Below are 144,179 nucleotides of genomic sequence, written 5' to 3'. Positions count from 1 at the left end.
AAAAGTCTCCACGGTCTTCCACGACCGCTGACTGACCCCTACCAGCCTTGATCCCACCCTCTGGCCGTGGCCTTCTAACATTCACTCCAAGGTCAGCTTAGGCTAACTGAAGGACGGACGCTTCTAACATTCTTCTTTGTACAATGCATTGCTCTGCTTTCATTACTTTTATTTTGAGAAATAAAAAAAATGTAGAAAGGTATAAAGAATAATATCATGCACATTACCACTATCCAGATTAACGAACGCTAAGGCTTTGTCATATTTGTTTCTAGTTTTTTAGACACGAGTGAAACACTACAGATGAAATTACAGTCCCCTTTGACCATTATCCCCAGACCCGTTTTCTTCCTACCTTCCCCAGAAGCAACCAGGTTCATGAGTTTGTTGTGTGTTCTAGTCCACTGGAAAAATACCTTTATATATATACAAATGCACACATCTGTGAAAAATACAAAATATTTTTTGTGTTTTAAAATCTAATCAGGTGGTACCCACCTGTATATATAATCCAATAACTGCATTTTTCGTTCAATCTTCGTGAGACTACACGCTAATGATTCTAGTTATTCATCTGCTACATTTTATTTACTCTCCTGTTGATAGGCACTTAGTTTTTTTTCCCTAATTTTTAAATTTATAGCCCGATTTCAGTGGACATCTCTGTATGGTAGTCCCCATTTATCTGTGGTCTGGCTCTCCATGATTTCACTTTCTGCGCTTTCAGCTACCTGTGGTCAATGACAGTCCAAAAACTATTAAATGAAAAAATTCCAGAAATAAACAATTTGTAATTTTTAAATTGCTTGCTCTTCTGATGAAATCTCATGCCATTCTGCTCTGTCGCACCCAGGATGTGAATCATACACTTGTCCAGTGCTTCTTACCCATTAGTCACTTAGTAGCTGTCTCAGTTATCAGATTGACTGTTGTGGTATCTCAGTGCTTGTGTTCAAGTCACCCTTATGGCCCCAAAGTGCAAGAGTAATGATGCTGGACAAGACATAGTGTATAGAGAGTTCGGTATGACCCGCGGTTTCAGGCATGCACTAGGGGTCTTGGAATGTATCCCCCGAAATTAAGGGGGGAACCGCTGTCCGTGTTTTTCATGGACACACATGTTTATCTCTCTATGGCATGCTTCTAGAAGTGGACTGCTGTATTTCTTGTACTTGTATGCAGTAGTTCTCACACTAGGGGATCAATAACCTATGTGTGTGTCTGTCTTTCCACCTAGAAGCTGAATTTCTTGAGGTTGGGGGCTGTGCTTTATTCATCTCGGTATTGCTAGCTCCTGACACATTATGTTGAGATAAATGAAGAGATACACGAATGAAAGAAATGCTCCCCTTGCTTTCCCAAACTAGCTTCTTCCCTCACCCTAGCATCAGAGTAAAGGGAAGTCCCTGCCACGACTTAACAATATGTGTTACTCAAACTAGCTCATTTAATTACCACGACTTTCTGAGATATACTGTTTTACAGGTGATGAAACAGAGGCTTAGAAACGAGAAGTGAATTCCTGCCATCACAGTCAGTTAGGAGTGAAGGCAAGATTTGAACCCAGGTCTGTCCAGATCCACAGCCTGCGGCCTCTCCATTCTCTTCCGCTACCTCTCCAATACTGGGGACTTGCTAATATGGAACTGGTCTGATCTTTTGCCTTCATAAACATGACATCAGCTCGACGGTTCTCTCCATTTCAATGAAATCTTTTTTCCTTCAGAGTCTGGGGAAATCACCTTCATTAATTATCCCACAGCTTTGACTAATTAACCTATATCCTTCTCTCTTGGGCCTTGAGAGATCTACTTAGGATTTTAAAATGTGAGCAGGACGCTTTGGTATCAGTGAGGCTGACCTTGTAATTCTCATAATAATGGGAAAGCTAGACCGAGGAACCGAGAACACGTGCTCAAATTGACATAGCGAATTGGAAGCCAAGCTAAGTTCAGTACCAGGTCTCCTGTGCCTGTGTCTGGAGCCCTTTCATCTGGCTTTTGGCTCTTCTCTGACAGGGAGGAGAGCCGGGTGGGGTATGGCTTTGCTGTCTAACTGATTTCCGGGGCAATGCAGAAGGGCAGGGGGCAAGGACTGGGGGCAGGAACGAATATCCCAGAAGCCAAGGAATGCGCATTCAGTGAAGTCCAGCTTGGTACGTACCAGATGGAGATGCTGAATCCGCTTGACTCAGGTCCGAGGAGAAAGCCGTCTTGGCTGCATGGGACTGTATTGGCCAGGGTTGGCTAACTGCCGCAACAGACAACCCCATACACTCTGTGGCCGAGCACTATACCAGTTGATTGCTTGCTCACATCACGGCCCAGTGCTCTTGGGTTTGATCTCTGCTCTCTGGGATTGTTTGGGGGAGTCAGCCTCCTTGCCTCTGCAGACTCTTCCCTCTTCAACCCTCAGCCTGCAAAGTCAGTGTCCAAGGCGAGTAGAGAGCTGTGAGCCAGGGCCAGTCAGGGGCATAGCCTGGGCTAGAACGGGCATTCCTCGCTCTGTGGCCGGGGGCTGGCATTTCTACCACACTGTCCTGCCTCTCAACGTCTCTGATCCTGTTTGCTCCTCCCAGGAGTGGGAATCATGCAGCCTGTTCTGCCCATGCTCAGCACTGAGACTTCACACCCTGGAATATGTTTTATAAATGGGCGTGTGCCCTGCAGATATAAGCATGGTGGTGGTTTCTTTTCTAAGGGACAAAGAACTAAGCAGCCTGCCCACCCCGACCTGGAATCATTTTCTTTAAGGCCCTAAAAGTAGATGACAGGGCTTCCCTGGTGGCGCAGTGGTTGAGAGTCCGCCTGCCGATGCAGGGGACACAGGTTCGTGCCCCAGTCCGGCAAGATCCCACATGCCACGGAGCGGCTGGACGCCCGTGAGCCATGGCCGCTGAGCCTGCGCATCCGGAGCCTGTGTTCCGCAACGGGAGAGGCCACAACAGTGAGAGGCCCGTGTACCGCAAAAAAAAAAAAAAAGTAGATGACAAATCTGAGGAACATTCTTCAAGGATGGAAAGACAGCTGCAGTGTGACCGCCTAGGACATGGTCACTGCCGCTGTGATTTAAAGCACAGGGAGCATCTCTCCCCAGATGGTGCGGTGAACACGTGCTGTGTGTACATGTTGATGCTGGGAATCAGTTCCCGCCTCTCCCAACCCCTCCCACCTGCAGCTATCAAGCTTATAGCTGCAGGGTCAGTGGTTGGCATTGAACCCGGGCTGCAGCACCATTGGAGCCTGGCAGTGTAGTTGGTTGGCCAGAGCGTGGAATTTGGAATCTAGTATGTCTGGTTCGAGTCTTGGTTCTAGTGCTTAGTGGGCTCACTTTCCTCATCTATACAATAGGGAGAATGCCTTACACGGTCGTTTTGAGAACGAAAGAGCTCATTATGAAAACTGCTGAGCAGATTGAAAAAAGACAGCAGTCAGGAAAGCTGCGGTTATTTTCATGCCATGTCCAATGTGCTAGAGAGATGAATTCTGGGCACTTGTATAAGGGTTGAGTCAGAATGTTACCTTGCGGCTTCCCAGGTGGCCCCATTTCAATAAGCGGACTTTTGCCTCAGTGTCCCCTCCCTGCCCCTCTCAGTCACTTCCCTGAATCTTTGCTGGCTTCACGGAGGCCAGATCCAGTCAGGCCAGATCCCTGGCCACCACTGCCACCTGAAGGCCCATGGTCTGGGTTCCCAGGCTGGGCTCCACCATCTTGACCACTGGGCAGTGCAGCCTAAAATCTAAAGTTTCTCCATGGCCCATTCATGTTGGCTTGTATTGACCTCACGGACCTGGTCTTATATAGCCCTCCTGTTTCTCACTATAGCCACGATGAGCTTCCACCTCAGCTTATCAGGCCTAAAGCACAGCCTGAGACAAGAGCTTGGCAGGTATTCCTAGGATGCAGGAGTGAGGGCGGGGGCAGGGTGAGGCAGGGAGGAGGGCAGGACCAGTGTGTGCTTTGGTATTCAGTTCTTGCCGTGGGTAGCCGTGGCTCCATCCCACTGGAGTTCCTGCTTGAAGGCCTGCGGAACGTGCCTCGGAGTTGTCCCTTGGAAGGAGAGGAGCCCGGGCGTTCATCCAGGCCTCCCATCCCTCACTAGTTGAGGGGTCCCAGGGATGTCCCACCTCCCACTTTGGAAACGCTCCTGAGTTAGATCTGAGTGGGCTTCCCAGGCTCTGAAGAAAGCCCTGAGGCAGAGGATGGAGAGACTTAGAGGCACGTGCTTGAAGGGCAACCTGTCCACTGCAGCCACACTGATGGCAGAGACGATGTCGGATACGGGAAGTGTCCGCTGGATCCATACTCAGCAAGCTGCAAGCTGCTTCTCACTCGGGGCCTTTTGCTCTTCCTGCCCACACCAGTGGTCTAGGTTCAAAGGTCGCCTTCTCCAAAGGGGCTTTCCTGGCATCCTATCTGTAGACACCTACCTGTGATTACTCCATCCCAATATTTTTCTTCCCATGACTCTTCTCTGGCAGCCTGGACAGTGTAGCTTAAAACCTATCAGCCGGTACATGGGTCTGGGTGTTGGGATAGGTTCAAACAAGACCTGCATCAGGCTTGGGTTGGGGTCATTACAGAAAACTAGGGGCCAAATGCCAATGCTGGTCCAGGAAGCAGGTGCCAAAGGAATGCTAAAACTTTGGCTGATGATCAGATATTGGGGTAGAAAATGTCAGTCAGGCACAGCAGGCAAGGTAAGCACCCAGCAGAAACTAACCAGGCAGTAGGAAGTGGGGACTTAGGAGGAGACCAGAAGGAAGGTCCAGTGTTATTTCTGCAGACAATGTCAGGCTAGCAGAAGTCTCTTGGGAATGGACAAGATGCACTTCCTGGTCCTGCTTTGTCATTTAAAGAGCACTTTACTGTCTCTGGGTTTCTCTCCCTCAGTGTGGCCACACCAATGATGTCACTAAAGGTTGGGAAAAGTGACAACTTTTGTACATACCTCAATGAAGATGCCTTTCTATCCTGTAGGTCATTTTGAAACCCTGAAGGTGATGGGTTTTTAAAAATTATTTATTTATTTATTTATTTATTTATTTATTTATTTATTTATTTATTTATTTGGCGGTACGCGGGCCTCTCACTGTTGTGGCCTCTCCCGTCGCGGAGCACAGGCTCCGGACGCGCAGGCTCAGCGGCCATGGCTCGCGGGCACCCAGCCGCTCCGTGGCATGTGGGATCTTCCCAGACTGGGGCACGAACCCGTGTCCCCTGCATTGGCAGGCGGACTCTCAACCACTGCGCCGCCAGGGAAGCCCATGATGGGGTTTTAAGACCAGGAAAGAATCTCTTTTTGAGTCTTGGTCCAAAGGGGAAGCATCCTGAAGTGACCCCTAGAATTCTGGAGACTCTGGAATGCAGACCAGCAGGACACTGCCTTCCACTGACCATAGTTTTCCGAGCCACGGGTGAGAGCAGCCACTTCTCTACAGACCAGCTCAGCAGGACCAGCTTGCCTGAATACAGTGTGAGTCACAGACTGTGGTCAGAAGCTGGGGATGCAGGTGTTCCTTTCACAATGACCTCGAGAACCCTGTCTCAATTCTCCACACTGGGGGAAAAGCATCAAGTCAGGAAGAGCCTGCAGAATGATGTGTCTGCCTTGCAGGCAGAGAAAACATTAGGTTGCATGCCCTTATGACTCAGTTACAGCAAACAAACTCTTGGCTTTTGTTGTTCGTACAGTCAAGTTCTGCAGTTCCTGAAAGTGAAACTTGAAGGGTAGAGGAAAGACTTATTCCTTACCCTTATAATCAGTGTCTGTACTGTGTGGGAAGCCTCCACTGCCAGCCTTTGCAGTGTATTAAGTGTCCACTTGACCCTTGAACAACACGAGTTTGAACTGTGCAGGTCCATGAATACACGGATATTTTTCAGTAAATGCTATTGGATCTTGGTTGGCTGGAGCTGCAGATGTGGAACCGTGGATATGGAGGGCAGCCTGACTATATCCACAGCTGTCTTCATGGTTCCCAGATCATGATGTTCTAAATTAAAGTGTTCCATTTAATCCTAATTGCATTAAGTAAAGCACCTCCTCAAGAGTGTAGTTTTGAAGTTATCTAACCTTTCTGTGCCTCAGTTTCCTCCTTTGTGTATTGGACATAATGGCATTTTTTACCTCCTAGGATTTTTGTGAAAATTACATGAGTTTCTACATGGGAAGCACTTATAACAGTACTTGGCATATATCTGGAGCTGTTTTAAGTGTTTGATGTTATTATTTTTTAGTATCATCCCTCATTTAAAGTTGGTGACTCTGAGGGAGAGAAATCAGATATTGTTTTCAAACTAGGGGAACCCACACTGGGAACCTGTGTGCACTTTCTTATTTTAAAGATCTATCTTACCTTTTTGCAGAAAGATTTGCGATGGTTTATGGATTAAACAGAAGCAAAATCAAATCACTGGGATGAAAAAGAGAACGGAGACCCTTAGAGGGATCTAGAAGGAATAGTTTATGCCCCAGACCTGAGCTGTGATGACTGGAATAGTGGCCAATGAATTTGCCCTTAATTTCCTTGCAGTTAAGGCAGTGAGGGGACGTGCTGGATGATATACGTTTCTCCTCATCATCACGACATCAGATACACATTCATTTGCAGAAATAAACTCAGCGGGGGCAGGGAGGGCGGACCAGACACAATAGGAATTTATTATGTGGTTCCTTTAAGTATAAGTGACTCTGAGTGGAATTTCCTGTGGCTGTGTACCCAGTTTTACTAATGAAAAGCTGTCAGATGTGTGAATCTTACATGAATCCTCTGGCAGATCCAGGGACTTTGCTTTCTGGAGCTGAGACACTAAATTAAAAATCATAGTGTGGGGCTTCCCTGGTGGCGCAGTGGTTGAGAGTCCGCCTGCCGATGCAGGGGACACGGGTTCGTGCCCCGATCCCGGAAGATCCCACATGCCGCGGAGCGGCTGGGCCCGCGAGCCATGGCCGCGGAGCCTGTGTGTCCGGAGCCTGTGCTCCGCAACAGGAGAGGCCACAGCAGTGAGAGGCCCGCGTACAGCAAAAAAAAAAAAAAAAAAAAAAAATCATAGTGTGGACGTAAAACACATTATGAGTGTTAGCTGCCTCTCACAGTTAGCAGAGGTATACTTAAATTTTAGATTTCCTTCTCTCCCTCTGCCCCAAACTCTTCCATGGAGCAGCTACCTGAACCCAAGGCACATGAACTCACCTGTCTGCTCTTCCTAACTTAACTGCAAGCATTCATATCAGCTCCGTCTATACATCAGCCAGGCAAACATTCACCAGTCAGTCACTGTGTGCAGTGTGGATCTAGGGAGTAGGGGGAGGATACCATTTGCTGAGCCCTAAGTCTGTGCAAGACACTTTCTGGGACACTTTATTGCATACATATTATTATTATTATTATTTTGCCTCTGAGTCCTTGTGGGATATTTTTTAAAATTCAAACAAAAAGTCACAAAAATTATAATCATCCTCATCAGTTCACTCAGTCCCATGTAATTAATCTTTTTTTCATCTTGATCTTTTGTTAGCACTTTTATGAGTTCATCAGTTTTTCATTAGAGTTCTGAAAATTCAGTTAAGCAGTACAGTCAGTTACCAGAAACCTGTACTTGTCAGAGTCTTTTCCATGAATTCCTTGAAGATGAAACCCTCTTATAGGAACATATTTGCAAAAGCATCAGAGTACACCCAGAACTGTCTGTAAATGACAAAAGACTTAAAAATGACCATGGTTAAAGATTTGATGAAAGTTCATAATGATGCAATTGACAAGGAAATTTAGTTATTTCTGAGATATACATTTTAAAGTAATAACTAGAATTATGACTTATAACATTATACAAGAACATATAAGATTTTTAGAAATTTCATGTAATGTCTGAAACATTTATATTAACATATTTCCATACAAATAACCCAATGAAAGTTTAGTATTAGTTGTTTTGTTTGTTTTTTTATACTGCAGGTTCTTATTAGTCATCAATTTTATACACATCAGTGTATACATGTCAATCCCAATCGCCCAATTCAGCACACCACCATCCCCACCCCACTGCAGTTTTCCCCCCTTGGTGTCCATACATTTGTTCTCTACATCTGTGTCTCAACTTCTGCCCTACAAATCGGTTCATCTGTACCATTTTTCTAGGTTCCACATACATGCGTTAATATATGATATTTGTTTTTCTCTTTTTGACTTACTTCACTCTGTATGACAGTCTCTAGATCCATCCACGTCTCAACAAATGACTCAATTTTGTTCCTTTTTATGGCTGAGTAATATTCCATTGTATATATGTACCACAACTTCTTTATCCATTCGTCTGTCGATGGGCACTTAGGTTGATTCCATGACCTGGCTATTGTAACTAGTGCTGCAATGAACATTAGGGTGCATATGTCTTTTTGAATTATGGTTTTCTCTGGGTATATGCCCAGTAGTAGGAATGCTGGATCAGATGGTAAATCTATTTTTGTTTTTTAAGGAACCTCCATACTGTTCTCCATAGTGGCTGTACCAATTTACATTCCCACCAACAGTGCAAGAGGGTTCCCTTTTCTCCACACCCTCTCCAGCATTTGTTGTTTGTAGATTTTCTGATGATGCCCATTCTAACTGGTGTGAGGTGATACCTCATTGTAGTTTTGATTTGCATTTCTCTAAAGTGATGTTGAGCAGCTCTTCATGTGCTTCTTGGCCATCTGTATGTCTTCTTTGGGGAAATGTCTATTTAGGTCTTCTGCCCATTTTTGGATTGGGTTGTTTGTTTCTTTAATATTGAGCTGCATGAGCTGTTTATATATTTTCGAGATTAATCCTTTGTCCGTTGATTCGTTTGCAAATATTTTCTCCCATTCTGAGGGTTGTCTTTTCATCTTTTTTATGGTTCCCTTTGCAGTGGAAAAGCTTTGAAGTTTCATTAGGTCCCATTTATTTATTTTTGTTTTTATTTCCATTACTCTAGGAGGTGGATCAAAAAAGATCTTGCTGTGATTTATGTCAAAGAATGTTCTTCCTATGTTTTCCTCTTATAGTGTCCGGTCTTATATTTAGGTCTTGAATCCATTTTGAGTTTATTTTTGTGTATGGTGTTAGGGAGTGTTCTAATTTCATTCTTTTACATTGTTGCTGTCCAGTTTTCCCAGCACCACTTACTGAAGAGACTGTCTTTTCTCCATTGTATATCTTTGCCTCCTTTGTCATAGATTAGTTGACCATAGGTGCGTGGGTTTATCTCTGGGCTTTCTATCTTGTTCCATTGATCTATGTTTCTGTTTTTGTGCCAGTACCATATTGTCTTGATTACTGTAGCTTTGTAGTATAGTCTGAAGTCAGGGAGTCTGATTCCTCCAGCTCAGTTTTTTTCCCTCAAGACTGCTTTGGCTATTCGGGGTCTTTTGTGTCTCCATACAAACTTTAAGATGATTTGTTCTAGTTCCGTAAAAAATGCCATTGGTAATTTGATAGGGATTGCATTGAATCTGTAGATTGCTTTGGGTGGTATAGTCATTTTCACAATATTGATTCTTCCAATCCAAGAACATGGTATATCTCTCCATCTGTTGTTATCATCTTTAATTTTTTCATCAGTGTCTTATAGTTTTCTGCATACAGGTCTTTTGTCTCCCTAGGTAGGTTTATTCCTAGGTATTTAATTCTTTTTGTTGCAAGGGTAAATGGGAGTGTTTCCATAATTTCTCTTTCAGATTTTTCATCATTAGTGTATAGGAATGCAAGAGATTTCTGTGCATTAATTTTGTATCCTGCAACTTTACCAAATTCATTAATTAGCTCTAGTAGTTTTCTGGTGGCATTTTTAGGATTCTCTATGTATAGTATCATGTCATCTGCAAACAGTGACAGTTTTACTTCTTCTTTTCCAATTTGTATTCCTTTTATTTCTTTTTCTCCTCTGATTGCCATGGCTAAAACTTCCAAAACTGTGTTGAATAATAGTGGTGAGAGTGGACATCCTTGTCTCGTTCCTGATCTGAGAGGAAATGCTTTCAGTTTTTCACCATTGAGAATGATGTTTGCTGTGGGTTTGTCGTATGTGGCGTTTATTATGTTGAGGTAGGTTCCCTCTATGCCCACTTTCTGGAGAGTTTTTATCATAAATTGGTGTTCAATTTTGTCAAAAGCTTTTTCTGCATCTATTGAGATGATCATATGGTTTTTATTCTTCAGTTTGTTAATATGGTGTATCACATTGATTGATTTGCGTATATTGAAGAATCCTTGCATCCCTGGTATAAATCCCACTTGATCGTGGTGTATGATCCTTTTAATGTGTTGTTGGATTCTGTTTGCTAGTATTAGTATTTTGTTGAGGATTTTTGCATCTATATTCATCAGTGATATTGGTCTGTAATTTTTTTTTTTTTTTTTTTTTTTGCGGTACATGGGCCTCTCACTGATGTGGCCTCTCCCGTTGTGGAGCACAGGCTCCATATGCGCAGGCTCAGCGGCCACGGCTCATGGGCCCAGCCGCTCCGCGGCATGTGGGATCTTCCCGGACCGGGGCACGAACCCGTGTCCCCTGCATCGGCAGGCGGACTCTCAACCACTGCGCCACCAGGGAAGCCCTGGTCTGTAATTTTCTTTTTTTGTAGCATCTTTGTCTGGTTTTGGTATCAGGGTGATGGTGGCCTCATAGAATGAGTTTGGGAGTGTTCCTTCCTCTGCAATTTTTTGGAAGAGTTTGAGAAGGATGGATGTTAGCTCTTCTCTAAATGTTTGATAGAATTCACCTGTGAAGCCATCTGGTCCTGGACTTCTGTTTCTTGGAAGATTTTTTTTTTTTTTTTTTGCGGTACGCAGGCCTCTCACTGTTGTGGCCTCTCCCGTTGCGGAGCACAGGCTCCGGATGCGCAGGCTCAGCGGCCATGGCTCACGGGCTCAGCCACTCCGCAGCATGTGGGATCTTCCCAGACCGGGGCACGAACCCGTGTCCCCTGCATCGGCTGACGGACTCTCAACCACTGCGCCACCAGGGAAGCCCTCTTGGAAGACTTGTTTTTTTTTTTTTTTTGAAGTACGCGGACCTCTCACTGTTGTGGCCTCTCCCGTTGCAGAGCACAGGCTCCGGACGCGCAGGCTCAGCAGCCATGGCTCACGGGCCCAACCGCTCTGCGGCATGTGGGATCTTCCCGGACCCTGGCATGAACCCATGTCGCCTGCATCGGCAGGCGGACTCTCAACCACTGTGCCACCAGGGAAGCCCCCTGTTGGAAGATTTTTAATCATAGTTTCAATTTCATTACTTGTGGTTGGTCTGTTCATATTTTCTGTTTCTTCCTGGTTCAGTCTTGGGAGGTTATACCTTTCTAAGAATTTGTCCATTTCTTCCAGGTTGTCCATTTTATTAGCATAGAGTTGCTTGTAGTAGTCTCTTAGGATGCTTTGTATTTCTGTGGTGTCTGTTGTAACTTCTCCTTTTTCATTTCTAATTTTATTGATTTGAGTCCTCTCCCTCTTTTTCTTGATGGGTCTGGCTAATGGTTTATCAATTTTGTTTATCTCCTCAAAGAACCAGCTTTTAGTTTTATTGATCTTTGCTATTGTTTTCTTTGTTTCTATTTCATTTATTTCTGCTCTGATCTTTATGATTTCTTTCCTTCTGCTAACTTTGGGTTTTGTTTGTTCTTCTTTCTCTAGTTGCTTTAGGTGTAATGTTAGATTGTTTACTTGAGATTTTTCTTGTTTCTTGAGGTAGGCTTCTATAGCTATAACCTTCCCTCTTCGAACTGCTTTTGCTGCATCCCATAGGTTTTGGATCATCATGTTTTCATTGTCATTTGTCTCTAGGTATTTTTTGATTTCCTCTTTGATTTCTTTAGTGATCTCTTGGTTATTTAGTAACGTATTGTCTAGCCTCCATGTGTTTGTGTTTTTTACATTTTTTCCCCTGTAATTCATTTCTTTTTTTTTTTTCTTTTTTTTTTTTTTGCTGTACGCAGGCCTCTCACTGTTGTGGCCTCCCCCATTGCGGAGCACAGGCTCCGGACGCACAGGCCCAGCGGCCATGGCTCACGGGCCCAGCCTCTCCGCGGCATGTGGGATCCTCCCAGACCGGGGCACGAACCCATATCCCCTGCATCGGCAGGCGGACTCCCAACCACTGCGCCACCAGGGAAGCCCCTGTAATTCATTTCTAATCTCATAGTGTTGTGGTCAGAAAAGATGCTTGATATGATTTCAATTTTCTTAAATTTACTGAGGCTCAATTTGTGACCCAAGATGTGATCTATCCTGGAGAATGTTCCATGCACACTTGAGAAGAAAGTGTAATCTGCTGTTTTTGGATGGAATGTCCTATAAATATCACAATTAAATCTATCTGGTCTATTGTGTCATTTAAAGCTTCTGTTTCCTTATTAATTTTCTGTTTGGATGATCTGTCCATTGGTGTAAGTGAGGTGTTAAAGTCCCCCACTATTGTTGTGTTACTGTCGATTTCCTCTTTTATAGCTGTTAGCAGTTGCCTTATGTATTGAGGTGCTCCTATGTTGGGTGCATATATATTTATAATTGTTATATCTTCTTCTTGGATTGATCCTGTGATCATTATGTAGTGTCCTTCCTTGTCTCTTGTAACATTCTTTATTTTAAAGTCTATTTTATCTGATATGAGTATTGCTACTCCAGCTTTCTTTTGATTTCCATTTGCATGGAATATCTTTTTCCATCCCCTCACTTTCAGTCTGTATGTGTCCCTAGGTCTGAAGTGGGTCTCTTGTAGACAGCATATATATGGGTCTTGTTTTTGTATCCATTCAACGAGCCTGTGTCTTTTGGTTGGAGCATTTAATCCATTCACATTTAAGGTAATTATCTATATGTATGTCCCTATGACCATCTTCTTAATTGTTTTGGGTTTGTTTTTGTAGGTCCTTTTCTTCTCTTGTGTTTCCCACTTAGAGAAGTTCCTTTAGCATTTGTTGTAGAGCTGGTTTGGTGGTGCTGAATTCTCTTAGCTTTTGCTTGTCTGTAAAGCTTTTGATTTCTCCATCGAATCTGAATGAGATCCTTGCTGGTAGAGTAATCTTGGTTGTAGGTTCTTCCCTTTCATCACTTTCAGTATATCATGCCACTCCCTTCTGGCTTGTAGAGTTTCTGCTGAGAAATCAGCTGTTAACCTTATGGGAGTTCTGTTGTATGTTATTTGTCATTTTTCCCTTGCTGCTTTCAATAATTTTTCTTTGTCTTTAATTTTTGCCAATTTGATTACTATGTGTCTCAGTGTGTTTCTCCTTGGGTTTATCCTGTATGGGTCTCACTGTGCTTCCTGGGCTTGGGTGTCTATTTCCTTTCCCATGTTAGGGAAGTTTTCGACTATAATCTCTTCAAATATTTTCTCTGGTCCTTTCTCTCTCTCTTCTCCTTCTGGGACCCCTATAATGCAAATGTTGATGCGTTTAATGTTGTCCCAGAGGTCTCTAAGGCTGTCTTCATTTCTTTTCATTCTTTTCTCTTTAGTCTGTTCCGCAGCAGTGAGTTCCACCATTCTGTCTTCCAGGTCACTTATCCGTTCTTCTGACTAAGTTATTCTGCTATTGATTCCTTCTAGTGTAGTTTTCATTTCAGTTATTGTATTGTTCATCTCTGTTTGTTTGTTCTTTAATTCTTCTAGGTCTTTGTTAAACATTTCTTGCATCTTCTCAATCTTTGCCTCCATTCTTTTTCCGAGGTCCTGGATCATCTTCACTATCATTCTTCTGAATTCTTTTTCTGGAAGGTTGCCTATCTCCACTTCATTTAGTTGTTTTTCTGCGTTTTTTTCTTGTTCCTTCAGCTGGTATATAACCCTATGCCTTTTCATCTTGTCTGTCTTTCTGTGAATGTGGTTTTTGTTCCACAGGCTGCAGGACTTCTTGCTTCTGCTATTGCATACACATTATTGCAAACACATCATTGCATTTGTTGTAATCATTCAAGGTAGCTATTATTATTTCTGATTTATAGATGAAAGCATTTGTGGCTCAGAGAAGTTATGTAACTTAACCAAGGTCTCACGGCTAGTTCTGCAGCAGAGCCAGAGCTTGAAGCCATCATTCATTGGTTGAGCATATCTCTATCTTCCTTGCCGGAGTTTGCCAAGGAATGATTCCTGCCCTCTCCATACCTGCAGTCTGGTTGGAGAGGCACTCTTCTAGCTCCTTGCCCAGTGGTCGTGTTATGATTGATCTCAAGACTTAGTATTAAAAATGTGTATTAGGGCTTCCCTGGTGGCGCAGTGGTTGAGAGTCCGCCTGCCGATGCAGGGGACATGGGTTCGTGCCCCGATCCCGGAGGATCCCACATGCCGCAGAGCGGCTGGGCCCACGAGCCATGGCCGCGGAGCCTGTGTGTCCGGAGCCTGTGCTCCGCAACGGGAGAGGCCACAGCAGTGAGAGGCCCGCGTACAGCAAAAAAAAAAAAAAAAATGTGTATTAACATGCTGTACATGAAGCCATTTAAATTCCATTTTAATGCTCGTGGTATTTAGCTTAAATGGGGAAGAAAGGATGATGTGGTGACTGAGATAGGGAGGTGCATGATAATATTATATATGTTTTACACTTAAGATCTCCTTTATGGAGACTGTGTCTTTGAACAAACCTCCTATAATTTCCTAAGAGCAGTTTAGAAAGTGAAATTCGGCCTTGAGCAGTCTCTTGTAGCAAATCCTGGCCCAGGGAGGCAAGGCAGTGAGATTCTCTGGCAATAAGTCATGGTTGATTGAGGCTGCATATTTCTTTTTCTGTAAGGAGCTTGCTTCGGAGAAACTAATTAAACCCAGAAATCTTAGGAGGTTCATGGTGTTGCCAGCTTGCAAATATGGCTCCTCCCCAGGGTGTTCCCCGGAGGAAGGGCTCTGTCTGAGAGAGAGCCAGGCAGCACTCTGGTTTTTCTTCACCCCTCCTGTCTTCCCAGACGGCCACTTTCTTCTTAAGAACAATATCTGTGTTTTGTAGTGTCTTAACTCTTTCTTTCTTTTTTAAAATTTTATTTAGTTTTTATACAGCAGGTTCTTATTAGTCATCTATTTTATATGTATTAGTGTATATATGTCAATCCCACTCTCCCAGTTCATCGCCCCCCACCCCCCGCTGCTTTTCCCCCCTTGGCGTCCATTCGTTTGTTCTCTACATCTGTGTCTCTCTTTCTGCCCTGCAAACCGGTTCATCTTTACCATGGTTCTAGAGTCCACATATATGTGTTAGTATACGTTATTTGTTTTTCTCTTTCTGACTTACTTCACTGTCTTAACTCTTTCTTGACAGCCCTTCCTCGTGTTGTATTAGAGACTCAGGATGGAGCCTGGAAAGCCTGGAGTAGAACTACATTCTGGACGCCTTGTATGAAACAACTGACTGAACCAGAGGTACAGAGTAAGTCCATTTTGAGGCTGGAAGGGACCTTATACCACTCTGTTTAATGTCTAACCACTACCAAGACCTGGGGTCCCTCCAGTATCAGGGGCTCACTGCTTCTATGACTGCCTGTTCTCTGGGTGGCTTTGGTCACTACAATTTCTTTTCTTATTTGAGTGCCGTTTGTAGATTTAACCATGGGACCCTCGTTCTTCCAGCTGTCACCTAACAGAATGTCTGCTCTTTCGTTTCCATGACAGACCTTCAGAGATTTTGAGACAGAGGTTATGTACTGCTTATTATTCCATTTTTCTCTCTCTAAAGAGCTGGGGATTGTAGTCTTCCCACTATCCTGATTGTCTAATATGCACCGTTCAAAGAATGACAGATATATTAATGAAATGTCTATTAATTGAGTGCAACCTTCTTTTCGAATGGGCCTGGTTGTGACCTCACTGTCCTTCCCAGTAACTTCCAGGCAGCTATTATAAATAGATTTCTTAATAAATAAACATTAATTGTGCAGCTACTGTGTTCAAGCTCCATGTCCTGTGGATGTGAACGTAGCAGAACAGTCCATGCCCTCATGGAATTTGTAGCCCACTCTGAAGCTAACCCTGTGTTGCACCGAGTTGGAGGCTCTTTACTACCCTGAACTGGGCTTTTGGGTGGAGATAGATGCCTTTTCATACCTGACTCTGATGCTCACCTGAGAGGTGCCCAGGTGGAGTGTGGTCTTCTGCCTCTACTGGGCTGGGTCTACTATGTCCCTCTCTCCCAGATTTCATTTGCACACCTGGGGCCTGGTCTACTCTCTCTTTTGCTAATTGCTTAGAAGACGTTGATTGTGGAGAAATATATACACGGAGAAGCTAAATGCCTCTGGGGATAATCCAGGCCTCATTTTGCACTGGAAAACAGAGGCACTTTTTGGAGAAGCTTTTGAACCCACAACCAGGTGAATCCAGTTTAGTGATGTTCCTACCATACCTGGAAAATTCCCTTTCTCTCTTTCTTTTTCTCTGTTATTTTAGTAACCTTTCAAAGTTAATGCTTGCAAATAAAAGGCTTGAGCGGTCAGCTGCTTTTGCTCAATTCCCATCCATCCTCGAGAAATGAAGGTTCTCTGTGTGGTGGGGTGGTAGGACCTCTGTCCAAAACTGGAGGATGCTCTCCAAGAGACCACATGTGTGGAAAGTCCCTGCAGAAGTAATTTTCACTGGGCACGTATTATCCTCTGTCTTTGAAATGACTGATACTTACGGTGTTTTTTTCCTCTAAATGTCCTATTGGATTTCTCCCTCCTTGGCTGTGAGACAGTCTCCGCCCATAGCCCGTCCCTCCCTAGGAGAGGCTGCTGTCTGGGACTCTATTTTTTTTTTTTTTTTTTTTTGCGGTACGCGGGCCCCTCACTGCTGTGGCCTCTCCCGTTGCGGAGCACAGGCTCCGGACGTGCAGGCTCAGCGGCCATGGCTCACGGGCCCAGCCGCTCCGCGGCATGTGGGATCCCCCCGGACCGGGGCACGAACCCGCATCCCCTGCATCGGCAGGTGGACCCTCAACCACTGCGCCACCAGGGAGGCCCCTGTCTGGGGCTCTTGATAGAGCAATTCCTTTCCTGTTTCTTTACATCCCACCATTAGCTTCTGACCTGTTGAGGCAATGAGGTGGGTGAACGGGAACTGAGTATGAATCCAAATTGACTGCATGGCCACTTTGGAAAAGTTACTTCTTTTCTGAGTTTGTTTGTTTCCACTTACAATGATGATCTGGGGACAAAGTCAATACTCAGTGAATTGAATAGAAAAATAAGGTGAGGCTAATCAGACCTTTCCTCCCAGGTCTGATCATGTATTCTGTAAACATGTAATGATTGAGAAAAACAAAACAGGCTCCATTCTAGGTGCTTGGGATACAGCAGAGGGGAAACACATTTGAAGTCCCTGTTGTCACAGAGCTTGATTTCTGGAAAACATACACGCAATTAAGTAAACCAGTAGTATGTCTGTCTGATGAAATTATGTGCTATGGAGAAAAATAAAGAGTACTGGGGATGGGAGGGCATGTGTGCATGTGTTTTTGCACATGTGAGTATGCAGATGTGTGTTTATGTAGGAGGTGAGGAAAGGCTCATTGAGAAGGTGACGTTGGGAGGACACCTGAAGGACGTGAACAAGTGAGCCATGCATGAGGGGGAGGTTGGCGTGGCAGAGTGCTCCAGGCCAAGGGTCTGCAGTGGGAGAGTGCTTGCTGGGTTCGAAGAACGGCAGGAGGCCAGTGTGTTAGCACATCATGAGGGAGGGGTTGAGGTCAGGGAAGCACCAGGGCACAGATCACTCGGGGCTTCCAAGGCCACTGTGACACCTTGGCTTTGCTCTAAGCCGGAAGGTGAGCTTTGGAGGCCTTTAAGCAGCGGAATGAGGTGAGACAACTCAGCATTTCAGGAGGATGGCTCTGGGGGGACAGCGGGTCCTTGGCTTCATTTTCAGTGCTGTCCAAGCTGCTCAGGACAATCTGGAGGGATCAGCATCTAAACCAGGCTCCAGAGGTGAAGGGAAAGTAAATCAACAGCGACCAACGTCAATAGGAATGAGCCCCCAGTTCTAGATGTGCCTCGCTCTGTCTGCAGAGAGAAGCGATTGGGAAGGGGGACAGAGGTCTTGTTGCTGCGGGGCCAGGGACAAGCCAAAGGGACAGACACAGGACAGGAGAAAATGTGTGAGTTTGGCCTTCACAAGCAGCAATCGGGGTTAGCAGGCGAACGTGAATTGGTAATGGGACATCAATACAGTGGAGCGGGGGGGGGGGGGTCCTCGCCGGGGGTCCTTGTAGGATCTGAGTGGGGACTGGATACCAGTCTCAGAGCCAGAAACCCTCCTTCCCTGTCCCCACCCTGTCCTCCCCTCCCCACACAGCGTACATTTGTAAGAGGTGACAAGCAAGAGGGTTTGTGGCTGTTGACAGGAGGCTTTGTGTAGCAGAGGGGGAGGAAGGAGCAGAAGAGGTGCTTGCCGTGCCCTGCTGCCCTGGGCTGGGCGTCAGCCCCTCCTCGAAAGAGGGATTAGAGTGACCGCAGAGAAGGTGTTTGTTTCCCTGAAGGTGTCTGGGAGCCTGGGAGCCCCTCGTTCCGTCAACACATCCACAAGGATGTGCTCTCCTAAAGCCGGGGTAGGCTGCCATCTGCTGGTTGACCTCAGTATTTCACCCAGATGCTCTGCTTTGGACAAAGGTCTTTCAACGTCAAGGACAGATCTGCGCTGGCATTTTCTCAAGGCCAGGCGCTGCCCATATTCTCTTTTAAATCCTCACAAATTCTCATCAGCATAGGTCCTCTTCATTCTCGTTTTTAGGGATGCTCAGAAAAATTAAGTGACTAGACCCAGATCATTCAGTGATCGGAAAACTTGGAATTCGAGCTTGGCTCTGACTACAAACGCAATTACTTAAAGAAGCTGGTATGATCACATCAGCTTTGCAGACTGTGAGTGTTGTGAGGGAACCAGCAAATGGCAGGTGTTCCGTGTGTGCTGAACAGAAAAGTGGGTACAGGAATAGATCTGCGGATGGATGGGTGATCCTCAAGGCACTGTGGCCCGAGGGGTCAGCCGACCTAGGTTTTAGCCCCAGCTCTGGCACTTCAGGGCCGGTGAACTTGGGGAAGTCATCTCATTGCTCTGATACACAACTTTTTTTGCCTGTAACTGCAAATGTACTGGGCTAACGTGGGAGCTACTTATTTTGACTGTGTGTGTGTGTTTTCTTTCTGAAACATCTTGAAATCTATTTTCCAGTCTTGGTGGGGTTGGAGCGATTCTCAAGAGGACAGCTTTTCCCTGCTTCCCTTCCAGTCTCTAAATTCTTTTGCAGGGCTCTCTGGGGAGGGAGGAGGATGAGGGAGTGAGCCCTGTGCTGGCCACTAATGCACCACACCAGCCCAAATCCTGGCAAGGCTCATGTGTGAGGAGTGCAGCACCCCATGGGCCAGAGGACACATGTGGACAGGCAGATGCCTCTCTAGTGCAGGAGTGAGCTTTCTAAAGGGCAACGCTGGTGTCTCCTGGCCTAAATATCTCCAGCTCTCAGCTGCGCTCAGAGGATACAAAGCCTTCAAGGCCAGGCCCTGCACCACCGTCACCCTTGGTGTCCAGCCACAGCTTCCCCTGGCATCGCCACAGTAACCTCCAGGGCCCCCCCAATTCTCCTGCTCACCCTACCCAAATTCTGAAGAGCAGTGCCCTAGCGCTCCTCGGCACCCTGTAGCCCTCCTGTTCCGGAAGCTAATGGAGCCTTGACTTCAGCTCCGCACATCCCTGATTAGTCTGGCTTAATTGAGACGACAGGGAAAATCTCCTGTAGGAATTGAGAGCAGCTCAAAAATGGGGTGTAGACATGAAGAAGCTCTCTGAGACCTCAAGCCCTATGGGTTTTACCTTCTAAACATCTCTCAGAGCTATATGCTCCATCTCCAGGACCACAGATGTAAACTCAGTCACCTTTCAACTGGACCCCTGCAGTGACCTCCTTACGGCTCTTTCCCATCTGTACCTCCCGGCCCAAAGACAAATTGCAACAAAAAGGTGTTTTTCTTTTTTTTTAATTGAAGTATAGTTGAGTTACAATATTGTGTTAGTTTCAGGTGTACAGCACAGCGATTCATTCCTGTATTCATTCATTTACATATATATTCTTTTTCAGTTTCTTTTACCTTATAGGTTATTACAAAATACTGACCAGAGTTCCCTGTGCTATACAGTAGGTCCTTGTTGGTTACCTATTTTATTTATCGTAGAATGTGTATGATAATCCCAACCTCCTAATTTATCCCTCCCTCCACCCCCGTTTCCCCTTTTGTAACCATAAGTTTGTTTTCTATGTCTGTGAGTCTCTGTTTTGAAAATAAGTTCATTTGTATCTTTATTTATTTTTATTTATTTATTTATTTTAGATTCCACATATAAGCGATATCATATGATATTTGTCTTTCTCTATCTGGTCGACCTCACTTAGTATGATAACCTCTAGGTCCATCCATGTTGCTGCAAATGGCATTATTTCATTCCCAAAAAGATTAAAAAAAAACAACAAACAGACACGAGCATAACACTTCTCTGCTCAGAATTCCTTAGTTGCTTCCCATTGCATTTAGGAAAAAGATTAAAATCCTCATTCTGGACCAAAAGAACCTGCAGAACAGGGTTCCTGTTGCTGCTGCAGCATCTCCTTCTCCTGAGCCTCTGACTTTCTTTCTGAGCAGGCTAGCAGCCTCAGGGCCTCTCAAAATGTTCTGCCCTCTGCCTCCCCTGCCTCGCTCACTGGTTAACTCCTATTTGCCATTTAGATCCCAATTCATGTGCTCTTCCTCAGGGAAGCTATCCTGGTCGGATCCTCATTAGGTGTTCTCCTAGCGTCTCGTATTTGCTTCCAGAGCATGCCTTCAGTCTGCAGTTATACATCCGCTTGTCTGCTGTGAATGTATAACTCACATTGCCATCCTCTCCCTGGTGTGGAGGCTGCATGAGGGCAGGTTTGTTCACTTAGTGCTGGGCACATGGGGGTTACTCATTACTGAATTTCAAATGAAAAGGGAAATGAGAATATTGGGAGAAGAGAGCCGCTCAGCACAGCCCACAGGGAGCCCCCTGGATACTCTGGAGTCGGCGAGGTGCGGTGGGAAGGAGAAAGGCTTGGGAGGGGCAAGCCGAGAAAGGGAGCAGGTGGGATGGATTGTAATCCCAAAGGACGGGGCTATGTGGGTAGATGCTGTGATGGTGGGTGTGGGGAAGCAGCCTCAGAGGCTCCTCGGTCTGCATTCCTTGCTGAAGTTTAGAAGTCCCTCTGCAGGTATCCAGCGGGCCAAGCTCAAGTTGTGTGCCCAAGCCCGGCTACCATGGGGAAGAGGGAAGAGTATTTTTTCCCTTGTGGCTTCCATGGTGGGAGGAAGAGCCCTCACCCAATGGGAAGTTCTCCAAAACCAGAAAGGAGTTGGGATGCAGGGAAGCCAATAAATGACCAACATGTACTACAGGGAGAGAGGCATGAGCAGAAGTAATGGGATAAGGCCAGCAGGCAACTGTAACAGTGGTACCTAGTGCCTGGGTATCCCCAAGAATGGGCATGCCCATCAGGGTCCCTGAGAAAAGTTTAACTAGAGGGCCTATTGCCAAAGGGGTGGGCAGGCTGGAGGAGAACCACAAAGGCCAACACGGTTCCCCAGGTCTAGCAGCAGCTGATGTGCAGAGACCACCCCTGGCCTGAAGGGGCAAGTTGGGGGGAGCAGTTGTGTGGAGACAGTCAGTTGACAGGCGCTGTAACTCCTCTGAGGGAAACTCTCCCACCATGATGGCCCACCCGCCATGATGCTGTAGAGGTGGAGCTGGAAAAGGGGTTCCCTGACTCACCCCCCACTCCATCTCCATCAGTCTCTTCCCTTCCATGTCCCTGTGCTGCCTGCTGGAAGCCTGGGAGCATGGGAGTCCATTGGTCTAATTCATAAAGGGTGGTCTTAAGGATACAGAGCACGGAGAGGGGAGAAGAACAGATAGGGGAGGGGCAAAGAGGGGACCAAACACCCTGGAAAGGCACTTTCAGTGGAGAGCTACAGAGTGCATCGTGGAGGTGGGAGTGGGCTTGGACCTTGAGGGTGGAGTAGAATTTCACAAGACCTTTCAAGATAGAGGAGGATGCTTGAACAAAGCCACAGAGCCAGCCACTGAAGGATGTGTTTGAGGCATACCAAGCCCACACTTCTGACCAGAACTTGTGGAGTACAGACAGTCTGAAACCCACTGTGGTGGTTTTGAATGCCATGGCCTCGGGCCTTCTGCCTACCCAGTCTCCATGTGGAGGCGTCTGCGACCTTCTGAAGGCCACGATTAAGGCCTCTTGTTTGATGTGGCGTCTTCACCAAGAGACTTCGATTCTTGTGTGGCTTCTGGGGAATACCTTACCAGCTTAGTTACATCCGTCTCTCTCGGGAGGGGTTAAGTTGGGGCTCGGGGGCTCCCAAGTCAGCAGCCAGTAGGGGGTTAAGCCCCTCACTTAAGGCTTGGTTGTTGCAGGGAACCAGTTTGTTTGAGTTTACACAGCAAGGCCAGTGTTGCTATGGCTGGATTGTAGGCAGCAAGCCTTATGATCTGGAGCAGCGAATTGTGTATATAACATGACTGCATTTATTAAAGCAAGACGAACTCAGCAGCAAAGGATCTGACTGGATTCCTCGTTTCAGAGCCATCACATTCCATTTGAGTGAGGCCTATCAGCCCAAACATTTTCATTAAATAAGTCGGTTTGTTGAAAATCCCCAAGAGAATGAACTGAGGATTGCAATGCCCACCACCATCCTTGTTTTAAAAGACAAATGTATAATGTGCGGTCCTGACTCACGTTCTCTGAGTATAAACAGGTCTGCTCTTCTGGGCAGTGAGTTCCCTCCATCACTAGATGTAGTCGGACCAGACTGGGTGACACAGGCTCTCTTCCTTTTGGGGGACGTTGAGCAGGGGACAAGGAGACCTTTCTAACAGACTTTCTAAGATTTCTGGGTTGTAGGAGCCTGATGAAGGATTCAGGTAGCTTCCGACACCCCTCATTCTGCACCACAGCACACGTACGCTCAGGGAAGGAGAGGTTTTCACCAGAGGCTTGGCGGAGAGAAAGAACACTGGGGCCAGAAGGCCTGAGTTTAAATCCTAGTTCTATTATTAACTGGGTAAATAGCCACGGGCAAGTCATTCCATCCTATGACGCCCCCCAGTCCACCATATATCAAGTGATAGTAGCGACAGCCCATGCTTATGAGCGCTTGATATCTGCCAGGCACCATGCGAAGGGCCTCATGGGGATGATATCATTTATTTTCCACAAAAATGCTATGAAATTAAGAAGTCCGTGTATCCCCATTTTTCTGACGAGAAAACTGAGGCACAGAGAGGTTAGGGAGCTAAGGAATGGTGGAGCCAAGGTTTGAACACAGGCAGTCTGCCTCTGGGGACCTTAACCCTTGCACGATAACAATTGTCACCTCATCTATGTCATAGAACTTTTAGGAGACTGCATTAGAAAATGGGTATAAAAGTGCCTTTTAAAACGATAAACTGTTAGTCTTGGAAGTGTTGAGCAGGAAGCTGTATCTTAAGTTGTAAGCTTTTCCCAAACGTACTCAGCTTTGTTCAAACCTGTTTTCCTCTCTCCCAGCCTGTAGTCTCCCTTTCCGTCTTCCCCTCCTGCTTGGCCACCATCCCTCCTTTGCTCAAATATATTGGTGGAATTTGGTGGCTTTGGTGGAATTCAGGCTCGACAATGAAAGGAAAACCAATGGCCAAATTTAAAAGTACTTGTGCTTTTATTAAACAAACAAAAAAATAATACAATCAGGTACTGTCCAGATGTGTTTTGGAAAGGAAGATCTCTTTAAAAATCCTTAGTTTACATCATCATCATCATTATTATATTAATAACATTAATCATATCCTTAAAATCGAAACAGTATTGCTTTTCTGAAATGTAAAAAAAGGGACGGCTTCAAGACACACATTGAATCACTGCTAACAAAAATAATGATAATTAATTATACAGCTTTGTGTAAAATATAGCTGGTTCTAAAACAAACTACCACTGTACAGCCTACCCCGCTCTCATTCCCAGAGCCACCCAAGAGAAGGAAAATCACTGTGATGCCGTCACTGGAAGACTTTTGCTGAATCGAACAACAAAATGGAAACCTGTCGGACACTGTGGTCTTTGGTGTGAAGGGAATTCATCGCAGAGTGGGTGAGGCCTGCGCTGCCGCCGCCGGCCGGGGTGATCCATGGTTAACTTTAGCTCCTGCCAGATGCCCAGGTGTGGCTTAATGGTCAGACTGCTCCCATTGATGCTTTGGTAACGTTATTTTCGTTCTCTGGGCCCTACTCTTCTCTCCCCAAGTTGTCCCCAGCATTCATGCCCGTTTGCGCCTGCCTTCGAGGTTTCGGAAGTTGCTGGGTCTCAGCTTCATCTCAGCAAACTGGATTGAATACTCGTGGCCCTTCCAGTGGAACCAATTAACACCCTGTGAAAAAGAGAAGACTTTCAGATTGGTTTCTATCAGGCAAGGTGTTCACCGACCCTTGCTGTTTCATTGACGGAACGAGATGAGTTTCAACTAGACCGTTTGGTAGTTCACAGCGGTCTCTTGCCGATCTGTTTATTGATCTGTGTAGTGAAAACTTTCAAAGGGGGCTGGCTGAATCAGACTCGGTTTTTTTTACTTTAGGCAGAAGTCACCTGAGTTTGCATTGAGCTTTGATCTGCCACCTTGAAATAAAGTGGTGGCTGATGAAACTTGCCATCATTAGGATTAGGTGCTGCAGGAATTCGGATCATGATTGGAGCTTACAGACTTGAGTAGCTCTATGCAGGGGTGTCTATACTTCACAGGATTCCTATGGAGCGTTTTAACAGGGGTTCCTATGGAACGGCACGAAGAGCATACATGGACACAAATTTTGCAACCTGATGTATAAGGTGAAATCTGAGTGCTCTTGCTTGAGAGATAAATGAACAAGTTATCAAAACGTTCTGGGCTTGAGTTTCATTATTTTTTTCTTAAGGCCCAATAATGCTAACCTTGGAAGGATGCTGTGAAGATTAAATGGGTCGGTAAAGGAGCTGCTACATCATAGGAAACATCATAGGTGCTCCGTAAATATTCTTCCCCAATCTCAAGAAGGGAGAGATATTCTCGGAATGTTGGCCAAAGATTTTCCTCAAGGAAAGACTATATTTACTTCCGGGCCTCCTAGTTCCAGGTCTGACTCTTTAGCAAAGTCTACAGATGGTAGAATCTGCCCATGGAATCCCACAGACCCCTTGTCCTACTGGGCGTGGGAGTCAGCTTCAGAGAATCCTCCTAGAAGGCCTCTACTGTGCACACTGACACCTCTTGTCTTTAAGCTTCATAGGGCTGGGAGGGAACATGTCCACAGAGAAGATAATGGCTGGTGAAATGAGGGAAAATATAGATGTTTTGTTGGATTCTAATTTTTTGGCATTGACTGGTATTGGACCGTCTCTATATCTGATGGGGGATGGGATTTGAGAAGAGCTGACTCATGTTATGGGCAAATGTGTTTGTAATTACTCAGCTTGGTCCTTGTGCTGCCTTCCTCTGCCCTCGTCCTCCCCTCTGATAGAGGTTCAGAGCTGGAAGCAAGCCCTTCTCGTTCTATGGTGGAGACTGAAGGCAGAGAGGGAAAGTGACTTCACAGAGGCCACATAGAGCCAGAGCTGGGACTGAACTCCCATAATTGTTCTGTGGTCTTTTATGCCATCTCCTTCTTCCAAAATCAGGTGGAAAAAGAAGTTTCCTTTTGGCATGTAGCTTTTTCTCCCCCTCCCGAAGGACTTTGTGTTACACTGGTGTTAGGGGACAAGGAGATAAAGGCAATACAGTAGCTCTCAGAGTGGATGTGTTATTGAGGGCACATGATAAGATGGAGAAAACACAGGACTGGTGTCCAGAGGTGTCCTTCAAGTCCTCCCTCCTCTGTAAAATAGGCATGAAAAGCCATGTCCTGGTCCCCTTGCAGTGTAAAAGGGATGCACATGGGAGACAAGGCAAGAATGCTTTGAAAAGTGTCAAATTATGTCAAGGTAAGGTCTACATTTAAGGTCACGACAATCATTTGCTGGTAGTCAACATAAACACATGTATCAAAATCATTAATAGCAGAGAGTGGCAGGTACAAACAAACACAAAAACAACCAACAACAAAAGTGTAAATAAGCAAGATGATGAGATGCTGCATCCCACCCGGGACCACCCATCCGAATTCCTGGGCCTGTTTGGTGTGATTTGTACCTTTGCCCTTTTACAAAGGGATCCCAGGTTGCAGACTGGGTAAGACTTGCTGAGGCCCAGCCCAGGGTGATCAGTCTGGGTGAATACCCATCCTTCCTCCCTGGAGCAGGGATGGCCGCTGAGAAGAACCATCATGGTTAAGTAGCTGGGCCCACTAGACTTTGCCCACTTTTCAGGCACCTGCTCGTGCAGGCAGGACTCAGTGTGAGATAGTGGTTGAATTTGGTTTTGCTCACTTATTTCCACAGGGAATCTAAAAAATCCGTTTCTGTGATTGCAGAAATTGTGTCACAGCATCCTGTGTGGTGCAGGGAAACTTGGAGGGCTGGAAGATTTGGCTTTGCCTCCAGCTTTGCTCTGTGACCTCAGGGAAGTCACCTTTTTCTGGACCTCGATCTTAGGAATCAGAAAAGGAAGGGACTTAAAATCCGTGGTCTTTGCTCTGAGATGTTCTTGGGGTGCTGGAGGTGCCTCTACGCCAGGGTGGGGAAGCAGCACCCTGGGCCTGCATCACCCCTGGTTCACCTAGATGGCCTCCACTTTCATCTGTTTCCTTCTGGGGTTCAGACAAAGACTTAATTTGAGGGAAGCTTGCTATGTTTGGTGTCTCCCTGACCAGTGGTTCTCCTTGGGATCTTCGTGGGTTAAGACGTGCTCTCTCTGTGATCTTTCCTGGCCTGCGGTCTCATGGAGATTTCTCCCTGCTGTGAAAAACCCTGTTGTCTTAGACCTGAGGTCCTCCCTGCCTCCTGGCCTCGGCCCTGCCCGGGGCCTCGCAGTCTGCTCACCTGACTGTGGTTATTGTCCCCGTATGTCCCCATCAGGTTGACGCGGTGGCAGTTCTTGTACCAGAAAGCCCCCCTATAGGACAGGGCACAGTTGGTGATGGCCGAGTCTGTGTCCTTGTCAAAGGTGGAGAAGGATCTGCCGTTGTGGTAGGCCATGGAGTCACCTGGGAGAGAGAAAGCACAGACTGAGAGCCCAGTTGGAGCTCCCTGTGGGCTGTGAAGGGCAACACCAGGGTGACGACTGAAGGGCCCTGGGGTGGGCTGGCCTTGAACACTGGACCCCGAATTAGGATCCAGCGTGGGCCTGGATAGGACATGAGTATCACCCCCGAGCCTCGTTTCTGATAGAAGCAGCATAAAGTGGTAGAAGGAGGGCTACAGGTGGCTTTGGAGGGTCCAGCTCCAATCCCATCTCTTTCACTCTTAGCTGTGACCCTGCACAGGTCAAGCCTCCTGCTGAACCTCAGTTTTCCCATCTGTAGAATGGAACTAGCATGTTGATTTGATCCACCTCAGAGGGCTGTTGGAGCAATGGATATGAGGGTGTACACTAAACAGGTAGTATGGTGTGCAAACGGTCATGATTGTTGATTTTTTTTTTTTTTTTTTTTGCGGTACGCGGGCCTCTCACTGTTGTGGCCTCTTCTGTTGTGGAGCACAGGCTCCAGACGCGCAGGCTCAGCGGCCATGGCTCACGGGCCCAGCCGCTCCGCCGCATGTGGGATCTTCCCGGACCGGGGCACGAACCCGTGTCCCCTGCATCGGCAGGCGGACTCTCAACCACTGCGCCACCAGGGAAGCCCGTTGCTATTTTTATGATTGTTTTTGCATTCACTTTACGTAAAGGAACTCAGAGAGTAAGGTGGGAAATTTGTATCTAATAATGGTGTGCTTTCCCTCAAATGCAAGTATTCAGAGCCATACTTTAAAACAATTCTTTTCATGTATTTATTTATTTATTGTCTATTGATTCATTAACTCACATTCACTCACTTCTTCACTCACCCATCTCATACTTATCAAGTTCTAGTATGAGTTTAGTTTTCCACTCTGCCATGCTGGTTTTCCAGAGCTATCCTGAGACAGTCTATCTTGAGTCTCAGCCTACAGAGCCATACTTATAATCAAACCTTTCAGGTTTTAGATGTCACCGAATAGCTTGTATATTGTACAGTTATTTTTCAAAGTGTTTATGGGACCAGTTTTACCTGATTCTTAGACAAAAAGTCCATGTATATATAGTGCTATAGGGGAATCTAGTTTGTAATTGAATATATTAAATTTTAGGAGCATTTAAGTGCCATTTCTTTCTGTGTCCCCTCACTCCCAACCCTGGTCAATGCAGTGCAGAAAAATTTCAAGACATCAAGGCGTTCTATCCTGATATTTTGGAGCAAGTCGTCAGAGGGACTTGGGTGCCTTGTTAACTGATGAAGCTATCAAGAGCATGAGGATGGCAGCTAGATATTGATGAAATAAGATGCTTTCCTGTGGAGGGGCTGGTTGCCATCAATACACACAGGAGGATGTAGCTCCAAGGGTTAGCTCAGTGAAGGGGCATAGCATGGCTCATTTTCTGTTGGAAATACAGAAAGAGATGGGCGGAGGCCACATTCCTGCCCCTCGGTGCCTTTTCTTGCCCTGTAACAATATCCTCCTTGCCTGAAGCCATCTCAACAAAAGAGGTATTTATTGCCAGGTAATAAAATGTCAGAATTCTTTGAGGGATGCAAGAATGAAAACAATTTTCGCCCCTGGGTCTCTCTCTTTATTTCCACCAGACTGAGCTCTAAAGAGCTCAGTCTTTCATTAGGTTGAGCCTGGCTTTTGGCAAATCGTGTGTGGAGGCTTTTCCCATTAAGGATGTATTCTTTCAGGGCTGAGAGGTTGGGAATGTGCTATAGCATCTGTCTCTTCTGTTTCAATAAACGTAACTGAAAACCACCCCAGAGTGGGCAGGGGGTGACATGGCGTGGTCACGGTCTTACACCTGATCCCCCTTGTTACCAAGAATACTCGTAGCAGCCAGGCTTGTACCGTGGGCCCACCATCCACAAGCTGTTACAGCTGTTCTCTGAGCCTCAGTTTCCTCATCTGTATAATAGCAATATCACCTGGAGATATATATATATATATGTATATATATATAAATTTGTTGTTGTTGTTGTTGTTGAGAACTAAAAGAGGGTAATGCATATGAAGTATCTGCAAAAGAAGCTGCTACCTAGTGGGCCTGAATGCATATTGTTTCCTTATTTGTTTCTCCTATAAGGTGGTGCCAGAAAACCACACACAGTCCATTTCAAGTCAAAGAAATCTTCAAAACCCGAACTAGGTTATGTACCAGTCAATGAGTGAAGGACTGCTGGAGAGGTAGTGAGCTTCTGGTCATGGGGGGCATGCAGGCTGAGGCTGGATGGCCACGTGGCAGGAACGTCTTAGAAGAGATTCATCCAGCTGGGTGATGGAGTGGACTGTCTGCTACTCAAAGTACAGGCCACAGACCAGCAAAGCCACCAGCAGTGGCATCATGTGGGAACTTATCAGAAATGCAGCATCTTGATTTCACCCCGGACATACTGTGTCAGCACACTAATAGGCCCCCCCCAGTGGGCCATATACATGTCATACATTGAGAAGCACAAGAGTAGATGAGTGGTAAGGCTCCCAAATCTAAACATGGATAAGAAAAAGCCGTATTTTGAGTGATGGTAGCTACAAGTCCATCCTGATTGTCCTAATTCCCAACCTACTCTATGTTTTGGTGAACAAAATATCTACCCAACCTTGTTCAACTGTAGTTCTGCTGGTTGGCACCTAGCAGGGATTCAAATATTTGTCGATGAACGGATGGACCCATGAAGGAAGGAATGAGGAGGGGAGGAACTGGCTGAAAACCCAAGAAGGTTTTGCAGTTCCCTGGGCTCTGAGGATGTCTGTCCATACCTGCTGTCCCGCTGTACCCCTCCACCTTCAGCCGGTAGCGAGTCCGGGGGTCTCCCACGCTGAACTTGTCGTAGACGGCGTAGGCTGACTGCCCGTGGTCCCGCAGGTCCACCCGGAGCTCGTACTGCCCTTGGGCTGTGATTTTGTTCAGGGTGTCCAGCCCTGTGGACGACAGGCAAGGGGTTGCCTAAGAAGCGCAGTGACCGAGGACCTCATTCCTGCTCACCCCGTAAGAGCAGCGGCTGTGTGTGCTCTAAAGAGGTTTGCGTCACGCCTGGGCTTGCAGCTTGGTTTGCTCCTTGCTGCTGCAACACCAGGTGAGACATATACGGTTTCTGGGCCTCAGCTAAAATTGTGTTGACATCTTTGCCCTGCCAACCTCCTAATGTATTATGAAGATAAAGGAGATAAGGTGGAGCGCGTACCTTTTAAACTCTAAAGCTCCTTACAAGTGAAAGGCAATGGATGACAGGGACGGACATTCCCCGGCCTGGGTGCTGGAACGTAGGACAGTGCCCTGTGCCATTCGGTTGTTGCAGTGTGGGCTGCACGGATGGATGGATGATGGCATTGCCGTGTTGGCTTGGGAGAGTTCACATGGCAGCTCCACTCTTTATTGGCTAGATTCCTACGGCCAGCAGCGTAACCTCTCTGAGGCTCGGCTTTCCCAGGTGCAAGATAGGAATTTTGTACCTTGTGGGGTGCTATGAGACTTAGAGGTTGTGGCCCTGAGGGACTTAGCATAGGATGGAAGCAGTGAATGACATCAGTGAGGATAATTCTCTGAATGGCCCAGTGATTGACTTGAGGCTAGGCTTATTCTCAAGGCCTGGCTGTTGGCTCTCCTTTGACTGGATTTTTATTTTTAAGGACCCAGAGAATTTAAAGTCTTTCCATAGAGAATCTGACACCCTGTGTCGACCACCAGAGCTATTGTTTCCTCCTAACCCGTTTCCTCTCCCACAGTTCGCTGTGGGTTAGGACAGATGACAAGGAGTATAGAAATGGACATTTGGGACACAAACATGCAGGCTGTATTACCAAGCCAGAATTCTTCTTTGAGGTCCCCAAATCCAGCAGCGTAGGCCTTCCAGTTTCGATAGAAATCCTCACGTCCATTTTTGCGTCTCAGGAACACCTATAAACATAACCAATGAATCTGGGTGCGCTTAAGCTATTGAAGGAAAGAGAAAACCTCTTTCTGAGAGGCAGAAACATCCACCGTAGGAAAAGCACCCATCCCCGCCTCTGTCCTCAGTAATTTGCCATGTGACTCAGTGCACATCACCTCCCCTCTCTGAGTCTCAGTGTTCCCACCCGAAAAACACAGATTAGTAAGACTACCACCCAGCTTTGGGTGACTGTGATGTGCCAGTGTAGGTTCGCCACGTGTAACACACGAACCCCTCTGGTGTGGGGCGCTGACAGAGGAGGAGGCCGTGCCTGTGGGGACAGGAGGTACACGGGAACTCAGCGTACCTTCTGCTCAACTTTGCTGCCCAGCTAAAACCTCTCTCAGAAATAAAGTTTAATAATTAAAAAGAATACTACCCAGCTCATATGGTAATGGGATGGAAATAATTCATGTAAAACTCTTCGCACAGTGCCTGGTAGATGGCCAATGTTAATTAATAAACGTAAGGGGCTCGATGACCACTGTCATTTATAGATCACAGAGTTTTTTGAGGATCCAATGAGATACATTACGGGGAAACAGGGGAACTGGTTTTTCTCCTCAGCTTCTTTCCCATGACTTTGTTTAAGAGAGAATTCCTGAGTGTCTCCACGTGACAGGCACTGTCTTGGAGAACCTCACGCACATTAGTGTCAGAGGGCACGGGGAGGACCTCGGCCTCTCCTCTGCCCCCATTTCCCCCCGCCGGAGAGCTCTGGAGTCTGTCTCCATGATACTCACGATCCATCCACCCCCGTCAGAGGTCATGTCACAGAAGACTTCCTGCTTCTGGGTCTTGTCGTTGTTCACATAAATGGTGTAGACGCCAGAGGTCGTGTCTCCATTCAGCATGGCTTGGGAGCAGTCCCTGGGGAATGGGTACAGAACTCCACCTGCAGGGTAAGAAGAAAGAGTGGCTCTCTCAGAGCAGGACTGGAGCAGGGGCTTCCAGATCGCAGCTCAAGTGCTTACTGACTAGACGCCTCTGGGCAAGCAGCTCAACCCCTCTGAGGCTCTGTTCTCTCACGCACAAGATGGGGATTAAAGCTATTTTGCAGGGGGGTGCGGTGAGGCTTAGAGGTTACAGATGAAAGGGACCCAGTCCAGTCTCTTCTACTGATGGAAGCCACCAGTGATATCAGTGGGAGGAGAGCTGAACCGCTGTGAGGGCCACGTGTCAGGTGGACCACTATCCACCTGAAGCAGCCAGGCAGCAGCACCGGATGAACACCCGGGTGCTGGCCAGGATGGCCGGGTCTCTAGCACCCAGGGGGTGGCTCACTGTGGGTGAGGGCACTCTGTCAGGCTGGATGCATCTCAGGCTGTTCAGAGGATTCTGAAGCCAAAGACAAGGGTTCTAGCCCTGAGCTTGCCACTGCCTTGCCTTCTGAGCCTGGGGATCTTAGAGGGCTAACACAGCATGCCTGGGGAACTTCCACGTGTAATAATGTGGTGCAAAAATTAAAAACTCGATAGCAATGAATGATCTCGGGGCTATGCTTAGCAGGTGGCTTGAGAACTGACGGTAGTAGCGGCTCTTTGTTCTGATCTGACCTCTCACTGTACTTTACCTTCACCTGAGGTGGTATCATTAGCCGTTTTCTTGTCTGTTCCACAGCCCTAGTCTGAGCGCATCTTGAGGGCACACTCATATGTTTGTGCTCCTAGCACGTGCCGTGAGATCTGGCAAAGAGGTGCTTTTGCCTCTGCCCCTCCCTCAGCAGGTGTGTGTAGAGTGACTAGGGTGAAGTGCAAAGGGCAGGAGACAGCGCTGGGATACACTCCATCTACCTGGGTTCAGGGCTCTGCAAAGACCCCCTCCTCCCTTCCTCAGAGAAGCATGCTTCCTCTTCACCAATGGAGCAGCTTGCCCATTTGCCACCTGCAGAGGAGATCTAGTGGCCAGGTGTGGAGGTGGTTCCCTGGTCCTGGGACACCTGAACCCAGATCTGACTCCAACTCATGGTGTAACCCTGAGCAGGTCACTTAGTCTCTGAGAGCTTCCGTTTTCCCACCAGAAAACTGGGCATGATAACCCTGGCCCAATGTACCAGCTGCGTGGGAGGACTGTTGGTGATTTTGAATATGAACAGGCTTTGTAAATGCCTGAAGGAGAACACCAAGCTTATAATGAGCCTTGACAATGGCTACCCACTGGGCTGGGAGTTCAAATACAATACAAAGATTCTCACAAGGTCCTTATGAAGAAGGGATAGTTATTAACCCCATTATACAGATGAAGAAACTGAGGCTCGTAGAATGGCAGTAACTTTCCTCAGTCACGCAGAGCAAGTGGTGGAGATGGGGAATGAATCCAGCTGTTCTCACTGCTGACCCTCCTTCCCTTTCACCACGAGGCCTGTAACCTCCTGCATCCACATTGCTCTGGCTTTTCGGGTAATAGCAGGGAACTGATTCTTTTCAGAAATTTGATGGAAACATTTAAAGTAGCAGTTAGAGGAGAAGTGGAGGGTTGGTTCAGTCTCCTCCAGAGCCCCTTACTTGTGGTGAAGGTGGTCTTGATGATCTTGCTTCTCAGGGGCCCATTCAGTGCCTGGATCTTGGCCATGTAGTGGGTGGATTGGCTCAGCTCTGCCAGGCTATAAGAGGTGGTGTCTGGATTCACAACAACCTCCTAAGGGCAGAAGAAAAATATAATAGCTTTTGGCCACATAAGTCCTCAGAGTACAGATGATGCATTCACTTATTCACCCATCCATTAATTTCTTCATTCAACAAGAATCCGCTGAGTCCCCCCTCTGTGCCAGGCTCCGTGCTCACTTCAGGGCTTCAGACATGGGGAGAGTGCAGCATGAGCAAAGCTCCTGGGGCCAGAAGGGGCAGGGCAAATTCAAGTAATATGAGGAGGCAGCGACCTACCTCAGCCACACTTCAGTTAGGGAAGCCGTAGAAGAGGTGGGCAAAGACCAGACTACAAAGGGCCTTAAGTGCCAAGCTATGGAATTTGAAGTTTATCATGATAAGGAATGGAGGTTCCTGAAAGTGTTTTGAAAAAAGGAATGCCATGATCTCAGCTTAATCTGGTAGGAAGATGAATCACACAAAGGGCAAAGGTTTAGACTTTGAGACCAGTTAAGTCAGTGGTCCCTAATATGGCTCTTTTTCATAGATCTCTGGGAAGCTTTAAAATAAAACAATGCCTGGGCTTCATCCTCGAATGACTGGATCATAAGAGCCAGAAGTGGAGCCTGAACAGGTGTATATTTAAGAAGCTCCCTGGGGCTTCCCTGGTGGCGCAGTGGTTGAGAGTCTGCCTGCCGATGCAGGGGACACGGGTTCGTGCCCCGGTCCGGGAGGATCCCACATGCCACGGAGCGGCTGGGCCCGTGAGCCATGGCCGCTGGGCCTGCGCGTCCAGAGCCTGTGCTCCGCAATGGGAGAGGCCACAACAGTGAGAGGCCCGCGTACCGCAAAAAAAAAAAAAAAAAAAAAAAGAAGCTCCCTGGATGATTCTGATGCATAGTCACTCAGGGGATCTCTCGAGTCAGGAGATGATTACAGCTGCTCAGGCGGCACGGCATGATGACAGTGCAAGCTGACCCAGCATGTCTCTTTTCTAGAACAGAGATGTCCAGGAGAGGCAGATGTGTACAGCTGCTGTAGACCTATCCTAACTACACCTGCTGTTTGTGACTGGTCACTGTGCTGCTGTCCAGATGAGGGGGATCGGTTTCAGTTCTGCAGGAGACCCTCTTTCTTTTCAAATCCTCTTTTTACCTTCCAGTGCCTGTGAAATCACCTTTTTAGCAGATGACCTTGGTGCCAGGGGTTGGAATTCAACCTGCAGTCCTAGTAAACCAAACACAACAGTGCTTTCTACCACCTTCAAACACAGCCCACTGGGTTTAGGCAGTAATGAATCAATGTGGAGGCCACTGGAAGGTTGTTTGGCCTCCTCACAACTGGGAAGGTGAAGTTATCCTAATTTTTCCAATGTGGCAGGGTTTGAGCGGGTGGGTGTTGGAGGTGTAAGTAGTTTCAAAGAAGCTAAAAGACTTGCACTCACTCCATAATTTGTTGGTGGCAGAGGATGGTCTTGCATCCTGTCTCCTACCATCCTGTCCAGGACTCTTTCCTCCTCTACCAAGTTGACTTTCTTGAGTGAAACAGATTAAGCTGGGGACTGGACATGCAGGGAAGTAAACCCAGGTGAGTGCCTATTTGATACCAGTGACCCAGTGACCTTTGTGTGGCCCCCAGGTCTGGTCCTTGGGGAAGAATCAGGTATGAAGCTGGGTTCCTTGAATTACTTGGGGATAAAATTACCTATCAGCTTTCTAAGCTGCTGTTCAAAGTTATTTTCTAGGCAATCAGGGTAGATCGAAATGAGACTCATGACTTAAGGTAAACAGTGAATCCTAGGATGCCTGACCAGGAAGGGCCCTTAGAGACTGGGGAGTTCAGTGCACTCATTTTACAGATGTGAACACTGACACCCAGAGAAGGCGAGGGACTTGCCTCTCTTCACACAGTGAGTTAGTTCATTGTTACAGTGACTCCAAGAAGGACCGTAATGGTAACTAGAGATGTGTGTCCACTCCTGGTTAAACATGGCATATTGAACAAGCCAGTTTATCTCTACTAAAATGAAAGCAAAAGAGATATAAAGTATAAACTCACAAGGATGAGGGAAATGGCAGAGGAGACAGGTACTTGATGTCACCAGAATCTTGATCAGTGGAAAGTGTGGAGTGGTGGAGTGACAGCTGAAGTGACAGAATAGAGAAAGCCAGGAGCTAACTAACTAGTGGGTGCAGCCACAATGCTGCAGAGCCCGGCAAGTTCAGGAATGAAATGTATGCGAAAGCAGAGAAGCCTTTGAAGGCCAGTGTGGGGCATGGCTGAGCAAAGGTTTGTTTAAAACTTTGTATAATAAACAGATCCCCAGCTCTCTCCATCCCCCAGCAGTCTGGGTGACTGTCCTTCCCGGCCCAGATGAAAGGCTGAGGTTTCCTCCCTGGAGAGGTTGAGCCAGAGAGGAGACTCTGGCTTCAAATCCATCAGGCCCAGCTGCAAGGGAGGCTCGGGTGCTGCACTGGAAACAGGAGAAGTGAAGGTGTGTACACAGTGGGAGCCCAGGCTCCTTCTCCAGCAAGGTTCCTGGAAGCCTGGTTCAAAGGAGGTGGAGGATCCTCCAAGGAGATGATGATCTCGAGAGAAATAGTTTACAGTCCTGATGCTTGGGAGTCCCCCAAGAAAATTGCTGGGTATTTGCCCAATCACTCTACAGCGAGCCCCATAGTTGACAAGACCTGTCTGTGCAATTAGACCTCCCAATCGGCTATTTCATTCTTGGCTCTAGTACAAAAAGACCAATAGGCATTAGGTGGAAGTCTCCAACATGAAAGATGGAGACCCAAACCAAACCAAACCAAACAGCAGCAAACCAGAAAAGAGACCTTGGAGGAAACACTATGTAGGCTGTGGAAGAAAATGCCAGGAACATATATTCTTAGAGATAAAGAGAAGAAGATAACAGGAAATGCAACCAATATGCTAGCAAAAGATCAATGTGCAGAAAATAAGTAAAAGATCTTGGAAGTGTAAAGGATAGTGACCAAAATTGAAAAGTCAAAAACAAGTTTAGAAGGTAAAGGTTAGAAAATTTCTTTCACTTGTGTGATGGTCTAAAGTTATTTCAAATTAAAAAGTAGAAGAAAAAAAATCATGGGTAGGGAATACAAATAAAAACTACTGTAAACTGTTGATGTCATAAGCACATGGTGATATATATGTCATTATATAATGGAATGATGTCATCTGTGAGATATATGGCAAAGATGCAGAAGAAGCTTTTGGCCTTTGCTCAATAAAACATTTAAGGACAAAGAGTCCAGCTCCTAAAATGTCCTCAAGTCTTGTGAGCAGTGGTTCTTGACCCTGGCTGGCTGTCAAAACTGGAGTCTGGTTAACATGAGACAGGGAGGCTGGAGCTTATGATTCAGAAGGTCTGTCATGGTGTCCAATTCCTACTAATTTTTTTCCAGCTCCCCAGTTGCACTGGGATAGGAGAAACAGCATCCAGATAATTCTTCCCTCCTTTGAGGATCATGTAAATGTTTCAACCAGCAGTGGGGAGTTTTTTAATATACTTCAAGGTACCTTGGTTGTACCATCCACAGATTCATACACCAATAGGTAACCAGTGACAGATGCCCGGGGAGGTCTCCAGGTGAGAACGGCAGTTTCCGACTGAACCTCAGTGGCAGTGAAGTCTCTTGGAGAATCGAGGTCTGGAGAAGATAAGAATTTCATATCAAATAAGTTAGCAGGTGTAGGACAAAGTCCCCAGCTGGGTATCAGGAGGCCTGGGTTCAAGTCCTTTCCCTCCCATTGACTTATTTGACCTTGGGCAAAACCTTCCCCATCTGTAAGTGAAGAAGTTGAGCCAGGTGACCTCCAAAGGCGTACATTCTCTGTGGTTCATCTCATCCCAAGGGCCACGTTTTCCTGAGCCCAACCCGATATTGACTGGCTTTAGTTGGATTTGGGAAGAAAGACACAGCCATGAACGTAATTAGAACCCCCTTTGTTTCTGAAGAAGTGGACAGATGAATGCCGGTATTGGTGCTCCCCCCTACTCAGAGGACACTGCCTCTGTTTCTCTGCTTGCTGTAGTTTGTAAAAAGATCTTACTGTATAAAACCCCAATGGACATCTAGGAAAACTTGCCTTTAAAATCTTTCTCTTAAAAAATATTTCCCTGCCTAGAACATGGATCATTAAATACTGGGTTTAGGGTCAGTGGGGACTGGTTTTCCACTTAAAAAGCCCTCCTCTTAAAATCATTTCCTAGTCCATGGGGAGAGCAAGGTCATTTCAGTGCAAAAGGAAATGGTGTGTTTCTTAAGGTCTTGACTGAGTGGGTACCGGTGACTTTAGCTGATGCTGATGTCATCACATTGCAGGGAGCTGACTGGGGAAATAAGAGTTGGAGAGGGGTACTGTTAAAGATAGAGGCTGTGGGTGGGCATCTTCCAGCTCTCGATGCCTTTGTACCTGTCATGAACTTGGTGGTGATAGTTGAGCTCTTCTGGGGCCCTTTCTCTGCAAAGATCCTCAGCGTGTATTCTGTGGCAGGGTCGAGGTTGGTCAGCTCATACTCCACCGTGTTCCCGGACACCTTGCGGGTAATTTCTGGCTCTAAACAGGAAATATACACACCATGACAGTTACCAGTCCACTGTCTGGGCCATCAGCGGACTTGGCCAAGAGCACACACACCTTCTCACGTAGAAACTTTCAGTGACCCTACAGAAAAGCAGGTTTGATTTCTGAGATGACTCACACTCCTGTCTCTCTCTCTTGAGCAATCACTTCATATACAAAGGATTTATCATATGGTACTGGAGTTTTCCAGGCACCAAGTCAGAAGGAAGGGGCCCTGGAGGTCAGGAGACTTTTGCACATGGTGCCACTGGGACAGCGTTGCAGCTGAGGCACACGACCCAGTTACAGGAGAGTTGCAGGTAACATCTCTAAGACTTGGGCTACTCAAATTTAATTTGTCCCATTGCTTGCCTTCCCCCCCTCACTTTTTTTTGTGGTACACGGGCCTCTCACTGTTGTGGCCTCTCCCGTCGCGGAGCACAGGCTCCGGACGCGCAGGCTCAGGGGCCATGGCTCACGGGCCCAGCCGCTCTGCGGCATGTGGGATCTTCCCGGACCGGGGCACGAACCCGCGTCCCCTGCATCGGCAGGTGGACTCTCAACCACTGCGCCACCAGGGAAGCCCTGCCCTCCCCTTTTTTTCCCACTTACTCTCATGTCCTCTTATTTGCCAAATGTCAAATCATTAGGCTGGGGGGTCACAAAAATCAGGTGGCGTAGACACACCAGAGCCTGATGACTGGCTCTCAGTCCTACTGGGTCAGGACCCACGGTGGACCCCAAACCATGGTGCCCAGGGTACATGTGCTTACTTCTTAATCACAGATGACCAGCTATCCTGGCTTGCCAGGGACTAAGAGGTTTCCCAGGGCTAAAACTGGGAAGGTCCAGGGAAGAGTGGAATGAGCGGGTCACTCTGTTCATCAGTCATGAGCCCACGCCCCCAGCCTCACGCACACTTCTGGACTCTAGGAAACTTCTACGCTTGCATCCACAATTTCCATGATTCCCACGAACTATACTCTGATTTATTTTAGGTGAGACAACATCATCTCCCCTGACTTGGAAGAGTTTGCTCACAGGGAATATTTAAAAATAGAAAAGTAGAAAGAATAAACCCAAGCATCCCTCTGGCCCCGCCCCATCTTTGCTCTGTCCTCGCAAGGAGCTCTCGTAAGGGGTTGCCCGGGCTGAATTAAGATTTTCAGAGGCCCCAGCACAGCTTAGGGTGCCCTCTCATATTGTTACTGAAGGTAAAACAATACTGAACCATAAAATATGAAACTCACAGATACTTTGAGATTAAAATAACAACATATTTTTTCTAGTCTAGCTCATGACAAAAGTATGGATTTGTTCATTGAAAAGGAATCTTTCTTTCTCTTCTCTCTTATTTGTATTTAATTTTACCTTCTGGTAACCTTGATTTGCTGGTTCCCCAAACAAGTGTTTAATCTCCAACTGAGTAAATTAGCACAGATGGTTGCAAAGACAAGGAAAAATAATTTCTGATTTCTCAATCAGGTCTGCTGTAATGGGTCTTGTCTGTGGCATCCAAGAAGCCCGGGCTCCCCAGAGCTACCTGAAATAGTCTGTTTAAGATTTCAGATTCTGGACTCCTTCTTTGTAAGAGGTGAGAGCTGCTGCTTGGAGAGGGTGACTCACTCTGACGGCAGAGAAACTAGCAGGAGAGGAGGAAGAGGCTAGAGACGCACCCTCTGCTTTTCCTTAAATGGCCTTGCTGGCCTCCCTTGATACAACCATGGTGCTGATGCTCTTTCACTTGACAACAAGCAGGGGATATGGGTAGGACCTCTCTTGCCACCGCCTGAACTGGTCCCTCCACACCCACCCTACCCAGCCCCAGCCCCAGCCCATGAGTCTGTTCTGAGGGGGCAGTTGAGAGCCACAGGGACATTGCTGGACTCTCTAGCCTACCCATGCATTTTTGCTACCATGCACCAAGTGTGACACAAAGAAGGGAGAACAGGAAGAGTTTACAGCAGGACAGACACTCCTCAGGGTGGGGAGGGTCTTGGACACGACCTTACCTCTCTCCCCTGTGTAGGAGATGACATAATTGTCCACAGGGGCGATGGCCGGCTGCCACATGGCCAAGGCTTCTGAGTCGGTGATGTTGGCTGTCACCAGGCCAGATGGGCTATCCAGAGCTGCAGGGAAAGATGGTGATGTGTTGGAGAGATGGGCAGTCATGGGGTAGGACATCAGACCACAGCTGCTCTGCTGTCTACACTGCCCTTGGACTCCAGTACCGGTCCGCGGCCTGTTAGGAACCGAGCTGCACAGCAGGAGGCGAGTGGTGGGCGAGTGAGCGAGGCTTCATCTGCCGCTGCCCACTGATCCCCACTGCTCCCCATCCCTCCCCATCGCTCGCATTACCGCCTGAACCATTCCCACCGCCTGAACCATTCCCACCGCCATCCATGGAAAAACTCTCTTCCTCTAAACCCGCCCCTGGTGCCAAAAAAGGTTGGGGACCGCTGAACTAGAGGATGTGTGTGAAATGTGTTAGGGGTAGCACTCAATAATTGCAGTTGTTATTAACACGGTTATTAAAGCTATTTGGAGTTTTCAATATGATTTCCAAATGACTTATACTGAGAAAGGATGGACAGTCCCAGGGCCTTGGCCCTTTTAACTCACCACTGCTACAACCCAACATCCCTTTCTTAGAAACCAACCTAAATATGACTAGTTCCTGCTTTTGTTCACATTTATGACTCAATTACTCCAGGACGACAGCCCTGGGAGGATGGGGGAGCGGGGTGCGGCAGCCATCGTCAGCTCATTTTACAGATGAGTGTCTGGGCCCCAAGAGATGAAATGACTGGCCTGAGAGTCAGGAGGTGGTAGAGTGATTTGGGGCCCACCCCGTCCACTCTGAGGTCCTTCCTGTCCCATCTTTCACATACAGAATCTCCTTTAACAGATGAGGACAACAGGGCCTCCGGAGGAAACAGATCCAGACTTTGCAACCAGTTGCCGTGGAGAACCCGTGAATGAAAGATTTCTAGGGGGGAAACGAGGGTCTGTGTGGCAGAGTGGGCAGAGCTCTGGGTTCAGACAGGAGGTTTTAATTGCATATTAGCAACCCTTTTAAGACTATTAGGATATTTTTAAACTTTCCTGTGAGGCCCATTCTTTAGATCCCTTAACAGATTAGGCTGGATAATTGCTCATATATCAAAGGATAAATTGTTTAGGAACATGGCTGCCTGAAGAGAAATTTTCCACTTCATTCTCCTTCAATGCAATTCATTATTTTTCCCTCCTTACAGTGTGTTGTACAAATCAGGTTATAACGGGAAAATCACCCTTTATTTTAGAAGAATACAGAGTTTGTAGTCAGACTGACCTAAGTTCAAATTTGCTTTCAGCATGTACTAGTTATATGGACTTGCCCAAGGCGTTTAATTTCCCCAGGTCTCAGTTGTTTCCTCTGTAAAATGGGAGTGATAATAGCTATGGGGTTTACATGTGAAGGGTTTAGTAACAGAGCCTGAAATACAGTAGCTGCCAGATCCAGAGTAGTTACTTTATAGTGTCTGTATGAAGCACCTGCTTGGAAGAATCCTCACACTGGTCCTGGCACTATCGGGGAAGGGAAGGAAGTGGATTCATGTGTACAGTCATTTTTTATATTTGCAGACGCTTTACATATACAGTTTCATGTGATTCTTACAGCGTCCTGCAAAGGAAGCAGAATTGCACCCATTTTACAGAGTAGGGAACTAGACCCTCGAGAAATTAACTGACAGCTCATGTATCTAGAAGTGGCAGAACATGGGATTTCCACCAGGTCAGCATGACTCCCCAACTTGTGCTATTTTCCCCACAATACCCTGGGAAACGGTGGCCCAGGGAGGTTGAGGATGCAGCTCAGAAGAGGCTACAGACGGACCAGAAATGAGACCGCTGGTGCGCCAAATCCAGCCCACTTTCCCTGAGAAGTTCCTAAAAAAACCCTTTTTTCCTAGCTTATGAATCATGAGAAATAATGCTGAAGGTGAGAAAAAACACCTGTGGTGAACATTCCCGAGACAGGCTTGCTTTCTTCAAAGCCCTTCAGGGCGATGACGCTGACGAGGTACTCCACTCCAGGTAAGAGTCTCAGCAGCCTGGTCTGAGTCTTGGTCCCGTCCACAGTTACTGCTGAGGGTGTACCTAGAACACAGTAAAAAGCAAGATGGGGAAAGGTGAACCTCACTGAAACTTATTCACGGTTGTCTCAAGAACGGGTGTATCCGATTTGGCAGTGAAACTATATCTTTATCCAACACCATTTTCTTGACTTCTCAGTTGCTCCTACCCTCTGGCATAAGAGAAGAGGTTTTACTTTTTGTATAATGTTTTTTCCATCCACGAAGATGCCGAAAACTGAGCCAGGGGAGGAAAAACCATGAGGTCACAATGTGCTAAAAATGGCAAGTTTCCATTCAGTAGAGAGCTGGCTATGTTGCACAAATTTTATTTACCTATTTTTCCCACAAAGAATATGGGAAGCTTGCTATGTAAGGTATATCTGATATATTTCATCCATTGTATTAGCTAAAGAATATATAGACTCATCCCTTACTAGCAGAGGTTCTACTATTGAAGAAAATGGTCATGGTCAAGCTTGTACGCTTACATTTATGAAAAAGTCCAAAGTTTATATTTCTTAGAAATTGGGGGCTAGTGAGGAGCTTGTATAATATCAGCTGGCCAAACTCCCCACAGAGATGCTGCCGCATGTCTCTGAAGAGGTTATTACCTATCCTCTTTGTATACACTTCCACTAACAGGGAGCTCACTACCTCCCAGAATGTCTTTAGACACATTTGACTATGCTCCCCCCACCCCCTTGGTCTCTATGATAGCCCGTGTGCTCTGAACTAGAACTCCCAACTCTGCTAAGTCACAGCTTCCCATCCTACGCTGAGACAGACAGATTTGGGGACCAAGAGACAACACCTCACCTATATCCAGGTTAAGACCAGCTTTGCAGATGTGTGTGTTCAAAGAGAAAAAGGCCAATGGATTTAGAGTCTTCGGTCATTGTGTGAAAACATCATTGGAGATCTACAGCTCATCGAATTTTAAGACTATGAGCCTGGAAACGATCTTCCTAGCATGACCCTTTACTAAATAGTTTCTTCCAAGGGTCTCATAGCACTTTACAAATGAGGTCTATCCAGATGGTCTCAACTATACAGAAGTAGTTTTCTTTGGCCATGATGTTTGGGAGGACGGGATTATCAGGGTCCCTTCACTCTTCCACCCAAACCCTCCAGATCGTCTTCCCTCTCCCCTCCCCAAGTGCCCTACCTCCTGCAGTGGGTACAGAGGTAACCCGGAAGCTCTCCACCTGGGTAGTTGGTGCCTTCCAGCTGACAGTGGCTGAGTTTTCAGTGATGTCTGAGAAAACGAGTTCCTTCGGGGAGGCCATGGCTGTCGAGGAAAGAGCACAGGAGAAACCCAGAAACGGTTACGTATCTTGCTCATCAGCGATCCTTCCCGAATTCCTGATCCATGAGAACTCAGTCCCTAGTTTATGTCCCAGCCAAGCCTTTAGGATGGAGAATGTGGTGATGTGTGATTAAGTTACGACTTGATGGAAACAGTTGTTCTTTCATTCAGGTACAGGGCCCAGAGCTGTAGAGCTGCCATTTGGTTTCATTCAAGAACGTTAGCACCATAGCTGAGGTCTAAGGAAGTGAGGGTGAATGAGTGGTTTCACAGCTTGGAATACACCCTCCTTTAAGTTTGGATGTTTAGCATTTTTTCAAATCTTTGCTTTGTAGTTCCTTTCATTAAATGATACCAAGACTTGACAATTGTACAGTTCTTTGCAATTTATAAGGATTAACCCTCATTTAGAAACCACTGAGGTGTGGTTGTAGCCATTTTACAGAGGACTAAACTGAGGCTAAGTTCTCCAGTGAACATTCTTGTGATATGACCTTTCTAAGTCCCAGGAGCAGAGCTGAGCACAGCCCTGGGATCTTGGAAATAATGTTCACATGGAAACTGACCTCGACAAACCCATTCCCAGAACTGGATGGAGGTCCAGAGCCAGAGGAGCAACCTCAGACCTTTCACCAAAGCAAACACCCCTTGGATATTGGGTCTACCTGGGGGAAAGCCATGCCTGAGGGACAGTTCCTGCTTCGTAAATGCCAACCCCCGCAAACCCAGTTTCCTTTGGTTTTTCCCTGTGTATTTTTTGGCTTAGCTTTTTGCCCTCTTCAGCTGACCATGCTTAACCATAGAATTCAGGAAACAATTTTCAGGTCTCCAGGGAGCTCATTTCCTCATCTTTTCCCCTCTGCATCCCACACTGATCGTTAAGTTCTGAAACCCACAGCCCACTTTGGGGAGCTTTTTTTCTCTCTATTTCTGTCTTTTTCTCTCTTCCTACGGCGTTCTCCTGTGACCTGCTAGCCACCCTCAGATTCTGTGGCTGCCTGGGGTTTTGCCCTCTCCTTAGAAAGCTTTGGAAGCCACAGGGGCTCTGGAGCCTGGAAGATCTTGATTGTCCAAATACCACGGAGAGGCTGGGCAACCTGGGGCAGTTCCCTTCACTTCCGAGAGCCTCAGTTGCTCCGTCTCCATTTTTCCAGTGGGAAAAGTGGTGCCCACCTTCAGGAATGTTTTGAGGACTAGCAGAGATAATGGATGTGAAACCCTAGCACAGAATCTGGCACACAGTAAGAATTCAGTAAACATGCTGGCCCTCTCTTTTTTTTTCTTTCCCACGTGATTCTTTTCTCCATGGGCCACCTGAGTTCTGCGGTAGCCCCCAGGAAAGATCTAGATAATCAGAATGAGAAAAAAAAACCCGTGGGGTGTGTAGACTCAGGCACTGGGGCTCTCCTTCTGCCAGGCTAGTCCACTCTGACCTTCAATCTGACCGTGAACCTCATTGGGGCAGGTCCTGGCACATCTTAGAAAGTGTATCTTGTGGCCACAGCTTTCCTCTCTCGATCCCAATTTTCTCATCTGCAAAATGGCAATATTATCTTCCCTGGCTGAAAAACCATAAGAATTAGTAACCTCATCTGTCATGCACTCCTGAGGGATGTGCTTGATGAAAGTGACAGTAGGAAGATAGATAGCCATGTGTCATCTGAAGAATGGCACAGTCGTGGTAGAATTCCAGGGTCAATGGCATTTCTAGGCAACAGACCTTCCTAGGTGTGGAAGACAACTTGTTATTTTAGCGTGGTCCTTCTGCCACAAATAGGGCCTGCAGGTCTCCAGCACCACAGCGGAAGAGATGGTCAATAGGAACCTGAAGGCTGAGCCTCAGAGAACAACTAAATCATACCTATTGAAAAGTTAGGGAGACCCAGGAAAGGCAATGCCTCTCTCTCTCTTTCCAAGAAGACTCTTGGTTTTCAATAAAAATTCCATTAGGAAAACATTTGGAATTGCTAGAAATTCTCAAGGAGGATGAAGAGTACTTCTGTCTGTTCTCTGCATAAAATGTTGCCTCCCCAAATCTGGAGCAAATGTCTTTAATAATGTGACCATTAACAATCATTTAAAAAATTCTCCCTTCAACATATTTTTATTCAATACTTAATATGTGAATCGTGATAAGCTCAGGGGACGCTTATTGTAGCCAGTGCGATTTAAGAGCAAGGATTTTGGAGTTACACTGACCTGGGTTTGAATTCCATTCTGGCTTTACTAGCTAAAAACACCTGAGCCCCTTAGGTCTCTGTGAAATGGGGCTGAATGTGGCACTTAGACTGTCTGTGTTGCGTGAATCAGTGAGGTAAAATGTGTCAGTTGCCCTGCTGTGTGGCATGAAGTGCATGCTCTGTAATAGATAGTTTACACTTTATGAGAGTCAGAGGCAAAGGCACTAAAGCCTGAAGAGCCTGTTTCACTTAGAAGGGAAGATTGCTGAGCACGTGTCTCTGCAGACCCGCTGACCCGGGTCCCCAGACACGATGCCATTGCAGCTGTGTGGTGTGTGGTTTTAAGTCCATCTGGACTGCAACTGAGCGGGGGGAGCTGGGAGGCTGCCTGGCTGGGAGAAGTGAGGTAGAGTGGGAGGGGGCACATTCTGGGAGTTGGGAGAGGGGCTGCCCCCTTGGCTTTGGGGGTGGAAAGGGTGTATGTTTGGGGGTGGTGATGGGGCAGGTTAAAGAAGCATTTCAGGGTCCTCACTACCCGTGAGGTGAGCAACGGGAACCTCCAGAAGAGAATGACAAAGTCCTCTTACTCTGGTTTTGGATTTTGAACTACTTTCTGTCTATTCTGGGGACCATCCCAATGGTATACAGAGGCATGTTGGCATTTAACTCCCCAGAGGCAAAAGAAGCTCCTGGCAATTCTGGGCTTCCCAAAGTGGAGCCCAGGCTACTGTGACGAGGTGGCTCAAACCACGGAGGGGAAGAGGAGCCACTGCAAATGCAGAGATTGACAGAGGAAGAAACAACCCATAATCTAAGGGTCTGTCAGTAGGGGGATAGTTAAATAAATAAGGTATATGGGATTATCTCTGAGATCTATTAATAAGCAAGGAACACACACCCACACACACACACTCACATACACACACACCCCAACATGTGGAAGAGTGGGTATGTTAACCGCCACGCCAAAAGAAAAAGGTGAAAAAAAAAGAGAACATAGACTTATGTCTAATCTTATCTGTTTGTATAGCATATTTCTGCAGTGATTCAGAAGAAAGTGGTAATACTGACTGCTTCTAGATAGAACAGCTGGTGTCAGGGACACAGTAGAATAGAGACTTCACTGTATATCCTTTTTTTTTAACTTTTGAATTTTGAACCAACTGGGCCATTAAAAAATAAAATGTACATTAAATCACCCAAACATAATATTAGCTAATATTGTTGCAGTGGGCAAGGAAACTAAACACTTGACATTTATGATGTGACATGAACCTCATGGCTGACCTTGGAGATAAATTCTATTGGCCAGATGAGGGGACTGAGGCTCGGAGGGGAAAGGAGACTTGCTCACGCTCACATAGCTGGGAAGAGGTAGAACAGGGATCCGGCTCCAGGGGATCTGCCCAGAGGCTGCAGGCTTAACCATTCAGCTACACTGCTTCTACGCACGCTCCCTGGCGCTGGGGCACTCAGGGCTGCCAGCTAATGCTCAGGGAGTGAGAGGAGAACCTGCGGCAGCTTTTACAGGGAAAAAGAGGAACAGAGAGAAGGGTTTACAAGGAGAAAGAATGAAAACACAAAAGGGAAACTTTACGAAGCTGATGAGGTCAATTGGAAACATCTGCTGTGATCAAGAGTCACCTCTCCCGTCCCTGCCAAGTACCGGAGCACACGTGTGTACACGCATACACCGACGCACACACTTCTCTCCGGCTGTGAGACACAAGGCCCCAGAGAAAAAAATCAAAGAAAGGGCAATCCTAGAGGGCCTTTTCTTTTCTCTTGTTCTTAGGAAAAAAAAAAAAAACCTCATGATTATTCGTTTTCATTTTTGCTTTAGAACTGTGGAGCCTCTAGAAAAAAAAAAAAGATCAGCAAAACAAAACCAGTGATCAGAAGTAAACTTTGAAAAGCAGTGTTTATAAACCAAGGTCAGAATCAGGCTCTGCCTCTGATCTGAAGTTGTTTTATGGGAAGCCACAGGGAAGAGGAGACAAGGACCCACGTCCCTGGGATAGGGTCTGTGTTAATAAGAAACAGCGTATTTCTTCTGGCTGAATTGCTCCACGTCTACAAATAACTGAGTATGATTTCTACAGGTGGCTTCTCGGAGCTCATTAGGTCCTGAGATTTGGCATCAAAAAATACTCATCTCTGGACAAAGGGAAGGTTTTGGCTAGTGTTATGCTCTTTGCCTGTCAGAGATGGCAAGTGTGTATATTCGTTGGTTATCTGTCACCTAGCCCACTTATATTTAATAATATTAAAATAACTTGGCATTTGGGTTCTACCCCAAATCTGGCTGTGTGACCTTAGGCAGATCACTTCACCTTTTTGGGCCACAGGTTCTTCATGCACAAACAGAAGAGTCTGGGCTACATCCTTTCTCAGGTCCCTTCTACCTCTGCCTGTGGTTCTGTAATTCTTTCCCCTAGTTTCTCTGAAGCAGTGGTCTCTAGCAAATGCTCCATTTCTGTACCTGCCTCAGTTTCCTGAAGGAATTCACCCTACCTGTTGAAGGTCATTCCTCTTCTCTTTAAAGAGCCATATTAGTCTTAGTATTATCATTATAAACAGTCATGTTATAACCATCTTTTTTCGTTCTCCTTGAAACAACTCATATTGAAAAGGATTTTCATTTCTCCCTCCAGTGCCATTTAGAGTTGCTATGAGTATCAAATAAAATGACTGAGCCTCATGAAGAGCAAGCAGCCTGCCAACCTTGCCAGCCTCCTCTTTTTTCCTTCTTGATCAGGGTACTGACCATTCCACACAGAGCATTTTATAAGTATTCATCTTTATAAGTGGAGGTACCACTTCTTCATCATTCTCTGCATAGTTTGAACATTTGACCAAAGAACAAGGAAGTCTATCTCTGGATAAAACATGATAATAGATAGGAGGAAGGGCCTTTGGAATTAAAAAAAAAAGCAATGATTGTAATGACTGTCTTAATGACAATAATAAAAATGTTAATAGCTCTCATTTGCGCAGCCCTTGCTGTGTGCCAGGGCCTCTGTATTGGCTTTCCATGAATTATCTCATTTAATCCTCACAACACTATTAAGTGGCATCATACTTTTTGCGTAAAGACTTAGCCATGGTCACCTAGTCTGTACTCAGGAGTCAGGATTCAAACACAAGCTTATCTGCATCCGAAGCTCTTGTCATTTCCCAGCCCTGTGAGAAGAGGAACAGAGACCTTTTCTCTATTCTCTCCCATTTGTATACAGTACCTGTTGTTGCTATAGCACTGACTGGCTGGGATCGCCTTCCACTGCTTATTCCATAGAGTTCAATTTCGTATTCAGTGGCCTCTCTGAGACCTGTTATGTCCCTGGTACGTTCGGGGGCAAGTAGGGTTATTTCCAGTGGTTCAGACTGCTTTTTGGTATCTCTGATTTTGAGAACAAAGCTGTCGAAGACCCCTTCATCAGCTGTCCAGGACAGACGGAAACCGTCTGGGGTGGCATCTGAAACCAGAAGGTTGTCAACTTCTGGCTCGGCTTCTAGAGGGGGAGAAAATGGTGGAAGGAGGAGAGAGAATATCATCCAGCAGCCCGTGCAGTCTTCTCTCCAGTGGGGCTATCAATGTGGAGTGACGCCCCAGCTCTCAGAGATAGAAGTGTCCTGAGATACCAAAAATAAAATTATCCAACACGAACATGTCTAGTAGATCTAGGAGAGGGGAAGGATGGAGTTGACACATTCAATACAAGCCAAGTGGGTGATTGCATGTGTGAGTTTTGTCTAAAAGCAATTCTGTTAAATCCACATCTGGACTCAGCAGTGGCCCCTCCCATGCATTATTAAACAAGTTCAAAGTCAGTAACTTGTTTACATTTACTCTCTGTCCGCCAGTGGCTGAGTGCCCATGCTCTGTGAGACCTTCTTCCTTTCTTTTTGAAAAGACACATAAACCAGCATTAATGATCTGTAGAGCTGCCCGTGATGATACTACTGATTATATTTCCCTTGATCCTGAGGAAAATGGCTTTAAAAATGTTATAAACGTTATGTTCTTTTTGGTCTTTTTCTTGGAGCTGCTTTACTAAAGAAGGCTCCTACCCTTGACTGGCCTGCTTTGCGTTAACCATTCAGTAAGTGTTCAGATGGTAGAACTAAGACTTGGAACCTCTTGTGCTACATACGTCAGACCCAAGGTATTATCTTGGATTGCCTTAACTAGACAAAACTCAATGTCAAGGTAAATTTAGAACTGAGTTTCCCAAAGTATACTTAGAGCAAACTATTCCTGTTTGATCATAATCCATTGTAAAATAAGTTTGGGAAACATTGCCTGGGTAAGTCCCTCTTGGAGAGAAGCATGCACATTAGAATGTTCTCTAAAGCCTTGTGGTCAAGGATCCTGTTAAACTATGTTTAACTCGGTGTTTCCAAAACTTATTTGAACATGGAACTTCTTCACTAAGTAGTACCTTTGAATATGGAGTTAGTAATCTCTAGAAAGACTTTGGGAAATACAGATTGCGGACTGTTAAAGTTGTTCATGCTATATTTCTCTAGGAATTATTAGTGTTGAGAAAATTATGGATTTAGTCTGTGCTGAAGAATCTCGATGATATTAGTGTTTACCAGTATAAGTTCACAGTTGGTTTTCCAATGACAAGCCCACCTGGGAAGTTTGTCAAGATCACAGTTGAGGCTTTGAGGTGACAAACGTAGTAAATAAGTTTTTGAATATACTCATTGGTATATTTCTTTTGAGAAGGCTGAAATGTAGCTGGGGACCAGCCGTGATGGACACAGAGGAGGGTGACGTGGAGTAAGCACACAAGAGCTACAGACAAGACATGGCCTAAAGGATTTGGGGTGCCTAGTGGAAACATTTCGACCTTCTCGTATCTGGAGTGGGAGAAGGGGAGTGCTTGTTAGAGACATAAGACAAGAGAAAGTGTTGCGGGGGGGGGGTGACATAAAGAACAGGCCACATCTATGGATTAAGTAGGGAACATGGACAGGGGTGTTAAAACCGTGGTGATCTCGTAGATGGATTACATGGAAGGGAACCAGGAAGAGGAGAAAATGGCTCACTTGAGCCAAAATACCTGTAACAATCTCAGCCCTCAAGGGCTTGGTTTGGTGCCCTTGGGTGAAGCCAGAGACCATGACCTCATAGCCAATGCCGGTTATGAGGCCTCTAAGCTCCAGCTTCCTCTGGGTTCCTGAAAGTGTGAATTCCTGGGGGTCCAGCAGCTTCCCAGAATCCACCACCGTTACTAGGAAGCTGTCAAAGGCATTCTCCGATGCCATCCAGGAAACTGTGAACCCGTAGGGATTAATGTCGGAAATGGTTAGGTTTTCCAGAAGGGGCAGGGCCTCTGAAAGAAGGGAGGGGTGAAAATAACTCAGGTTAGCAGCACTGACTCTGCTGAGAAAGCACAAGCCTCCACGAACACTGATAGATACCCAATGAATCATTAAACATGTTATATACTCAGAAAGTGCATATTTCGTAAGAGCTTATTGGGTGCCAGATGATGTCTTGTGTAAATCTCTCAACAAGCCTATGAGATAGATGTTATTCCCATTATACAAGTACGAAAACTGAGCTTCAAAGACGTTGATTGACTTGGCCAAAGTCACAGAGCCTAGTATGTGAGAGAGCAAGGTTTTAGCTGGGTCTGACTCCAAAGGCCATGAATTTTTCCCGATAGAATCAAATATCTTGTGTTGGGTTTGGACTCCTTTGTCTATTTCCCACTAACTTGTAGTCTTGAAGGAAATCAGCTTTTTTATTTTATTTTTTAAAGTATACTTCCTTTTTGGTATACTTCGTATGTTTCTATTCTACTTCTAGTTCCTATTTTGAATTAAGTTGAATAGGCCAGTTAGTGACATACATCCTCACCAGCTGAGATAAAGGGATGAGGTAAGATTTTTCATGTGTCCGAATGTAACCACTTACGATCATGGCCCAGTAAGGAATACTAAGATTTGCTAATTCTCTTGCTGTTTATTTTCCTGGATAAAGTTAGGCTCTTCAGTAAGTTCTGTGACTATTTGTTCATTCGTTCACCAGACATCTGTGTCTCAGGCACTCTTATTTCATAGGTGCCAAGGGATTCCCTAGAGGAATGACCTTATATCAGCTTGGTTTCTGTCAGTACTTCCCAATTGACAAGGCTTCACATCCATCATCCTATTGAGTCCTCACAATGACACTGTAAGTAGATATTACTACCCCCTCTTCTCCCCCATGGCAGCAAAGGAAGTAGAGAGGTCAATGATTTATCCAAGGTCACATATCCACTAGGCGGCTGAGCTGGGATCCAACCCAGATCATCTGACTCCGGGTTCAATGTTCTTTCCACACCCTAAGCCAAAGTCTAATAATTAGTCAACCCCATGGGTGCTGGCAAGACCTGAGGCATAAGCAGAGTTAGTGGAGAAGGTCCAGTGGCTCCCCTCTCATAAAACACAGTCATGGTGAATGTGTTTATTTTTCATCAAAGTGGGCATGGGGATGGGAATTCCATGGCCAAGGCTGCTTTAGCCGCATCTAGGTTAGAGCCTGCTTTTTCACTGAAGCTAAATGGAAGCATTCAAAGAGATAAATGACCTTACACTAATGCCCAGAGTCTAATCCATGGAATGTAAAGAAAAATGTTTAAAAAGAGATGTTTGGTGACTGAAAGAACGGGTGAATGAATGCCCTAACCCCCTAAGCAGAAATTTAAATTTTGCTGTGGCTTGGATTTCCTGTACTTATTTTGAACCACTTGGTGTTTGTCTTGAAGCTTTTTTTTTTTTTTTAACCAAATAAAGATCTCCCCCAAATCATAACTCTATCAAAGACAAAGATGAAATCACATATACTGTGCAAACAGGCCTCTGTCTGCAAGGCAAGGGTTTCAAATTCTGTTGCGGAGCTTTGTTTAGATAAGTGGCGCCTTTCTCTGATAACTGGCCTCCTTGCACTTCCATGCCATCAAAGCAGAGAATTCTGATGAAAAGGAGGGCGTTCAGGCTAATTAGTCCATCAAGGGCTTGATATTTATAGTCCCTTATGTTCAGTTTTTTTTTTCTTTTCTCTTTTTAAAATATGCTTCTTTTAAAATGCGGAGTCTTTTCACATCAAGGATTAGCTGAGACAATGCTGTAACTGGATCTAGGCTTCCCAAGACCAGCCTCCCTTTCTTCTCTCTGTTCTGTGGGAGGTCCTGCAAGAGGCTACAACTAAGAGCCTGATGGGATCTGTGGCCGGCCATGCTTCCCCTCCTGGGCAGTGAGGTTCTTAGTCATGGCTACTCCTCGGCTCACCCCACTAAGGAATTACTTGTTCTGCATCTGAAGACTGAACAATTGAATTCACATTAGCTAACTGGACAGAAAGCATAACTACTCTCTGATCTTACATGAAAACATGTAGTGTTCTCTTAAAAATAATAGGAAAGTCATGATTGCAGAGGTCTGTTGTTTCCATCTAGGCTGTTGCTTTTTTCTTTCTTTCTTTCTGTTCTTTTCGGTTTTTTTTTTTCTTATTGCTTATTTTTAAGAATGCTACTTTCCTCATATTGTTGGGAGATAGAGGAAAGGACCCAGCAACTGTAAAATGCCTCCGGGATGCCAGGCAGTTAAATTGAACCACATCCATTTAATCCCTGAGAAAAGGCTGCCAGAGGTGCCTGTGAATTGAATATTTTCTCTTCATACATAAAGGAGTGGGGTTCAGAGAAGTTAAGAACTGGCCAAGGTTATATAGCTAAAAAGATGTGGGAGAGGGTTAGAAACCACATAGCCTGATCTCAAGATCCCCACTGTTCTAGGAAATCATGCTGCCTCTAGTTAAATATGTAATTGAACTTATTAATGTATTTTACTTATATAGATAAATAGCAATTTATAGCAATTCAGACCTCAAGAGAGGCCTGGTTTAAAGTGAAAATCAGCCAGCAAAGATGGTCTCCTAAAAATTATCATTAGTGGAAGGCAAGAGACTTGTAAATATTTTCTGAGGCTTTTCAGGCTAGAGATTTGGTAAATTGACACCATTTGCAGCCTTTGCCATGGATTTAGGATAATTTCAGGAAAGGAAATAGAAAACTACTTGTTTTAGTAATTCAAAGAGAAGTAAGAAGTCGAGTTTAATGAATGGTTGCGGTTTAATTAAAATTGAGATTTATTTGCTATCTTAGATTGAACCTTCATTAACCCGTTGTAGATGTCAATCTTAAGAAGTAACTTTTTTAGAAGAAAAAGATAAATTATTTTATTTCTGGGGCAGGTAGTTCATGGGCTGCTTTACCTGTCATGACTTATGGACAAAATCCTGCCTTGGGCCATTTCTAACTTAGAACTCACTCTTCAGCCAGAATCTCCAAACCGTGAATCAGACAGCCTATAAAACTGGGCACAGAATTCCCTGGCAGTTTTATACAACTGTTGAGTCTACTGGCTCCATTTCCTAAGAGTGGCTGTGAAAGGTCTCTCTTTGCAAGAGTATTTGCTTTCTTTTCATGTAGAAGTTTACATATGGAATGAAGTCTATATTTGGGGTTGAATTTCCCTTTAGAATGCCTATCCTCTTTCTTTCTTTTCCCCATTTTAGAATTCTGAACAGACAAGCGAGAACCTTTGACAAAGGCAGTGAGGGGTCTGGCGGGGTCCCCAGCCCAGGTGGTCCCTGCCACACTAACGTCATAGCCAGTGTTCTCCACCAAGCCTGTGATGTGAGCGTGCTGTGCGTCTCCTGAGACTGTGAACTGCTGGGGCTCCTGCAGCGAGGGAGAAATCCTAACACTGATAACAATCTTTGCAAAAGGCCCGGCTTGAGTGGTCCATGACACGTTGAAGCTGTCAGGGGTAAATATTGCTAAGGATTAGCGTGCCCAACAGTGGCTCTGGCTCTGAGGGAAAGGAACATGGGCAGAGAGAAAGAGAGACACATTATGAGAGGAAGCAGAGGACTTCTACAGGATGTAGCCATAGAATATGAACGTATCAGTCCCTCCAGATATTTGCAGAAAGGTAGTGTATTAGGCTGTGTCCACACCTGCGCTGGTTATAATATTAGAAAATATATTGCTTTCTCTGCAGGTGTGGACTTGCATTTTTTTTTTTTTAAAGAGAGACGTGACCACTTGCTGGTCATGTATGAAGAAAAGTGAAGAAGCCATTATAGCAGTAGATGAACTATTGTAAAGATGTATTAAGAGTACATTTTCTAAGGTTTGGGATGGGACACTAGCTCTGTAAGATGTTCCAAGAAAAGATAGCTTCACATTATATTGAATATTATATCTCACCCTAGAGGTTCACAAAGCATACTAGCATTTTAAAGGCCTCAGAATGCTGGTTCTGTAAAGAAACCTACTTAATTTTGTTTAGCCCAGCACTTCATAAATTTATCAATGGATACCTTTTCTGAGGAATATTCTCTGAACATCTCAAGTTGCTGGTGTGCCACTGAGCATGCCTTAGAAAATACTACTTTGGAGTTTCCCGATTTAGTCTTCTATGATCTATTTGGATTGTAGAAATTAAAGGTTAATATCCACAGAAGAGAAATTCTTTGTAGTAGTCAAAAACCCAAATGTATGCAGCATAGGAAAATTTACATCTCACTCTAAACACTATAAAGGTGAAAATGTCCTCTATTTAAAAATTCCTGGTCTATGTAAAAGTTAAAGGAAAACTTGAAGTTAGACTTTGCGTTTTCTGATTATGAAATTCACTTATTGGATCATTTGGAAAGATGGATGGTTCCCCTGAGGTTAAGTTTCTCTTGTCCCTTAAAATCTAGATAATCAGTGATGAGAACAACTCATTTTTAATGTAGGGGGCCTATACTGCTAGTTTCAACTGGGATGTATATGGTCTGGCCACCTAAATGCACATTTATCAAATAATACTAACATGAAAATAAGTTCAACCCAGACTGTATTTTAGAGAGAGGCAACCGTCCTGGAGGATTGAGATACTAGGATCAGGATTTAGGGTTGGGAAGAAGCAGACTCTTTCTTCCAAGGACTCGGGTGTTGTTTTGCTGCAGCTCCAGTATTTGGAGGAAGGAAGGAGCTCATCTGGATAAACTGTAACTGGACAACTGCACAGCATAACTCAATGCCATAAAGTCTCTAAGGACAAATGAATCTGGCTCAGAAGCAGAGGATAGCCGTAAGGAATGGTGGCATGGGATTTCCTCCTTAGCAATTAGTTTGAGAAGCTAATGATGCTATAATTTTCAGGTAACAGCATTGGCAAATTACCTCAACCACAGAAAAAGTGAAATCCTTCAAATGGGACTCTGTCTGCTTTTTCCTTATATTTTGCTGTGGAAGGAATCTCCCGAATTAAGGACGCACGGTAGGACTCTTTTCATGCTACCAGAGACTGGCAGTGCCAAAACCCAATAAGACCTAGGTTTTCAAGGTCAGCTTAACCTCTAGCTGTCTCCCAAAGGATGCAACCAAGCTGAAAAGCGAGATGCAAGAAGAAAACTCAGAGAATGGTAGTTAGGGTCCGGTCAGTGTTGCATGCAAGCTAGGGATGTTTTTCTTTTACCACTTCTAACCCTTTGAAACAATTTCTTGACATGTTGTCTGCTTCCAGGAAAGACAGACATTTTCAAAAACTTAATACTCTGAATGCTCACCACATGCACCAAGATGTGAACAAGATGATAGATGAAAGGAAGACTCTGACACTTTGTGACAGATGTCATTGGATGACAAAACATGCTTGATAGAGTAAATGTCAAAAAAGAGCAGTCTGTAGGGAATGCAGACAAATAAAAGTCTCAAGAACAAGATGAGACCACTAGGTCCTCTCGTGTGGGACTTGGGCTGTGCTTTGGGGTCTTTTTCTCTGCATGCTAGTGACACTACTTTTAAAATCTTGGTGGAGAGAAAGAGAATGTAGATCGTTCTGACTGAGGAAAACAACAATGGCATGCACACACCCCTTTGAATAAGACATGGGCAAACTTTGATTAGAAAGACCACAGGCAGACAATAATGGGAACTGGAAAAGATTATTCAAGATCAGATGAAAGGATGGTTTGGAAATTCAACCAAAGCACATCAGGTTAACTCTATACAAACAAACAGAGCAACTCCAGATGTGAGTGGGTATTTAGAAAAAAGAGGTTGACACAGAAGTTCCTTAATTTGAGGTGAGAATTTTTCTTTTTAAAGTTTTAAAGCTCTGATTTGGATGTCTCTCTCAAATTTGAGAAGGATCTGGAGGGACCAGGAGGGTGAAAAATGGGTAGAGGTTGATTTTTTGGGAATGCTCTTCAGGGGAAGTTCAAGGGAGAGTGAAGAACCCATCGTGGGAAATACCTGTGGTTGCTTGGACCATCAGGGTCTGAGCACACTGCCTGCCAATCAGCCCGTGAAGGTGGACAGTGTAATCAGAAGAAGCTTTGAGGTTGGCAATGACAAAGCTGCGAGACGCCTCAGGCACAGAACGTACCACCATTTCCTGGAGGTGGTCAGAATTCCTAACTTCTATAAGAAAGCTATCAAAGGCAGACTCCTGAGCTATCCATGAGATGGACACACTGCCCGAGGTCACATTTGAGCCAGTGAGGCAGCTAAGGAGAGGTTCAGCTACTAAAGCAAGAAGAAAAAAACACGAAAATGTGTCAATTCAAAACACTTAGAGGGACTTCCCTGGTGGCGCAGTGATTAAGAATCTGCCTGCCAATCCAGGGGACAAGCGTTCAAGCTCTGGTCCGGGAAGATCCCACATGCCACGGAGCAACTAAGCCCATGTGCCACAACTACTGAGCCTATGCTCTAGGGTCCATGAGCCACAACTACTGAAGCCTGCATGCCTAGAGCCCGTGCTCCTCAACAAGAGAAGCCACTGCAATGAGAAGCCCTTGCACTGCATTGAAGATGCAACGCAGCCAAAAAAACCAAAAAACCAAAAAGCAAACCACTATTAGAGGGTCAAAATCAAAACATGTAAGACTAAATCCATAAAGTTTTAGCCTTAACCCTCTGGTAAAGACACTTGCATTTTTTTGAAAACCAACTTGAGCCATGAGGAAGAAATATATGTGTTTGACTAATTTCCCTAGGTTTTGGTATACTTTCGTCTGGCTGGGATGAGAACTAGGTATTGCTGGCTCACAGCTTTTCCTATGGTCCACGCTGATAACACTTTGTAGACTCATGTAGAATGAGGACAGACTCTCCCTCAGCTGTGAGTGACTTAAATGATAGATGCTTTTTTTTTTTTTTGCGATACGCGGGCCTCTCACTGTTGTGGCCTCTCCCGTTGCTGAGCACAGGCTCCGGACATTCAGGCTCAGTGGCCATGGCTCACGGGCCCAGCCGCTCCGCGGCATGTGGGATCTTCCCGGACCGGGGCACGAACCCGTGTCCCCTGAATCGGCAAGTGCACTCTCAACCACTGTGCCACCAGGGAAGCCCGATAGATGCTTTTGATACTACAATGTTAACCCTTTTCTTGAATTCCCCTAGAATATGGAACCCCTTTTTGTGATCAAGAAGAAAAGACTCTCCTGTGCTTACTCCACAAATAACTTTAAATTTCAGTTTGTGATGTCTAACTTTATCTCTCAAGAGAAGGCATTGTCCAAAATGTGCTAAGAATGCTATTTTGAATGGACAAGGCTCTCCTTTCTGAATTCACATAGAATTCTCTTTTGCTGCATTCCAGAGAGCACTTCCCATAGCGTGTATGTCACAGATACCGCGGATTTAGTGAAAGCAGTTCACTCTTTTGTTGACCAAGTTCCTTAGTTAACTCTACTTTTATTTTTGCCATCTACCATTCACTGTTCTGGAAGCAAGCCGGCATGTTCTGGTCTTTTCTCCTAGAGATGGCATTGGAATTGGAGTGGTCTGAATGGCATGACTTCCTCGTGCACTCATGTGATGAGTAATCTTTGCTCTTCCTCATCACTTGCCCAATTCAGTTTCATTAAATCATTGGAATATTTGGGTATTAGGAAGTCAAAGGCACTAGGAAAAGGCAAAGACAGTTGGATAACACACAATATAATTTTTAAGACCTCTCTGACCAATATAGACGTCTTTCCAAGTCAAGGACATCTCTCCTCATGGCTTTTTGGCTACTGATGAGGAGAATTCTTTTCTCCAGATTCAGCTTGCATTCTGGACCAAACTACATTTTATGCTGCCAATGTCCTGGTCAGGGATAAATTAGGAAAGTCCCCATCTGGGCTGCTGCTGGAAGAGAGTTATGTTAAATAGCGCTCCAGCCTAGTGTCACGGAACAGTTAGTGCCCTGTGGCCTGTGCGTCACTGGGCAGGATGGAGCGGCTTTGCCCTGCAAAACAGATTCTGGAGAGAGGGTGTTAGGAGCGGGCGAATGTGCATGTACCTGTGGTGACCGTGGTACTGATGGTTTTGATCCGGATGCCAGGAGTGTGTCCAGACAGGTAGACAACAAAATCATTACTAGGGCGGAGCCCTGAGATGTGAGCAGTTCGTTCAGCACCAGAGATGTTATATTCCATTGTTTCCAGGAACCTATTGGAATCAATAATTTCAACGGTAAAGGTCTTGAAGGCCCCATCGGTAGCTGTCCAGGAGAGATTGAAGCTCTCAGGAGTGATGTCGGAAACATTTAAGTTTCCAATTTCAGGTTCTCCGGCTGAAAAAGGAGGGGTAGGAGAGAAGAAAGAAATAAATCTGAGTTAATCATGGCGTTTGGGTTTGAAGACTGCAGTTGTTAACAGAACCATAGCCAGCTAGAAAGATCCGACAGTTCAGGCTTAGGGTGACGTGAAGAGATGTTACCAGTCAGTGCCAATGGGAGAGAAAGAGGGGATCGATTAAAAGAAAAATACAAAAAGGAAGGGATGGCAATCAGATCTCCCTGCTCTGGAGCTGCCACACAAGATCAGGGTCTGGCCGAGATCTGGCGTGTGTGAGGAGACCTGGCCAGTGACGGCAGCAGGACCTGTTCTGTTGAAGCCCAGATGCTTCTGGGAGCCACACCTCAGGGATGCTGGCCATCGGTCGAAAGATACGAGCGCTGGCGGCTTCTAGTCTCTTCAGTTGCACTCAGGAGACCACGAGTACTTGGCTCCAGCCGGCAGACATCCTTTGCCTTGAGGGACCTCCCATCTGTTCAGATGACGACTAAATAATTCTGACGCCATTACCCTCCCAAGGTGGTACCTTGAGGCTTCTGATTTTGTGACTTAAAGGGAATTGGCAATTTGTCAGTGTAATTCTTGGTATTTTCATCATACTTCTGACAAGGGCCAGCTGTTCTCATATTCTGCTACAATAGCTTGTCTTTTCTTTTTTTTTTTTTTTTTTTTTTTTTTTTTTTTTTTTTTTTTTTTTTTTTTTTTTGCGGTATGCGGGCCTCTCACCGTCGCGGCCTCCCCCGTTGCGGAGCACAGGCTCCGGACGCGCAGGCTCCGGACGCGCAGGCTCAGCGGCCATGGCCCACGGGCCCAGCCGCCCCGCGGCATATGGGATCCTCCCAGACCGGGGCACGAACCCGTATCCCCTGCATCGGCAGGCGGACTCCCAACCACTTGCGCCACCAGGGAGGCCCAGCTTGTCTTTTCTTAACTGCTTCTACATGGGCCAAGAAAGCTAGTATTGCATTGCCAACCAAGAGAACTGAGCCAGGACAAGGCCATCAGGCAACCCTGTTTGGCCAAGAAGTAACATTTTGTCTCAGAGATGACCCTACCAGCGGTTCTCCGAGCAACAGGAATAAAACGTGCAGAGGGCAGGCAGAAGCAAGATTTGAAAAGCTAGCATTGCCTCTCCAGCCAGGCAGGAGAAAGACTTCACGTCCCAAGAGATCTGGTGAAACGCAGGTCAGATGGAATTATGGCCTTTCTTCCCCACAGACCAACTTGTCAGGAGCAAGAATGTTGCTATCCTTATAAAGAAAAAAAAAAACATATAAAAATACTAAGAACACCCAAACCGCAAGATCTTCAGGAAAGATCAAAAGTGGCGGGTGATTTCTTTGCCTTCTGAGAAGGGATTGTTTATGGATGTTAGATAAAAGAGCCCTGAGTCCATCCAGGGCAGCCTCAGCTGCAATTTTTAGGCATTTCAGGGTCACCATTCATGCAGCAGTTGTCTGTGCTGTGTGCTTATCTCAGCGAGAGTTACTGAAATGATTGAGGCTAAAATGCAGAGCTACGTTTTTGCTAGAATCCACTAGGACACACAGGTTTGCAGAAAAGTTTAGCTGCAATCATTATAGGAAAACGGGGCAGGCATATGCAAAACCAAACCTGACAGCCTCTGTTCAATTTCACACCAATGGAGGCACACGGGAAGATGAAACATGGAAACCAGTGCTGGGGAGGGCTGGGCTCTTGAGCAGGCTGCAGGGAAACACTGAATGCCCTGTCACTGGAGCAGAGTGATGAGTAAACTATAATGCGCCCTCCTGGGTCCGGACTGAGAGTGTGCCCTGCAAAGGCCAACAGTCCAGGGAGCAATTCTCGATTAAAAGAACAAAAAGGGCATCAGATCTTTGACATTCAGAGCCCGGGACATTCTTTGTTTCAAATGCTGCTGTGTGTCCTTCTGCTAATGAATGGCTTGTTCTTTGGTACTGTCTCCAGTCATAATTGTGTGATGTTTTGTTTTTTTTCTTTTTTGGTCTAGCTATTTGCTAATTTGATGTTCTAACAGTGACTGAGTATCTGAGAGAATTGCCCGGAGGAGGAGGTAATTCAGTTCTCTTATTATACTCCGTGCATTTTAAAGAAACATTTAAATTAAAACATTTCTTTTAAATGCAAGAACCACATGCCCATAGCCTTGAGGGATCTGGGATAGTAAAGCACCATTTGCAACTAGCAAAAAGCCTCTCTGAGGTAAATAATCTGCGCTCCACCAGAACTCACACATCGGAAGGGTCGGCTTTTAGTTATAGCCAAGCACTGGAGAGAAGAGTTAAGACCATCAGGCTGTCTCGTGAAATGGAAAGCCATCCTTTAGCAGAGATGTAGTTATAGGATTGGATAGGTAAGGTCTGGGAGAGGCTAGAGGCTAGAGGTCAGAAAAGGTAGCACCTGCACGTTCATTCTTGAGATGTCAAGGGCATCTGGACCAAGGCACAGCCCCTAGGGAGGTGTGTGAGCATGCAAGTTCAGTAGCCGACGGGCACATGGAAAGGATTTAGATATGGACAGAAGCTGGCTCCCCACACGCCTCTTGGAGAGAAAGCATCATGGACAGGGAGAGGAAGGTACCTGTGGAGGCCTCAGCAGAGAGCACTGGTGTTCTATAGCCCCGGATCACCCCGTAGATGGTGACTGTATAAGGGGTGGCGGCCTTGAGGCCCTGGATGTCCACAGCCCGCAGGCTGCCGGGCACCGTGAGGTTCTGAGCTGCCTCCACCCTGTTGGCCTCCTGCACCTGAATGACAAAGTGCTCATAGGCATGGTCAGCTGTGGTCCAGTTGAGTTTGAGGCCATCCCAGCCAGCCTCGGTCACGGCTAAGTGTCCCAGCTGGGGGAGCTCCGCTGAAGAAGGACAGAGAGGAATTTGTCAGTGCTGCAAACGGAAAGCGAAGAAACCGAACGTCCCACAGCCCAGCTCTAGGGAAGAGAGAAAGGGGAAAGAGAGTTTCTTGTGTTTGTGTGTGTGGTCATTCTTGGTCTCGGGGAGCTTCCCGTTTGAACTGCGGTAATCTGGCCACAGCTTTCTTCAGGAGTTGAAGATGGTCCGAAAGGGGAACATCTACACTGTCCATCCTTGAGATGGCAATGCCGTCATGACCGCTGACAACCCACTGCTGGGAGGTCTCTGAGGATCCTGCATGACTAGCACCCTAAAGGCCCATGGAAAATGTGGGATTGTGGGTCAGGGTAAGAGAAGTAGGAGTTGGTTAAAAGGACAGGCTTTGGAGGCAGATGGGCCTTGGTTAGAATTCCAGCCCCGATGTTTGCTAGCTGCGTAATCTTGGGCATGTCACCCAGGTCATCTCTGAGCCTTGTGCCCCTCATCTTCAATTGGAGCTGACAGCACCATTTCATTGGAATGTGTGATGATTGGATGATAATATTTATAAACCTCTGAGTTTATACCTGACACATACCTGACATCACACCTGATACATAGTGAGGACCTGGTAAATGGCAGCCTAACAGATACACAGCTGTTCCTTGGTACCCTTGGGGGATGGGTTCCAGGACCCCCATAGGTAACAAGCTGAGAATGCATATAAAATGGTGTAGTATTTGCATATCACCTATGCACATCCTCCTGTATACTTTACAAAATCATCTCTAGATTACTTATAATACCTAATGCAATGTAAATGCTATGTGTGCAGTTACCAGCACATGGCAAATTCAAGTTTTGCCTTTTGGAGCTTCCTGGAATTTTTGTCCCTAATATTTTCTATCCTCAGTGGGTTGGCTCCGAGAATGCAGAGCTGTGTATCACTGTTTCGATGTTTCTCCTTGGAACTTCTTGGTCACGTGGGAGAGAATTACCTGCTTCGTCTCATTACTGGGCTTTGGGAGATCATCTCATTGCTGGCCACAGGCTGTCTGACTGGGTGTATAAAGCATGTGCTGAATCAGGTTTGGACAAGTCCAATGTTTTATCTTTGGACTTTTCTCATCCTTCAGAGATCAAAGTTTCCGTACGGTACTGGATTCTTGGCTTCGCATTTCCCCTCCCCCCTTCTCCTGATAGCACTTTGTGTCTGATTGAAGAATGTCTGCATCACAGACAAGGCCGTTGGTGCCTACTCTTCATTAAAAGTGATTATGTTTTGCTCAGCAGCTGGTGCAGAGCAGGGCCCACTATTCATTTCTCTCCAAGGTAGGAAGGAAATTTAATGTAGTCATTGCTGGTTTAGAAAGTTTGGGTTCCGGATATGGAAACACTCACTACTTAGTGGAATGCTGCTCAGGGTTAAGTGCAATCTCCCAGCCTCTCTTTTTAAGGCTGAAGTGGCCATGGATGTGAAGTCAGAAAAGAAAATATCTGCAAGATTTCCCCCAGAAAGAGTGTGAGATATTCCAGGATTCAGTGCGCAAGGAGAGTCTGGGCACACTTGACCTTTTAGAGGGGCTGTATTCAAACTGTAGAACTGGTCCTTTTATGGAAGAACTGGGTTGGGGACATGGGTATGGGCAGCCCTCTCCTCCTTCCCAGCTCACCAAGAATAGCTGTTCATTTATCTGTCCTATAGTGGGGCTCCTTGTAAGATTTCACGTGCAAAAGGAATTTGCTGCTAAAAACAAAAAGTTTACAAACTACAGATGCGGATCATTAGCATCCTGCTCCCAGATCCCATGTGTCTCAAAGGCCCCTTTTGCTCTTGTTTGGTTTGACAATATTCTGGGAAACACAGGCCATTGATAATTTGGCCGGTTTAGGTGTATTGCAACATTACTTTTCTTATCTGGGGAATCGTGTGTAGTTTCTAGCAAGGGCCAGATTTATTTGGTATGTATGAGCAAGGAAAACAATTCATTTGATTAAGTTATTTGGGCGGCATTTTCAAAACACAGTATGTGTAGAGAAGGGCATGGGCTTAGGGCCCAGCATAAAAACCCTGTTCCCCCAGATCAGGCTCATTTTCCCATGGCCTTTTTTAGAGTTGTTTCTAGAAACCGCATGACCAGCACAGAGTTTTCTATTACAGATGGAGTTGCGCATCTTCAGGGGACAAATTGAGATGAATTGTTTTTCCTCTGCAAACTGAATCAAAAACTTTGTTGAAGTCAAACGTGACTCTCCTTTCGTAGAAATAGCCCTGCCTTGTTAAGGAGAGAGAGACTTGGCTAACTTCAGCAGAAGATGATAAATCATTTCAAAGGTTATTCTGTGGAGGTCTGACTACCAGATGGATGGCAGTAAGTGACTCTGAGGCCACTCATGATAAGATTTCTCTAGAAAGTTCTGACCTTATTCTTGTGTCACAGCCCTACTGTTTATGCTATTTATATTATGATATGTTGCTATCTGATAAATTTAGCTATTTGGCATTCAAAATTTACTACAGGAGGGGTGCTTTGCTATGTGCTTTCGTTCATTATCTCATTGACTGCTCATGCCAGTGTTCTGAGGTAGGAGTATTATCTCTGATTTGAAGGTGAGAAATGAAGGCTCAGAGGTGAACAATGAGATACCCAAGAATATTCGGCCAGAAAGGTGGAATTCCAACCCACACCCTCTGGAGTTAGAGCTTGTGTTCACGCTGCCTGCCAACAGCTTTGAGAGAGGGCCCTGATACATGGGGAATTTTCTCTATTCCAGTGAACTGGCTGACACAATCAGGTCCCTGGTCTGCGAGGAGGGTCGTATACCTGTGATGACCTTCACAACAAGGGGTTGAGTGCTGCGGCCCCTGACCTCGCCGCGCAGGGTGATTGTGTAAGGGGTACCAGCCCTGAGGCCCGGGATTTCCGCGGAGCACAGGCTGCCAGGAATCGTGAGACTGTGAGCTTCTTGTTGGGCCTGGTCAGCCTCCTGGATCTCAATGACAAACTGCTCATAGATCCCATCTGGGCAGGTCCAGTCCAGTCTGAGGGCATCCCAGCTAACCTCAGTCACCGTGAGGTTCCCCAGATCTGGAACCTCCTCTGCATAAGAAGACAGAGTTGCTGAGTTACTAAAAAAAGGCAGTTGCATGCTGGGATTCAGGCGAGATGGCATTTTGGCTGAGGTTGGGGTGAGTTGTTTGGTGAGTATTGATCACAGATGCATGATTTACAGCAGGAGTTGAGGACACTCTAATTGTTGGCACTAAAGCCAGGGCTTTTCTAGTCAGCCTTTGGAAATGAAACAGTTCTCAGAATTGTTCACAACTTCCATTCTTGACATACAAATGGTGCTTTGGGGAGTCCTCTGATGCATTCTTAAAATGAGCTCAGATCAACGTTTGTTTTTTTTTTTTCCCCACTCGCAGAGCGTGCTTTCCAACTTCCTAGCTATTACGACTGAAACTTGCTTTAAAAGAAAAGTCACCTCAATTTATATAAAAGAAGAGTAGGTGGAACTTTCCACGGAATTGGCTACCATGCTAGGACTAGGACTCGGCCAAATAAGGGACAGGACCTTTGTATGGAAGCAGGGATGATTCACCGGTATTTCCCACTGGGGTAGGGGCTGAACCCAGTTAGAGGAGGGAAGAGCGTTGATGCCTCCTGAGCAGAGACAGTGGGAGGAAACAAATTAATGAAGTAGCCTAGAATACCTGTCAAGACTTCAACAGAGACAGGGGGTGTGCTGAAGTCCCGAGTCACCCCACGGATGGTGATGCTATAGTGAGTGTCTGCCTTGAGCCCAGGCAGGTCCACGGACCTCAGTCCTCCCGGGACAGTGAGGTTTTGGGCTGCCTCCTCTGTGTCAGTTTCCTGCACCTGAATGAGAAACTGCTCGTAGGCTCCTTCCAGAGCCGTCCAGTGTAGTTTGAGGGCATCCCAGCCCACCTCGGACACCGTGACCTCTCCCAAATGGGGAGCTTCTCCTGGAGAAGGACAAAGAACTAGTTTAACAATCAAATCACACACCAAGATCCAGGGACTCCTTAACGAAAGAATAGGCTTTATATTACTTTAAAAAAAAAAAGTGACTTTCTTTAGATAACCATGCAGCTTCCTAAATTTGAGAAATAGAGCCAAGGGGGTGAGGCATAGGAAAACATTTGTGATCTTATTTCATTAAGGAATTGCCCTAGCCTCCGGCAGACAAAGAGATTATTATTTTTTTTTCCTTCTAAATATAATGCCTTAACATCCCTCACCAGGAGGGAGCCTGTTTGTGAAGCCAAAGGTCCCTGCCATTGGGGCTGTGTGTATAGTCCCCAGGCTGGGCTGTGCACAGCCCCAGAGGCTGTGGTTCACATGGGGTGCAGTGTGAAAGCTACCCCAGGAGTTGTGCGTCTTGATTTCTTCCCATCATTAGGCACCACAGTGCTATAACTGAAGGTACTCAAATCTATTCAAAAACGAGTTGCGTCTGATTATCCTTGGGCAGGTTCCTGTTGGGAAAAGCAGAAGCTATAGACAGAAAGGTAAGAGGTACCTGTGGAGGCCTCAGCAGAGAGCATCGGTGTTCTATAGCCCTGGATCACCCCGTAGATGGTGACTGTATAAGGGGTGGCGGCCTTGAGGCCCTGGATGTCCACAGCCCGCAGGCTGCCGGGCACCGTGAGGTTCTGAGCTGCCTCCACCCTGTTGGCCTCCTGCACCTGAATGACAAAGTGCTCATAGGCATGGTCAGCTGTGGTCCAGTTGAGTTTGAGGCCATCCCAGCCAGACTCGGTCACGGTGAGGTTTTCCATTTCAGGGGCGTGGTCTGAATAATGACAGAGACGGGGTCAGTTACATCATTCCTGAAATGCTTTCCATCTGGGAACTCAGAAATGGCAAACCCACTGCCAATGCTGCGAGGCCATGGGGGCCCCAGGGCCACCTGCATCCCTGAGCCATGCTGTTGCCATCAAAACACCAACAGAAAAATCAATAGAATACTTATTTTGCCTTGTTGTGTATTTGGGTTTGTCTTTTGAATACGGTGTTTTTCTACTGACCAGTGTCCTGTGGGTTCGGAAAATGCTACACGTCTGTGTTAGTACTGCTCTGGGCTGCAGTTTCCACTTTGGAAAGCGGCTCTCTTCTTAAAGGTGAGATCATAGGAACGGCCTTCGGCTACTCTTGGGATTCTTGGTCTGAGCCGTCCAGCCTTCTGTATTTTGAGGAAATTGCCTCCTCTTAGATTCTCTTCCTTTCCGTGCATCCTCAATCTCTCCTGGAAGGCATGTTTTATAGTCTCTTTATGTTGGGATTTTTGTCAGTTTCTGGGGCTCAAATCAGTTTACATAAACCACTTCAGAAGGATCAGAGATAAATTAACACAGTACAAGTAAGCCTGTCCTGAGCGAAGTCACTGAGTCTTTGCAAAACTGTCCCTCATTGGATAGAAAGAAAGACTGAGGGGCCCTGGGAGAAATAGCTTACTAAGCTCAATTAAAATTTGCCGTCTTTATTCATCTCTAGAATGAGCAAAGCACAGAACACTCACTTGTCTGAATGCATACGCCTTCAAGGTGATACATTTGCCCAGGGCTGAGCCTAAATGGACTTTGCATCACCTAGGAAGAAAGGATTTTCTCTGGAAACAGATCCTCTAAACAACAGAGTAAGAACTGCCTTGAGCTCATTTAGGTGAACAAGTTGTATCTCTCTATATGCCTCACATTGGCTGCTCATTTCAAATCAGTCCCATCTGTCCATTAAAGCAGAGGTCTCACTTGAAAATCTTAGCTTGCAGTTGGATAGAAGATATCCTTTCAGAGGGGAAAATGTTTCTTTTCAAGAATCTGTTTGATTCAGACTTTTCTACATTCTGGGGAAGGTTCTTCGTAATTGTTCCATTTTGGCAAAGCTGACACTCCTCCAAATCTTGTTTGATCTAGAACAGCCGACTGCCAACTATGATCTGAGGGTCAGATCCAGCCCGCTGCCTCTCTTGGTAATACGTGAGCCGACAACAGTTTTTAAATTTTTAAATGGTTGGAAAAATCCAAAGAAGAATACTTCACGACAGATGAAAGTATATGAAATTCAAATTTTGATGTCATAAGTAAAATCTCATTGGAACTCAGCCATGCCTGCACAGTTACATATTGCTGATGGCTGCTTATGTGCTGCAGTGGCGCAGTAGAAGAGCTGAGACAGAGATCATATGGCCTGAAAAGTCTAAAATATTTACTCTCTGGCCCTTTCAGAAAATGTTTGCCATACCTGACCTTGACCTTCATTCTACAGACTCCTCATTCAACCCAAATCTGTGTCCTGGGGCCCTTATCCAAGACCCCATAGCAGTTCTTAACCACACAAACATGGTCTAGGTGAGAAAAAGAGGGCCCCAAGCTCCAAGTGATGTATCTGCTTGTGGGGAAAGAAAGGGAAAAAGATCAGCTATCTTTTAACCCAGCGGCCCTTGTGAGGCCAGGAGCAGTGCTCCAGTTGTAGCAATTATCTCCTTGACCTTGGGATTTTAGCACAACTAAACTCAGGAGTGTGTCCTTTTCCAATATCCCAAGAGCCCTCATGCATGAAGAGACATCAGACAAAAACCAATCTAAGCCAAACTGTAAAGTTAAGGAAATCAGTTCTGTGGCCCATAAACTCTCCTTTTTATCCCACTTTCTTATTTTTTTTCTCCTGCTGCTGTCAAAACTTCTTGTCAAGAACTTAGCTGACATTGATAGCTGACCCCCCTTGTGTGAATTAAGTCAGTGTTTCCTCTCAGGTAACTAACTGCCTTTTAAGTTCTTTCTCTGATTATGACATAAAGCATATTTTTTTCCATGAAAGAGATTTCAGGTACCAGGTTGCAAGAGATGTGGGGAAATTACCTAACTGGGGGAGGGAGGGGTTATGGAGGGGTTACAGATTGTCTATTAAGCCGTTGTAGTCAAGATGGTCGGAGAGAGGAGGAGATCCACATTAGAAAATGTCTCTTCCTCATGAGAACCATTGTTTTCTTTAAATCAGCTTTTTTTTATAAGCCGCGGATACTTTATACAATGTCCTTCACATCCTGCTTCATCTCTTCTTACAGTGGATAGAGTAATTTTCATAAAATGTCACGTTGCTCAGTAAATGGTAATAGTCATGGTGATGATACTTCCACCAAAATTTTTGCCTATTCTTCCACTTTTTGTGTGTGTGTGTGGGGAGGGGGTTAGGCAGATCAAGAAAAAAAAATCAGTTATATTTAGTGCTGTGACCGTGACCACTGCTGGGTGGGTGCTTTTGGTGCCCGACCCAAAACCCTTCACTAAACAAATGCTAGACAGATAAGTAAAAGGTGTAACTTCAATGAATAAAATCAGTAGATAAATTAAAGGGAGGCAGGTAAGAATTATGAAAAGAGAGGGGAAAACGTGAATAAAAATACAGCAGACAACAGTCGAGATGGAGATCAGAGGCTTCACATCAATGCGGACTCTGCATTTCAACAGCAAATGACACACTTGTGGGCTTACTGCCCCAGAAGCCCAGTGTTTCCGTTGTGTAGTTCCATACTGAATTTCTTGGCCTTTCTTTATGAAAAGGCTGTTGTCTTTTTCTTCCAGCTGTGCACTGGCATCTACCCTCTGAACAATGTCAGTGGGCCTGGGAAATCAGAATTTCAAAATCCCATTTCTGTGCTCATGGTGAGTTGACCAGCTGGCCTGGGGGAATTTCTGGCTGTGCCAACTTTAAATCTTTAGATTTCCACCGTCTTGTAGATGGTAATTACCAAGTGCTGACTGATGAGGAATCCACTTTTAGTGCTCACCGATGGGACAGAGAGTGATTCTCCAACAGCAGCGGGATGGCCAAATTCAAGCCTCAGGACCCCTAAGGGTAGATTAAATTGCTTGGATCTCATCTTGTAAAGTTAATTGAAATTAAAAGCCTTGCCTGCCTTAAAACTTTCTGGTGACTCTTCACACTGTCAAGAATGAAACCCAAGCCCCTCAGCATGATATTCACTGCCCTTTGTAGATGGTACTGATAATGTCTGTAACCTTGTACCCTGTTATCCCCAGCTCCATCACACAGCAGGACTGTATAGCTGGTGGTTTCACTAACATAAAGTTTCTCATGCCTTTGAGCTTCTCACATACTGTTCCTCCAGCTGGAAATGTCGTTACTCCCTTCTCCACTTGCCCAACTCATTTTCCTTTTTAAGGATTCAGCCAAGTATCACCTCTTCCAAAAAGCCTTCTCTGATACGCTGCCTTCACTTTGCTCGGGTCTGGGATGGGTATCTGCCTCTGTGCTCCTGTAGCTTCCCACACTTTCCTCTAAGCAGACTAGTTACGTTCCTATAATTTTGGTTTTGGTTCTCTCATTCTCACTGCAATGTGTATCATTTCCTGAGTGGAGGGGTTGTGTCTTTCTCTTCTCTATACCAGCGCTGCCTGACCCATGGCAGGTAAGAAATAAATACTTGTTGGATGGATAGATATTTGACTAAATTTCAGTTTGCTCCATGAGAAAATCAAAATGGAAAATTAGAGCAGAATGTTTTCTATTACTTGCAGCTGTGGCTAAAAGCAAAATTCCACCTCTCTGCTTCCCAAACCCTTGAGAATTACTGGGGTATCACTGTCAAGTCTTACGCGGTGTGGGAGGATGCTTTATTGGCCTTGTGTTTCTGCATATCCTCCCTGCTTTATGTCCCTTACTGCTCAGAGAAAATCATGGCCTCCACTTCAAGCAGGGTTTTGTTGAGTTTATTAGAAAACAAATATGGGGCCAGAGGGGGAGATGCCTGGCACATACTCATTTTGTTCAGTGCTAACAGGGATAGTACTTTTTTCTTTCTTTCCTTCCTGTCTCCCCCCTCCGTCCCTTTCTCCTTCCTCCCATCCTTCCTTCTTTCTTTCCTTCCATTTTCATCCAGAGTAAGCTTAATTAAAGACTCCAGGAGAATGACTTCCCTTCCCTTAATCCTTAAGAGAGAGAATTTGGGCCTTTGATACAGAGGTGAAAGAAAAAGATCAGAAGATTCAGTGGAAATACTGCCTCTGGAGGAGCTGGAGTCCCCAGATGCTCATGAAGCATATGCCACGTGTTTGGCTGTGTTCAAGGTACTGGGGCTGCAGCACTGAATGAATGAGACAGGGTCCTTTCTGGCTAGAAGTAGGAGGCAGGCCATAGGTAAGTAAACCAGCTAGAAAGTGATATCAGGCAAGTGTCATGAGGAACTCCGGAGCAGCATGAAGGGGTAAATCAGGATAGGGCACCGTTTTAGACTGGTTGACAGAGAGGTCTGTTGAGATGAGACTTGAGCGGAATGAAATGAGGGAGGTGCTGGGTGTAGAACGGGGAGAAGAGTGGTATCTAGGCAGCAGGAGTAGCATGTGCAAAGGCCCTAAGGTAGGAGCAGGCTTGGCATACTTAAGGAACAGCGAGAAGGCCAGGGTGACCACAGTGAAATGAGCAAGGGGACAAGTAGTGGGAGTGAGGTCAGAGAGATGGGAAGGACCAGACTCTGTAGGGCTGTGTAGCCTGTGATAGGGTCTTTGCATTGTATTTCAGGTGTGATGGGCAGCTAGGTAATGCATACTTTTAACTTAACTTGCTGCTGCATCAAGCAGCTTGCGCTTTGGCTCAACGCCATGACTAGAGCCCTGGAATTCTCTGGGAAGAATGCTTTGGGGCAGCCAATTTCACATCTTCTCTGTAAAACCCACAGACAATGAGCGACACTTTGCAGACTTCTGCTATTAAGAATCAAGTGATGCAGAGCTGGGAATCCCTTTCTTCTGACCTTTGAACCTACAACCCTCTGACATTTCAGGACTCATAACCACATGGTACCTTCCTCTAAGCGCTCCCACTTTTCCTGTTTCTTTTCTCTCCCCATGTGCTTCCCAAGGCCAGGTGCCTGGGCTTCTGCTTCTTTACACCTTCCACAGCATAGTCCTGCTTGCCTCTTCCGTGTGTGTCCCAAAACTTCTTCTCACGTTAAGCCTATCCTGATGCTCAGAAGGCATCCCGTGCTCCCACTGCACCCCACACCCCTAGTTACAGCAAGTGAAGGTGTCTGTTTACTAGATTGTTACCTCCTTGGAAGCACAGACTTGTCTTCATTGCTGTAGTATCCCCAGGACTTAGCACGGAGCATGGTTGTAGTGCACTATTGGCTGAGTAGATGAAGGAGATATTTACTGGGAGGATACTGTAGGAGATATTTATTGGGAAGATAGACTTCAGGAGATGGAGAGAAATGTCCACCTCACTTTTAATAAAATAAAATAGTTCTATGGAGAAAGCCATAGAGAGAAATATTCTAGAGACAGTGGGGGAAGAGCCCATAAAAGGGACTTTGCACATTTTTCCTGTAATGAAGAATGTCTTTAAATATACAACGTGATTTCTTTGAAACAGTGTTAAAGATGCACGGCTGGGGAAATGAAACCACTGAGCCCTTGGCATGCCAAAACTGGGCTCTTAGTTAGAGACAAAGTTAATTCCAGCCTGTGATTCACTTGAAAGCTTTCATCTCCCTGAGTGGCTAAAGCCTGGGGATTCCCTGCTGGAGATAGGAGATTAAAGTGGCTATAGCCAGAGGGTAAGATGATTGAGTGGAGATAGGAAACTCTCTTTAATCTAGCATTTGTAAAACTCAGGGAAAAGTGAAGAGAGAGGGAGAGCGAGAGAGAGAGGGAAAGAGAGAGATGGAGGGAGGAAGAGTAGGAGGGAAGAGAAGAAGAAGTTCCCTCTCTTGTTTCTCTGATTCATTTGTGGTCCCTTCGCATCTTATAACAAGCTCATGTTTATAAAGCTGAACCATTCAAATCTCTACCGTAGATTTATTTCTTCCCAATTTATTCTCCCCTCCCCCCTCATCTATGATCAAGCTACCCACCCCCCAACCCTCACCCCCACCCCTTCCCCCTGCCGAGCATCCTTGATGATCATCTCATAGCTGCGTGGGAAGCAGTCCATGCACAGAGTCAACAGAATTGACCACCTGAGCTCACTTTAGACTTTCTGAAGAGGCTGCTCTTTGTCTACTAAATACCCCTTCTCTCTCTCTTCCTTACAAACTACCACAATTTTATGTGGGCGGCAACATGCTCCGCCAGAAGTCTACCTTTCCTAGACTTACTTACAGCTAGAAGTGGCCAGTGAAATGCAAGTAGAAGTCATTGGTGAGGTTTCCAGAAAGACTCTCATCTAGGAGTTACTTTTTTTTTGGTTTTGGTTCTTCCTCCTTCATGCTGCCTAGAACACAAATGTGAAGGCTGTACTGAAGTAGCCATATTGTGACATGGAGGTGACTTTGAGAATGGAAGCCAAGGACTAAGACTAGTGGAACAGAGAGCTAGAAGGAGCCCAAATCCTTGATAATTTGGAACTGCTGTGCCATCCCTGAACCACCTAACCTCAGACTTATTTTATGAGAGGAAACCAACTTGTATCTTGCTTAAGTGACTGTTATTTGAGATTTCTGTTACATGCATGTGAAAGTATCCATAAATGACAAAGACGCTTCAAGGCATTTCCAAATATGCCCATCAGTGCAACACATTTTCTGCTTATGGAGACTCAGCTGGAATAGCATCTCTGCCAAGACACCGTCCCTGGCTGCTCCTGACTCCCCCATTCACTCCCTTTCCTTGCTTGAGTGCTGTCTAACATTCTGACCATCTGGTCTTCCCCCAGGGACTGCGAGTAAGTGCACATGAGTCAGAATAGCAGTGCTAAGTACATAACCCATTTTTTCCCCCTCAAATATCAGCATACTACAATATATTCAGTGGGTTCTCAATACATACTTACTTATTAAATTGAAACTAAAGACTATTACTTGTCAGACCCTGAAGAATTATCATTTTTCCCCTGAACTTCTTGAATATTTGGGGGCCAAAGTTAAATGTGTATATTTTCATATAGGAAGAACTGATTTTTTTTTCTCAATTTAGCCATTGAGAAAATATGGAAGCAGGTACAAAGAACAGGATACTTGGGCTAGAAGGGATACTGGAGGTCAGGATTAAGCTGTCATGGAAAAACAAAGTTCACCTCTTAATGACCAAGAGAAAATGAGAAGGCCACCGTGGAAGGCTCAAAGGACCGTGTGCAATGTTTCAGGTAACCTGAGAGGAAAGCAAAAGACCTGGAATAAAACCAATTAATGGGAAAAAACCAAGGAATTATTCCCAACATCTTGGTCATCTTCAAAAAAATGAAAAGTTAATTAATTTTGCTAAAAAGGGAGGAAAATGAGAAAAATTTAAAAGATTCTGTGAAATGCACAAAATTAAGAAAAAAAGAACCAAAGACAAACACAAACTTTGATGCTTTAAGTTCTCCTGGGAGGAAATATTTAAAAACCACTTTGATTGCCCAGCTAGGGAACTTTGCTGTTGGTGAGTCAGTTGACCAGAGGAAGAGATAGGTAAGTAACTCTTTCAAATGGGATTTAGAGCAGTCATGAGTAGAGACATCCCCACGTCTTCCCACGTGGTCTTCTCATTTGAGGACAATCTGGCTGATGGGTCTGCAACCTCAGAAGCAACAGAGGGTGCGGCGAGAGCTCAGAGGCTGACCTCACCTGTGGATGCCTGTACCCGTGCCGGCTTGCTCTTGTGCCTGCCCTTCTCTGCTATGAGGAGGATGGTGTATTCCTGCCCAGGTTCCAGGCCTTTCAGGATGTAGGAGGTGATGCCTCTGGGGAGCAGCACCTCCACTGGCTGGCCCGAGGGAAGACTGTAGTTGAGGCGGTAACGGTCACACTTGGCCAGTGGCGTCTGCCAGAGCAGGGTCAAGCTGGTCTCCGTAGTTTCAGAAACCCGAAGGTCCCTGGGCGCGTCCAGGTCTGGGAGGAAAACAGAGAGTTGAACACCCTTCAGGCTTACAGGGCAGGACTGCTTCTGGGGCTGAAAGCTGGTTGTGGACTACAGTTCTAGGTCTGCCGTAGCGTTGTGTGGCTTCAGGTGACTCAGCTGTCTGAGTCTCAGTTTTCACCTTTGTGAGATGCTGTTATTGTACGGTACCTCACTGTGTTTTTGAAAGATTAAAAATAATATAGTGATATATCCATACCATGAAGTGATACTCAATTAAATGCATTTAAAAGGAACTGATTATTGATACAAGACACAACCTGGATGGATCTCAAGAGAATTATTCTTAGTGAAAAAGCCAATCTCTAAAGGTTGCATATTGTATGATTCCTTTTATGTAGCATTCTTGAAATAACAAAATTGGATGAAACCCAGATCAGTGATTGCCAAGGATTAAGGTGAAGGGGAGGGTGGGAGTTGCCTTGGCTGTAGAAAAGTGTAGCAAGAGCGACCCTTGGGATTGGAACTATTTGGTGTCTGTAGTGGTAGATTCCAAAATCTACAAGTGATAACAAGTGGTAGCTTCCAAAATCTACAAGTGATAACATAGGACTAAACACACACACATACACACACACACACAGCTGAGTGAAATCTGAATAAAGTTGATAGACTGTATCAATGTCAGTTTCCTGGTTGTGATAGTTTTCCATAGTTACACAAATGTTACCAATGGGGGGAACTAGACAAGGGGTACAGATCTCTCTGTATTTTTTCTTACACTGCATGTGAATCTACAATTACCCCAAATAAAAAGATAAAAAAGAATATGTATAAGTGCTGAGCATTGGACCCTGTATAATGATCTCCCCACACCAGCCACCCTTATCATCCTAGTCCTGGGGGAGATGAGCAGGAGGCTGGCGGAGAGGTAAAGGGAAGAGTTGTTTTTTTTTTTTTTTTTTTTTTTTTTTAACCAATTTTCCAGAAAAAACAAACAAACTTGCAGAAAGAATCAGTGGCCTCAAATCATGTAGCCCCTCAGCATCCTCACTCAGAGGCTGGAGCTGCAGGATGCAATAAGTAAGAGCAAAGATTGCCTTAAACTACATGCCTGCCACTTATAATTTATATGATGAGGGTATGCAATACAAGTTAAGTGTTTGCTAAGAGAAAAGCCCCCAGATGTGTTTTGATTATTCAGTGGTTTATAAAAAATGGAATCGGTTGCCAACTTTCAAAAGTTTGTCGATCTCTTATAAAGTCTGGTTCCAATTTTTTGTAAAATATCCCCTGTCCCCGCTTCCTGCATAGAGAGTAGCATTAGGATCATTCACATGGGGAGTGCTTACGCTACTTTTGAATGTGGACATCTGGGCTGGATGATCCTGGAAGCCCCACTTCCCCCTGGGCATCTACTATTTCTTTTTAAGTAGGTTTCCTGCCTTCTGGGCCCTGTTGTGTCTGCTGGTGCTAGTCCCGTGGAGGTGGGAATCCAGGCGGGCCTCACCTGTGGCTGCATTGATGGTGGCTGGGTCACTCTCCTTGTCCCCTTTCACGGCAGACACTCCAATACCATATTCAGTTCCTGGCCTCAGACCTAAGAGAGAACATGCAGGTTGAGATTCAGCCCAAAACTGGACAGACTTTCAGAAGGCCATAAAAATGGCCCTGAACGGGTCCCTGAAGGCTACGATTTCTCAATGTCTGGACTGTTTCACAGCCTGACTCACTGATGCCCAAGTGAGATGGGTAGCCAGGAACCATTTTTTTTTCACTCTCTGGAGGGTTGCAATGGGGGGGGACATGCCCCCAGGGCCAGTTGGGTCAGGGATGTGGAGCTCACCTTTGAGTGTAGTTTTGGTTGTGGTTTGTTGCCTCCTGGGGACTTCTACCTCGGCATGGTCACCTCCAGAGATGGGTGCGTACTTAATTCTGTAACTGTCGGTGGCCGCCTTGACGTTCCTCCACTCCAGGGTGATGCTGTTGTCTGTCTGGGAGATGCGGCGGAGATTTCTGGGCGCATCCAGGCCTGTTTGGGAGAGGAAGGGGCATTGGTATTGAGAACACCAGGCACCAGGAGAGAGGGAGTCCTTGACAGTTCAAGGTGAGACATGAAAGGTGCCTGAATGACAGAATTGCCCACACACTCCTCTTGGTTCAATAGCTAATGCACACATCTAAACAAATACTACATACTTGACACTTTCCTCATTATTAAAGCGCATGATACCTCAATCATTCACGTTTTCCACCAATTTCGTGCTTAATAAAAACTGTACAGAAACTTGCAGATAAGCTCTGTGACTGTAAGAACACGTTTGTTGTATTCATCACTGGATTTTTAATAACTCACACGGAGCTTACCGAGCTCTGAAAAAATATTTAGTGAATGAATGGTTGACACTTTGGTACTTTTAAGATAGTGCTGTAGGCTAAGAGGTTAGAAGGCATCTTTGTCATTTATGTTTTCCATATACTGCATTTTATTATTAAAATATTTATTTAAATTTTACTTTAACCAAAATGTCTGAGAATCTCAGACCAGAATTTTCTATGTAGGCAAAAATTTTCTTTTGCCTTAGAAGGTTATTTGGGGTAATATTAATCAATCAATTGCTACAGTATTTTAAAATAAAACTTAAAGGAATGAAAATCCCCTTTCCATTGTTTCTACTGTAAAAGGAGCCTGGAAGACACCCCGACATGTAGTGGGGATGGGAGTCTGGCAATCTTTCCTTTGCTGGGGCTGTTAGCAGGGGGAGGCCCGTTACCTGTTGTGAAGGTCTCTCTGGCGGGGCTGCTAGACATGTCAGCCCTGTGGGAGATGAGGGAAACCTCATACTCTGTGTCTGGCTTCAGGTTCCCGATGGAGTACTGGTTCTCCTCGTGTGTGAGGTCGACGCTGGTTCGGTCGCCGGGCACATCTTTGATCCCGTATGTGAGCTCAATGCTGTCGATCTCGGCCAGGGGCTTGGACCAGGTGATGAGAGCGGTGTTGTCTGTAACGTCTTTCACTTCGATCTGGCTGGGGGCGTCCAAGCCTGTGACAGGCAGAGGACAGAGGGGTTTCAGAGATCAGGGCCAGTGCCAAGGGCTGAGCAGAGAGGGGGCTTGTAGCCTTCCAGATCCGTCAGTGTACGTTCAGGTGCAAACTGGCCAACTGACCTTATCTTGTCTTTTGGAACCTCAATTTCCTGTTTGCTGTGCTATGAGTAGGGATGATGACAACTACCTTGTAGGGTTTTTGTTTTTTTCAAACATTAAAGGAAATAATGCATGTGGAGCATCTAGCACAGAGCCTGCAATGTAGTAGTTATATGATAAATGCTTGTGACTCTATTATCATCATCACCATCATCATAAGTTGAAGAAACACACTTACGGGCTACTTCCCTTGAAAAACATTGACTTAGCCTCTATGGGTTTTTTTTTGTTTGTTTGTCTTTGTTTTTTGCGGTACGCGGGCCTCTCACTGTTGTGGCCTCTCCCGTTGCGGAGCACAGGCTCCGGACGCGCAGGCCCAGCGGCCATGGCTCACGGGCCCAGCCGCTCCGCGGCATGTGGGATCTTCCTGGACCGGGGCACGAACCCACGTCCCCTGCGTCGGCAGGCGGACTCTCAACCACCGCGCCACCAGGGAAGCCCTATGGTTTTTCAATTAGGCAAAACTCCCTAATTGGTAACTTCTCTATCCAAATAATGAAACAGAAAAGTGAGGCAGTGACCGTCTTGACAATGCATGGAAAGTTAGTTTTGATGAAAATAATTCAAGCAAGAACGTCACGGCTATCTCAAGCCTTGCCTGTCTTTGAGGCCGCATCTTGGCCTTCCTCCTGCCCTGCTGCGCACCTCCTGCCCCACCCACTCTGGGCTTCCTGCTCTGACAGCATACTTCTCCTCCAAGAGCACCCCGTATTGTTTCTCACCCCCGGCCTCTACACTTGCTGTTCCTCTGTTTCTTCTTCCTGAGATTGCTCCTCTCCCTCTAAAAATCTCCTATTCATCCTTCAAAATCCCACTCATATGTCACTTTCTGACAAGAACCCTTGTCTGACCCTGTTGCAAACAGATAAACACATACTCCTTCCCCTAGGGGTATAAAGTTTCAGTTTGCAAGATGATTGAGCTCTAGAGATCTGCTGTACAGCATTATGCCTCTGGTTGAGAGTACTCTATTGTGCACTTAAAAACGTGTTAAGGGCTTCCCCGGTGGCGCAGTGGTTGAGAGTCCGCCTGCCGAGGCGGGGGACGCGGGTTCGTGCCCTGGTCTGGGAAGATCCCACATGCCGCGGAGCGGCTGGGCCCGTGAGCCATGGCCGCTGGGCCTGCACGTCCGGAGCCTGTGTACCGCAAAAAACAAAAACAAACAAACAAAAAAACGTGTTAAGAGGGTAGATCTCCGTTTAAGTGTTCTCACCACAATCAAAAATAAGAGCTTCCTAGTATTGTGCTTTTCTCACTATTCTGTAACAGATTTCTCTACAGTTTATTCAAACTGTATTATACAATCTAGATAGGGTCATTCAGAGAGTCGGTCTTTGACCTTTTTGAATCCTGAGTGTAGCATCAGGCTTTGCCATTTATGTCTTTACTCTTTTTTTTTCTAATTAGTTAAATAATTTTAATGCATTAAAACATTATACAGTAAAACATACCAGGCTGAAAATTAAGATATTAAAGCATTCAGTCAATGTTTCTTCATTTTTTAAAATAGTTAAGTTTGTGTTTTCAGCACTGGTTGAGGAAACAATATCAAATAAAAGGAACTTGGTTTTATAAAGGGAATGAGAAAGAGGAATAATTCATAGCTGATTGTGAGAAACCTGCAGAGTTTAGTTTTTGAACTCTGTGAGTTGATACATTAGCCTCAGCTCACAGATGTTGAAGCCGTGAAATCCACAATGAAAATAATACTGCAATTCATCAGTGAAGCCTCCCATCCTATGATCTTCAAGGTGCTAGGAAACACCTGACCCATACCTACTACCTTTCTTAACACCCCTTTCATCAGAGAAGTTGAGATTCAGTCAAGGACACCGATCTCACCCTACGTTCAGAACCCTTCAATACAGGAGATTAACATTGTCTTGTGCTCACCCTGTGCCAAGCACAGTGCTTTGTCGTTTAAGTCTTAACTCTCATGACTATGCCGTAGGAAGATATATGAACCCGGTTTCCAGATGGTGGGTCTAAGGCTTAAAGAAGTGGATCTACCCAAGGTGATGGTTATTGGTGAAGCTGGAATTCAAGCTCAGGACTGTTTGGATCCAAAGCCCAGGCTCTTTCTCCTTTAAATGATGGCTCTCAAAAATATTTACATATCAGAAATGGTTGTCATACGATCTCTCTATAGAGCTGAGAGGGAAGGAGCTAAATATGAAATTTTTAAGATCCTTTAAATCTGGAAAAAGATCAGGTATCAGCAAAATAAACAGGTAAGTATCTGCCTCTCAGTGTTGTTATTTATGTGATTATGAAACTTCAAATGTTGGGATGTTTGTCCTTCAAGAAGAAGAAAATAAAGCAGACAACCCCTAAATTTAGATTAAAAAGAAAAGGGCAGGGCCTCCCTGGTGGCGCAGTGGTTAAGAGTCCGCCTGCCGATGCAGGGGATACGGGTTCGTGCCCCGGTCTGGGAGGATCCCATATGCCGCGGAGCGGCTGGGCCCGTGAGCCATGGCCGCTGGGCCTGCGCATCCGGAGCCTGTGCTCCGCAACGGGAGAGGCCACAACAGTGAGAGGCCCACATACCGCAAAAAGAAAAAAAAAAGAAAAAAAAAAAAAAAAAAAAGAAAAGGGCAGATGAAAGAAATGTCTTTTGTATTTTCAGTGGGCCGTCTCTATAGCAAATAAGCATTTGCTTAATCTTTTCTATGCCTTTCTGGTGATCTAATGATTTTTTCTTGTTGGTACCCGCCTTCTACCTACCACAGTGTCGATGTCGTCAGGATGATGGAAAACACTTGCTTATGAAAAAGACAATCTTATGAATTGGATCTGAGTTAAACAAAATGTGCAAATATTTAAATGCAAGATGTTCTTTCTTGTCATTAGTAAACAGATTTAAATTTTCTAATCACCCCCTGCCAAGAAGACTCAATACCTTAAATAGTTGGCACATATGCTATCTTGAAGAAGGTAAAGAGATTTTCCCAAATGTCAGTGCAAAACAATTTTGTTTGTTTGTTTATTTATAAAAATTTGCTTCTTGATAGAACAACTCCAAATTCAGGATTTTTATTCCCCCCACCAAATGACCTAGCAGTGCCAAATCCTACTCTAGACCCAAGAAGTTCTGATCTCTTTAGCACTGAGTCACATTTTATTTAAGTTCCTGTTGAAGACATGGAATCAACACTCTACATAACCCAGAGCCTAGTCAGTGTTACTGGTAATGGGGTTAAAGTCATAAAAGTAAACCCAGGCTTAAAATTCTGGCCCTGATAGTATTAACCATGTGGTGTTAGTTAAACTGATTCAGCTTCTTTAAGCCTCAGGTTTTTTTTGTTTGTTTCTTTTTTTTTTTTTTTTTTTTTGCGGTACGAGGGCCTCTCACTGTTGTGGCCTCTCCCATTGTGGAGCACAGGCTCCGGACGTGCAGGCTCAGCGGCCATGGCTCACGGGCCCAGCCGCTCCGCGGCATGTGGGATCTTCCCGGACCGGGGCACGAACCCGCGTCCCCTGCATCGGCAGGCGGACTCTCAACCACTGCACCACCAGGGAAGCCCGAAGCCTCAGTTTTGACTCTTGAAAAATAATAGCATTAATATTTTCCCTACCTTTTCCATAGGACTGGGTACTAATATTAAATCAGATAGTATGGTAGATTATTTGCTAGAGTCTCACTTATTTATTTTCCTGTATCAGTGCCCCTTTGAAATGTCACTTTGAAGCTTCTCTCATAAAGAGATGGACCTTTTCCCCCACCCCTTCAATCTGGACTGGCCTTGAGATATGCTTTGATGGAAGTGACCCAGTGTCTTTTGTGAGCCTGCTCAGCTGCCGTGAGATCAGGCCCAGGCTAACCCACCGGAGGCTGAGGGACCATGTGAGGCAGAAGAGCACTGTCCTGGCTGAGGCCATCCTGGGCCAACCAGCCCCCAGCCCATACAGATGCATAAGTGAGTCCAGTCAAGAACAGAAAAACTGTCCAACCCCAAATCACCAATGTGCAAAAGTATCATTTCAAGCCACAAAGTTTGGAGCTTGTTTTTTAGGTAGCACAAGCTAATTGAGGGCTTCCCTGGTGGCACAGTGGTTGGGAATCTGCCTGTCAATGCAGGGGACTCGGGTTCGAGCCCTGGTCCAGGAGGATCCCACATGCCGCGGAGCAACTAAGCCCGTGTGCCACAGCTACTGAGCCTATGCTCTACGGCCTGTGAGCCACAACTACCAAGCCCGTGAGCCACAATACTGAAGGCTGCATGCCTAGAGCCAGTGCTCCTCAACAAGAGAGGCCACCGCGATGAGGGGCCTGCGCGCCACAACGAGGAGTGGCCCCCGCTCGCCACAAACTCAGAAAGCCCACGCGCGGCAGCGAAGACCCAACGCGGCCAAAAATAAATATAAATAAAATAAATAAATTTGTAAAAAAAAAAAGCTAATTGATACAGATGCTCTGTAAGAGGGCATGTTATCAACCAGAGATGCTTTGCAGTACAATCAGCTTTATCCTTGTGTCAGTGGTATTAAAGGTGATACTCACGGGTCGTTGTCACCCTCTTCAGGCCTGGGCCCCGGGTATTGTTTTTCACGATGTGCAGAGATATCTCATACTCTTGCCCGGGAGCTAGGCCAGTTTGCCGGTATGTGGTCTCCGGCCTCCGCAGGCTTTTGGTGATCTCTTCCTCATCTTCTTTATTCTGAAATATAGAGGCACCTTTGTAAGACCTAAGGAGGTACCAGCTCCTTCATTTATGTGATTCATTCATTCTGTATTCATGCCTTCCTCTTTCGTTCTTTCATCTATCACTAGGCACTTACTAAGCCTCTGATCGGTATGGCAGGTGCTGAGGATATAGAGACATGAATACATCTCTCAAGTTGGTTTCTCCCTCCCACAGACCTCTCTACTCACCCCTTTGACACTCAAGTCAAATGACAGTCATGAGAACCAAAGGAACTCTGGAGCCACCAAATCAATCCTTCTTTTCATAGACGAGGAAGCCAGCATCCCAGAAGTCATGCCATTGTCCCATCTTCCACATAGCTAGTAAGAGGCAGAGCCTGACTTTGAACTCAGGGACCTCTTTCCTGGTCACATGTGCTTTTAGGCACAGAGAGAAAGGATACTCAATCTCAGATATGCCTGGAGGCATTCTGAGGCAGAGACCATTTCTTATCTTCTTTGCCTCTGAGTGGAGATTTGTAAGACTGTAATGGGAACATAGAGATGACTTGCCATCTATTTACTTAGGCTCTCAGCCCTAAGTGCTGTGCTTATTGACTTCTTAAGTCACTTAAAAATAGATGCATATGCCCAGGGGCTACTTAGAGCCTTGTCCCACACCAAAAGCCAAGGAAGTGAGTTGATAGAAAAGTCTACAAAGCCCTGTGAGCATCTTTCAGATTCTCGTGGTCGAAGGTGCCCACTCCTCTGTGCTCCTTACCATATTCCGGAAGATGACCTCCCACGTTTCAAAAGCGATGTCCACAGGATCCCACTCCACTTCCACAGATGTCTCCCTGATGGACTTGAATTTTAGACCTTCAGGTGTAGGCAGGTCTGCCAGGAAGAGCACAGAGAGGAGGTAAAGATGACTACATGTGTGATGGAGGGGACAGACACGGTTCCATTAAACCCCACAGGGCTGTCTGTCAGAGCTGGAGTCTATTCAAGGGTTCTCCTGGGATGCCGTCTGCTATGAGGCATCATGGAAATTAATATCAATATAAGGACCAACCATATGACTGAATATTGGCAATTTCATATGCTTAAACCTAATATGACAATTGACTTTGAAATCATACAGATGGGCTAGAATCTCAGCTCCATCGTCACAACTTTTGTGTGCTTGGTTGAGTTAACAAAATGCCCTGAGTCTCAGTTTCTTCATCCAAGAGAAGGAGCTAAGTATGCCTACCCCTTGGGAATGTTTTGAGACTGCTGAGTCCCACAGTGACTGCTGGCCATGGTCCCTGGCCTGAAGCACAAGTTTAATAAAAGCAGCCAATGTTACTATTACTAAGCAAAAAAGAACCAATTTCTAGCCACAGCTTGCTTTTTAGGAGTGGAGGTAATTATTCTGATGTTGGACTCTTAAAGGAAGAATAACTTGAACCTTGATGTTTCCACTTTTGTATTTTTTAAATATATAGACAGTGAGCTCCATAGAAAGGTAGTAGTAGAATAGAGTACTTAAGACTGCCAGGGTTCAAATCCTATCTCTACCACTTATTAACTGTGTGATATGGGATGAGATGCTTAACCATTCAGAGTCTCAGTTTCCTCATCTGTAAAATGGGTTAACAGTAGCTCCTGTCTCATAGGGTTATTGTGAGTTAAATGAGTTAGTATGTGAGGACTTTCTTTAACAAATATTCAATGGGTTATAGGCATAAGAATACATATATATGTATAACTGAATCACTTTGCTGTACAGCAGAAATTAACACAACATTGTAAATCAACTATACGTCAAAAAATTTTTTTAAAAATTCATTGGGCTTAACTGGATTCCAGAGTTTTAACTAGTGTAACTGCGTAAAGACAGCCATAGAGCTACAGGGGCAAAGGTGAGGCAGTAACTCATGGGGGGGCGTATGTACGGGACAGGAGGGCAGATGAGGCTGCCGAGAGGTGTTCTGCTCACTCACAAGTGGCCACCCTGGCGCTGACAGGGATGCTCTTCTTGTTCTCCAGGATGGCAAACACGCGGATAAGGTACTCCACGCCAGGCTCCAACTCCTGGATGGTGGTGGACGTCTGGTTTCCAGGGACGCGGAACTGCATTTCTAGGCCGTCTTCATGGGTGGGCGTGTACACAATGAGGTACTCTGTGACCCGCATCTCATTTTCCCAGGCCAGGTTTATGGTCTCTTCTGTCACTTCTGTCACGATGAGGTCTTTGGGAGGGGACACTGGCAAGAATAAGGAAGGACAGTTTGGGTCAGGTGGTGTCATAACGCACTCTATGAATTCCCTCTTGGTTTGTTTCCCTGGACCTGTCTCTTCCCCCAGTCACGGAGCCCTGAAACCCAGCTTCCATTTTCTAAAATGCAGACTCATCAAGGACCCTCCTGCTGTGACCCATCTTCAAAACTTTTGGTGGCCATCCCTTGCCTTCAGGCTAAAGTTCCAGGTCTGCAGTGTGGCCTTCAGGGCTCTCTGTGAACTGGCCCCTCCGACTTCTCCACTCCCTGGACCTTAGTTCAGATTCAGGCCACCTGCATGGGAAAGTGCAGCCTGGGCTTGGCTTTCTGCTCTGAACTTCACGTCGTACATTCTTAGCACTGGAAGGGTATTTTAGGCTCATCTGGTCCAAGTCTTTCCTTTTCTTAGAGGTGAGTGAGGCAGAGGGACTTGCTCAACTTTGCTTACTCATCAAATGTGGAATGTACCTCTCCTCCCGGCCAGCCTGGTCTTCCTTCCAACCAGGCTTCCCTGGCTTGGCCATGTCAAACACAGAGCCGTGGGTTTGTTTTTATGTGCCAATGGCTTTAATCAAGGCAGAAAGTCTCCATTACGACAAGTATATAAGGGTGGATGAGGGAAGTACAAAGAAGACCCTCATTAAACATGAGCATTATCGGTCTTTGCTGTGTTTTCACTCAACCAGTGTTTACTTACTGAATACATGCCCTGTGCTAACTGCTGGGATAATGCTCCTTTAAGGCACTCACAGTCCTTGGGATAAAAGACAACAACAAAAAGGTGATTTAAGAGACGGGCCTGCTTCATAGGTGATCAGCACTTCATCTTTAGCTGAATGTGCATTTAAAACAGTTTGTTTTATGTAATCTCACTGTCTATTCAACTTAGCTGAGTTTTTACTTCCATCCAAATGAGGGATTTAGTTCATTATTGCTTCCATGTCAATACAGAGTAGGAAAGAAGGTTGATGTTCAGCAAAAGGGAGGTGAACATTTCATCTGCCCTCTTCGTGGGCACTGGGTGTTAAACTCAACGTAGATGAGTTACCCAGATTCAGGTACCAGCTCTGTGATATATAAGCTGTGTGTCCTTGGGACAATTCCATAACCTCTCTGAGCCTCTGAGCCCTCAAATAGGTAGCTCTGTAACAGGTGAGTCAAAGAGTCAGTGTGTGTGTGTGTGTGTGTGTGTGTGTGTGTGTGTGTGTGTGTGTTTGGTATAACACAGAGTTCTCCAGCACATGCCAACTCGATGGTGGCTGTCATCACACTAGTTCGCTGGAGTGCTGGTACTCACCTTGGGAGCAGTCTTCTCCAGTGTAGCCCTCATTGCAGATGCAGCGGCCGGAGACGCACTGGCCCCAGTTGCTGCAGTCGTTGGGGCAGGAGCGCTTCCCGCAGTCCAACCCAGTGAAGCCCTCGTGGCACACGCACTGGCCGTCCACGCAGCGGCCCTGGCCGTGACAGTCGTCAGGACACCTGCGCTGCCCGCAGTCCTTGCCCGTGAAGCCCTCGTGGCACACGCACTGGCCGTCCATGCAGCGGCCCCGGCCATGGCAGTCGCCGGGACAGGAGAGGTCTGCGCAGTCGGGGCCGGCGAAGCCGTCCTCGCACACGCACCGCCCGTCCACGCAGCGGCCCCGCTGGCTGCAGTCCCGGGGGCAGCGGAGCTCCCGGCAGTCCTCACCCATGTAGGCGTCGTCACAGACACACATACCGTTCACGCAGCGGCCGTGCTGGTGACAGTCATGGGGGCAGCTCATCTCGCCACAGTCATAGCCCTGGAAGCCGAGTTCGCACTCGCACTGCCCCTGCACACAGCGCCCGCGGCCGTGACAGTCGTTGGGGCACCGCAGCTGCCCGCAGTCCTCCCCGGTGCGACCCTCGTCGCACACGCACTGCCCGTTGACACAGCGGCCCTGGCCGCTGCAGTCGCGGGGACACCGGAGCTCGCCGCAGTCCGCGCCCGTGAAGCCGTCGTCGCACTCGCAGTGCCCGTCCAGGCAGCGGCCGTGGTCGTGGCAGTCAGAGGGACAGCGCTTCTCGCTGCAGTCCGCACCTGCGAAGCCCTCGTTGCACACGCACTGGCCCTCGTCGCAGCGGCCGCGGCCGTGGCAGGCATTGGGGCAGGCGAGCTGGCCGCAGTCCTCACCCGTGAAGCCCTCGTCGCAGTAGCAGGTGCCGTTGACGCAGCGGCCGCGGTCGAAGCAGTCATTGGGGCAGATGAGCTCGCCGCAGTCGTCGCCTGTGAAGCCCTCATCGCACACGCACTCGTTCTCCACGCAGCGCCCGCGGCCGCGGCAGTTGTGCAGACACAGGGGCTCGTTGCAGTCCTCGCCGGCGAAGCCGTCCTGGCACACACAGCGGCCGTCCACGCAGCGGCCGTGCTCCTCATTGCAGGGCACCGGGCAGGGCTCCTGGCTGCAGTCCACCCCCGAGTAGCCTTCGAAGCAGACGCAGGTCCCGTTCATGCACTTGCCCTGGTCATTGCAGTCACTGGGACAGGCCAGCTGGCCGCAGTCCTCCCCCATGAAGCCCTTGTCACACACACACTGCCCATCCAGGCACTGGCCTCGCAGGTGACAGTTGCCTGGACATTCAGGCTCAGAGCAGTTGGGGCCTTTCCAGCCCGGTTCACACACACAGCCACAGCCTTCAGTGCTGAAGTTGCCCCGGCCGTTGCAGAAGGGCTTGGTGTCCAGGTGGCCTGCAGGGAGGGAAGAGAACAGAGGCTCTCCACTGAGCACCAGCAGCCCAGTTTCTTGGTTTCTAGCCACAAAACCCAAATTCAAATTCAGCCAGAGCAGGGGTGCACCCTCAGGCCCCATCTGGCTTGAAAACCACTTGCTTATTGTGTGAAATGAGTTGGGGCCTGATCTAATGATCCTAGGTGGGAATTCTTAACCTGCACTCTCTGAAATTGTAGGTTCATATGCAGATTCTGTGTGTGTGTGTGTGTGTGTGTGTGTGTGTGTGTGTATTTCCATCCCTGGGGAGAACTCCCATAGTTTTCATCAAATTTTCAAGTATTCCCGTGACCCAAAGGTTACGCATCACTGCCTGTGCAATGCAACATGCTGGCCTGTGTTGTTACTTTTCCCGCACCTAGCCAAGGTCAGACATACAGGAGAATAAGTGTTTCACCAAAAAATAATTGTTGAACTGAACTCAGTTCTGATGCCTCGACTCAATAGCTGCGCTGCATGTCTCTTCATCGGTCGGGTGGGACCAATGGCCCACTTCCCTGGGTAAATCAGGTGAAATAAGGACATTAAGGACCTGCTGTTGTGCTCACTGTGATTTCCTTTTGCAGAGTGTTTTGGGTTGACTCAAGTTGTTATATGTGTTTATGTGACCAAAACTTGCTAAATTTTTTGTAACTGAAATGAGGTAGCTAAGGAGTGGCTTTCTAATTCTGTTAGGACAGCTTTGCATTGGGCTCAGCCCTCGCCAAGCTCATGTGCCTCCATCTTTTTTCCTCTCTATCCTGAAAGCTGCGGTGGTGGGTGAATATGAGGAATACGTGGTCAGGGCTGCTGTGACTCTGGCGCTTTGAAGTCTCTGTAATGTCTTGGCTTAACTTGCAGCAGTGGCTGGTGTGGTCTCCATAGAGCCAAGGAGAAGAAACAAACAAAACTCACTCCATTTTCTCTGCATCTAAATACAGTTGAATGAATACACTTTATCTCCTTCCTGACAACAGGAGGGAAGTCAATTTTAAGAAAACGTTGGCTTGGAAAGTGAGAATCTAAACTTATGTTGTCTAGTATGGTAGCCACCAGACACACGTGGCTTCTAAACAACTGAATTGTGGCTAGTCTGGATTGAGATGTGCTCTAAATGGGAACTACATACACACTGGATTTCAAAGACTTAGCATAAAAGGAAAGAATGTAAAATATCCATTAACAATTTTTGTATTGATTCCAAGCTGAAAGATTATTTACTTATATTGGATAGATGATTAAAATCATTTTTACCTGTTCCTTTTTTCTTTCATTAATGTGACTATTGGAAAAGTTAAGATTAATTACATACATGGCTCAGATTACAGTTCTAATAGACAGCACTGCATTAACCATTTTTTTTAACCCATTCTTTAGCATCAGTCCTATTGTTTAACTCCCCCCTGCGTTTTGCCAGGGAGTTGACAGAAGTGGAAGATAAAGTAATTTGTGCATAAAGAGAACTTTTCTGTTGTTGCTTTTGCCTTGGAAACCTAAAGGATGTCCTATAGTACTGTCTACTGACAACAATTAGGGCTGCTCTTGAAATAATCTGCCAAAATACTTTTTAGTATCTAGCAAAATACTTTCTGCTCATACTTTTTATGAGCAGCAGAAATAGAGATTTTCATCTCTGATTTGAAGCTGTTGAAGCCCCTGTAGCTCTATCAATTTTAGGGGATGAAGATGAAGACAGAATTCCAAAGTGGCACAATTCCTTAAAAAAAGATGCACCTGGAGACAGGGTATCACTGGGATAGCATGAGTTGTGGAGACACACAGGCACCTTCAAAGCTCCTATCTCTTATCACTCTTTGAGTCATCTTGTGCCAGCTTAACTTTTTTGAGTCTCATTTCTTAGATCTGTAGAGAGGGGGTATTAAACCTTATCTCAAAGGGTTGTTGGAAGGATTAAATGAGATAGTGAATTACAATTCCTGGTACATAAAGGGGCTCAATTCATATTGCGATCATCATCGTTGCTGCCATTAAACTGGAACATTTTTTCTATTTCCCACAGATTTTGCATCACCGTAGGCAGCATTGTAACTTTGCAGGAACACTGGGGTGTGGAATCCTGTAGTTGAAGTCCTAACTTGGCCACTTATGGCAGGACCTTGAGGAATCCCAACTTCCTTCTAGGCCTTTAGTTTCCCTATTTGTACAACGAAGTGATGGGGCTACATCACCACTTTTCAGAGAATGATCTTTGGGTCAAAATAAATTCATAGGTTTTAAGGGTAGAGAATGAGTAGATTTCATTGTCAAATAAGTTTTAGAAACTCGTACTTAAACTAAAACAGGGTTTTTCAAAGCAGGAATTCTCGGAGGCCTGAAAATTCCTCTGAGAAACATTTGTCACCAAGACTCTCCAAAAGCAGAATGGAGATGATTACATTCTGCACAATCATTTGTCCATAAAATCTCTTTTGAATGAACACCTTGTGAGGCTAGTTCCCCAGGGAGCCCACTCTGGAAAACAACTGACGGATCCTGGCCTGCTCACGTGTACAGTGAGGGGCTGGGCCAGTCACCAGCTCCTACCTTCGGCAGGCTGGAAGCAGCAGCCTGCTCCCAAGGTGCACTGCTCCCGCAGGGAAGACACCAGGTTCTCTAGCTCCTCCAGTCGGCTCAGAAGCTCCTTGACATCAGGAGCAGCGGCACAACCACAGGCCCGGCGGGGGATGTTGATGCGGTGTGTGAAGACGATCTGGTTTTCCCCATCTACCGTGTGCTCCTGGAAGCTCTCCCTTGGCTCTGACAGTGGGACCAAGTCTTTCTCCCCACTGGCTGATTCCAGATCCACCGAGCACTGGGACCCCACAGGCAGCTTGATGTTGTAGACATGATTAAACACCACCGGCTGGGTCTCCTCTGGCAGGGTGACATTCAACCCACTCTGTCGCTTGTGCCGGATGACTTTCTTGAGGACGCCACCTTCAGCAGGAATGGCAAGCAGAGCTAGGAAGATGCCTGCCAACAGCTGAGTCGCGACCCCCATGGTGGAGGTGGGTTAGGCTGAAGGTTCCCGGGGTTCTGTGGTCCTAGGGTATCTCACTCTTAGGCAGAATTGGGGATTTGGAAGCTGAGAGTAGAATCCAAATCGGTTGTTCCTGATCTTCTGGAAGGAATTCTCTTCTACAAGTAAACAAAGGAAAACAATAAGCTTGTTAGTATCTACTGTTCATTGAATATCTGCAATTCCAAGGGAATTTTGATTGATATTTCCTGTGTGTGAAGGTCTCCTTTTATTCCTTCAGTGTGCACTGCAGTGTGGATATAAAATGGTCTCTAAAAGAATTTTGCAATCTTGAAGGAATGACTTCACTCACTATTCAATATTTGGAAGTAGAGGGAGACAACAGAAAGGACAAGACAGATCAGATGCGGGTTTGGATCTCAGCTCTCGTTCTGGGCCTTTGGGTAATTATATAACTTTTATTTGTCTTATTTCACTTCTGTGCAGTGAAGATCATAATGTCAAGGTTAAAGTAATGATGGAAGTGAAAACAGTAAGTAGAAATCATTCATAGAGTCATGAAGCCCTTCGCTATTTACTGGATGAGCACATTGAGTGATAGGAAGGCTGTAGTCCCATAGATGTCCAGTAACTCCTCCCTCTTATTTATTTATTTTATTTTTGTGGTATGCGGGCCTCTCACTGTTGTGGCCTCTCCCGTTGCAGAGCACAGGCTCCAGATGCACAGGCTCAGTGGCCATGGCTCACGGGCCCAGCTGCTCCACGGCATGTGGGATCTTTCCGGACCGGGGCTCGAACCCGTGTCCCCTGCCTCGGCAGGCGGACTCTCAACCACTGCGCCACCAGGGAAGCCCTCCTCCCTCTTATTATTGACCCTCCAATCTAAGATTAACTCCATCTGCTGGTTTTCCTCTGCTGTGAGAGGCAGAGGTGAAAATGAAAGACTTTAGAAAACAAACTGAGTTTTTACTGTAACTGAACATCTAACTAGTTATGTGGCTGTTGGAATAGTATTCTACCTCTTTGAACCTCAATTCCTCTTCTTTTCGATTTATTTCTAAAACCTTAAAAGGTCAAGTTTTTAGAAGAGCCTGACAGAATGTTCCTGAATCAGTTATCCAAACTATGACCAAGGGCAAGAGGTGACTCAGAAAGATGTCCATGAGCCCTTGATGTCTTCTGCAATCAACAAGTACTTATTCTTTTTTTTTTTAAATTAATTAATTATTTTTGGCTGCGTTGGGTCTTCGTTGCTGTGCGCAGGCTTTTCTCTAATTGTGGTGAGCAGGGGCTATTCTTCCTTGTGGTGCACTGGCTTCTCACTGCAGTGACTTCTCCTGTTGCAGAACATGGGCTCTAGGCACGGGGGCTCAGTAGTTGTGGCTTGTAGGCTCTAGAGCGCAGGCTCAGTAGTTGTGGTGCACGGGCTTAGTTGCTCTGCGGCTTGTGGGATCTTCCCGGACCAGGGCTCAAACCTGTGTCCCCTGCACTGGCAGGAGGATTCTTAACCACTGCGCCACCAGGGAAGTCCCAACAACTACTTATTCTGTTCTTACTGAGTGTCTTACACTGAATCATATCTTCCCCTCCCCCCCCAATTCATACTTGAAGTCCTAACCCTCAGTGTGACTATATTTGGAGGTATGGCTCTTAGGGAGGTAATCAAGGTTAAATGAAGGTCATGAGGGTGGGGCCCTAATCTGATGATAGTATTGGTGTCCTTATAAGAAGAAGAAGAGACTCCAGATCTCTCTCTGACTCTGTGTCTGTTTGTGCACAGCAGAAAGGTCGTATGAGGACACAGTGAGAAGGTGGCCATCTGTATGCTTTATCATTCAAATTAGTTTCCTAATAAGAATTTGCGGATCTGTGATGTAGGCAAGCCCACTGAATGAAAATTATTATGAAGAGGAGAACTTGGCAAGTTCTCTTCTTTCAAACTACCATAGCCTATCTTAGTTGTTTACCGGACAAATATTTCTTGATTGCGTATTCTACTGCAATTGTTTTAACTCTCTTTGCCTTCCACAAAGTCCTTCTTTCTCACCCTCTTCTCATCAATTCTTAGCTCTTTCTTTTTTTTTTTTTTTTTTTTTTTTATGAGAAAGGGCCATGGGCCAAGTTTGAAATGCTTTTGGACTTTTACCCAACACTTTTGTGTGTGTTGTTAAATGACTTAAATTTCCATCTAAAAGGCTGTTAGAATTGTTGGTTGAGACTTTAAGGCAGCAAATCTAGGGAAATAATAACCAGAGTATGGGTTGAGTGAGGATTTTTCACTCTGTATGTGCACTGGCACAGCCAAATGCTGCATTGTTTGGAGGAAAGAAATGTGATTCTTGAGGGCTATGTATTTTCCATATTGGCTCATGGCTGTCTGAGGGCAGGTGGATGTTTTTGCACTTTGGGAAAGACCCATTATACCTTCAGAGTGGTGGAAAATGTCTAGACTTTGGAATTGGACACACCTGAGTACAAATGCCACTCACTAACCCTGTGACTTGGGCAAGCTATTGACATTTATCCTCTCTAAACCATGATCTCACTTTCACAATGGGGTCAAAATCCTTCCAGAGGGAATTATGAATTAAAGATCTGCACAGAAAACACCCAACATAGTGTCAAGCCCATAATAGGCACATATTAAAAAGTAGCTGCTCTTTTGTTATGCTCTGAAGAACAAAACCTAGCATGAGTCCAGGCCAATAGCCTCCTTTTGCTTAAGCTTGACCTCTTCATTGAATCCAGTACTAAACCCAACAGCAACTTGGATCTAGATCAAAGAGGAGCTGCAGAATCACTGATGAGTGAGGGGGTGAACCTTGTGAAGATAAATTTACTAGAACTGGAAATATTTACACCAGAGAAGCAAACATACAAAGCAAAGAGTAATCTTTAAGAATGTAAAATAATAATAAAAAAAGAATGTAAAATATTCTCATGCAGACAACTGGCTGGTTAATGTCTCCTCTGAGGATAGACCTAGGGAAGATTACTTTAGATTACAGTTTGTGATATTTAGGTTAGACATGAAGGACCATGTTTGGACAGTAGGGCTTTTAAAATTGGAGAATGAGCAACTTATTCTGTAGAGATTCTTTAGAAAGCACAAGCAGATTCTTATCTTTATAGGAAGTGATCAGTCCATGGACGGTCTGGAAACTATCTTGTAGGGGGAAGGAGTGTGGACCTGTACATGTTTATTCTGTAGCTGAGAAAGCCAAGATTGAGAGGAACAGGATTCCTATGTATAAATCCTGGGGAAGCAGGAGCTGGCTTGTCCCTTGTGGCCTCAAACGACAAAACAAGCACCAATATGTGTGTATGTTAGGGGTGGAGAGGAGGGTTGGCTACAAGAAGGCAAATTTCAGCACGACAGACGAAATATGTTTCTAATTGGAATTGTCCAATAGAAAGGGCTTCTTTGAGAACATGGCAAGCTCCAGGGCTCTAGAATGTAAATAGAAGAGTGTTGAGGAGCACAGGTTTGTACACAAACTGTCTTGAGTCATTGTTCAACCACTTCCTCTCCCTTGGGCAAAACTATCTATACCACAGGCCGGAGTCATTTCATCAGTAAAGCACGCTACGAGTGTCCCCGTAGGACTACTGTGGAAAGTGCATGAGATAATGTGTGTGGTGGGAATGGTTCAGTCTCTGGCAGCAGCAAGAGCTCAGTAAAGGGGAGCTTTTGTTTTAAAAATATGGACTTCAATTAGTCTTTTTTCCAGGATTTTCTTCCCCCCAACTCTTGAAACTCCTACCTTGGCATATGCAGTTCTGTTTTTCTAAGCAAGGGTGAGTTCTGCAGTGAAGTGAAGGAATCTCTGTCTCAGATCCCCCAGGCAAATATGTCCTGGGAGATATCTCTATATTTCTTTCTTTCTCTATCTCTACATCTATATCTGTATCTACATCTTTATCTTTACATCTCTACCTATACCTATGTCCATATCCCTGTCTACGTCTATACCTGTATCTATCTATCTATCTATCATCTATCTATCTATCTACACTCTATCTACCTAGTTATCTATCTTCTATCTTTTATGGAGAGATTAAAGGATCTGTTTGTCAATGTTTGCAAAGGTGAAAGGAGGGCAGCAGGAAGAGACACAGCCTTTGTACTGGCTCAATACATAGATTGTTGGGGTCACACATCCAGGACAAAGTGGCTATATCCAGGCCATGCATGTTGCCTTGCTCTGTAACCTGCCTTGGCATATATGCTAAGTGCAGAAAAATACACGTGTGGATCAGACTCTACTTTCTATTTTTACCAAAAGAAATTTTTAGAGTCAAATTAACTCTGTGATTGTGTTTGTGACTCTCTAGGTGCCTTCATTCCTGTTAACTTTTCAAGCATAATTAATCCGGAGGGGGGGGGAAAAAAACTACCTTAAAGATTTCTTCATGAGAGAGAAGGTTTAAGAAGAGGAAAAAAACTTTGAATTCTTTGGTCCAGAGCTGCATTATTCAATATGGTAGCCACTAGCTACAAGTGGTTATTAAAATTAAATACAATGAAAAATTCCATCCTCAATTGTACTGTTCACATTTCAAGTGCTTAGTAGCCATGTGGCTAGTGGCTATAATTCAGACAGTGTGGATAAATAACATTTCCATCATTGCAGGAAATTCTATTTAGCAGTGCAAGTTTAGAAATCTGCTTGGTTATGTTAAGCCCATGGTACAAATGAGGAAACTGAGACTCTGAGAGGTTAAAGGGAGTCTAAAAAAGAAAGGTAGGATATTGTTAAGTCTCCTGTCTAATTAAAATTGGTGAGTACCTCACCTGAAGATGCCAGGAGACTAGAGAACATGACATCTTTTTAGTTAACATAAGCAAATATTTATGTGCACTGTAATTTCCATACCTTACATGTTCAAACATATCCAGGTACAAGCGAGGAGTGGTCTTTATGGCTGTTGTTCTCCTCAGATATGAAGGGACATGGAGCTTGTCCCAAGTCATCATCCTTTCCCCCATCCTACACTTGGGATATGAAATGTTTTTTCTTTTTCTCTCTGCATACCTCAGAACCCCAAGTTCTCCATGAGACACTTCTCAAATAAAACCGAAGATAGGTTGCCCAGGAGCCCCTCTGGCTACACCTAACATCTTGTTCTGCCCTACCTCACCTTTCTCTTGGGAGCTGGTAGGTTTGTCGAAATTAACTCATGCTCTCCTGCTTCTGTTGACTCTGGACTACTTTGCTGCACACTTTGAGGGGACTCAGTCCATGTTCTTCAGTAGTCTGAACAGTTCTATTGATGAAGCGGCTAGGTATGGGAGAAAGAGCCTGGTCTTTGCAGAGAAACAGACCTGTGTTCGAATCCAGCTCTTCCACTTGGTAGCTGCTACCTGTGGCCATTCACTTCCCCCTCTGAGTATCACTTGCTTCATCTCCTGCATGGCTATATATATATATATATGCTTATTTTATAAAGTTATGAGAAGATGGGATAAAATGAGATGTATCTTAAGCTACCAGCACAGTGCCTGGCACATAGTAGGTACTTAACATGGTAGCTAATGATAATAGAAACAATAATAACGACACCGGTCAAATAGAGAGTAGATTAGAAAGGAAAGTTTGCATCCAGAAGGCATGGGAGAAATAGGGAATTACATCATGGCTATGACAATGATGTAATAGGTAACAAAAGAGATTGGCTAACCTACGTCTTCTAAGGTTCAAAGTGGAGGGTGGCTACTTTCTTTTGAGGGGCTGAAGAAACACACCTCAAAAGAGGTGGCACCTGAGATGAGCCTGAAGGATGGGTGGGATTCTAAAAGGTGGTTGGTTATAACAGAGTAGGTGGATTGAATTTGCACCTTACCCACCTACCCTTCTAGATTAGGCATCTAGAAAGAGGGAAGAGCATGAGAAAAGGCAAGGAATGCGTGGGTGAGGAGGAGAATGAGGAAGGAGACAGTAATAACAGCAGGTTCCCTCTGCAGCTGCCTGATGTAGGCAAAAGTGGGGTAACACGTACGGAATACTGAAGTCCTGATTCTACTGGGGTGTATAAGATGGGTAGGGGAGTGGAAAGGAGAGAGCACGTGAAGTTGGTACAGCCAGTGAGGAGAGCATGAATGGCCAATGTGAAGGGCTGGTACTGAGCCCAGTAAGCATTGCTGTGTCTGTCTAAGGCTAGGTGCCTAATTGCTCAGTGTCATCTGTGGAGAAGATCAGGGAAAACATAGGCTTCTGTATTTAGTCCCTTGGTCTGCAAATACCTGGGAAACTTATGTTGCATCCCCTTTATAAAAAAAGGAAGAAAAAAAAGGTAAAATAATGGTCTTGAAGCCTTTTTTTTTTTTTTTTTTTTTTTGAAGGGAGGAGGTGTTAAAATGTTAGGACTTCCAACAAGGACCTACTGTACAGCACAGGGAACTCTGCTCAATATTATGTAACCACCTAAATGGGAAAAGAATTTGAAAAAGACTAGATACATGTATGTGTTTAACTGAATCACTTTGCTGTACACCTGAAACTAACACAACATTGTTAATCAACTCTACTCCAATATGAAATAAACATTTTTAAAATGTTAGGTCTTCATCACTGATGAAAGATAAAAATTAGTTCTTGTTTCAGTTCCTTTGATATTAGCTGTGGCCAGTGTAGGATGATATCTCCAGATTTGGGCATTGTAGATTTTTATTCAGAACGTGACTGTGAAGTACCATTCATTTAATAGATGGGGAAACCTCGGTCAGGTCACTGTCACGGCAGCCATGTCCCAAGAGCTTTTTGGTTTACAACTGTATACTCTTGAGGTGCCTCTTGGCTTGTTAGCAAATCTTCCTTTTTTTTTTTTTTTTCTTCCAGTAGAGCTGTTTGATAGCTAACCTTTTGGAAGCAGCATGGAATAAACAAACTGGCAGTTATTTTTAGGCACTTGACCACAGGACAAAGACCATTGCTTAGATGAAGGAATCAACAATCTTTGAATGTTTCCCGGTTCACAGCTGGAGAATAAAGTTTCATTTTTAGATTAAGATAAAATTTCCAACTGGCTAGAATCATATTTCAGAATACTTATGACTTCACTTTTAGTAACTCACGGAATATATTTATCTTGTTTGACTTAGGCATTTACGTCAAATAGCTTTGGCTCGGGGGCCAAGGAAGATTCCTACTGTTTAGAAATGCAGATGAATTTCTTTCCACATCATTTTGGCAACACCTGAGACAGATCACATTAAAGTTTTCTTCCTGCCGGCAAGAGAATTTTATTGTGCACAGTCAGTTAAGCATGGAGTTACTTACATGGGCGTTCTTAAAGGTTCTAGAATTCCTCACCCTTTGTCCTTCCCAACATCCATAAATTCCTTGTTGGAATGTGTCAGGAAGAGAGAGGGGCTAAGAAAGAGCCTGAAGTGTGGATTTTTTCCGAGGATATCTGAGCCTTACATTTGATTGAGTCCAGCACCACCTGTGTCTTAAAAGAATTGAGCAAACACTGCCTGCCTAAGCAAAGCCCCTCTGAGCCCTGGGTGTTGGAGTGTTGGGTGTTGGAATTCCAGCACTGAGAAGCACTTTTCCATTTAGGTAGTACGGTGGCGTAGCTGGCACCCAGTTCAGATGCTTGTAGAGCCAACAGTCATTTCAGAGTCCTGTGAATTAAGTCATTTTTTAAATCATTCATTCTTGCATTCAACAGAGGTGAGTTGAATAAGTGTTAAGACCAGGCTATGGGGGTTTCCCTGGTGGTGCAGTGGTTGAGAATCCGCCTGCCAATGCAGGGGACATGGGTTCGAGCCCTGGGCCAGGAAGATCCCACATGCCGCATAGCAACTAAGCCTGTGCACCACAACTACTGAGTGTGTGCTCTAGAGCCCGTGAGCCACAACTACTGAGCCCGCGTGCTGCAGCTACTGAAGCCCACACGCCTAGAGCCTGTGCTCCACAACAGTAGAAGCCACTGCAATGAGAAGCCCATGCACCGCAACGAAGAGTAGCCCCTGCTCGCCGCAACTAGAGAAAGCCTGCGCGCAGCAACGAAGACCCAACGCAGCCAAAAGCAAATAAAATAAATAAATGTGTGTATATATATATATATATATATATATATATATATATATATATATATATATATATATATATAAAGACCAGGCTATGGGATAGATCAAGGGGTAGTGAGATGTTTCAGAGACCAATGATGTGTAGTTCCTGTTCTCAATCAGTTCATAGTCCAGTAAAGGAAACAGACAGGCAAACAAATACTTACAGGGGAGAATGATAGATGCTAAAACTGACAAATCTCCAAGGAGAGTCTGTGCAATGTTTGTGAATATCTGCTCTAGAATCAGCCAAATACTATGGATTCTGGTCCTGCCACTTGCTATTAGTTTGAATCGTATGGAATTGCCATTTTCATAGGTCAAATATGGTTGGATAGGGGGAACTTCATAGAGCTCCATCTAGAAGGTTTGACCTTAGATGTGTAACATTGCCTCTCTGAGCCTCAGCTTTCTTGTCTGTAAAATGGCAACACTCATAAAAACCCCACAATAAAGTTCTTTCAACTGCAAGTGAGAAAAAAATGAGATCAAATGAGATAACACATGGAAGTATTGAGGACAGTGCCTAACAGGAGGGAGGTCTTAGTAACTGGTTTATTGTTATTATGTGATGATTTGTGTCTTTTGTTAGAAGAAGGCAGTTCGTGGAAGGCTAGTCTCTGAAGGATGAGGGATTCCTAAGAGAATTTTGGGGAGCCCCCTTCTGCCCACTGTTGCTTTTTCCATAGAAGTGTAAAATTCTTAGTGTTTCAGTTTGTCAAGTGACAGAGACACTCTGAAATCCTTAGAAGAAGAGGAGGCTGTGTCTATAGTCCTGGTTTTCCTCCTAGCCTACATATTCTCATTCAGTAGCAAGAAAAGCAAGCCTGTGAGCCCAGGGTGGAGCTCTTTTCTGGCAGGTCAGTCCCCTGGCCAAGAGGCAGTGCTGCTACTGGATGGTTGTCCATGCTGCTCAGCCAGGTCTTTCTCCAGAACAGGCTGCCTGTGGTTTAGTTTTTCAAGACATTGCTTCTGACGGGAAATGTTTGGCTCAGTTTTTCAGTACTTTCAATAGACATAGACAGACATCGGATTATAGAATCAACATCAGACTTGAGCAGGCTTAGAATCAACTGTAGAAGATCGAGTCCAGGGGTGGCAAGCCTATGGCACCCACACACATCCTTCCAGTGTACATGGCAGACATTGCTAATTGATGCCTACATGCTTCCATACCCCCACCTGAGAGTTATTATGAATATATCACTTCAGGCAGCCACATTGAATTGAGTAAGAGTAGTACATGACATGAAAGAGAGTATCTGAACTGAAACACCCAGAGAGGGTCACCGGCTAATTAGTGGTAAAGCAAATATTAAAACCCAGATATCCTACCTTTTTTGTCAGTGAATTTGATTAAGGTTTCTCTCTTCCCCGAAACCACTGTGAGGCCTTCAACAATAAGTGCAGATGAAAGGTTTCTAGTAATTCTTAGTCTGTGGTCATTGTAATGGTCCCTAGAAAGAAATATCAGCAATAGGATCTTGGAGAGCATCTGTGTTAAGAGATGTCCAGGGCTTCCCTGGTGGCGCAGTGGTTGAGAGTCCGCCTGCCGATGCAGGGGACACGGGTTCGTGCCCCGATCCCGGAAGATCCCACATGCCGCGGAGCGGCTGGGCCCGCGAGCCATGGCCGCGGAGCCTGTGTGTCCGGAGCCTGTGCTCCGCAACGGGAGAGGCCACAGCAGTGAGAGGCCCGCGTACAGCAAAAAAAAAAAAAAAAAAAAAAAAAAAAGAGATGTCCAGATTTCTTTGTGCTGTAGGGTTTCTTCAGTTGCCACCCATCCATCCATCCATCCATCTATCTGACTATGCATCTTTTCAGTACGAATTTATTAAACACCTACCATATGCCAAGCCCTGAGTTAAGCATAAGGGATACAAAAATGAAGGGGATAAGCATGTTCTCTATTATCACAAAGCTTACAGTTTCCCCCGGAAAGGTCACAAAATAGAATTGACTTTAAATCCATGTATTGTGGATTGAATATTTGTGGTATACTTAAGTGTCCCTGCACACTCTAAGCCAATAGCAGGCGTACAAATGTTAAGGTTCTTTCAAGAGCTACCTGCTGTTTACTTACTATGTACTGCGTGTTGGGAAAACTAGGCAGAGTAAGGACCTATTCTCTGTTTCCAGAAATCTCAGAAACTAGAACATACACAAGCAAGGTTCAGTAGCAGTGCTAGTCTGAATGAAGGAATTGAGAGAAGTGTCACTCTGAGCTTGGAAGTTCACAGAGGGCTTCCTGGAGGAGGAAGTGCTTAGGCTCCCCAAATATTGATTGAAGAGGCCTTGGAAGATCAGGAAAAGATTGAAATAATAACAAGGATAATAAAAGTAATGAAGACATCATTACCTATCATTCATTCAGTGCTTAATTGTCAGAGCCTGTGCTAAGCATTTTAAACCTTCAATTTTAAATTCTTACAAAGTGATATGAGATGGTATCTTTATTCTTATTTTGCAGATGAGGAAACTGAGGCATGGGATAATTAAGTGGCTTGTGCAAGTTCAGATATCCATTAAGTAGTGGAGTTAGGATTTGAACGTAGGTCTTTCAGAGTCCAAAGTAAGTGTTCTGAGCCACCACCTTATAAAGCCTTTTGTGCTGGAGGGCCAAGGAAAGGAGTTGTGATTCAAGACCAGACCCAAGCTCTGTCTATATAACTTCTAAACACTTGGCTCAAGAGGGAATACTATCAGTACCCTGGAATTAGGACCTTAAGGAGCCAGATATCCTGTGAGTGCTCTAGAGATGAAGCATGCTGACAGACACCTTGGAGAAGCTGACAAAGCTCAGTTATCATTGAGGAAGGATTCCAGATGCCTTAAAGTCTCCTCAGAAAGCTCCTTTGCCATCTGAGCAGGCAAATCTCTCTGTCCTTCAACATACTGTTCAAAAATAATAATATATTAGAAATTTTCTTAGGGAACTTTGTCCCTCTTCTGAATTCTCTGAGTATTGATCTAATATTATTTTCATCACATGTCATTCTAAAAGTGATTTGGGGTGGTTTTATCATGTATGTATATTTTCCTCTTTTAGAGCAATAAGCAAATTCTATCTTGTATTTACGTTAAACTGTAAGCAGTTCATCTTCACACAGTTAGACTGTATGTAGACTGTAAGCTCCACGAGGGCAGGAACCATATCTGAGTCATTCATCTCTTAATACCCAACACCAAGCACTCTAACCTGATCATAGTAAGTGCACAATATATTTATATTTGAATAAAGTAAAGCTAAGTATATTTTTTGATTTGAATTTACCTATAGCTGGTGCTCATTATTCATGGAATTAATGAATGAACAAATACTCTTATTTTCATGATGGCCTTCATGTAATTAGCTCTCCTGTGATCTCTTCTAAGGCAAGATGTATCAAGGAATTCATCATTGCCGCACTCCTGGAATTAGTTCATTTTTGCTCATTCAGCTCTTCAGTGAGTTGGTACTATGTCCCAGATGCCATAAGCACAGGGGTTACAAAAACGGCCAAGACAGAACTTACTCCTTCCTATGAGATTCTAGTCAACACCCCAAGAGTTCTTGAGAGCCCAGTACTGTCTGCTTTGAGACAAGCTTTGTGTCTGACTGAAGTATACTCAGCTGGACCTTTGGCAGGAGGTGGACTTCACCAGGCCTGTGAGATAGTCAGTGTCAAACTCTGGTTTCAGTGCAAGGGAAGCATCCTGGGTTGTTAGTCAGGAATCCTTCCAATTTCATTGTAGTGTTTTTTGTTTGTTAAATTTAGGTCACTCTCTTTCTCCTTTTGTATTCTGAATGTTCAGTACTTATTTCTAAGCTCCTGGAGATTTGGGGCTCTCATGGGGCTGTGTAGTAGAACATGCCATAGATTGAAGAGCTATAAGACGAGTCATGAGCCACAGTTTTGCCAACCACTGTGGCAAGTCACATCCACTCTTGGGGCCTCGGATTCTCCTGTAACATAAGCAGTTGTTTGTGGCTTCAATTCTAGAGTCTCTTTCGTTCTAGTGACATGCGGTCCATTGTTAATTCAGCACTATTTCTGCTGAACTTAATTTTGGATTTCATTTTAGACCCAAGTCACGTGGCTGATATTAAGAACACCCCCGCTTCCCGTGCAGTACCGAGTGTTTCTTTCTTTAGTGTTTGGCTTAAGCATCCATAGTGCTTCATGGTTTCCTCCCTCCCATCCCTCAAACATACGTTTCATTACCAACCAAATTAACCCCACAAATCTTAATCCATAAAGTATTTCCACCCAGACACAATAATGAGGTTCATATTTGTGGTTTAGTATACCTAAGAAAAGCTCAGATGAAATATGACTAGATCCACTGATATATTCAGACCACAAACTGCCCTGGTGTGGTCTGGTTTCAATTTTTGAAGTAAAAATTCTGCAGAACCCTTGCTTTCTCTTTTCTGTTTCTTTGCCTAGACAGAAAAGAAAATAAAAAAGTGGGCCTGACCAAGTGGCAACAATATAGGTTCCTGTAAAATTCTGGAAAACTGTTTCAAAAATAGATTTGAATTCATTTCCCAGTGAAACAATGACCTCCTCTGTTTCGGCCTTCATCCAGAATTTTAAGAAATCTAGTTGACTCTTTCACAAGTAGTGGAACATGGATTCTTGAACTTTTGAACCAAGATTAAAAAATTAGAGATTTATCTAAGAAGGACAGGTTACAGATGGACTCATAACTCAACCCTAAAAAAAGAGATTTTCTGAAAAAGGCGGTATGACATGGTGGCCTTTGTGAAGCTGTTATCAGCCACCCAAGACCAGAGAAGGGGCACTGTGTTGGGAGAGAGAAGAAATAGTCCTTAGAGACAGGAAGACCTGAAATCAAATCCTGTTTACCTGCTGGGAGCCTTGGACAAAGTCTTGCAACTTTTCTGAACTATGGCTTCTTTAAACTGTAAAATAGAGATCTTTCCAGATTTGTCGGAGACAGTGAATGTGATAAGGAGTTATAAATGCCTGGCATATGAATAATAAGTGCCACCCAGATGTTACTATATATTCTCCTCCTCTCTCCTTTTCCTTCTTGTCCTCCCCTATCAGGAAGCTCTACAACATTGAACATATTTTTTAAAATAGACAATAATATTGTAGAGGTCATTCAAGTATTGGTTAAGAGGTTGGATTGGTTTGGGATGACAAGTTTCAGTTTATGTGTCAACTTCAATTACCTACTAATGGCTGCCTGGAGCTGCTTTTTTTTTTTTTTTCGGTACGCGGGCCTCTCCCGTTTTGGAGCACAGGCTCCGGACGCGCAGGCTCAGCGGCCATGGCTCACGGGCCCAGCCGCTCCGCGGCATGTGGGATCCTCGCGGACCGGGGCACGAACCCGTGTCCCCTGCATCGGCAGGCGGACTCTCAACCACTGCGGCACCAGGGAAGCCCTGGAGCTGCTTTGAGAAAGATTCTGTGGCCATGTTTGGACTCAAGGTGAAAGGTGTTTTGATGGATTAGCAATGTCTGCTATGGGTACAGAAATGTTGGTATGTGTGCCAAGTATTTGGTATAGCAAGACTAGATAGCTTTGGCAGTCTTTTCCAACCCAATGTGCTGATATTTAAATGGATAGAATGCGGCTTGACTGATGCCTGGGTCCGAGGGAGCCACATGGAGTCACTGACGGTTCTAAAAGCCTGTATGAATCAACTTCAATAAAGTTTGACACATTTTGATGAAAGTTGACTCCTGAAATGAAAATATGCCTCTAAGACTGGAAGCAGGAAACTAGACTCTCAGGGAAAGCTAAGACTACTCCAGTAATTAATGTGTGTGACCCCAGGCAAGGCAAACATACTTTCAGTGTCTACTTTTTCTTGCTCAAAAAGGGGCAATTTAAATGCTACAATAATAACTAACATTGATTGAACACATCTGTGCCAGGAACTGCTTTACGTATCTTACGTGGATTATCTTATTGAATCTTCTTCAAGACCTCTGAGGTAACTACCATTTTCCCCTCAGTTTACAAATGAGAAAACGGAGGCTCGCACAGCTCAAGGTCACAGAGCTGAAAAGGAGCAGGAATTTAATTCGGGTGGACTCACTCCGGAATCGGACGCCCCATTCCTAACCATCGGCTTTGCTGCCATCCTTTAATGATGTCAAGGAGTGGTTTGCATGACTGAGTTAAAAGGCCGAATTTCAGAAGGACTCAGTGATCAGGGTCCAGAATGACTATCAGCAATGAAAGACCTTTATGACTTACAGAGAGAACAGGAGAAGCTGCACATGAGCCTGAAAAATAGAGATTATTTTCAACCCTTGCCTTGGGCTTAATTTAGCTGGGTAACTTTTTTTTTTTTTTTTTGCGATACACGGGCCTCTCACTTATGGCCTCTCCCATTGCGGAACACAGGCTCTGGACGCGCAGGCTCAGCGGCCATGGCTCACGGGCCCAGCCGCTCCGCGACATGTGGGATCCTCCCGGACCAGGGCACGAACCCGTGTCCCCTGCCTTGGCAGGCAAACTCTCAACCACTGCGCCACCAGGGAAGCCCTAGCTGGGTCACTTTAAGCAGCCTTTCCTAGGGTGTAAGTTACAACATGTTGTAATAATGCAAGGGGAAGAGATGACTAATTCAACATATTTGGAAAATGATATTTTGAACCAAATGTTATTTATACCAAACAAATTACCCAGCTTTCGTTACTTCAGGATTTTCTAGGGTCTTTAATATGTTTGTGTTTATCCGAAATCTCCAAGAAAGGGAGAGTTTAGTGTTTCCCAAACTTACTTGATTATTCTGTGTTTGAAGTATGTCACAGGATTAGGTTTGATGGCACACAATGGGGAAAGTACAGATTTGGAAGAAATCCTAGACCCTTTCCTCTTTCATTTCCTTATATGTTAGATGAGAGTAATGGTATACCCAGCTATGACTGGTCTGTGATAAGTGTGAAGCTCCAGGATGGTGTTTCTCTAGCAATTTAAAGTAAGAGTGAGGCAAATGGTTGAACATGTGTCCTGTGCCTGGAACTTTAGGGATGCCATTTAACTTTGACACCAACCTTATGAGTTAGGAAGCACTGTTTGTATTTTACTGTTAAGAGAACTGAAGGCTTGGGAAGGTTAAATTAGTTGCCTAGTCAGTAATCATTTGACTCAGAATTAAGAACCCAGTCTAATTCCAAACCCTATGCTTTTTCTGCCATACCAAGTTATCTTTTGAAACAAGAGTCATTGTTCAGTTTAAAAAATTAATATTTTTGCAATAAACATCAGCAGGACATCCACCATCATTGACATAAAGTGAGTTATTGGATTCCTAAAATGGGACCTCTTGGGAAGGTGACGTTGGGGTGCACATAACCATTTTAGTTACAGTTTTGAACTTGAAGGGAAGGCACGAAGCCAGATGCGCTACAATATCTATGTGTCAGGCAAATCTGTAAAGCCCCTGGAAACAGCCTATTCTCCGTGAGTCTGGCCTGGAGAGAAAGAAAGTGAGTAAGTGAGAGGGAGATAAAGTGAGAAGTAGCAGACAGGGGAGCTTAAAAATCTCTCCTTTATGGAAAATTGGGCCTCATGCTAAATATAAATGTATGGCTTCCAAGAAATTAGTTAAGAGATGAGAGCATTTTAGAGGGTCTAGAAATTACAACTCTCATTTTTGAAAGAATGGACTTACATGAGCAAACAAACAAATAAATAAATAAGGAAGCAGGGATGGGGGGTGGATTCCCTTCTAGATAGGATCATTTAGTTCAGCATATGGCAGGAAAGTCAAGAAACTTAGCCCGAGAGATAAAATTCAGAGGTAGTCTGGAGCAAATCGAGGCTGAATCATACAAATGAATAACTTTTCTATCATTTTTCTAAGCTTCCTTTAGGTATAGAGTTTGGCTTCATGTTTTTGGAGGAAGACTTACTAGATGAACCTTTATTTCTGCTTCAATCTCTTCATACATATAAGTATAATAATATACAACTTGCTAGGTTGTGATGATTGGAAATTACATACATAAATTTAACACACTGACTTGTGGGAGTCAGTAAACTTTTTCTTAAGTGACCAGACAGTAAATACGTTTGGCTTTGCAGCCAGATGGTCTGTCACAACCATTCAATTCTACAATAGTAGATAAAGTAGCCCTAAACATGACATAAATGAATGATCATGGATGTGTTCCAATAAAACTTTATTTACAAAAATAGGCTGCCACCCCATGGTTTGCTGACACTTGCTGGAATATAGCAGTTAGTTAATAAATGATGACCGGGCTTCCCTGGTGGTGCAGTGGTTGAGAGTCCGCCTGCCGATGCAGGGGACACGGGTTCGTGCCCCAGTCCGGGAAGATCCCACATGCCGCGGAGCGGCTGGGCCCGTGAGCCATGGCCCCTGAGCCTGCGCGTCCAGAGCCTGTGCTCCGCCACGGGAGAGGCCACAACAGTGAGAGGCCCGCGTACCGCAAAAAAAATAAAAAATAAAAATAAATGATGACCTTATTATAAAAGCAAATACAGATTGAAATGGACAGGAAGGAAACTAACATTTTGTTGAAGGCCTACTGCATACCTATTTAGTGCCAAGCCTTATGCCAGATGCTTTTTTATACATGTAATCATTTATCTTGTCATTTGTCATGACAACAGGTATCATTATGCCTATTTGGAAGTTAAATCTAGACTCAGGGAGGTTCTGCGACTGACATAAGGGCAAAGGCAGCTTTTGGACCCTGATTTGTGACTCAAAAATGTGTGCTCTAAACTACTACACTGGGGTAACTCATCAAGCAACTTCCCGCAGTTCATATAAGGTGAAAACTTAAATGAGCACTTTTTGATAAAGAGAGCAGATACCTCAGCTTCCATTTCCCAGAGCTTCAGCAGCAATCTGGTGGCTGTCCAAGTGTAAGTGCAGAAATATTTGACCTCTGTCTTTCTCCCAGAGCCTCTGGCTGGACCTCAAGTTTCAAACACTCCCCCCTTGGAGCATGCTTAAGCCAAGGTGTATTGTTTTCAAATGCTTATTAGATTCTAGGCAGATGTTGGCAAGTTTTATTTGGTCCGAGATGGAGTTCCAGAGTCTGCTGAAGACTGGCTGTGCTCACTGATCATCTTAGCCAAAAAGAGCTGCTAATTAGGGTGACACTCTCCTTGTCTCTATCTCTGGAGCTGGGTTTTCCCACTCTGGGCATGCCCGTTTCAGCCCAAATGGTTTGCTTGGCTTTTTACCATAGATCTGGAGAGCAAATTTACAGTCCTTTTAAAATCTATGAAGCCTTGTGCTCCAGTGCAGAATTTACCAGACTATGTTCCAAGACGTTCTTAGGTAGATGTTCTGTGGACAAGGGTGTTTGTGTTCAAGTAAGTTTGAGGGTACTGGATTAAACAAAGCTGAACACTAACTGCTGTAGGATTTCTCAGATCATGCACTCCTCTACCTCAAATCTCCCATTGGCTTCTAATCACACTCCGAATAAAATCCTAACTCCTCACCGCTCCCTACCGAGCTCATTTCCTCATTTCATTCAGATCTCTGCTCAAAGGTCATCTCCATGTCTCCTCCTAATTAAAAGAACACCCCCCTCACCACCAGCCATTGACGGATCCCTTACCTCATTTTAGATTTCTTCTTTGCAAGTATCTACCGGAGATTGTATTGTAAGTTTGATTCCTTTTTTGTTGTCTACCTCTTTCACCATTAAGCTCCATGAATAAAAGGGCCTTGCATGTCTTGTTTTCCATTGTATCTCTAACCCTTAGAATTACATATTGAGTGAACATATGAGCTATGAATCTCCAAGAACAGGACACAGTATCAAGTGTTCTCCGCTCTTTTAGCCACAGAACACTTTTTTAGGTGCATCTCATGGGAAGGCTGTTCCACAGGACACACTTTTGGGAACTGCTTCTCTAGTGGAGTCTTATTGCCAAGAACTACTTCAACAACAGATAACAACAACAGCAGTAACAATATAATACTGATATTGAGTGCATCTGTGTGAAGCAATGCACTTTCACTATGTCATTTAATCATCCCGACAGCCTTATGGAGTAGGTGTTACTATTTTGCCTTTAATACAGATGAAGAAAATGAGGCTTAGAGCAAATAGCAAGCTCTCAAACCCAGAGCTTTCTGATGGCAGAGCCATACTCTTAACCATTACGCAATCCTTTTCCTGGGCTGTGAATTTCTCCGTGCCCTAAGCTAGAGAACTCCTTATCTTCATCCCTCCTTTACCCTCTCCTTCCTCCCACTAGTTGTACACAGATCTTTGTTACAACTGCCAGATTTTCCGCCGTCTCATGTGACTCAGCCGCAAATTCCCCAGGCGGGCCTCCTCTGTCCTTGGTACTGGTTTTTCAAAATTCCAGGCAGTTCACACTTTGATCCTAGGGGCCACCTCTGAAAGTGAGGGCATTCCTTGAAGTCTGCATCCTGAGATGGTTTCCTGTCTCAGGGCTGGGCTGCCTTTCCCCTCCCCGTCACGCGTTGTGACAGCACTTTGCACAGCTGAGAGCCTAGAGGGCTAAGCATGAAAACAATGTCAAGTTCCGGGCTTGCTGAACAAACTCTGATGAGGAAGGGGAAGTCCAAATCTGGGACACAGCAAGGACTGCTGCCCGTTGTTGAAGACAATGGGTTTTATTCCAGTTGTACTTGATTTTAGATAAACTAGATACAAATTCTCCTTTTTAATATTTATTGGCAGGAGGAGTTGACCTGTGAGCAGACAGGCAATTCTAGAATGATCAAGTGATGAGAGAGAGACACACGGGATGGGAAGGGGTGACATGAAGGGCCATCTACTCTGCAGCAGGAGGTAGATCCTGAACTGAAGAGGGATATGAGTAGGTGAAACCACAGGGAAAGACATTCTAGGAAGGAAGGAATGGCATTTGGAAGGGCATAAAAAGCATGAACTGGTTGGTGTGGAAAGCCTGAATGAGAGCTGAAGTTACAAGGTCTGTTTGGAGACCAGGGCCAGATCATGGAGAAAACTGAATGCCAGGCTGGGTATGTGAATTCTTCCTATGGCCAAAAGAGAACCATTTGGAAAACTTTATGCCTAGGAATGTTGATTTCTACAACCCAACGTTGAGGGACAGATTGGAAGGGAAGGCTGGTGGATGGGGAGTAGTGGGGAAACTGTTGCAGTGGTCCCTCTGTGAGAGGCCACAGCCTGAACTAGCCTGATGATGGGGAGGGTGAGAGGCAGTGAACTGTTTTACTTGTCAAGGCAGTAGAGTCCGCAGGTTTGGTGTATGATGAGGTAGTAACCAAAAGTTGGAAAAGGAGAGGGAATTAATCCTAGAGCGTCGTCTTCATTATAATATCTGCTAAGAGAGGAAACTCGCAATGGATGAGTTTCAGTTTTGGTCCCTTTGAATTGTCTTGCCCTTGAATAAAATACATTTGAAGTCATTGCCTTGGAAGATCCTACTCTGGGGTTATATTCAAGAGGAATCATGGCTCCCCAGTGAACGATGACATCTAATGCAAGATACCTGGCTCCACCTCCTAAATGGATAGGAAGCTTAAATAAGACACAGTCCATGCTAGTGGTTGCCATAAGTACCAACTGCTAATCAATATGAGTGCAGTTGGGTTGGATGAACTGATGGATAAGAAGTTGTCAGAATCGGTGACAGTGGAGTGCTGGAGGCAATAACAGGCAAATTCTAAGACTGGTGCCACTGATCCTACCTCCTGATGGTCGCATCTTTGTGTAATTCCTTCTCCTTGAGTGTGGGATGGCTCACAGGCTTGCTTCTTCCCAGTAGAATATGGGTAAGGTAATGGGATGTTACGTCCACCATCAGGCTACTCAAGATTGTGATATCTGTCTTGTTTGCAAGCTCTCTCTCTCTCTCTCTCTCTCTCTCTCTCTGGCTTTGATGAAGCAAATGGCTATGTTGGAGAGGCCCATGTGACAATAAACTGAGGGTGGCCTCAGGACAACAGCCAGCAAGGAATTGAATCCAGCCAACAACCACACAAGTGAGCTTGGAAGCTAATCATTCTCCTGTTGAGCCTTCAGATGAGACCCCAGTCTTGGCCAACTCTGTGACTGTAGCCTCATGAGAGAACATGAAGCAGGACATCCATCTAAGCTGTGCTTGGAATCCTGACCTACAGAAACTGTAGGGTAACTAATGTGTGTTGTTCTAAATGATCAAGTTTTGTGGGAATTTGTTGTGCAACGATAGATCACTAATACAGAGGACTCCTTGGCTCAGTTCATGTGTGCTAAAGCTGTTCAGAGAATAAAACTCTGCTAATTTTTCCTTTCTAAAGAATGTATTAACTCTGATATTTTTTACATTGCCCCCATCTTCTAAGAGCACAAGAGAAGACCTAGGACTCAGTGCTGACCCTGTTGCCAAATGGCATGAGATCTTAGGACTTTTTTTCCCCCTTCTCTGTGTCTCCATTTCACCATCTTTAAAATGAGGGAAGATAAACTAGGCCAGCGGTTTCCAAAATTTTTTTTTTTTTTTTTTGGCCGCAGAACTCTTTCATCAAATGACATTTCACGAGGAGGCTCAGTGCATAAAACAGATAAAAGAGGAGGGGCTTTAGTTGAAATGAGGTTGAGTGCTTGGCCTCCCCATCTCTCCACGGCAGCCCCCTAATACCTCGGAAGAGCCTTTTAAGTCTAGTCTCCAAGCCCCTGGCTTGGAGGTTACCAATGAACCCTTTCAGTTTCAACATTCTATGGGTTGAAGGGAATTTTTTTAAAACACCCTACCTATAAATTGGAGCATTCTTCTGTGACATTTCTGCATAGAGCTACCTCTGTGTGACCATCCCAGGACCCAGGGCATAAGTGCCTCGGAGAGCAGGCCACTTGCTTGGGGGCAGCAGTAAAGGTGTCTCTGCCCACCATGAGCCGCCTCCCCAGCAGGGGGAGCTGCTTAGGTATTTGCCTCTACTGGACTGTCTCTTCCCTAGGTGGAAAGTCATGGCTTCCTTGTCTGGTTGTACTCACAGGCTTTATTATTGTTGTTGTTGTTGTTGTTGTTGTTTTGTATCTTGGTGCCTACCCTGGATGCAGTGTTCCTGAGGGTCTCTGGCTGGCAGGGAGTCCAGTGCTGCTCTAGGTTCTCTTGCGCTGGCTGTGGTGTGTCGCTTTTGCAGTGAGGTTACGCGTGTGCATATTGCATGAAGTGCCTAGCAGAGTTCCCCAGGGCACTGCTATTAGCCAGGCTTTCCCTGGGTGGCATCCGTAGGCATAGAGCTTTCAACCAAAATATACTGACTTGCACTCAATATTCAGTCTGCCATCTTTTTTTCTACCTACTAAATATTTGACCCGGAACACATCCCTGGGTGATTAAATTTAAGCTCTCCAAAGTATCCCCTTGCCTAATGTCTATCACTGGCAATTCTCGTATTTGTATCAAGCATCACCCTCTCTACTGAACCACCCTTTTAAAATGTGACTCTTCCTCTAGCAAGTAGCCTGCTACCTCTAACCTCTTTTCTCATCTGGAAAATGGGAATAATACCTGAATACCCAATGACACAGCAGAAGAAGTGCAGTTCTGGGAGTTAGGCAGTTTGGGGAGTGCCTGGAGAGGAATCCCAATGCCACCACTTTCTGCTTTGTGCAAGTGACAACCTTTTGTGGCCTCAGTTTACTTAACTGTGAAATAATATTTGGTTGCTGGGAAACTCTGAGAGTGATGCACAGAAAAGTTATTTCATACATTTATAAATTCATTAGAATCCTGCTTTATTAAAACTATCTGGCATGTGAAAATGCTTCATTCACCGTAGGACACAGTTCAGAAGCCAAGCGGCGTTGCGCTATTGTTCATTTCAGTTAGGACAGCAGAGTCTCTTCAACAATACCTTTCTGAGGACCTGATACCTGCCAGCAGGTAGCTAACCTCTGGGGAGAATGAGCTCCAGCACACAGGGTTCCTGCCTCACTGATGATCTTGGCCTCAATGGCATACAGTCGGGTGGGGCAGGGGAGGACATCATCAGCGCAGTTATGATGTGCAGAGGTCAGTGGGGGAAGCGCAGAGCCTGTGCAGGAACTGTCAGAGGGGTGTGTAAGCCCGTCTGCAGGGCAAGCACTTGCTTATGTGTGCGTCCATGCTTCACGTCTCAGGCTGGCAGGAGGGCTTCACCCTCCTGCAGCATCCAGCCCAGTAGGGGAAACATATTACACTTGAAATCATACACTACTTATTTAATTACAGTTTCTGCAGGAAGTGGGCCCTGAAGGAGCAAGTTGGGGACAGCAACAGTGGCCACCTGCTGAAGGCAACACTAGGGTCTGAAAGACACGCCTCTGACTCTTGCTGGGCTCTGCTCTGTCTAGCCCCGTCTGTTGTCAGAGATGAACAGAATTTCAGTGTGGAGCGTGACGGTTATAACCACTTGCTCAGGACTTGGAAGTGGGTTTGAGTTCTGGCTCTGGCAATCACCCTCTGAGCGGCCTTGGGGAAGCTACTTAAACTTTTCCAGCCCCAGGTCCCCTAGGTTTGAATTCGGGGAGCAGTTACACTTGCTGGAAGCAATGGTTGCTGATTAAATGGCATAATGCCTGTAGAGTGCTCAGTAAATATTAGTTATTGCTATCAGCCCCTCAGCCCCTCCCTGAAAAACGTTTTAGACACGTTCATGTAGAACTCAGTAGCAGCCAACTCACCTCCTCCAGGGTAAGGGTTGGTCAGTGGTTAATTCTGAAGCAAGCTGTCTGCTTTCAGAGTTTAGGAAATATCTCTGGCTGTTGACATAGGGGAAGTTCAAGGACCAACCAAAGCTATTTGAATTACCATGGCTGCATAATTAAGGGCCTGTGAATTTCAGTATATTTCAAAAAAAAAAATCTGAGACAACTTGGCATGAAATGATTTTTTTTTTCATTTTCACTCACAAATAGACTAAAAATACACATGGAAGGGATTTTCCGTTCACAATCTGCTTTCAGTGTGAGCATTTGAATTTTTTTCCGTGATGGGAGGGTCAAAGGGAGTGATGAAGTGTTGAACTTAGGTTGTTGCTAAAGTTAAGGAGAGGCGGAAAAATGAGACAACAGAGGAAGAAACAGAGCAAGGCTTCAGGGCATAACTGAAAAAAATAGTCTGGTCCCCAGGGTTAGAATCAGGTAGGCGCATAGGCTTTTCTCCTCTGCAAAGAAGGTCATAGGGTGTGTAGAACCCCTTATGGTAGGTAAGGCCACCGCTCTTTGTCTCGGATGGAATTATTGCCTATAGTTTGCAGGAGTTTGGAGGGGTTTCCTTCTTGGAAAGGAGCCTTCATCTAATGTTTCCCACATGTTGAAGGTGTTCGTACTAGCCTGGGATTAAATTCAAGGGGATTCCCTGTGATGTTAAAGTGAGAAGTGATTGAACCATAACCCAGGGGGACTTGTGGCTCAGAGCTTACAACCATTTCCTGGCCATCCTGGGATTCACTGCCCCGAGGCTGGGCACACTGATTTCAATTTATCTCCCAATCAGCTCTTTTAAAACCAGATGCTCCGTTCACCTGGCTCTCAGAGAGGGTGCAGGCACAGGTACAGCCCCGCTTTCCCAGTCAGAGCTCCCACCTGTCAAGCTCGGCCAAGGGTGGGATGAAACTCAGCCGTAATGACCTGACCGCTGCTTCTAGTGTCATTCTTCTCTCTCTCGGGGCTTGAAATTTGAACGTTTCTGTTTCCAGGCAGAGAATTTTACCACCATGAGCTGACCTTTCCTGAGCACCATGAAAAGTGATATACGCAGGGCTATTCTGCAAAATCAATAGACACCAATGCCAGCTGAGGGCTTCTCTGCCATCTCGGCCAGCCACCGAAAGACATCGTTCAAGGTCCCATAGAGGTCCGCCCAGCTTGACATCAGGAGACGATGCAGCATAAGGGAAAGAAGGGTAGGGTTTTGGTCCACACGTTTGGGTTCAAAGCCAACTCTGCTTCCCTCTTATGGAAATCCTCAGACGCATCATTTCACCTCCTTGGGCCTTGATTTCTCTGGCCATAAAATGGGGCTAGTAATTTCTAACTTGCAGTGTGAGAGTGAGAATTTGATGAGAAACCATAGGCAAACCATCCTATCACATATGTGATACGTAGTTAACCCTCCACGTTAACTATTTTGAGTGTGTGTGTGTGTGTGTATTATCATCACAGAGGGGTTGTGTATTGAGTCATCTAAATGTTTGTTCCCTACTCCCTGCATTTCAAACTGCCGTGACTTCAGCATGACTTATGTATTAAGCCAGCTGCATATTTTTTCCTATAAGAAAACATGGCTATTTGTAGAAATCCAGGGGGAAGGAGAGAATAGGTGTTCATAGTCCATTGTGAGCATTAGAAAGGGTAAGATTAAGGAGGATATGTTTTTCATTCCGACAGCTTGAATTCCCTTTCCAAATTCCATTCTGGTTATATGATCAGGCTACCGCTGCATTTATGGGTGGCCACAGTCTGGCTGGAGGGGCGGATTTAGTCAGAAAGAACGTTTTCTTCCCTTCTAAAGGCAGTTCAAGAAGCAGCAGCATTCAGAAGGAACGTGGCGGAATGGGCCCTGATTTGGGGGTCATAGGGACCTGGGTCTGAAAACTGGCTCCATCCCTCTGAGTTCTGTTACTCATTCTCCCTGCTTTTCAACCTTTGTCAAATAGGTCCGGTCCCTTTCTCAGAGATATGTGGATATTTAGTAAGATGAGGTATACAAAGAGAGCGTGGGTTCTCCGTATGTTTTGTCTATTGCTATCATTACAATTAATTAAAAGAATCATCCTTGGCTAAGCATTTTAAACTCCCCACATATATGTCTGTCTACCGTACTACTTGGGAAATTGCTCGGACTTCCACTGGACATGGAGGGGCACAAATCCTTGTCAAAGTGCAAAACTGCAGCCTGAACGCACACCACCTGGTTTCATGATCTTTAACTGGGTTTTTTGTGTGTTCAGGATTCTGTGGAAATGTCCCAGAGGCTGAGAGCCATGGGGTGAGTTTTAGACCCTCCACCCCTTGCTTCAATCAAATCGGGCCCACATTTACCTGCCGTATATTAGGGTCTTGCCAATTCATTTCGATTTCATTTAATGAATATTTCCACTGCTAAAAGTAACTTTGAAAACCACTGTCTTAGAACATTAATCTTGGACAAGTCCTAGTAAATTGATAAGCAGGAAAACCAAGGAAAATCTCCATTTATTGAGCTCCGACGATGTGCCAGGTTCTGTGCGAAGCTGGGTATACATATTATCTCACTTGACCGTCACAAGCACCCTATGAGCTATAGATGGTCATCCTCTTTATATGGATGACAAAGCTGCCGGCTGGAAAGTTGGTCACTTTGGGCGGGGGAGGCAGTTAGTGGCAGACGAGATAAGGAAGCTAGGTTTTGCAAAGCATAGAAAAAAGTAATCTTTAACAACTGTAGAGTTTGGCCACCCCCCTCTCAATCCTTATCCAATTCACATTGTTTGAGCAAATCAGAGAACATTCATACTCACTTTCTTTCCCCAAATGCCATCACCTCCCTGCAATGCACAGGTTCAAAGCACACTCACTTCCGTTGTCTCCTTCAAAGGGCTGGATGCACACAAGGCTAGCAAACATGTCACAGCTTTCAATAGCCCCGAACAAAGCTCTCGCCACTCCTGAGTTGGCCTTGCCACACTGCAGGACGAGGCAGGAAGCTGGCTGGGGTGGGCAGCAGGTTTTATTTCTAAAGCATATATGGGTAAACTCCAAAAAAAGGGGGAAAGGGTCCACAAAAACATGAAAAAGAGGCATTCATTCTTCAAATGGGGCTCCCTGTCCCGCTCTCCCTCTGGACGGAACGCATTTCCAAAGAGTCCCCCGGCAGCATGGTACTTTATAGCCGACAGCTTCAGAATCTGCAAATGCCCAAACTCAAACATTTACATCCAACCCAGGCTTCTCCCTTTTTTCCCAACCTGTGCTAACATAACCTGCAGCTTGTAAAATACAGCCAAGAATCTGACCTGCCAGGTAGTGAGATGCCCTCAGACCTGGTGAGATAAAAAGACAGGGAGCGGGAGTATGGGGGGTGAGGAACACAGAAGAAACAATCCAAGATTGGCTAAGTGCCTCTTTTAACTTCCAAAGTGGTAGCAGTTTGGGGCAATGACACCGACTACCCAAACTTCCAGTTCTTGAGCCCTCGCTCTTCCAATCTCTTTATATTTCATTTTCTCATAATGACAACAGAAGTTATTGTCCCCATTTTAGAGAAGTGAAAACTGAGACTCGAAGAGGTCACATATTTTCATCAGGGTCACATGTGTGGTGGTCGTGGTGGTGGGGACACTAAAAGGATCCCTGGCCTCAAAACCCAAGTTCCTAATCCCCTTACGGCACGGCTGGGAACAAGAAACCCCTGCGTTCCTTCCACCGTCGGCCAGGGGAGATGTGCTTCCCATCCCTAGGGGCAATTGTTTCTCAGGGCTTTCTGCAATGAGAGATGAGGAAGGAGAGGTGATTCTAGAAAAATACGGGATACTGCTGGCTCTAAGCACCCCAAACATGCCCAGGTTCCCAGCCCAGGGATCAATGAATCAGGAGGCGTCCATGGGGAGTCCCCCGGCCCTTCAGAACAGAAGCCAGTGTCCACCACTCCCGTCTCCTAGTCTGCACTTGTCCACCTGGCCCTAGGAGTTATATTCTCTGTTCTGTCCCCCAACCCTCATCCCTTTCCATGTCTGACTGCAAGGTGGATATTGTGGAGCACAAGGATGGATACACAGCTCTTTGTAAACTGTAAGGTAAGGGCTGTTGAGATGCAAAATTTTATTGTTCTTCTACCATTGTCTATCAATCTCCCCCAACCCACCCCAAAGTAAGGCCATGAGCAAACTCCACTTTCAAACTCTACTTCCTTAACCCTCAAACAAAAATATTCACAGGTGAATCAGTCAGGTAGGGAGTTAAGAGTAAATTCTTACTTTCCCTCAGAAGAAGGACAGAGATAAAAACTTCCTAAAAAGTTCCTTGCACGTGGAACTATTCATAGAACTAAAACAAGCAGACAGAAATCTACGAGACTGGAAGGGGGCAAGTAGAAAACAAGTCAAGGTGCATCCGATCACAGCAAATACCATTTTGCCAGCAGCCAAGATAAAGCAAAAGTTTTAGAATTAGGACACCACAACCTAGTTGGTCCCAGAAATGCAAACAGTGTATCACATCTTTGGAAATGGGGTGAAACAGACTTACCTTTTCGGAGTTAGGAAAGACCTAGATCCTTGAGTGAACCAGCTCCATGGAATAAGTACCTGGATGTGAGCAGCGGGGCTCCCGGTGCGCTGCCCCAGTGTCACCCGGAGCCTGCTGTCTTTGTGTGGAGGACAGGCGGGGGTGTGTGTCTGCGCGCGCGGGAGAGCTTGTGCCAGTAGGCAGGCTGTGGCCAGTGCGGCCAGCTTTGGCTGGCTTATATAGCGAGCTCCTTCCTCTGTAATGGGACGCCTCGCCTCCAGACATCCTTTCCCACTTTTTCAGTTGGTGAATTAAAGGAACAGCCCTCCCAGCGGAACAGGGTTAGCTCATGAAAGACGCACTCACTCCCTGCTCTTCTGCCAGGAGAAGAACTTATTTGCATACAATTTATTGCAAAAGTAAGAATTCCCTCTCCCCTCGCCTCCTGCCCCTGGCTGGGAGCAGCTGTTAGTAAAGTGGGATTTTTGCTTTGCTCCGCAAACCGTTTGGTTTTTCTAATTGTGAGACAGAAGCCCAGGGAGCGAGAGGGAGAAGAATCAGCAGCTCTGGCTGTCTCACCAGGCAGGCTAGAAACATGGAAACGAGACCGGGGGCTAGCCTGCCTGGGCGCTGGGCAGCAGCTGCTCAGTGGCCCCTCGGAGAGAGCAGAGGGACTGAGCCGAATTCCTGGAAAGAGGAGATAAAGCCTTTCGAAAGCCCGGGGTGTTTGGGGTTTCTCAGGGCCAGCAGAGAGATAAGGGATTAGTTCTCAGCAGGTGGGAAAAGCACTGGGAACACAGATCAGTCCGGAGTCTCTTTTGGGGAGACAGCCACAGTCCTGGCCAGCTGCCTGGAGGCGGTATTGTCCCCCAGCCCCGGTGCACTACAGGGGAGCAGCTTTTTGACTGCTGGCACGGGGCCTGTGCCTGGTCCTGTCTTCTAAGCTGCGTCTCCTAAAGAAAGGTCTCCAAGCTTTCTTCTCAATGCTGAAAGGTGCCCTCCATAAGAAAAAAAGTAACAAGTTAATCTTTGAAACATAAGCTGCGCCTTTGCTCTCCAGCCGGCTGTGGATTCTTTCCAAGCTCTGAGTCACCGGTGAGTTTGGTGGTTAGCATGCATCGGGTATCCTCGGGGCACACACAGACGTGGGAGGGAGCGGGGGAAGCGGTCAGGCCAGGGCACCCACGCTTGAGCTTGTCACAGCACTTAGTACTTTTGGGGATCCTGGAGGGAAATGAGGCATCGTGTAACCTGTAGCTACCGCTGGACCCTCCTTTATTAAGTCTATATTAGGTGCCACCCAAGGTACTTTCTAGACCTTATTTCATTACATCCTCACAACCAGAAAGTGTGATAGGCACATGCGCTGTCCCCTTTTTACAGACGAAGAAACTGAAGTTCAGAGAAGTAATGGAGCCTCACTGAGGGAATACACCTGGGGAGCATTTAAATGACAACACTGGGCTCCACAGTTCTTTCTATTACACATTACTGCCCAGGAACATTGTAAGATGATATCTAAACAATGTTTTATGCCCTGTTAGATTGTAACACTGCTTGTCTAAAAACCACTGCCATATTTGTATATGGAAGATATGTTTCTTTGTTCCATAGAGCTAATTCAGAGATCCTTGATTTTTAAAAAAATCAAGTATGAATAACAGAGGTTTCAATTATCTGCCTATTTTCAGTACTGAATGATATCACCCCCATACTTATTATTATTGCTGTGGGCCTCAGTTTCCCAATCTGAAAAAAGGGGGACAAGATTAGGTCATCCCTATGGTCTCTCTGGCCCCAGTATCCTAGGATTCTCTGATTAAGTGACCCTCCCAGACAACAAGAAAGCCCATAAATAGTCATGTCATAAGGCAATTCATTTGAACTTTTGAACTATTTTGGCTGATTCAAGTGTTAGTTGTTTTGGAAGTTTTAAACTCTGTGTTTTAGCTAAAGCATATTGTAGTAGCATGAGGCCGTGTCTTTTTACCAGTAGTGAGTGTTTCCATTTCTCTTGGCTTCTCAAGGTCTACTGAGTTTATCTCCTGGGTTAGGGAATAGAAATATTAGAATAGTATATTATACATGTCATATGGCATATAGACTACATTTACATATAATGCATAATCAATACATATTTGCAGTCGTATGTATATTTAAATGGAATAAGAGCACGTGCTAGAAAGCTGGGTGATAACATACGGCTTCTTCTGGGAACCTCCCAAACCCAGCCCCCCATCCTTGTAGTATTCCTACTACAAGTGGCTTAGCCAATCACAGGGAAAACAAAGCCAAAGATGACCAGGCTGGCCCTCAAGGCAGGAAACAGGCCAGTGGAACAAACAAACAAGAATATTACTAAACATTAAGTTAACTATCATAGAAGTATATTCCAGGCTTCCCTGGTGGCGCAGTGGTTGAGAATCCGCCTGCCAGTGCGGGGGACATGGGTTCAAGCCCTTGTCCGGGAGGATCGCACATGCCGCGGAGCAACTGGGCCCGTGAGCCACAACTACTGAGCCTGCGCATCTGGAGCCTGTGCTCCACAGCAAAAGAGGCCGCGATAGTGAGAGGCCCGTGTGCCGCAACTAGAGAAAGCCCTCGCACAGAAACGAAGACCCAACACAGCCAAAAATAAATATAAAAATAAATAAATAAATAAAAATGTTACCATTATTTAAAAAAAAAAAAGAAGTATATTCCAGAGGTGATTAGCTTTATTTGTGTATTTTTAGCAGAGGCTACTTGTAAAAGGAGTTTTCTCCAAAACTTATGTGGCATCTTAAGCCATACCTTGGCTTTTAAGTAAGAAGGGCCCAGATAAGGCACTTGTTTTCATCTATCTCTGGACATTTTTCAGCCACCCTTCCAGGCAAATGGGTCTGCATACACCTTGTGCTCTCCAATACCTGAACCTTTGCTAATGCCGTACTCTACCTGGAATCCTCACCTCCACCTTCTCACATCCACTTGGCATCCAATTCTGATCTAACTTCACCATGTTGCTTCCTAGATGTCTTCCGCAACAAATGCTTCCATGCATGTTGTAACTCTTTTAGGACATTCATCGCCTCTACATGGTATAATTATATGTATGTCTCGTTTTTCTTCCTACATGCTAGGCCTCCAGAGGGCAGTGATCACACCTGCTTTTCCTTGCCTAGCACAGAGCCTTGGGTATTGTAGAAGCTCAGTAAATGTTTATTGAATGAAAGAAGTAATGAAGGAACAAGTGAATGTTTGACATGCTGTGCTTTATAATTAAATTCTTCTTTTTTCACCCTTAGAACATAAGAGAGAAACTAGATTCCCCAACACATCCATTTCACAGGTGAGGAGAGAGGGCCCAGAGCAGAGAAATGACTTACCCAAGGCCACCACAGCCGCTTTCCGTGAAGATGGTCATCAAGGTCAGAACTGAGCAACCAAACCACATTAGACATTACAGCGGAGGATGCTTATGGAATCAATACCCATTCACCCTCCTGTCTGGCAGAGGCTGCACCTCTTGGCATCCGGTGTCTTACGGTGGCCCTCTGCTCAGTACGGTAAACACTTTTTCCCAAAGCTGTGTATTCCCTCTGTAACCTGCGTTCAGTCCTGAGATCCTTTGACTCACTTGCATTCATCACAGCAGCCGGTGCTCACACCAGTAAACATGACCAAAACCAGCCCCTCAGCCCTTCCACAACTCCAGACCTTCCAACTCAGCAGGAAGGTGAGAGGGCACAGTGAACGCTTGCAAACTCCACCTCTGCACGGAGTTCTCGGCCAAAGCCTGATTTTGTTGTTGCTCGTTTGCTATCCTCATTCACAGGGTGCCAGTGGAGGACGTGGTTTGGAGGCCCGAGGGAGTGTGGAGGCTCACCTCAGGGGAGATCATTCTCATTACCTTGAAGGTCTGTTAGATGCAATACTTTTTTTTCTTTCCCGAGATAGATCATCCAGGGAGTAGAATATCGGCCAGGACTGGCACTCTCTGAGGAAGCTGGGCGTCCATTTCTTTGACAAGTCTAGCATTTACTTCCCACGGGAGCCCTTGATTTCCACCTCTCCGCCCCTTGCTTACCCACTGCTCCCAACCTCTTCCTCCTCTTTTTGGGATTCATCTAGTGTGCTAACTCCCGTCCAAAAGTCCCATGTGACTCTATAGTTGCCAGAAATCTCTCCCAGAGCAATGAAGGAGCTCGGGTCCAACACAGTGGGCTAGTCATTCAATTCGATGCATTTGTGTAAGGTCAAGTTTCCCCGACTTGCTGTCTGCAAGGCTTTGTTCAGTGTTCTTCTTCTCCATCTCTTCTCACTTCTCCTTAGACAAGAAAGGACAAAAAAGCTCAAAGACGTCATTGGTCACTGAATGAGTGGCAAGATAGAGGAGAGCTTCCCTGCCAGCTGGAATAGGGTGAATCAGCCAATAAGTAGGCTCTGTGGTCAACGTGGAAAAGTGGAAAGAACTTTGGTTTACAGTAGGTTTGAGTCCTGAGGATGCATAACTTACTGTGTGACTTTGGGCAAATCTCTTCTCTTCTCTGGCTCTTGGTGTACTGGTTACAAAATGAGCAATTCCTAAGGATCTTAGCAACTTAAAAATGCTAAGTAAAAAAATCAAAAGGATAATTTAGAGGCCTCTAAGCCTTTGTACATTCCCAGTCCCTAGAATAACCCTCCCTGGACTTTATCCTCATGGCAAGTTCCTATATTGTTTTTCAAGATTGACTTCTAAGACAGTTTCCATAACCTTACATTCAGAGAGAAGGGCACCTCATCCATGCTCATCCAGACTTCCATCTTTTATTTTTAGCATACTGTATAATTGCCTTTTTAGCTCATTAGGCCATGAACACTTTGAGGGTAGGCACTGTCACTTTTCAAGTGCTTACTAACAGATCTGTTTAGAGCCAGTGTCTGTTTATTGTTGGCGCCTAGGCCATGCCACTAGTTAATTATTTTTAATATCGTTCCTGCATATCATGGTTTTTAGAATGGCATGTGATCTGTGGCAGAATTTAGGTAAACCATAAAACTTCCTTGAAATGATTTATTAGATGATTAGAGTGTTTACTGTTATCACTGATTTACTCACCCAATTCCCCAAAGGGACTATGAGAGTTCGCTGGGGCCAAGAACTGTGCCTTCCTTCTCAAAGCACCGGGAAGTCAAGTAATGTTCCCATGAAATGAGTGATTGACTGGCCAAATGATGGGGAAGATGGAAAAGGCATAAGACTGGCACAAGCAGTTTTGGGTTCCAATCATCTTGACCATTTACAAGGTGAATTATCTTGAGAAAATCATATCGCTTCTCTGAAACTCAGATTCCTCATTAGTGAGACAGATAAAAATCCCTACCTCGAGTACCTCCCAGAGTTGGTGTGAAGACCAAGTAACAGAGTGGAAGAGAAAGTGCTCAGTAAACTGTGATGCCTTATGCAGATTTTTTTGATGATGAATGATCCCCTGCCCCAAATTGCAGTCGAAAGCTCACACTTGGCACAGCTGTGTTGTGCATGAATCCCAGCTTCCACCTAAAGTATTTCTGGGCTCTGCAGGGGTTAGCAGGGGAGAGAAGGGAGTTGAAACCACCAGGTGCTGTCTTGTTTGCTAATACTTTCTAAGGATGACCTCTTAGCTGGAGCCAAAGGGGAAGAGGGAAGGATTCAAACGATGATCATTGACCAGTGCTGAGTTGGAAGGTCTGGAGTTGTAGAAGAGCTGAGGGGATGGTTTTGGTCATGTTTACTGGTGTGCACGCAGGCTGCTGTGATGAATATGAGTAGTCAAAGGATCTCAGGACTTAATACAGGTTGCCGAGGGAATACACAGCTTTGAAGCCAAGGCAGATTGAATTTTTTTGACTGATTTGTCACAACTGAGTTAGATACTTGTGAGGATGTTTAATTTGTCCCTTTTCTTTATTTCTCTTCTTGGTTTTTCTTAGATTTCTTTTGTGGACAAAGATGGATTAGAGTGGCTCACATTGACTGAGTTGTTCCTGTTAGGCACTTTTTAAGTAGTTTGCATATATGAAGTTCAGCGATCTGTACAGTCAGCCCATTGGGTTGATACTATCATTATTCCCATTTTGCAGATGGGAACGGTGAGGAACAGAGAGCTTAAGTAAATTGTCCGAGTCATGTGAGTAATAAATGACGGCAAGAAGATCCAAACCCAGGCTGTGGGCTCCATCCCCAACCTCCTGTGATTGGAGGTGCTTCCTCATGTACTTAATTTAACAGGTACCCAAAGGCAAAAATGACATTCTTGGACTCGGACGGACTACCCTGAGTGATTATGGAGTTTGTGCATAACAGTCTAATGAGGCAAGAGGGGCTTTGCTTGTGTTTCTTTGGGTACTGTGACAGCAAGAGGCCATGAGAAGTCCATGTCTGTCAGTGCTAATGCTGGAGTTGTGAAAGTACTGGCGTGGATTTTGTTCTCGTCCTAATTCAACCACTAACTAGTTAGGAAAAGAAGTGAGGCCTTGGACAAATTATTTTACTTCTTTGTTATCGGTCCCTCATTTGTAAAATGGGTACATTAATAACTGGTACTTCTTAGAGTTATTCTCAGGATTAAAGGAAATACACTTAATCAAATGTTTATGCTTGCTGCACTCTAAAATAATCTCAAAATGATGCCTATTGGCTATTCTAGGTAAGTCGCTTTTCTATTCTGGGCCTTTATTTTCTCATTTTTAAATGATGGAAAAGATAACCTCAAGCTATGTTCCAAAAATGAGCTCACTAAAATAAAAAGGGTTAAAGGAAAAAAAAATGTGTAAGCATGTAAAAAAATACATAGCACCTTTGGTTACAGGCCTTGGGATTCCCAGGTTGACCAAACTGAGTGTACTGGTTACTCTGTTTACTTAAACACCCTTCATAGATCCCCCTCCATCCTGCTGTACACATGCAATCAACAGCAGGCTTTAAGGGTCCTGTTCTCCCATTGTTTCCAAGTCTTTACACATTCTGTGTCTTCAGGTGGTACTAGAAAATTCTCCCCTAGTCAGAGTCGGCTGGATGGTATTGCTTGCCTCAGAGCTAGAAGCTCCCCGAGCAGGGCCTAGAGGTTGATGTACAGCTATCACAGAGGTATGGGAATCACTTTCCTCCCTGGGGAGCTCCCCTGGGCTGATCTTGGTCCTGACGGAGCAGTCTCACCTGTACTCCTTCCCTACCCCACAGCCTTCCAATAGCAGGATTGATGGCATATCTACTCACGTATATTTCTAGTAACAGTTGCAAAGCAGTGACATTATTTCAGTCCTCATACCTAAGCTTCCCCCATACTACAGGTGAGAAGAGGTCAAGGGACTTGCTTAAAGTCACAGAGCCAATGCATGGTTTGGCAGAAGTCTCCATGTGCAAAATACTGGGCTCTTTGGTTTCCATCGTGGAAACCATTTATAAAGAGTCTTGTGTTATCAGTCTACTAGGGGAGCAAAGTTTGCCATCTCCAAACTTTGTCATAGAGATTATTTTGAGCTGAAAACAATCGAGGCCCAAAAGACTCAAGAATTCTTTCATTTTACCTATGCCTTAGCTGCCTAAAGAATTTAGGTAAAAGGAGAGCTATCAGGAGAGGTATCTGCAAAGAATACAGGTTAGGCATGGTGGTGAAGGAAACTTGAGCAGGGCCTAGAGATCAGAGCCTACTCTCTGTCCCATTGTCTCTGCTGAGGCCCAGCAAACATTTGTTTACCAAACATTTGCTTTTCCACTTCCATATGAATTTGCTTTTTCCCCTTTCAAGTCCCAGCTACTCCAACATGCTCTTTTGTCTTTAGAGGAAGATGGTATTTAAGGTGAGGGTCTCAGCCATTTGGAGAGTTACTCGGTTTCTCTGGGTCTCTGCCATGTATACATGTTATTAAACTTTTGTTTGATTTTCTCTTGTTAATCTGCCTCATGTCAATTTAATTCTTAGAGCAGCCAGAAGGACCTAGAAGGGGAGAGAAAAATTCTTCCTCCGCAACTGTATTTTGGGTACAGTGGTATAAAATAAGAAGCCCGTGACTGGAAAATAGACAGACTTAGGTTTAATCCCTGCTCTGCCATTTACTAGTGTGTGAAATGTTTCAAATTCCTTCACTCCTATGAGCCCCATCTGTGTCTTTGTCTGTAAAATGGGAGTGAGGGTATTCCCTTCATAGAGCTGACAGGACTGTAGTAGGTTGAATAATGGCTCCCCCGAGATAACCATACCCTAATTTCCCAGAACCAGTGAATGTTACCTTATACGGCAAAAGGGACTTTTCAGATGTCATTTAAGGATCATGACACGAGGAGATCATCCTGGATACAATCACAAGAGACCTTATAAGAGTAGGCAGAGGGAGATTTGCTTACAGGAGAGGAAAAGGCAATGTGACCAGGGAACAGAAATTGAAGTGATGTGGCCACAAGCCAAGGAATGCTGGCCATTACCAGACGTTAAAAGAGGCAAGAACAGATTCTTCCCTGGAGCCTCCAGAAGGACACAGCCCTGTGGACAACTTGATTTTAACTGAGTAAAACTCATTTCAGACTCTTCCCTCCAGAACTGTAAGAGAAAAAACTTCTGTTGTTTTAAGCCACTAAGTTTGTGGTGATTTGTTAAAGCAGCCATAGGAAACTGATAACAAGGGCTAAATGGGCCTGCCTTGTGCATAACAGGGGCTTAAAAATGGTAACTCCATCTCACTAGATTCTAGAATACTTTCTTTTTTTCTAATTTAATTTTTTTATTATATTGGCATATAGTTGATTAGCAATGTTGTGATAGTTTCAGGTCTATGGCAAAGTGATTCTTTCATACATATACATTTCTTTTTCAAATTCTTTTCCCATTTAGGTTGTTACATAATATTGAGCAGAGTTCCCTGTACTATACAGTAGGTCCTTGTTGGTTATCCATTTCAAATATAGCAGTGTGTTCATGTCAATCCCAAACTCCCTAACTATCCCTTCCTCCCACCCTTTCCCCCACCCCCCGTAATCATAAGTTTGTCCTCTAAGTCTGTGAGTCTGTTTCTGTTTTGTAAGTAAGTTCATTTTTGTATCATTTCTTTTTAGATTCTGCTTATAAGCGATATTATACAATATTTCTCTTTCTCTGTTTGACTGACTTCACTCAGTATGACAATCTCTAGGTCCATCCATGTTGCTGCAAATGGCATTATTTCATTCTTTTTAATGGCTGAGTAATATTCCATTGTATATATGTTCCACATCTTCTTTATCCATTCCTCTGTCAAAGGACATTTAGGTTGCTTCCATGTCTTGGCTATTGTAAACAGTGCTGCAATGAACGTTGGGGTGCATGTGTCCTTTCAGACCATGTTTTTTCTCTGGATATATGCCCAGGAATGGGATTGCAGGATCATATGATAGCTCTATTTTTAGTTTTTTAAGGAACCTTCATAGTGTTCTCCATAGGGGACTGTACCAATTTACATTCCCACAAATAGTGTGGGAGGGTTCCCTTCTCTCCACACCCTCTCCAGCATTTATTGTTTGTGGATTTTTTGATGATAGCCATTTTGACTCGTGTGAGGTGATATCTCATTGTAGTTTTGATTTACATTTCTCTAATAATTAGCAATGTTGAACATTTTTTCATGTGCCTCCTGGCCATCTGTATGTCTTCTTTGGTGGAATGCCTATTTAGGTCATCTGCCCATTTTTTGATTGGGTTGTTTGTTTTAATGGTATTAAGCTGCATAAGCCATTTGTAAATTTTGGAGACTAATCCCATGTCGGTCACATCATTTGTAAATATTTTCTCCCAATCTGTGGGTTGTCTTTTCATTTTGTTTATGGGTTCCTTTGCTGTGCAAAAGCTTTTGAGTTTAATTAGGTCCCATTAGTTTATTTTTGTTTTTATTTCCATTACTCTGGGAGATAGATTGAAAAAAATATTGCTGTGATTTATGTCAGAGAGTTTTCTGCCTATGTTTTCCTCTAAGAGTTTTATAGTGTCTGGTCTCACATTTAGGTCTTTAATCCATTTTGAGCTTATTTTTGTGTATGGTGTTAAAGAGTGTTCTAATTTCATTTTTTTACATGTAGCTGTCCAGTTTTCCCAGCACGATTTGTTGAAGAGACTGTCTTTCCACCATTGTATAGTCTGGCCTCCTTTGTTGTAGATTAATTGACCATAGGTTTGTGGGTTTATTTCTGGGCTTTCTATCCTGTTCCATTGATCTGTATGTCTGTTTTTGTGCCAGTACCATACTGTTTGTTTGTTGTTTTTTTTTTTTTTTTTGGTGGTGCATGGGCCTCTCACTGTTGTGGCCTCTCCCATTGCAGAGCACAGGCTCCGGACGCGCAGGCTCAGCGGCCGTGGCTCATGGGCCTAGCCACTCCGCGGCATGTGGGATCTTCCTGGACCGGGACATGAACCCGTGTCCCCTGCATAGGCAGGCGGACTCTCAACCACTGCACCACCAGGGAAGCCCTACCATACTGTTTTTTTTTTTTTTTTTTTCTTTTTGCGGTATGTGGGCCTCTCACTGTCGTGGCCTCTCCCGTTGTGGAGCACAGGCTCCGGACGCGCAGGCCCAGCGGCCATGGCTCACGGGCCCAGCCGCTCCGCGGCATATGGGATCCTCCCAGATCGGGGCACGAACCTGTATCCCCTGCATCGGCAGGCGGACTCTCAACCATTGCACCACCAGGGAGGCCCACCATACTGTTTTGATTACTGTAGCTTTGTAGTATAGTCCGAAGTAAAGGAGCTTGATTCCTCCAGCTCCATTTTTCTTTCTCAAGATTGTTTTGGCTATTCGAGGTCTTTTGTGTCTCCATACAAATTTTAAGGTTTTTTGTTCTAGTTCTGCGAAAAGTGCCATTGGTAATTTGATAGGGATTGCATTGAATCTATAGATTGCCTTGGATAGTATAGTCATTTTGACAATATTGATTCTTCCAATCCAAGAACATGGTATATCTTTCCATCTGTTTATGTCGTCTTCAATTTCTTTCATCAGCATCTTATATTTTTTGGAGTACAGGTCTTTTGTCTCCTTAGGTAGGTTTACTCCTAGGTATTTTATTCTTTTTGATGTGATGGTAAATGGAGTTGTTTCTTGAATTTCTCTTTCTGATGTTTCATTGTTACTGTATGGAAATGCAACAGATTTCTGTGTATTAATTTTGTAACCTGCAGTTTTACCAAATTCACCGATGACCTCTAGAAGTTTTCTGGTAGCGTCTTTAGGATTTTCTATGTATAGTATCATGTCACCTACAAACAGCTTAACAGCGACAGTTTAACTTCTTTTCCAATTTGGATTCCTTTTATTTCTTTTTCTTCTCTGATTGCCACAGCTAGGACTTCCAAAACTGTGAATAAAAGTGGCAAGAGTGAACATCCTTGTCTTGTTCATGATCTAAGAGGAAGTGCTTTCAGTTTTTCACCATTGAGAATGAGAATGATGTTTGCTGTGTGTTTGTCTTTTATGGCCTTTATTATGTTGAGGTAGTTTCCCTCTATGCCCACTTTCTGGAGAGTTTTTTACCATAAGTGAGTGTTGAATTTTGTCAAAAACTTTTCCTGCATTTATTGAGATGATCATATGGTTTTTATTGTTCAATTTGTTGATGTGGTGTATCGTACTGATTGATTTGTGGATATTGAAAAATCCTTGCATCCCTGGGATAAATCCCACTTGATCATGGTGTATGATCCTTTTAACATATTGTTGGATTCAGTTTGCTAATTTTTTTGAGAATTTTGCGTCTATGTTCATCAGTGTTATTGGTCTGTAATTTCTTGTTAGTACAAGAAAAAATACTGTAAAAAACCCACAAACACGTAGAGGCTAAACAATATGTTACTAAACCACCAGTAGATCACTGAGAAGATCAAAGAGGAAATAAAACAAAATACCTAGAGACAAATGAAAATGAAAACACAATGATCCAAAACCTATGGGACACAGCAAAAACAGTTTTAAATTTTACAGCAATATGATCTTACCTCAGGAAACAAGAAAAATCTCAAATAAATAACCTAACCTTACACCTAAAGCAACTAGAGAAAGAAGAACAAACAAAATGCAAATCTAGTAGAAGGAAAGAATTCATAAAGATCAGAGCAGAAATAAATGAAATAGACACAAAGAAAACAATAGGAAAGATCAATGAAACTAAAATCTGGTTCTTCGAAATGATAATTGATGAACCTTTAGCCAGACTCACCAAGAAAAAAAGGGAGCAGGCTCAAATCAATAAAATGAGAAATGAAAAAGAAGTTATAACTGACATCACAGCAATACAAAAGATCATAAGAGACTATTACAAGCAACTATATGCCAATAAAATGGACAACCTAGAAGAAATGGACAAATTCTTAGAAAGGTACAATCTTCCAAGTCTGAACCAGGAAGAAATAGAAAATATGAACAGACCAATCACAAGTAATGAAATTGAAACTGTGATTTAAAAACTTTCAACAAACAGAAGTCCTGGACCAGATGGCTTCACAGGCTAATTCTATCAAACATTTAGAGGAGGTAATACCTATCCTTCTCAAACTGTTCCAAAAAGTTGCAGAGGAAGGAACATCCCCAGACTCATTCTATGAGGCCACCATCACTCTGATACCTAAACCAGACAAAGATACCTCAAATACCTTCTTGTTCCATCTCCTTTAATATGACATTTTAGGTGTTGGCTGGAAGTCAGGCAGGGAAAGGGAAGTCAGAGGGAGCTGCAACCTCCACCATTAGCCTGACAGTTTCGAAGTGGCCTCTTGATGTGGGAGCTCTGTAGTGTTGAGTGATTTAGCCCAGGGAGGGGAGTGAAACTGGGCTTAAAACACTGCATCCTGATCATTCCAGAGTCAGCCTGACCCTAATAAGTGTCAAGCTTATCTGAGTAGCTGCTCATCTATAACTCTGAGGATTCATCCACAGCACACTTTGTCAAGTTGAAAAGAGCTAAGAGATCATTGTGCTCAAATGTGAGATAAGAAAAGGAGGCCCAGAGCATTGTCTGCTTTGCCCACACACTATGAATCATAGTTAGCTGAGGCTAAAATCCAGATCTTCTCATTCTGTAATGTTTCACATGGAGGAAGCAACTTGTCGAGATTTCTGTAAGACCCAAAAACACCAGAGGAGTTTATAGCTTAAAAAAATCCTTCACATAGATCGAGGTTTTTCTACTTAGATAAGACAAAAAGTGACTGAGAGGGGCAAGCAGACACATGCCAGGCTCCCCACTCCGTCTGTGCTTCGGTGCACGATCTACAAACCCTGCCTCTCTCTTCTGCTTCCCTCTGGTTTCCATTTGGCTCAGTGATCTCATCTGAGGGAGTCGTGGTGTGTGGGGACCAGAAGATCCCCTTAGTGATATGTCAAGCAAGTCTTTCAGACATTGTCTCAGACAGCAGCCTCTGTAGGGGAAGTTCAAAGGCCTTCTAAATGCATTGGAACACCTGCCCAGGCCAGGATTGGCTTCGGCTTGCAGATGAATGGGATATGGGGAGAGTGCTCTTCTGAGAGTATAGATACATGACTCATTCCTTAAGGCAGATGATAGACGATTTCCTCCATGGAAATGCTTTATAAGGAAATTACAGTGAAGACTTGATAATCCCCATAGACAGGAGGGGGCGGGGGCCAGGATGAATCAGAGACAGCTGCATTGTAGGAGACCAGCTGAGGGGTGCTAACTTTGAAGTATATTCTGCCAGTAGTTCTTCTAAGCTAGTATAGTATTGCCAACGTGAGATCTTCTGGGAGGAGATCCCAGAAGATTACATTTCTGTTTAATGAGCAGAAATTAGTAGTCCATGGTTGTTTTCCAAAGAAGTGGAAGTGCTTTGGCTCTTTAGTAAATTGCAATCTTGTTTGCACACTTAGTCAATAGGTGATTTATATAAAATTGCTGGTATTCGACTACATTCGATCTACAAAAATGGCACTTACATATTAGTTCAACTAATGAGCTTAGACCTTACTAAGATCCCAGCACCATGATGGGGTGTGGAAAGAGCAGAGCCACCCTCTTCTAGGGGTGCAGGCTTGCAAAATGAGGATACCTGCCGTGGCCAGAGAGGAACGAAGCACGTAACTGGTTCCCAGATGTTCTGGGCCACGTAAGACCCCTGGACTCTTGAATAAGCCAGTTTGTAAGAGAAACAATTTCCAACACAGCTGAGATTAATTTTAACAGTTATTTGGGGTTTATTTTATTTTACCCGTTACTTTGGTGGGGACTTAGCACAGAATGGCATGGTTGAGAGAAATGAAGAGAAAGAAATGAAATGTTTCTTATCCTCCAGTATTGTAGAGTATTGTACCTGCTACTGCGTTATATACATAAAGCTATCAGCTTATGTCCCCAGACACAAAAAAATGCGATTTTCTTCTTTCTTCCCCTGGAGAACAATCACAGATGAAGTAATAGCTATTCCTGTTTTCAGGGAAGTTGCATGGTGATTAGAGAGATGAGATCTACAGGTATGCCAGCCTTTCCAATGCCTAAGCATTCTGCTTTCGAGGATCCTTCCCTTTGGCTAGGAAGTATTTGTGGCTTAATTAACTATTTCCTTTGAGCATCAGATGTTCCCTTCTCCAAAGGTGCTGAGACTGGAGGATGAAGAGTTTATCTCCAAGATTTCTGAGCTCCTTTTTTGCTGCCTAACCCAAACAATCCAATAGGAACATCTGGTTTCCTTTGGGGAAATGAGAAGAATGCCCAATGTCAAAATCATTCTCTCGGGCCTCCCTGGTGGCGCAAGTGGTTAAGAGTCCGCCTGCCGATGCAGGGGATACGGGTTCGTGCCCCGGTCTGGGAGGATCCCATATGCCGCGGAGCGGCTGGGCCCGTGAGCCATGGCCGCTGGGCCTGCGCATCCGGAGCCTGTGCTCCGCAACGGGAGAGGCCACAACAGTGAGAGGCCCGCATACCGCAAAAAGAAAAAAAAAAAAAAAAAAAATCATTCTCTCCATCTTGAATGACCCAACAGGATTTAACCAGAGCCTTCAACAGTGGCTGGCACTGTATAGATACTTGTTTTATGAATGCTTGAATTTAATCATCTTTGAAGTGCAGAGTTAGATATGGAAAATCTGGCTCACCATTTTTCTTTGTAAAAGAGGCCAATTTAATTTAATACAGAGTTATTGATTGTCTATGCTTGTCTGAAACAATAGAAATAACACCCCAATCTTTTGTTCCTGATTGTTGGATGTTGTGTGAGCAGAGCTGGCAGCAGTTAGAGTTGCTGAGGCTTAGAATTGGTGACTTGGAAGAAAACAGAGTGGTAACTTTGTCTGAGTTCTAATTCGGTCGATGGATGCCCTCTAAGGTATCAATGTCTTTACTTTGCAAATTTTATTTATTAGACTTGGAACCATGGCACAGGGATTAAAAGGTGATCCATTCAGCTCTGAAGGAGTTTATAGACTCATGAGGAAGACAGGCACAGAAACAGGTAATTGCAAAACAGTGTGATGTGTGCTGTGGTGAAAGGCCCCATAAAAGATGATGATAGGGACACAGAGGAATAGAGAATCTAATTGTTCCATTGCTTGAATACTTCCAGTGTCAGGAAACTCATTATCTTAGAAGAAAATTCAGGGAGAAAGAATGCATTAACATTTACTATTAACTCAACATTTTTAAAATGAGTATCTACTATGTACCAAGTACTATGTCAGGTACTGGAGAGGCAATGAATAAAAGAGATACAGTCCCCGTTCTTATAGATCTTTCAAAATCCTGGGTGAGAGATCCATTAGACATGTAAATATACAAATAAGCATATAATTACAAAAGTGATGGGTGTGATGAAAGAAAAGCCACGTGGATGTAGGACACTGCATACTTGTTTGTTTTTTAAAATAAATTTATGCATTTATTTACTTAGTTTTGGCTGTGTTGGGTCTTCGTTGCTGTGCGCGGGCTCTCTCTAGTTGCGGCGAGCGGGGGTACTCTTTGTTGCGGTTGTTACGGAGCTCGGGCTCTAGGTGTGCGGGCTCAGTAGTTGTGGCACGTGGGCTTAGTTGCTCCACGGCATGTGGGATCTTCCCAGACCAGGGCTCGAACCCGTGTCCCCTGCCTCGGCAGGTGGAATCTTAACCACTGTGCCACCAGGGAAATCCAGGACACTGTATGTTGGTTCCCACTACCTGGTCTCAGTTGAGTTCTGAGAGGTCAGTGTTTTAATCTCCATCCTACTGAGGAGTTAGCTAGGCTCCCAGTTGTAAAGTGCTCTCACCAAAGTCACATAGCTGGTGTCAGAGTGGGGGTTAGAGCCCAGGACCGTCCAATGCCAAGTACATGCTTTCAGCTCCAAGTCCTCACTGAGGAGCCTCACGGTATATGGGCCACCCCATTCAGGGACACAGGCATTAAACCATATTCTTTCTCTTTAGCATTCTGGTTATACACCTTTAATATGTGCCACCAATTAAAGGGTGAATTATGTACTATCTCATGTTGATTTATAAATGTGGGTTAGTTAGTCTTGTTTAAGTAAGAGCATGGAGGTCTGATTCTTTCACTCAAATCCACCCACCTTTTGTCTAGGCTGATGTTGAAGGTAGACGTTCTCATTAAATACTCACTGGTTTAAATCACAGGCTTTGGAATTTTTATAACGTTGCATATAGACTCCACAATAATGGGCTAAGATAACGCAATGGCTCTGAGTTTGGACCTTAAATCATGCAGACCTGGGTTCAAATCCCTGCTCAGTTGCTCAGTTACTCATGAGCTGTATGCTCCTGGGCCAGACTGTTTACCTCCCAGGGCCTCAATGTCTTCATCTGTAAAATGGAGATAAGAACACCTACACTCAGGCCTGTCATTCGGAGTCAGTGAGATACAGTGCCTAGTAGAACTAAGCTTATAGAACTGCTAAATAGTTGGTAATTATTATTACTTCTATCAATACATTTGCCTCTTTATGGAACAAATATCATCTGAATGATCAAGCAAAGCTAACGCCCAGCTTTTTACTTCACTTCTAAAACTAGATAAGGAGTTGGAGAGTTAACCGTATTTTATTTTTCCCTTGAATTCTTACCCCTGCCTTTAATAAGAAGAGGCCTGATTTGTTTCATTCTTTGGTCTGTGCCAGTGGTTTTTCAACAGAGGGTGATTTAGCCCCCCACGGTGCATTTGGAAATGACTGGAGACATTTTGGCTACCACATCTTGGGGAGAAGTGCTACTGGAAATTAGTGGGTAGAGGCCAAGGATGCTGTTGAATATCTTACAATGTACAGACAGCCCTACCTCCCCCATAGCAAAGAATTATCCCACACAAATATGTCAACAGTGGCGAGACTGAGAAACCCTGGTTTATGCCCTCCATGCCGCGCCCCTCCCCCCCACACCCCCCACCATGTGAACGCTCACACACACACCCACATCTCCTGCCTGGGAGCTCCAGCATGATGTCATGCTGGGGAGACCCACACGGGCCTGTGGTGAGACACAGTACCCATGGGGGAATCTCACCGTTTCCGCGCAGACCACGCACCTCGCTGCCGCTGCCGACTCACATCCTGCTCTGGTTCCTCCTGGGACCAGAGGGAAACCTCACAGCAGATGGGGTTTCACTTAGTCACAGTCTCTGTGGCTAGATCCGATTACATCAACAGCAGCTCTGGCTCGGAGACCCACGGTTGCCTGGTGCTCTGCGGGCTGGCCTTTCACCTTCCAAGACCCAAACTTATTGCAAGACAGGCGAGGAGATTGGAGTTCATTTGCAATTCTATTAAAAGGAAGAAAGCTGAGCAATAGAAAAAGCCAAAAGGTATCGGTATCCTCTTTTGAGGGACTGGATATTTCTGTCTGTGTATTTTTGTGTGTTTGTCATGACAGGTGGTAAGTACTCAGTAACTTTTTTAAAAGAAATATATAAATGATAGAAATCTTGAAGGTTTTGTATTGCATATGAAAGAGTAAGAATGAGTACTAAAAATTGAGCGTTTATAATATTCCACGAATTGTGTTATGTGTTTAACAAATATCATCTCCTGTAATTCTAAGACAGTGATGTGTGTGTGGATTAGCATCTCCACTTGAGAGCTGATATAATAGAGGGTGAGCAAAGCTGATTCACCCAAAGGGCAAGAGCTACCAAGGGGCAAAGCCCAGATTCCAACCTCACTTCCTTCGAGACCTGGGTCTTAACCACTTAGCTAGATGCCTCTCACTAGTGAGAAGAGAGCTAATCTTTGGCAGAGAGCACGGCTAATCCAAGACTTCCCTGCCATGGTGGAGTGGTGGAAGGATCTAGAACCCCTCTTGGCATTGCTCTTTAGCAAACAGGCAAAGCTAGTTCCTAGTGCCTCCCATCTCTCACTTGTTACTTGTCAGTCACCAGGCTGTGTTGCTCTCGCCTTCTGTCTCAAGCTCTGGATGTTACCTGCCATAATTGGGGCCTATCCTCTCAGAATCCTTGCTTTTGTGACTATCTGATTCATAGTGTCGTGTGCTCATGGGTGACATGTGTACAGATAGAGAGTATATTTATTGGGGTAAGAACACTTGCTGTCACAGAAAAAGTGTTTTCAGTGGCTTAACAAGATGGAAGTTTAGATCTTGCTCATATAAAGCCCTATAGGGGGTTGGCTTTCTTTGAAGCAACATTACCAGAATCTTCCTATCTTATGGGTCTACCTGCTTGGCTTCCACAGAGCCTGTGCTTTCCTGCAGTAAGCCAGCAGAAGCAGAAAGAGCAAGGAGATTTCACAGGTGGGATTATGGACCAGACACAGTAGTGACATTCCGTTGGTTAGAATCCAATCACACGGCCAAATTTAACCACAAAGAAAGCTGGGAAATATAGTTTATCTAGTTATCTTAGGTTTTCATGTTTTTTGGGTTTTTTTTTTTTTTTTGCCGTGCTACGTGGCATGCAGGATTTTAGTTCCCTGACCAGGGATCAAACCCATGCCCCCTGCAGTGGAAGTGCAGAGCCCTGACCACTGGACTGACAGGGTAGTTGTCTTAGGAAAGTGAGGACATGAGTTTCGTGAAGAGCTTCTCTTGAATTTGGAAGAGATGGTCAGGGATTTGGGGTAATCCCAAATTTAGGTAACAGATTTGGCTGTGCACCTCAGATCTCACTTTTCAATGGATGACTAATTCTTTTTACATATAATCTTCCGTCCTGGTGACAGTGTTGGGCTAGGGACAAGGTGGTGAGCAAAACTCCCCTGGGGGCTGGTGTAAGGGAGCAAAACGTGCCATTCCGAAATGTCTCTTTGACGTGTGGGTTATTTCGAGCTGAAAAAAATTAAGGCCCAAAGGACTCAGGGGGAAACTTTGACCTTCCCCCTAACTGCCTAAAGAATTTACAGAGAAGGCCTGTTCCCAGAATAGGGCTATCACCAGAGATATCTGCAAAGAACACAGGCTAACTGTGGTGGAGGCCTAGAAATCAGAGTCCACTCCGTGTCCCATTGTCTCTGCATGGCTCAGCAAACATTCATTTACCAGGCATTTGTTTTTCCATCTCTGTGAACTGCCTTCCTCCCCTTTGCTGTCCCAAACCACTACCCCCAACGTCATCTTTTGTATTTAGCTGAAGATGGTATTTAAGGTGAGGGTGTCAGCCATTTTGGCTAATTGCTCAGTTTTCTTGGGTCTCTCCCATGTATACATGTTAAACTTCTGTTTGTTTTTCTCCTGTTAATCTGTCTTATGTCAATTTAATTCTTAGACCAGCCAGAAAAACCTAGAAGGGTAGAGGAAATTTTCTTCCTCCCCGACACTGGACTAGGTCAACGAATTTGGGTGAAAATAGAACTCTTTGGGAAGAAGGATCCATGGGGCCCTTTTTTCTCTGTTCCATGTGAATCTGCCCATATTATAATTGCTTCGTTGATTTGTTTATTCCACAGGCATCCATTTGAGTGTACGAGGTACAACGTGTGCAGCTGGGACCTGAACTTCCAGTCTCTGCTCTTGAGGAGCTTACAGGCAAGTGTGAAAAAAGAAGAGGAGAAACAGGACTGTTACAATCCAGGGACATGGATCCTATGACTGAGGTAGGTACATGCGGGGTGAGGGTCATCTCACCTAGGCTGGAGGGAGGATTCGCTGATTTATCTCTACACTGAATTTTGAAACGTCCTCAGTGCAAAGCAGCTGGGGAAGAATGTTCTGGTAGAAGACGCAGCGTGTGCAAAGGCCAGGAGGCATGGAAGAGCATTCAGGAACAGCGAGTAGTTCAGGAGGGATGGGCACAGGATCTACGAGGGAGAGATGGGGCTGACCAGATCACAACAAGTACTGTGTGCTCACCTATGGAGTGTGCATTGATTCAGATTTTCTGACTTTCCAAAAACGACAGTGTCCACTTGGGAATAGGGAGTTTCATGGCACATCACGGAACTGCCTGTGCCTGGCCTGGATGAGAACATGCTGCTTGTCCACGGTGATTTGAGCACCAGCCAACATCCCCGTGTGTGTGAGTCACTAGGCTAGGGACCCCCTAATCATGTGCCCTCCTGGCTGCAGTCCACATACAATCTCTGCTACCCATTCTAGTCCCCCATGGCAATGATGGGAGCCAGACAGAGCACTGATCTCTACCCACGTGTGGAGTACTCTCTGTTTTCCCACGGGCTCTCCGATAAATGATGTCCTTCCTCCCTCCATCCCCGGAGAACTGATGGCTGTTCCCACTTTTCAGAGAAGGAGATTGAATCACTGTAGAGTACCTCCCCATACAGAGACTTAACACCGTCTAGCCATCAGCATTCACAGAAGAGACAGATTATGAGGATGCTCTGGGAACTAGAATCTCAGTTTCTCGTTTGTAATCTATTTTTGGATAGGAAGCGGAGCCACTTGGAAAAGATTTGATAATGTTAATAAATGACACAATAGTAGCTAGCTGAGCCAGGAAGTGTTTCTTTCCACACTCAAGTGATGGGCTTCAGTTACACAGACTTCTGGGGAAACGGCTTTCTCATCTAAAATGCCATTTCATCTTCTAATGCTCAAGCCAAATGCCACCTGCTCTGTAAATTATTCCTCGATATTCGGCTCAGAATATCTCTGTTTTACTTGTATCTCTATTCCTTGATTACCCACTTTGCCTGGATCTTAAGTAATTGCTTCCAGATGTGTCTCTCTCATGAGATTACAAGATAAGGTAACATTTAGTACGAGCCCACATGTGTCAGGCACTGGGATAATTGTTCTACACATTCTGTTTCATGGAATCTTCTCAAACTGACTGTGGGTAGATGCTACCAGATCCATATTAAAAATAAGTAAATGGAAGTTCCTAGATGTTAAGCTCCTCAAAGGCTTAAAAATGTGTCTTCATCTAGCTCTGCAAGCTGCACCAGCCTGGGCATAACAGGTCCTCAAAATGGTGGGAACAAAATACATTTTACTGAAACCTTTGGAATTCTTTTTCCTACCCAAGTCTTACAAGGTCCATCCAGGCTCATTTTATATTTAGAAAAAGGTACTAGGAAAGCTCAACAGTGGTGTAACCGAGGAGTCAGAGCATTCAATACCTTGGGCTTCTGCCAGGGCATTTCCCATAGGACGTGTATTGTTCTGTATTTCATCATGCTAGAAAGAATGTTCAGTGACATCATGATAGATTTTAGAATCAGATTTACAAACTTCTCCCAACAGCTCTGTGTCAAAACGTGGGTAGGGCTTGGACATCTGGACTATCTTATGTTCTGCTCCTGATCATCTTCTTTCTCGACCTTTAGCAAGCTCAATGTGTCTTTCCCTTGATGAAACAGCTCATGAAACAAAACCCATCCCTGATTTTGGAAAATCCTCAAACATCTGCTTCTAAGTGTGTGTGTGTGTGTGTGTGTGTGTGTGTGTGTGTGTGTGTGTATGTTCAGGAAAAAGAGGGAGGAGTGAGAACATGATTTCCACTCAGTAGTCTGGGGTCCACTTCATGGGATAACTTCCCCCCCAAAAGAAATGTTACAAGAGCTCTTCTTTTCCAAAGCTTGGAGTAGGTTCTTTTCTGTTTTTGGAAAAGTGGGTGTAAAAAATCCATCATGTTCTCATCCATGGTCAGAAGGCCCATTCAGACCTTTAAAAGTGCAGAGGGAGTGTTTTTCAGCCCCTGTTTTCAATTAGTTGGATGAGGGGTTCCCCTGCGAAGGGAACGTGGTCCCATAGCAGTGATGAAGCCATCTTTACCATCCCTGCGAGAGGGAAGCTGGAGTGGCCCTAATGAGTTAATAAATGTTTAACAATGCAAACGTACAGCATCTATTGTGAGAACATATAGCATCCACTGAGGTGAACTTGACGATGAAGATATTTATCCATTTGTTTAATGCATATTTGCTGATCACTTGCTGTGTGTTTAGCATTATTCTAGGCAGGGGAGAATTCAGATGCATGAGGGGGCTTGGCCTTAAGAGACATAGAGCCCAGAAGAGGAGATAAATAAGTAACAATTGGAATCCAATGTGACAGGGGCCATGAGAGAACAAGTAGAGGATCCAGATGCAAGCGGGGGAAACCTTGCTAGAGAGTTACACCTGAACAGAATCTTGAATATGATGTAGAGTTATGGAGGAGAGGGGAAGAAGAGAGGGAGGCAGAGAGAGGCAGAGGGATCTGCCCTACCAGGTGTGGAGCTGAGAAACAGCATACACGTTCTAGAAATCTTTGAGGAGTGAAGGTGGGGGAGAGAGGCAGTGCTGGAGGGAGGGCTGGTGAGAGAGGCTAGTTGGCAGGTTCTCATGCAGGGCCCTTGAGAGCCATGTGAAGGATTTGGAACTCTTCTCCTCTAGGTGGATGATGAGAGACCATTTCAGAGTGTCCACAAGACAGGGACAAGGGTAGAGTCAGGCTTTACAAATATCATCCTGGCTGCAGCATGAAGCAGGCAAATCAGAGTCAGGGAGACCAGTGAAGTGCCGTCATAACCATGTAAGCAAGAAGTGATGGTTGTGTGGACCAGGGTGGGAGCTGTGGGGGTGGAGGGAACTGGGAAGACTTTATTGTTGTTAAAGACAAGCTTGCCAGGGCTTGGTGATTGAGCGGATGTGGGGAATGAAGTAGAGAGAAGCAGCGTCCTGGATTGGGGGCCCCATGGATGGTGATGCCATTCACTGAAATGGGATCAGGGGGAGAGTGAGGATGACCTCTGGGTGGACCTGGTAGTTCCAGATCAGAAATAGAGGCAATGGGTGGCAAAAGGGCTTCTTGGTGAGCTTGGCCTCAGCAGGACACAGTGCCCACGCTCCATTCCTCTCCAGACGAGGCCTGTGTGCACATGTACGTAGGACCCCCTTCACTTGATGTGGAGCCAAAGATAGGCCAAATGTATCCCTAGAAGCACCCACCCTCCCCACTGGTTTGCTGTGTTTTCCTTCCCACAGTGGTTAACAGTCATCCTGATAATCACAGAGAGACAGTACAGTGGTTAAGTGCATGTAAGCCCGATTACTTGGGCTTGTGAATAGCTATGTGACCTCGGGCAAGTTACTTAACGCATCTGTAACCCAGTGTGCACATATGTAACGTGGGGATCATAGTTCCTACCTGGCAGATTTGTAGTAGAGAAAAAACTGTGTAGAACCACATGTAAGGGAGTAGGTACCTGATAAATATCGATAAAACAAAGGAATCATTCTGACCTTATTCTTGGCTCATTTCTGCTTCTTCTCAGTATAGAACATAGATTTTTATTTTATTTTATACTGGATGCACTGTATTTCATGGATTCAGAGCTCTGCTTTCTTTGAGAAAGGAAAAGGAGTTGAGAGATCAACTACTAAGGGTTTTTTTGGAGAATCTGTTTGTATGCAGTGCTGGGCTAGGTGTTTTTCACATGTTCTAACCCAGGGCCACCCAGAATTATCTATCACCCACAAATTCTGAGCTAGTCATGCTCCTTCCCCTTGTTCAAAAGTTGAAGTTCAAACTCCAGATGCCTCAGCAGGGCTTTCAACGCCCGTCGTGACCTATCCTCAGCTTGTTTCTTGTGCTTCATCTCCTCCTCCTGCCCCCTGCGTGCTGATTCTTTAGCCACGATGGACTTTCCCCTCTTCAAATGACATGACCATATATGCTTCCATGTCAAAGTGTGTGCTGTGCCTTCTGCTGGGACTGCCCTTACTTCTTATTTTTTAAATAAGACCCTGCTCAGATATCACCTCCTTTTGTTGAATTGATCACCCCATCTTCTCTGATCCCTAGCATTTGGACAATTCTTCCAATACAATGCTTACCACAGAGTTTCTTAATAATTTGTTCATGAGTTTGTCTTCCCCTTAGTAAACTGTAAACTCTTCAAGGGAAGAACCTATGTCTTCTTGGCCTTGAAGCACCAGAACCTAACCTAGAACTTGGTACAGAGTGGGTGTCGGGGTTAGGCTTACTGAACATGAGTCAATGGATAAATAAACCCCACTTAAAAACGGAAGCAACGATAGTAGACAGGCTGCTTTTTCCCCCTCCTCCCACTATCATACCTCGTCTTACCCCAACTCAGCAATCTGCCCAGAAAGAAGAGCATCTAAAATTGACCTCAGAAGGAAAGGACATCCTAAGATATGATACAAATATTTACTGCTTTACCTGTGTTCCCCAGATAAGGTGTTGATTCCGAGATACCAACATTATTTACTGTAACTAAATAGATTTTTTTTAACCTCTCAACAAAGACCCAGGACTTAAAAATCTTTCATTTTCCTAATGCAAGTTAGGGCACCCAGTTACAAAGGGTAGCATGGGTCCACGGGTGGAAAAAGTGGACTGGGATGGAAAAATAGGCTCAGATCTAATCTAATCTCAGCCCAGCTTGACAGGTAACATTTATACTTAGAAAATGTGTCATCCTCACCTTCTTTACACAGACTAGTTCATTAGCAAATCATTTAGATGGTTTGACCTGCCCTATTATAATTATTGAAGAGAATTCACTGTGGTAAAATACAGTAGTCTTTTAAGAGTTTGCTTTGGTACCCTCTAAAATAATTTTGGAAAGCTATGTACCTTTTAAAGTCGACAAATGTTTTTATTGTACATTTAAATAGTTGCAAACGATATAACTTCAAGTATATTAAAAATATAGTCATTTAAAAATAAAGCTGTCATATCACTGTTTTAAATAGATTTAATGAAATCTAAATTGCATGGTGATTTGATCCTATCATCTACCCATTAAAAATATATGAATAGGGCTTCCCTGGTGGCACAGTGGTTGGGAGTCCGCCTGCCGATGCAGGGGACACGGGTTCGTGCCCCGGTCTGGGAAGATCCCACATGCTGCGGAGCGGCTGGGCCCGTGAGCCATGGCCGCTGAGCGTGCGCATCCGGAGCCTGTGCTGCGCAACGGGAGAGGCCACAACAGTGAGAGGCCCGCGTACCGCAAAAAAAAAAAAAAAAAAAAAAAAAAAATATATATATATATATATATATATATGAATAAGATCTTCCTTAACAATTGAAAATTTATGTAGTTCCTTTTTCTCTTTCAATGTGTATTTCCATTACATTTCCTCCACAGGAGTTTATCCTAATCTAGTATATGTTTTGTACTTGAAAGTCTTTCAGTGATCATGTTATTATATTCCTCTGAAACAAAACATACATATAAATTGATATTAAAATTTCTTTAATGTTCTGTAAGTATAAGATTCTAGCACAAAATGATTTCCTCTGGATCGAATTGTCATAACAATTGTTAGAAGTACTCAACTGATCAATTTGCTATATATTTATTGAAATTTTGATAAATACTTATGACATAAACACAAAGCTTTATTGGAAACGTTTCTCTGAATGAGATGAATTTGTTTCAATTCGATCATATATCTGTTAAGAAATATTTATTATTGCTAACATGAGATGGTATTATATAAATTCTACTCCTTGTTTTCATTTTTTGGCTGTAATCACTGAGAAACCTATTCACAGAAATAAATAAATGAGAAAGGAGGATTTTTGTTAGAGCAGAGTTATAACCACCTACCAGGTTGTATGCCAAAATTACATAGGGATAATCATCAAAAAAGCATTTTAAAATGATTTCTCAACTGATGCTTTA

General features: G+C 45.0%; 1 protein-coding gene across 6 annotated transcripts; it reads right to left on the bottom strand.

Moving 5' to 3' along the window:
* Positions 1-23,671: 23,671 nt before the first annotated feature.
* On the bottom strand, positions 23,672-118,408 carry TNC (tenascin C). 6 transcript variants are annotated; one of them, XM_060100642.1, is made up of 28 exons: positions 118,196-118,408; positions 90,517-91,110; positions 86,544-87,953; positions 84,971-85,234; positions 83,764-83,879; positions 82,860-83,016; positions 77,926-78,195; positions 76,998-77,183; positions 76,662-76,751; positions 74,920-75,183; positions 66,877-67,149; positions 66,047-66,319; positions 65,157-65,432; positions 62,082-62,354; positions 59,222-59,494; positions 50,947-51,219; positions 49,114-49,386; positions 43,554-43,676; positions 42,267-42,410; positions 40,277-40,396; positions 38,115-38,258; positions 37,218-37,348; positions 33,597-33,729; positions 31,836-31,987; positions 30,962-31,058; positions 29,921-30,082; positions 26,975-27,138; positions 23,672-24,395 (listed from the first exon to the last, which is right to left on the bottom strand). In XM_060100642.1, exons 2-28 carry the CDS (start codon positions 90,971-90,973, stop codon positions 24,285-24,287), a joined length of 6,609 nt encoding a protein of 2,202 aa, XP_059956625.1. In that variant the 5' UTR covers positions 90,974-91,110; positions 118,196-118,408; the 3' UTR covers positions 23,672-24,284. The 6 variants fall into 6 exon arrangements, with proteins under 6 accessions (XP_059956625.1, XP_059956626.1, XP_059956627.1 ...); XM_060100643.1 differs by lacking the exon at positions 50,947-51,219; XM_060100644.1 differs by lacking the exon at positions 65,157-65,432.
* Between the last annotated feature and the right edge of the window lie 25,771 nt (positions 118,409-144,179).

Source organism: Mesoplodon densirostris, chromosome 6, assembly GCF_025265405.1.
Source record: "Mesoplodon densirostris isolate mMesDen1 chromosome 6, mMesDen1 primary haplotype, whole genome shotgun sequence".
Classification (NCBI taxonomy): domain Eukaryota; kingdom Metazoa; phylum Chordata; class Mammalia; order Artiodactyla; family Ziphiidae; genus Mesoplodon; species Mesoplodon densirostris.
Note: the sequence above shows the minus strand (reverse complement) of the source record. Positions and strands in the feature narration are given on the sequence as shown.

Coding starts and splice junctions, on each gene's coding strand:
- TNC (XM_060100642.1), bottom strand. CDS start 90,973: ATGGGGGTCGCGACTCAGCTGTTGGCAGGCATCTTCCTAGCTCTGCTT. Junction 83,017..83,763: donor AGGTCATCTTCCGGAATATG/GTAAGGAGCACA, acceptor TCTATATTTCAG/AATAAAGAAGATGAGGAAGA. Junction 75,184..76,661: donor CACCATCAATGCAGCCACAG/GTGAGGCCCGCC, acceptor TTTTCCTCCCAG/ACCTGGACGCGCCCAGGGAC.